The sequence below is a fragment of the Melopsittacus undulatus genome, chromosome 4 (genome assembly GCF_012275295.1).
Source record: "Melopsittacus undulatus isolate bMelUnd1 chromosome 4, bMelUnd1.mat.Z, whole genome shotgun sequence".
NCBI lineage: Eukaryota > Metazoa > Chordata > Aves > Psittaciformes > Psittaculidae > Melopsittacus > Melopsittacus undulatus.
In genome coordinates, this window is record NC_047530.1 from 30,787,267 (window position 1) to 30,931,445 (window position 144,179).

The 144,179-nt window shown below is 38.9% G+C and overlaps 2 protein-coding genes across 3 annotated transcripts; one reads left to right on the plus strand and one right to left on the minus strand.

Moving 5' to 3' along the window:
- Nucleotides 1-38,551: 38,551 nt before the first annotated feature.
- Nucleotides 38,552-44,613, minus strand: GPR65 (G protein-coupled receptor 65). The gene is made up of 3 exons (XM_005142277.3): nucleotides 44,555-44,613; nucleotides 42,574-42,669; nucleotides 38,552-39,714 (listed from the first exon to the last, which is right to left on the minus strand). Exon 3 carries the CDS (start codon nucleotides 39,587-39,589, stop codon nucleotides 38,552-38,554), a length of 1,038 nt encoding a protein of 345 aa, XP_005142334.1. The 5' UTR covers nucleotides 39,590-39,714; nucleotides 42,574-42,669; nucleotides 44,555-44,613.
- Nucleotides 44,614-48,006: 3,393 nt separating this feature from the next.
- Nucleotides 48,007-82,987, plus strand: GALC (galactosylceramidase). Of its 2 annotated transcripts, none has more exons than XM_005142278.3 (17): nucleotides 48,007-48,199; nucleotides 49,204-49,272; nucleotides 51,119-51,182; nucleotides 53,380-53,493; nucleotides 54,837-54,976; nucleotides 57,178-57,216; nucleotides 62,312-62,439; nucleotides 72,085-72,240; nucleotides 73,171-73,295; nucleotides 74,284-74,411; nucleotides 74,885-74,974; nucleotides 75,383-75,472; nucleotides 75,819-75,963; nucleotides 76,454-76,634; nucleotides 77,709-77,872; nucleotides 79,637-79,713; nucleotides 81,506-82,987. In XM_005142278.3, exons 1-17 carry the CDS (start codon nucleotides 48,029-48,031, stop codon nucleotides 81,647-81,649), a joined length of 2,025 nt encoding a protein of 674 aa, XP_005142335.2. In that variant the 5' UTR covers nucleotides 48,007-48,028; the 3' UTR covers nucleotides 81,650-82,987. The 2 variants fall into 2 exon arrangements, with proteins under 2 accessions (XP_005142335.2, XP_030898850.2); XM_031042990.2 differs by lacking the exon at nucleotides 62,312-62,439 and adding an exon at nucleotides 68,153-68,283.
- Nucleotides 82,988-144,179: the final 61,192 nt, after the last annotated feature.

Genomic DNA, 144,179 nt, shown 5'->3' on the forward strand with positions numbered 1-144,179 from the left:
AATTACAGCAGTACTCACCCATGATTTTAGAGAGTTTTTTGCATTTGTAGCAAGAAATATTGTTTAATTTTGGTTGTCTGTTGAGTACATGTAGTGTTCAAAGAAGGAAATCAACTATGTGCATGAAAGCCTTTCAACAGTACTTAAGAATCAGTACATTGCTGAGCAGAGGGTTTTTTGCATGCTTACATATTTTAAATGTACACATACATTCGTCATATTTTGCAGAATTAAATACTACAACTTATCTCAGCTATCCAGAATATAAAAATATGCTTACCTATATCATAAACTCCTCTGCCCTTACAGAATCTGACAGCAGCTCCTGTAGGTGTTGTGAAATATGTAAGGGTAAATGCTGACCTTCTACTGGAAAACGCTGCAAATGGAATAGTTATTTCCATGAAGTTACTCATCCATGTAAAAAAATTAATGAATGATCTTAGTTTCTCTGCTCATAATAGATGAATGGATTTCCTATAACACTGACTCCCATGGCCCCCTCCAATCCCTAATATTGTGTTCAAAGTCTCTCAGCAGAAACCATATAACAGGGCCGAGGCACTACAGACAGAACTTTAATAAATGTGTGTTTAAATTCATGATTTAAACATTATTTGATTGGTCAGGAGTTTATATTCTGAAGTCCCTCTTACTGCCATTTGATTGTGGTAGTGTGCCAGATAAACTAAAACAAACTAAAAGCCCCTAAGCTATCTCATTGTGGCAAATCATAATTCCCTCTGGAGCACATAAATGAGTTAATATACTACTATATGCCTCCAAATGTATTTATTATCAGTTTACTTTCAACATGTTTTTCAGTGAGCTGTTTCTTTTACTACCCAGCTGTTTAATTATACATTCATCTGTATGTTAGCATGACATCTTGTGTAACTTAAAATGTTAATGGGTGGCATAGGACTGATATATCTCTTTGAATTGGCATGAATGTAGGAAAAATCCCATACTGTGCTGGTAGGTTCCTTTATATGACTGATCCCACTTCAATGCAAACAGACTGTACAAATTGAAAAGATTTGCTATTATAACAGTCAATCTAGATGAATCATAAAATTGCAGCTTTGAAAACTGTAATGCCAAGGAAGAATGAAATTGATGTAGAATAAAAGTAACTTGGTTTGGGTACTCTGTGAATTCTAGAGGGTGTTGGAAGCTGTATCTACACTGACTTAGCAAACGCTGCCAGTATCTGCACTTGAGTTTGCAAGCCATGCACAAATGTTGTAACTGTCATTCATTCCACTGCTGCCTGTTCCATTCAACCTTGTGTTTCTGATTGTGTGCACTTTCTCGGACTTGGTCATGCCTCATTTGCCTGCTTCAAATGAAGCTGATTGCTGTCTGTCTCTCTCCAACAGACCTAATAGAGCAGGTTATCAACCATGTCTACTCTGAGGTCTGCAGAGTCAGTAAGAGGAGAAGGATATCTTTGTGGCTGTATACCTTCCTTACATTGCTGTCTGAGGAAAATGAAATAAGCAACAGAAGTCATGAATCTAAACTTATTGCATGACTGAAGCAGTTGGGTCATGACTAAAGCTGTTAATGAGACTCCGCATAGCAAACTGCCAACATTTAGCAGAAGGCTGAACTCTGTTCCTATCAAATAGTAAATGCACAAATATACAGTTGCCAAATATTTGTGGCTTGTGAAGTTCATTCTGTTTTATTCTAGCTGTTTTGTCCCCATCCTGCCCACTCACATTCCCTATCATTAGTAATCAGTCTGGTGTCTAGAATGATGACAATTCTGTATGACTTTTGAGATAATGAAATCTTGATTAATTGGAAGCAAGCTTATTGTGAGAATTTCTTTTACAGAAGACCAATATGAAAATAGCCTGTACATACCTGCTTCTGCTAGCTTGAAGGCAGTCATTTGAAAGCTCCTGGGTGCTGGGCAAATAGGGAACTGGAGAATCTATCCAAGGGAAACTGAAATTCTTTTTGATCTATTGAAAAAGCAGGCTTTTCCTTCCTCACTTTATCACACATGAGTTCTGGTTTCTGTAATTTTGTTTTTACCTCAACGAGAGATGATTCTGTGTTTTTCCATTTTTGTATACTACTTCTCAGATTCAGTGCTCTCCTGGTTTTCAGAGAGTGAACTATGGACAGAATGGTTGAAATGAACAGTTGTAATGGCATGATCTGTGATGCAGGGCTAAATTTTAAGATAATTAAAGGTCATTAAAGAAAAATAAGCATGCAGGAAATCCCTTTACTGGCTCCTACTGCACAACTAGATATAGACAGGATTCTGTGGAGGCCAAGACCAAAACCAAGACTCCAGTATCTTGAAGTCATGAGGAAGACTTGCCTGAAGTCAGGAGGCAGTGAACTGAAAGCTGTGTTTATTTTATGACAGAAATACAAGGTGATTTTCATGCAGCAAGCAGGATTTTCACCTTCAGTTCTAAATGGAAGTGTCACATAACATTTGTGTTTAGACAAGATGTACTGGATTCAGGTAATGAAAGACCCAGAAGAAAGTCCACGAGTGTGTTGACTTTGTGAATGAATTGTACAGTGTGTTTCAAAGGTACATTAAATGTATAGTCAAATGATCTGTGACAGGCACACTGAACTGTTCATGCATGTTCTCACCACAGAAAACAAAGCACATTCAGTTGTTAGGCTGATCCTGTAAAAGCTTTTATTTTGGTTATAGGCCTTTTTATTAAATCTCTTTTCTTGATGGAAGACGCTGGTAGAAAAAGAACTACTTTGGATAGTTTCTATTTACAAAGGCACTTACATCTTTTTTTTCCTGTGCTGCTTTTGCTGTTTTAGCTCTGCTCTGCTCTGCCCCTCCCACTGTCACCTCCAAACCATTTTTGCAGTCTTACAGCAAAAGCATTGATATTGAAGAAGCATTTGTCCTGCAGCCATTTGAAGACTGGCTTACAGAGGTACCTGATGAAGATGTACATGAGAAGAGCCTGTGTAAGAGGACCAGGAGTAAAGATAGCTACTGCTCCTTGCAAGCTGTGTGATGCAAAACACTCCTGTATGCAATGGAGGAAACAGGATTTTCAATTAATAATAATTTGAGGATTTCAATTTCTCCTGATTTGTTGACTAACAGATTGCAAAGTCTTGGATCTGTTAATTATTAGATTTGTGAGTTTTCTTACTGAATAATCTTTAGGCAGCAATTTATGTGTAATGCAATAAAAAAGCAGAGTGTGTGAGGTTACTTATGGGATTCATGTTCTGTCCTTATGTACATAAGGTGAGATTTATAGTGTAGCTTGTCACAGAATGCAAGCAAAAGCAGCAATATATGAAATATGTCCTTGGAGAACACTTGGGCTAATACTGATCTTTTCACACGTTACAAACACTACTAGAGGTCAAGACCACAGCCTGTCCAAAGCAGTGCTCACCACTAAAAGTTTTCTAGCTAATAGTAGGCATATACAAACCAGCAAAATAAAACAGAGATGGATTATTTAATGCAAACACTTAAATGTGATCTCTTTTTCTTCCTTTCTCTCATCCTAACTACAGTAAAGTGTGAAAATGTCCTGCCTCAGTGATCACAAGAATTTCATTGCAGTAAACACAGCTGCAGTTTGCATGAAATGTAAACAGAAATGTGAAGGATGGGGCCCAGAGCCTCCTATACTCTCAGTGTCAAAGACAACCAGGGCCTCCATTTCTTTTACATGGATGAATATTTTTTCTTGCCACCCTTGCTTTTGGAGTCTATGAAGGTCATGACAGAAGTCAAGGTGCATGGTTCTTCCATAGCTGTAATGGCAGAGGATGTGAAATGTGGTGTGTCAAAGCCCTGCAACTGAGTTTCAGGTTGGACCCATTTTTGTGGTTGTAGTTGGGATGAACACCCATGCAGCCCAACAAGAGCAGGCTGTGAGGAAAGAGACAACAGTTTGAGACTGCAAGGGGGAATCTGAGGAATAACATAGTCATTAGAGAGGGAGCATGCTCCAGGCTTTGAGCTTCTTATTCCTACTTATGCAGAGGATGGACATGTCTGTGGGTGTACCCATGTCTATATGAAAAATTGCAAGATTAAGCAAAACAATATTTGGTCCAAAACAAGGCTCTCATACCTCAAAACTGCCTTATACCTTGGGTACGGTGGGGCCCACCACCACTGGAGCTTCACAAACCTCCAGTTTGAAATTCTGAAATCTTGTTTCCTTCCTGTGCTCTGTGGTGATGCCACGCAGGCTAGTGCCTAACCGTATCACACCAAAGCACCAAGCACATGGTGCCCACACAGTACTCCAGTGGAGACCCTTACTGGGCAAAAGGCTTTAGAGTCACTGTTAGCAAGAAGTAACCTTCTGTTGAGCCAAACAGTGTATAACAGTTTACAGTACAGGCAGGTTATAACATCAGGCTGCAGTGGTTATAATAGATATATGATCCGGAATGATCTAGCTCAGCCTTTAACTGAATTTTTAATCCATCAGCCTTGCACCATACTAAGGCATTTGTTTTGTGTTGTTTTAGAGGGGAAGCTGCTGACATCTGACTCACCATTTCCTGCAGTGTGTAGGTGTTTCTTGGAGCTGGATCAAACAGTGACCCATCCCAATGCTGCTCACTACAGGAGCTGCCTCTGAATCACAGCCACAGCATCAGAACACTGCTTAAAGCTGGAGAATCAAGGATATTAATATAGAATAACTATCTACTAGCTAAATGCATCAATGGCATATCTCCTACTTTGTAATATTTCTGCTTTGGTTTTGCACATTGAAAACAAAGGATGGGTTTTAATTTCTGGTAGAACCAGGGTCATTGCAGTGAAGTTGGACTAAAATGAAAATGGCCACAAAGATTTGATTCGCTGGCTGAAAAACTGAATAGCAGAAGGATTAAGTAAATTGTAGAAGGCAAAGGAAGCTTTCCTTGCCCATCACTAAAAGTTAAAAGCATTACAAGTAACATGGTTGTCATGGTGACTGAGTGTTTGTTTATGGTAAAATCCATCAGGCCAAGCTGAAATGTTTTTAATTTAAAGCTCAGATGACAGGGAACTAAGTAATGTAAGCAAGAGCAGGAATATATTTTTGTAGATACATGCAAGTAATTATTTTTTTCTATGAAAATTACAATCACTCCTCAGTGTTTTTCCTGCTCCCTTCTTATCTTCATTCACATTCTGAATATGTTTGTCTTCTGCTGGCACAAGAAGTCAGCAAGACAGGTTTAAAGGAAGATAGAAATGGGTACTACTCATAGGCAGACTCCTGGTAATAAACAGACAACAGGCCCTCCTTTAGCAATGTTGTAAAGACAAGAATAATCCTTAAATCTGAATGCTGCACTATACATTCTGTGGTTCTGGATGAATAATCTGCCTCATAGCATTAGTTCATCAAGTTTTTGCTGCACAAATTGTCAGAAGACTCAATTGTCTGGGCTCCATAGACTAAAATTCAGTTTTCTTTGCCTAAAACCAGCAGTCATTAAAAAAAAAATAGGGAGTTAATGAAATTTTCATATTGCCTCTATTTAAATTGAGAGGAAAATGCTGTTAAGGGATGAAGTGTCTGGCAGACTTGAAGATAGAAGTTCGCTACACAATTACAAATGAGTTGCATGTAAATTGCTCTTGTTGAGCTGTAATAGACTCTACTTCTGCAAGGAGCTTTATGAAACCATTGGGGTGAAGCTGCCCACTTGAATTTAATAGCAAATTTCCCAACAACTTCAGTGCCTCCGGGCTTCGTTGAAGACCAATGGATAACAGCATCCTCATTTACAGCTGTGAAGTTCCAGACAGTATTTGACATCCATGGTAAAATATCCAATGGACTTTAATAGGAGATTCTCACGAGGTCTGGGACACAGTGTTGTAGCAGGGAATTTGCAGAAAGACTAAAGATCATCATAGGCATCACCTTGTCTCTCCTCTTTGTCTCTATTCAAGTGCAATGAATGTGATAAATGGAGATGAACATCTGAATGATTTGTGTGTAATGACTACTAGGTTACAGAGAGGCTTTTTGGCATTAACAGTAGTGAAATCAAGTTTATTTTGCATTTAATGGTAATTTTAGCAATATGCCACCTTATGATTTTAAAAAAGCTGGTAAAGAATTAGTTAATAATGATCAGACCTCATAGCAGCCTTCCAGTATCTGAAGGGGGCCTATAGGAACGTTGGGGAGGGACTATTCATTAGGTATTGTAGTGATAGGACAAGGGGTAATGGACAAGGGGTAAACTTAAACAGGGGAAGTTTAGACTGGATATAAGGAAGAAGTTCTTTACTGTAAGGGTGGTGAGGTACTGGAATGGGTTGCCCGGGAAGCTGTGAATGCTCCATCCCTGGTGGTGTTCAAGGCCAGGTTGGACAGATCCTTGGGTGATATGGTTTAGTGTGAGGTGTCCCTGCCCATGGCAGGGGGGTTGGAACTAGATGATCTTAAGGTCCTTTCCAGCCCTAACTATTCTATGATTCTATGATTCCAATAGATTAATAGTCAGAGGTATATCTCATTGAAATCAGTAGTAAGGCATGTATTAACTTTAACAGGCATGAGACCAAAACTTTAATGATACGTGACTTGAGCTAGGTACTTTTTTAAAGATGTCACTTCAGAATAAAAGAGGAAAAATTCTTAAAGTTCTCTTTCTGTAGGAAAGGAAAATATGTGGGTTTAGGTTAAAGTTGAAAAACCTGTCAAATGACTTGGGAAATCTGATTATCTGACATGAAACTGTTTAGCAGATTCCTATATAAAATACCAAACTAGTATCTGTTTTCATGGCATTATTAGTAATCACAGCTTTATTTTTTAGAAATTGCATAAGATGAGAATAAATATAAAGGATATATAAGTTACTTAATCCTTGGGCTATGAAGCAGTAAGAATGATCCTGTTAAAAATGCTTGAATGCAGAAGAGGGTTTTTTCCCCCTATTTTTAATCCACTATTTTTCTGGGTCCTGTTCGACACCTTTTTAGCAACGCACTGTTTTTCTGAAAGAAGAGCTGGGTGAAACAGTTACCATAAAAGCAGATTATGGATGAAATTTCCATCTCCCCACTTCATACTGTTTCTGCAATATAGTATCAATAACATCTTTATTGAGTTTTCAGGAAAACAGTCCTTAGGCATGGGTGAAACTGAGGAGTGAATTTTATTGTATTTTGCTGTTTGGCCAATCAAGTACTTTGCGATGTAGCTCAAATGATTTCAGTAGCTCTAGATTGCTTAGAACCCAAAGCCTGTGACTTTTAAAACATTTGAAATTTCCTCAAGGTCTCCATTTTGCACAAAGGGCAACATCTTTGAGGTGCAAACCTGAGAAGTGATATGCAATGGAATTAAGGCTAAAGTTCATACAAATAGGAATACTAAACTTGTGAATGTCTGGTTTCAGTGACAGCTGCAGTATTCAGCCCTTGGGAAGTGAGCAAGGAGACCTGTGTAAGCATTTATGTCTGTAAAACTTCTGAGATAGCTTTCTTGGGAGGTGACACAGAAGTCAACAGACCTGAGACCTAGTAGTAGTTCTACTACTAGCTATCTGTAGTACAAGCAGCACAGATACAGGTAAACATGGTAAACAGCACAAACATCACCTTTCTTCCACTTGCCTTACCCTTGAAGCAGAATACTTGCAGTAATGAAAAGCTCATTCTTTCATCTTGGACCTAACAGTTCTGAATGATGCCATGTGCTGTCATAAGCATGTTTGGTCTTCTTAAAGGTGGACTGAGATCCCCTCTCATAAACCTCTCTATTGCACTGGGTAGGACTTTCATGCTCATTTTTGGAGAACACAGTTCATTTTTTCCATCCTTTATAGGTTCCCCTCATGTTCATCACTGTAACATTTGAGCATATTATTCACCTCCCAGTTAGGTGCCAGTGGTAGCAAATAAATGGTCACATAAACATTATTTTCTTTGTGTTTTGCTGTATTTAAAGCTGCTATTGTGTTCTTAGTGTTTAATTTCATTATATAATTCAGATTTAAAGCACCAGCCTGTGACTTTCCACTGGAGTGTTTTAAGAGGGTATCTGATTTCCCATCTGTTTTAGAACTGTTCAAAAGAAACAGAAAATTTAGGATACAGATTTTCAACACAATGGCAGGAAAAATACTAAAACACTAAATGTGCTGAGGCTTCTCTGATAATGTGAAATCAGGCTTCTCTCTGCCTGTCAGCATGGGCTGGGACCTGGAGCAGCTGTGAGACCTGTGCAGCCTCCAGTTCTGCACACTTACTTACCCTGCACAGCCAGCACTATTGTGTTGTGATGGAAGGATCACAGGTGAAATAGGAGATCATTTTCTCCATAATTCAGGGTAAATTACCTTTCCAATAATATATGGGTGCATCCTTCAAAGCATCAGGGTTTAACCATGAAGGTCAGTTTATTCAGAATGCAGAAATTATAGAAGTGATAACACAAAATTCATTCAAAGAAGCACTTGTTTTCCAAGAAGGTTGAATGCTGAACCTCTGTTGGAGCCCAGCTGGAGTTCTGTACACTCATGAAAATCAGTCTTTTGATGCCTAGAGATCAATCACAAGCCAAACTCAGGCATATTAAGCACCAAGGTTGCTTTGCAGAGAAATGCAAAACATAGGCTGAAACGTCAACAACTCATGACTGAGAGTTTTCTTTTAATGGAATCCTGGTCTTCAGCAACTTTTATTGGTGGTTTTCTGCCTCCGACCCAAATTAAGGATGATTGTAGTTAAACTTGACTAGATGTCTTCTGGCTACTCTCTAGAAAGGCAGATAAGACCTGTGCACAAAACACAACTCTAAATACTAAAAAGGTTCCTACTAGCACCAGGTAGCCTTTGTTCAAACACTGTTTCTTTTTTCTTGATGGGTTTTTGCTGTGTTAAGAAATAATCCCTTGGCCATTTTATTCTGAAGAGTACTGGTCCAGAAAGGCATAATATTTTTCAGTAATTTCAGAATTTTTTAGCTCTTCAATATTTTTAATGTATTCTTTTGGCAGTAGTTCATGTGGCCGAAGGTGAGTCTCATTTTCTTATTTATTCCAGTATTATACATAATGCTTTCATAATAATAAAGGTTACAGCACAGGGAGTTTCATAATCTTGTGTGGTGTTTACCTGTACCTAGACAGCCCCAGACCATCTGCTAGGATTGTTTTTCCTTGATTATGGATCAGAACAGTTACAGTGACAATGAATAATTATTTTCCATGATAAACCGGGAGGTGGATGACTCAAAAGACTAGTAATGCCTAGAAAACAAACCTTTGGTTTCCAGTTTGCTGATTCAAATGCAACTTGAGCAATGATGGACCAGAAATCGGGCCCAGCTAATTCTATGGGTACGGTACAGGATAAGCTTGGTCATATTACTTTGGCTGTTGTGGCACTTTATGAGTAGATGTGGGAGAATGAGAAAAGAGTCAACAGAGTGACCCTCTGGACAGATTCAAAATCAAGCTGAGGTAGATAAAATTATTTGTGGAAGGATTATGTATACTAGCTCTGTCCATCATTTGCCCTCTCCCATTCTTTAACTGAATGTATTAACACACTGGGGCATGGGATGACACAAAACTCACCATTAGACAAATATATACCAATATCTCCCCCAGCCTGCAAATGGTGTTTTACTGAGTAAGAATAGATTTGGGCATTTACATCAGCTATCTTAGCAGAAAGGTTGTGAAAATAGTAAGACATGGAAAGTAGGCTCTCTGTTATAGGGAGCTAAAGCTCCCCTTAACCTGTACTTGTCCTGGGAGATGGGTAAACTATAATACAGTCCTAACATGAGTGCCAAAAAATGCCTTTACCCTGAGCTCTCCATGCTAATGAAAGCTGCAGAAAGAAAAAAGCTGTGAATATAGCTGGAGTTACAGCACTGCTGCAGGGGTAAGGCATCGGGCTGGGCCAATTCCTGCCTTGGTGGGAAGGGGTGCCTAATGTTGTACTTCAGGAATCAGATGTTGTGCATTGCTCTCTTTATCTATCTCCTTTATTATTTGCTTCAAGATAATATTGTTAAGATGGTTGATTGGCTTGCCTAAGAGAAAGTCAAGGCAGAAAATTGAGTTTAGTTTTCCCTGGGTTTCTGAGCAGATATTCCAGCTGGCATTTTGTTAGTGATCCCTTTAAATTTGAACCCAACCCCTGTTGCTGTCAGCCAGTGGCTGGCAGAAAGATTACAATAATAACATTAAACATCTACTTCCATGGCAGTAATATGACGCATCAAGAAACGGACAGCTCCTAGTGGCCATGGAAAAACATCCAGTATTTAAGTGTCTCTCCTGGCACACATGGGAACCAGGCAACCAGGCTGTGATTGCATCTGCTGAGGAATATTAGCAAAGCAGCTGAAATACAAGCGTAATTCAAGAGGCAGTAGGAAATCAGTCCTTGCAAATGGTTATTAAAATAATAACTATTTATACACTTAATGTATAAGCTTTCATCTGCATGTCTCAAATGGTTTTATAAATCCCAATGAATTAAGTTTCAATGCACCCCTGTGAGATATTTTACTCCCATTTTTCTCCCATAATTATTGTATAAATAAACACACAGGGAGCTGAAGTGATCTGGCAATAGAAGAGCTGCAGGTTTGTGTGATACAGTATAAAAATAAGGCCTAATGGTCTCAACTCTCTGTACCACAGCCATTAGATCCTTGTGCTTCCAAGGGCATCAACTAGTATACTCTGCTTGTCAGGTTCATTAGCTGCTCTTCTCATAAAGGCTGGAAAGAAACAATTGAAATTAAGTAAATTACTGTGAAACAATTACAGATTATTCCCATTGATCAACTGATGTCTAGCTAGGTGTGCTTGTTTTCCTGGTTACTTAAAGAGATGTTTCCCCATGCACAATGATCTCTCTCTCCTATTAAAAGATGCTAGCAGAGATACCTCTTTGAATTATTTTTAAAACTATTTAAAGGTTAGGGAGAATTATTATATATAATGATCAGCAATACCAACAGGGAGTATGGAAAGAAAAGGCTCAGACATTTATACTGAACTTCTTTCTTAAATTCTCACTGGGTTAAACAGATTTCAAGTTCTGATAGCTGCAGAAAAGATGTATTATAGGATTTTGACCTAGTAAATGGAACAAGTTCTTATTCTTTGAAAAACATAATTCTGAGCAAAACCAGTATCAGCTGTCTTCCTGTAATCAAACTCTCTTCCCTTTAATGATTGCTGTATGTGTAAGGAACTTGTTGTGTCTTCTGGATTCGATATTTAGTTCAAAGCTCTGGTCCACTTACAGGTGCTTTGCCCATTGTAGAATTATAGAATCATAGAATAGTTAGGGCTGGAAAGGACCTTAAGATCATCTAGTTCCAACCCCCCTGCCATGGGCAGGGACACCTCACACTAAACCATATCACCCAAGGCTTCATCCAACCTGCCCTTGAACACTGCCAGGGATGAAGCATTCACAACTTCCCTGGACCACCCATTCCAGTACCTCACCACCCTAACAGTAAAGAATTTCTTCCTTATATCCAATCTAAACTTCCCCTGTTTAAGTTTCAACCCGTTACCCCTTGGCCTGTCACTACAGTCCCTAATAAAGAGTCCCTCACCAGCATCCCTGTAAGCATCCTTCAGATTGTTTTGTAAAAGAGACTTTGTTTCCCTGATTTCGGGAGAGTATTCCTTATTTACACCAGTGGGAAAGGAGGAGTGTCTGGGAATGACAGGGTGGGGCGAGAGGTACAGCAGGCAGATCAGGAGCTCTTAACAGCTCTGCATCTTACTGTCAGTCTTAACTTTCTGTTTGGTTCTGTATTTCAGTCTCAATCACATAAAACCTACATTTAGTGTGTAGATAATTAACAGCAATAAGCACTGACATATATATGAGAGGGATGAAGCACAGCCTTCTGCACAAGTAACTTTGGTTACGTACATAGGGAGAGAGAGATTCCAACATGCACAGTTTGCACTGCATTGGCTTTTTCTCTTTTTCCTTCCAGAAAGGTGGGGATAATATTAATAATGATTTTTTTATTTTATTTTTCTTAAGTTTCAGTTCCAAAATATTAATTGCTCCTATACCCTTGCATATAGATGCACATAAATCTGCTTCCAGAAACATGAAATGTCTTTTGGGGGAGATTGTCAAAATCTTCCTCAGAACAAAGGATTAGGGAGCACAAGCAATTGAACTTTTAAATGTTTGCCTCCTGTTTTAAGCCTTTTTACATATTCATCTGAGGTTTTATACAAGACAGTATTTTTGTTTCAGTTTCTTCATACCTTGGTAGGCTGGCCACTGAGCTGTCAGTCAGCTCAGGTGATGGCATGTATGGCAGACTTGCTAAGATGTTTGAAACTGAGACCCACCCTAACTCTTTCATATATTAATCTTTTTCCACTCCTTTAGTCACTCATGCCACTGAGTACTTTATTTGACTCTCTTCCTCAGCTGTGAGAGCCACTGTACAAGGCTTAAAAAAGAAGCCCTTAGCTTGTTCTCTTAAGTGATGTGTTTGTAAGCAGGATTTACTTGAAAAGATATACTCTCATTACATGTTTAACTGGAGAGAAAGGTTGGATTGGCCTCATGTCATTCTTTGAATACCTGCAGTTCATATCTCTCAGCTACCATGGGCCTGTAATTCTACCTGCTTCTCTATGCTGAACTATTCTCCCACAGCCAGTTGTGTTATCTGGTAGAAACACTATCATTCAGGGAGAAACTGGGGGATGGACAGAGAAGGATTTCAACCATTCAAAGTCAGCTTACCTTCATGATTTCTGCAAAGTGAGCCAGTTCTGAATGAAAGCAGCCTTATGAATTGTTTGCATTGTAGGTAAGTAGCCCTGCAGCATTGCTTGAACATACTCCCTTAGTCAAGTAAATTAACCTAAATACAGAACACTTCCCGACATGGGTCACAGGTTTTCCTGTGCCAAGTGATGAAAGTTTATTCCAAGGGAAACTTCTATTTAACTGTGTATTAATAAAGCAGACTTTCAGCACTGACAGAGATAAATAATGCCCAGCACTTCCTGCAGGGTAATTAGACTTTATATGATACTGTGCATAAGCTGATGAAGTTTTCTAATTAGTACATTTCATACACACTATTAGAAATAGAAAGTGAACCTAGAAAATAAACTGATTGAAAAGTTTTTCTTGTGGCTGGAGCTTGGTGGGAAGTTTTCTCCAGCTAAGAGTGGCAGTAGCTAGCCAGCCTATGCTTCATATCTTCATGGTTTCCTCCGCAGCTGCTTAGTATGGGATCACAACCTTGGATCTCTTTTATCTTACAGTTTCCCTGCTAAGGAAAGGATGTGGAGCATGAACAATATCCTTCAGTTCACCTGCTTTCTCCATCTTCTTTTTCTTTTAGAGTTGTGCCTGTAGGTATTTTATAGAGGTTTAAGTTCTTTAGAGGGGCTTAGGGAGATGTTTTATGGTGTGTGAGAGTAAGACTGAATCTTTATGCACCTCCGACTGTGCAATCAAGCTTTTGGAGCTTGTATGTTCTCTTCTGGTCTTACATTCCTCTGTCCCAGTATCTTTGTAACTGACATGGAAAGACAGTCATGTATTTATGTGTCAAAGAAATCTGGTTTTAAAAGCAGAGTTTTTAAAGGGGTTTCAGGAGTCTAAAAGGAAGAAAACAAGTAGAAAATGAATATGAATAGTTAAATGAATAGCTAAGGCAATTTTAGACAGCAGGCACAAGCCTTTATGAGATGTCAAAATACAGGGGATGCTTGTATTAAAATAAAGTGCCTGGGGTACTAAAGAAATCATCAATTTCCCAATTAATTGTAGGAACTGGACTTTCAAGGAAGTGAAGTAATTGAAATCAGTCACTATTAGCCAGAAGGGAAGGCATAAATCACTAACTGGGAAAATGAGATGACAAATGGATGGAAGTGCTGGGTAGTAGGCACTAGTACAGCTAAAATGCCAACAATAACAGCAAAAGATAAAATCCATAGCTGTTCTACAGAACCAAGTTTTGTGGGTAGAGAGAAATAAGGTATCCCTATTTACTTATTTTTATTCATTTGGACTGCTGATTTCTTACTACACGCTTGTCACTTTCATTTTGCTAGTGGTTACTCATGACCATGGGCAGTGTGGAACGTATTTGGAAAGGTTCTTCTGAGAACAGTGTAGTTTCTTGGATTTCATAGGCAATGTGTATACCTACATAACCACTGGTATTTTATATACATGTAATGATTTAATTCTATAGAAGACACTGGCTATTTTGCAGCAGATTCAACTGATTTCTACTCCAGACTCACATCTGTACATCAAGCTGGGACTCTTTGTCAAGGAAACTGGGCTCCAGACTTTCTGGACTGCTTTTAATCTGAAATTATTTCAGTTTAGATTGCAAAATGCCTTTTATGATAAGGGAACATGAAGTAACAGAAGGTACACTTTTCCTCAAAGGCAATTCAAGGCTGCAGTATTCAAATATAAATCTGTACATCTCACATGCTAGTTTTTTCACCAAAAAAACTCAAATCCCCAAACCAACAACACAATTTAATGGAATTATTTAGATATAGAAAGCCTGATCTGACACAGCACAGCACTTTCCACTGAAAGTTTTATTCCTTGACATGTTTTAAACACAATGTCACATAAAATTAAATACTTAACCCTTTGTTTCATTTACAAAAGCCTCCATAAAGCATTTAGCGTGTGTTTCAAAATCTTTTACGGTGCAAATTCACCTAAATCTCAGGTGAATATCCCATTTAATTCATACCAGCAATCCTACTGGGGAAACAAGCTCACCTACGCTTTGAACCTCTGACTTCTGCTGTAACTATTCAATCTGTCTTTCTGTTTCTCTATGTGACATTTTCTGCCCTTTCATTCATTCCAAATAGGTTTTCTCTTTAACCTTGTGGTACCAAAACATTTCATTGTATCTGAAAGTAATGTCATTTGGTAATTGGCAATGCACCAAGTGGTAAAGGGCACCTCCAGTAATTTACTTGAATGCTGTCTGTATAAAAGCTGAAATGATTTGATTCTTCAGCAAAGGGGTATAAGCATACTAACAGCATCTTCCAAGCCATTAGTGTAAAGAGGCTGAAAGCAGGATGTCTTGTCTCTGTATTTTTCCTTTCACTGATTTAATTAAAATTAATAATCAACACCTATTGATAAGAAGGGTAAGTAGTAAAGCTTTAAAAGGGCAGTAACATTATTGTAACTCTACATTTCAATATTTAATTAAAAAGAGTCAGGAGCTTTTATGAATAATTTTCTGACTATTTGAAAATTCAAAATGTTTCACATGATGAATTTTTTGTTTTCTGGCCAATCCTAAGTTTTATCTGTATGCATGATGATGGAGAAACAAAGTGTGTATAAATATACATTTGTGTGTGGATATGAGTGGACACAAAAGGAAGACTGTACAAGCGTCATTGTGGACTAAAAGCCAATGTGAGCCACAGGGCTGGGGACAGGGCTGAGAGTACTTAAGAAGGATATGATGATTGAAAGAAAATTACTGAAACACATGACTGACCGTATGACTTTACATGAATTGTCTAGTATGGTTTAAGTTTCTTTTTCTTCAGAATGGATACAACTAATTAATTGTGTGGAGCATTTTGAGGTCACTAAATATTTGTTCCAGACAAGGAGGGACAGGCAGAACAGGGATTCTTACTAGCTGCTATTATTTTCTTCTGTTGATACAAAAATGCAAAGATTAATTTTGACCAAGTCTGTTATCTTTAAGTTAGTCTTGTTCATCTTTGTAGGCATTGTTATATAATTATTATAAAATCTTTGGCTAAATATACATATATTGTTCACCTACAGGTGAGAATAATTTGCCTAAACAGAAAAGGGAGAAATGCACAAGTGCATAAAGTGATTTGCAGAACCACATGGCTGAGAACCCCCGCCAGAAATAGAAGAGTTTTCTAGATATGTATTTTGATTTGTTATGCTTTTTTTTTTTTGTCTACTATTTCTCATTCAGGGCAATCCTTACTCATTTGCATGTCATTATACAATGCTGATGGGCTTCTTAGTAACAAGAATTGCATAAGTCTGCAGGTTCAGCAACAGTTCAGCTACATAGATAGATGTTCGTTCATTCTTAATGGCATTAGTTTGGGTGATGTTTGGCTTTCAGTGCACATGATTCATGCTCAATTATGGTGGAATAGATAAAGAATTGAAAGACACAGCCACATCTGTGTTCCTGAATGAAGAGTCACTGTGTCATGCTGATAAGAGACTGAAGTGTCATCCAAGTGAATTAATTATAACAATCTGTTTTCCCATTCAATCTGGCAATTATTCCCTTTTCAGAATCATCAGCTTTCATTTTGTTTACAGATTTTGTACAGATTCTGCAACAGACCCATAACCATGTCACCAAGTCACCACCTCTTTGGGAGTATAGGGAGACAGCTGTGCAGCTGCGGAGGTTACGGCAGCATCAAGCGTGGAGGGAGGGCTCTCCATTCTCTGCCATCACCTGAGAGCATCAGGGCAAGTCTATGTGAGTTATGGATCAAATTCCTGAATATGGATAATGAAGGAGTTACACCAAATTACTCTGGTTCTTGGCCTTTTCAGTTCTGAAATCTTAATTTGTCTCTCTGTTCATAGTGTATAAGATATACTTTGTGGAAGTGATAGTATAATTGTTTTTCATAAAGTATTTTGATCCATTTATATTGGAGTCTCTAGGACAAAAAAAGCTGAATGTGGCTCATGTCTGTCAGTGTGAAAATATGAAAAATATGTATGAAAATATTTCTTGTTAGAATGAAGTCCCTTTTTAAAATTGCTATAGTAACTTGCAATGTTTCTTCAAACTGCAGCTGAATTTCATATATTCTGCCAGGGTGCCTTTATCCTCAGCTCCCTTAGAATTACATACTTCTGTGCTAATATTTTTTTTGGCCTCTACAACTTTAAAATAACTCTGTCCCTTTGGACATTTTAAGGTTTATATAAAATATTATTTTTCCTTCTATAAACCTAAACACAGTAAAATATAACAATCATTAACATTCTTTCCCAATAGTGGAATATCTCCAAATTAATCCTTGAAATAACTGGCAGTAAACCTTGAAGTATTCAAGACAAATTCAGATCATGAATAAACAGTATCTGTATTTACATCTTATTACAGCGAGTCTGAAACTGTCTCTTACACTTCTTTAGTATCCAGGGCAGTTTAACTAATGGTCATCTGCAGTAAATGTTGGATGGATGTGTGTGTACAGGTATATGTGTATAAAACTGTGTTTTTTTCTGTCAAAAAAGATTTCATTGAATTTTTCAAGGTAAGTGAAGAACTCCAAGTTGAGGGGTATTTTTTTTTTTAATTGAAACGTGTTAAGCATCTCATGGTTGTTCAATTAATGAATCCATCATGATAGTGCTGTCTCCAGAGAAAATTTGAAAGCTATTACCTAGAAACTCAATGAAGATCAATTATCTCCTACCACCTCCATGTGTTTAAAAGATGGCAACTGCATGTAATGGAAATAATGGCAATGAAAGAGTATTTTTCTCCTTCAGTGTATCAGTCACAGTAATCAGCTGCTTCTTTCTGTGTCATAAAAGATAAATTATGAGGAGGAAGTGCTTTGAATACAAGGAGAGATGTTGTCTTGCCCTCACTATAGGGTGCTGAAGGAGCTAGCAGAGGAGCTTGCTAAGCCATTCTGCATCATCTACCAGCAGTCCTGGTCTAGTGGGCAGGTCACAGAGGATTGGAGGATGGCCAACATGACGCCTCTCTATAAAAAGGGCAGGAAATCCCCAGAAACCACAAGCCTGTCAGCCTGATCTCAGTGCTGGGGAAGGTCATGGAGCAGATGGTCCTAAGTGAGATCATAAAGCATGTGTGAGAAAATTGAGGGATTAGGCCCAGTCAGCATGGGTTATGAAGGGCAGGTCCTGGTTGACCAACCTGATCTCCTTCTATGATAAGGTGACTCACGTGGCTGATGAGGGAAAGGCCGTGGAAATTGCCCATCTGGGCTTCAGTAAAGCATTTGACACTGTCTCCAACAGCATTCTCCTGCAGAAATTCAGAAGCAGAAAGCTCATGGCCCGATAAGAGGGCTGGGTTGGAAACTGGCTGGATGGCTGAGCTCAAAGAGTGGTGGTAAATGGTACCACATCTAGTTGGCGACCAGTTGCTAGTGGTGTCCCTCAGGGCTCAGTGTTAGGGCCAATGCTGTTTAATATCTTCATTGATGATCTGGATCGAATGCACCCTCAGTAAATTTGCAGACACCAAGCTGGCTGGGAGGGTTGATGTGCTGGAGGATAGAAAGGCTCTGCAGAAGGATGTGGGCAGGCTGGATCGATGGGCTGGGGCCAGTGGTATGAGGTTCAACAAGGCAAAGTGCTGGCTTCTACATTTGGGCCACAACAACCCCATGCCATGCTCCAGGCTTGGGGAAGGGTGGCTGGAAAGCTGCTTGGTCAAAAAGGACCTGGGGATTCTGACTGATGGCAGGCTGGACATGAGCCGGTGTGTGCCCAGGCAGCCAAGGAGGACACTGGCATCCTGGCCCAAATCAGAACTAGTGTGGCCAGCAGGGACAAGGCAGTGATCATCCCCCTATATATGGCACTGGTGAGGCTGCAGTTCAAATCCTGTGTTCAGTTCTGGGCCCTTCACTACAGGAAAGACATGGAGGTGCTGGAGCAGGTCCAGAGAAGGGCAACAAAGCTGGTGAGGGGCCTGGAACACAAGTCCTGTGAGGAACAAAGGTGGGAACTGGGGTTGTTCAGCCTGGAGGAGAGAAGGCTCAGGGAGGACCTTATTGCTCTCTACAACTACGTGAAAGAAGGTTGTAGTGAGATGAGGGTGTTGGTCTCTCCTCCCAAGTAACAAGTGATAGGACACGAGGTAACAACCTCAAGCTGTGCCAGGGCAGGTTTAGACTGGATATTAGGAAAAAAAATCTTCATAGAGAAGGTGGTCAGGCATTGGAACAGGCTGCCCAGGGAAATGGCAGAATCATCATCCCTGGAAGTGTTCAAAACCCGAGTAGATGAGTCTCTCAGTGATTGAGTTTAGTGGTGATCTTAAGCAGTCCTGGGGTAATGGCTGATGATCTTAAAGATCTTTTCCAACCTAGTCAATACTATGATTCCATGATTGTCTGTGCCAGTGTGCCACCTAAAGCAATCTCAAAAACAAGGAGGCCCCTTACTAGCTAGGTTTCTGCAACAGAGCAGACTTGCTCTGATAGATCAGCTGAAGGCTGTACCTTGGGTTTGCTTTATCAGCAAGCACTGCTAATTACCAGTAATGGCAAAGCACAGGGAGATTCAGTCAGAGCCCTCCCTGCAGCACTATAGGAGAAGGAAAGATTTTTACAGGTGAAGGAACAGCATGAACTGATTCCTTTAATGATTCATGGATCTAATTATTATTGTTATTAATGATGATACCATGCTTAGAGCCATTAGTACAAATTTTAAATGCAGGGCAAGCACTTTTCTAATAGCCTGGAATGACACAATGTAAGGAATATTCATACTGGAAAGCTGCATTATAAAAATATGCATTATGATATCAGTTAGTTCTGCTAAATCTGTCTCATTTATGGATTTGCTTACAAATCTTTATTAGCCACTGTGGAATTGAAAGCAAATAAGAGATTACAGAAAACAAAATAAAACTTTTAGATAAAATCTGTTAAATTATGAGAATGAATTATCTCTCTTACCAAGAATAATAAATTAGCTGGCTTTAGGTTGTACCACAGCCATAGTACAAAAGCACATTTTAGTCCTGGTTTTCAATATTCAAAGCAAGCTGGCCTTTATTTTCATGGAAGCAAGGACCTATGATTGTAGATTCTTATGGAGGTGCCATTAATATATATAAGACAAGGAAGCTGTGGGTTTGGCAATGTCCTACATCCTCTGAAGTTAATGGGCAAGTATCTTCAAAAACAATTTGCTTATGTAAAACACAGACTAGCTTTGCCACTCTCAGCACTAAAGTGTTATATACACCACCAAGTAAATTAAATATACAGTAACTGGATCCTTTGAAAATTTTGGGGTGTTGATGAGAAAAATACCATCACCAACAGAGATCAGCAAAGTAACTGAAGAAATGTTCATCCTCAACAGAACTAGAAACCAATTTCTATGTTCAGGGCATCTCTCTGGATACCAGCACACACTCCACTTCTCAGATCCAGTGGAAACAACTAGGCTAAGAGAAAACCTGATAGCCAAAGGGGAACCAGCCGCTGCCAGTACTGTGGGACAACTGGAAACTCAGAGAATAAGTAAGAGGCCTGGAGGTGCCCTGTGCTCTTTGATTCTGATTACTGAATTTCAGCAGTAGTGGCTGTAGATGCGATACTGAGGGAGCAGCAGGAATGAAACTTCTCCAAGGCACAGCCTGTTCTCCCCTTTATGTTGCAAAGAGCTGATAAAACACACTCCCATAGTAGCTGTGCAGCTTTATCTCCTACAGCCACCCTAGGAAATCTCTGCTTTCATTCAGGATAAGTGGTGAGGATTCATCGACTCAAGGGCCAGCACAGCCTATCCTGCTTATCTAGTTTGGAGCCTTGTACACAGAATATCATTAGACAAAGTGGTTTATAGATTTTCTTTTTTTAAACCATTTTGCATCAAGAGGAGTGTGACCAGCAGGTCAAAGGAGGTGATCCTGCCCCTCTACTCTGCTCTTGTGAGACCTCACTTGGAGTATTGTGTGCAGTTCTGGTGTCCTCGACATAAAAAGGACATGGAACTGTTGGAACAAGTCCAGAGGAGGGCCACGAGGATGATCAGGGGACTGGAGCACCTCCCATATGAAGACAGGCTGAGAAAGTTGGGGCTGTTCAGCCTGGAGAAGGCTGCATGGATACCTCATAGCAGCCTTCCAGTATCTGAAGGGGGCCTACAGGGATGCTGGTGAGGAACTATTCATTAGGGACAGGACAACAGGTAATGGGTTAAAACTTCAACAGGGGAAGTTTAGATTGGATATAAGGAGGAAGTTCTTTACTGTAAAGGTGGTGAGGTACTGGAATGGGTTGCCCAGGGAAGCTGTGAATGCTCCATCTCTGGTGGTGTTCAAGGCCAGGTTGGACAGACATTGGGTGACATAGTTTATTGTGAGGTGTCCCTGCACATGGCAGGGGGGTAGGAACTAGATGATCTTGAGATCCTTTCCAACCCTAACTATTCTATGATTCTATGATTTTAGAGACTCAAAGTGACGCTGCTACTGCCTAGGGAAATTACCAATGTTTAAAACCTCTGTTACAAGGAACCTTGGCCTGTTTAACTGTTAAACTGCACCTTCTGAGCCACTTGGTCTTGTGGTGCCTCTCTGGCTAGCCAGGCAGAGGAGCTGCCTCCTGTCACACACACGTTTTCAGTGTCTAAAAGCATAAGGAAGTGATCAAATGACTTCTCAGCTTTCTTTTTGTGTAGTCAAATATATTGAATCCTTGTGACATGCAATATGGTTTTCTAGCTCCTGGATTTTTTTTTGGTGAAATTTAGACTGTGCAGCAGAAAGCAATTCACATCTTTTAAAACTTGACAAGCAGTTCAGATTTTATCACACAAAACAAGTAGCAAAGAGATGCTTCTTTCTTATTGTGGGCTCATCTATGCTTAGCTACTAATAAATCAAAATCTCCTCTGTTCACTGGTGTATTGCCAAAATGTCATAACTGTTGAATATCTCATTTCTTTAGCTTTAGTGTTCATAAGACTTGCTCTCTCTAGGAATTGCTCTGCCATAGTTAGCTGTACTAAGAAAAATATGGACTATACCTCATGTGTGGATTTCCGGTCAAACCAAGAGGAAATGCATTATTTCACAGGTATGCCTTCACTTATGTTACTAATGCAGTCTTAGACTTTAGCCTTTTTTACCTGAAAGGTCAGTAATTTAGTAATGTCAGCTAGTTGGCTCTTTTCTTATAAATTCATTAATATAACAAAGGGCAGCTATAATCAGAATGGTGATTATGTTATGCCCATCTGTTACAGTAGGATAAGGAGAGCCTAGTGAGGATGATTCATAATTCTGAGGCAATGTCCTATGGATAACATACAGCATGATGGCAAATGGAAAAAGATAGATCTGAGCAGATGGATCTGGGTGTGGTTCATGTAATACATAGTGGTTTAGACTGGGGCAGAGCACTGGGCTCATTTCCCACCAGCAGGAACAGCCTGCAGCGTGGCACTCAGAGTGATACCAGTGATTGCCACATTAATTCAGCTGAGAAGTCAGATATGCTCACAGGGCTGCATGTCCTGGTCCAAGCACTGGCAGGGAGCTGCACTGGTAGAGCCAAGGGCAGTATTTTACTTCCACAAATAGTATGCCAGAGTGACGAACTACATAATGTGTTCAGGTATGAGTGCTGATGGTGTCTAGTTTTGTTCTGGATTGAGTGATAGGGCTCTTCAGACACCCACAGTTACTAGTTAAAAAAAGTAACTCTGTAGTGACAGTGAGTTGACAAGCACACTGATGGCAGAAGTACTGTATCATCTACTGAAATTGTGATTAGTACAGGAATGCCAGAATTGCATGAAGAAAGCAACTTTTGTTAACACTCAAGATTAAGGTTAGACTTGCAATACAGTGTTTTCAAAACAATGTAGTAATACATGAGATGATACTCAAAAAAGTAGCCTAATCAAATGAAACCATCAGAGATGACACTGGCCTGGAAAAGTGAATCACACTGATTAAATACTATTTTCTGTTTAAAATTTGAACTTGTTACTAATATCACAAGTGCTACTCATACTATGAAATAGGATATGAACCAGGTCTCACCAAAGTCACTAAGAATCTCTCATCAGAGAATTATTAGGGTTAAAAGGGGCCTCTGGAGATCATCTAGTCCAACCCCCCCTTGCCAAGGCAGGGCCACCTAGAGCAGGTCATACAGGCACTTGTCTAGGTGAGGTCTGAATGTTCCAGAGGGTGAGACCCCACAACCTCCCTGAGCAGCCTGTACCAGGTGCTCTGTACCCTCGACATAAAAAAGTTCTTCCCCATGTTGAGGTTAAACTTCATGTGTTTTATTTATGGCCATTGCTCCTTATCCTGCAACTGGGCACCACTGGAAAGAGTCTGGCACCATCCTTGTGGCACCTGCCTTTGAGATATTTGTATGTATTAATGAGATCCCCTCTCAGTCTTTTCTAGACTAGGCCCAGCTCCCACAGTCTCTCCCCATAAGAGAGATGCTTTAGGGCCCCTAATCTCTGTGGTTCTAATGGTCTGATAGGAGCTAGCTTATGTCTTTTTTACACTGAAATTGGTTTTGTAAAGGAAGTTGCTAATGAAAAAAAAGATTATAATCTGAGATAAGATGATAAGAGAGAGAAATGAGTAATACACCTTAATACAGTTATCATTAATCACTTCTCTAACCTCATTTCTGTTCAACTCATAAGCTGTATAAAGTCTGGACTTGAGGAGGAAATATTCCTTATGTACCCTCTGCAGGGGGTTTCAGACACAAAACAGTTCTGGGTAATGGCATAAGTTTCCAGTAAGCCCACTTAATTGAATCTTTCTACTTAGAACTACATTCTCTTGCTTTCCTTTGATCTTCAGGTAGGAACTGTCAGAATTCATCGAGTATATTTTATTTAATAGTGGGGTTTGGAAGTACAAATAGGTGAACGGTCATTTCAACAGCCTTCTGGAGCCCTGTGAGGTTATTTCTTCACCACCATACCTACTTGCAAAGAGAGAGCTTGAGGGAAGAGAAAAATATATTTGAAATACACCAGAAAGATACCTGCCCCCAAAGGATGTCTGCAGAAGCCTGTGCTGGGGCTCAAGGGTACACTGTGATTTAGGAGACATAACTTTGCAAGGGCCTTCTGCATGTTTGACAGCTCTCTCCTTAACATGCACAAGAAGAGCTCACGTGTTTTTTCTCAGTGCAGGTAAGCAAGAGCCAGCTCCTGTGAGGTCTCAAACGACTGCTGGATGTTCAGCAGCCTTTGCTCCTGTTAGCACCAGGGTGTCTTGGATCCTGCTCTTTGAAGCTTCTGGATAAGCTATAATTAACGACATAACAGGATTTCGAGGACCTCTCAGGATCTTGGTAAATGGACTTCTGCTGGAGTCTCAGATGCTCAGAACCACTCAGCATTGGCTTATAATGAAAAAAAAAAACAGCACTGTAAAATACACTCTATTTAATAACTTTGCACAACTGCTAACAGTAGTATAAGGTTCAGGAGAAGCTCTGAAAGCAGGAGGCAGATGCATGTTGGTTGTATAGTCACATTTGGTACCTTGCTCCCTCTCCCTTCCCTTTAAGAGGATTTTTATCCATTCTGTACCTTCTTCCTTTATGCCTGTATTGTAACTCTCATTGCCCTGAGCTGAAGGCATCAGCTGTCTAGCAGCCCTGTTTATTTTAGGATATCTAATGATTTACCTATAAACAGAAAGGCAGATGTCTGCAACGTTCATCATAGTAAGCCTTGTGCTTCTAATACAATATTGATTTTCTCTCATCCAATAATTTATGTCTTCAATTGGCTTGATCAGGCACCCGGCTATTTTTTTCACAAGACACAGCAATCAGCAAGGGGGTTAAGGTCTTTTTAGAATAAAAACGTGCAGTTGCTTTATTTAAAAAAGACAGTATATTCATATGCAGCTTTGGACAGGGTGTTACCGCAGACAAATGAATCCCTGCAAGGCAAGCACCGTTGCCATATCCAAGGGAAACATGATTTTAGTTTTACACTTCGCTGAATTAATTTATCGAAGTGGTACACGTTTAGAGTAAAAGGTCACTATATACACATAATTTCTAATGGCTGCAACTTTTTATGTGAATTCTCAAGTGCCATAGATAGAAAAATGAAAGCCAGGTTGAAGACAACAGGGTTCTCCTATTCTGTGCTTCTGAGATGAAGACTTTATAAGAATCTTCATGGTTTAGCACCTCAAACTCAACCTGATACATTTCAAACACAAATGGCTGACAGCAAGGAAGGAATACAATGATCTCAGGACAAAGAGGTTATTTTCAGAGCTTTATGTTGTCTGTTTGGCACCAGTTTTCTATAATGATTTATATCTTTGCTTTAGGTTTATGTGTGGTGACTGATCAGCACAGCCACAGGCTTTTTTAACCTTCTGATGCAGTCACTGGTAATGCAAATGCTACTGGCAACGGCAGCTTGCTAATAATAAATGTAAAAGAAAAAATGGTTATTCTGGAGAGAGTGCCCATTAAAATCTATGGTTTTATATTCATGCGAAAATACAGACTGTGCTGGTGACCTGTGTTTAAGATGATGTAATACTGGCTAGGTAGGAGTGGCAATGTGATACAGAATGGTTGTCTTGTCATGGCTTCCCATAATTCAGGAAAGGGAATTTTCTTGGTTACATTGGTTCTCTGCAAAGCCATATTACAGCAGTCGCAGGGGTCTGTGACTGTGCATGTACACCTGCGAGCATGCTGCTCCCCTGCTAACATGTGCAGTGCATCCTCAAGGAGAAGTAATGCCTGACACAAGAAAACAGCAAAGCAACATCCCAGAATAACAGTATGATAGGAGAGGGTAGTGTGGGAATAGTGACTCTGGCCCAGCAGATAAGCTTCTACCTCAATCAAAAGCCTTGTATGTGGCTTAGTATGAATGGCAAGTACAGCTATTACTAATTACATAAACAGACAGCTCTGCACAGGATCAGGCCTGCATGCTCCTTCAGTATCTGTTTCATTTGATCATGTTCCCAGAAGGCCAGAAATTTTAGGTATCATCCTTACTGACAAAACTTTCTGGCATGTATTTTCTCATTTTGTCTTGAATGGCACAGAGCAAAAATGGGGAGTCCCAACTCCCCCATGGCAGAGGGGGGGGGACTCAATGATCTTTAGGTCCTTTCCAGCCCTTAACTATTCTGTGATTCTATGATGACTCTATGATATTCTTTTATGAATTACACAACTACTTGCTCTTGAAAAAAGATTGTGCTAGTAGGAAATAATAATAATGATGGTAGTAGTAGTAGTTATTATGATTATTATTTTTATTATCATTATTATGTTAGAGGGAGCTATAGAGAAAATGATAAAAATATATTCTGAGATTAAAAACTGAACTTGGTTCCAACACTTCAAAGACTTGCAGTTACAGAGTCTGAAGCTGAAATTGTGATTTCTTGCCAAGAATTTATATTCCCAGAAGCTAAATGTACCACTGGTCCTCCTGGCTCATTATTGATTAGGTCTATTTTTGTTGCTGTAAGTGTTGTTAGCTTTGTTTATAACTACAGACCATGATAGAGTCAATACTAATTGAGATAAGAGCATGTATCCTCCCTGTGTTCAGCTCTGGCACAAAATACTATTCCTAGATTGCTAAAGGGAAGAATGAAGGACATTTTTCAAGGTTCTTGGCAGAGGAGTATAAATAGAAGAACTGAAAGAGCCTCAATTTCCTTGTTTTAATTCTTGATTTCCTTACTTTGTCTGATAATGTGAAAATATATTTACTCTGTGAGTAGGAATACAAAACAATAGAACAAAATTGCGTATGCATTTTTAAAGCAATAATATGCTTTACGGAAAACACAAATACGCACAAGGAGCAGGTGCATTGAAGCAATCTGAGGGCACACAAACATGTGGGGTACTGAACTAGGTGCTATTAGCAATAGGTGGGAAGCTATTGCTTCCTCTTTCTCTTGTGTATTGCATTGGCTAGGGGAAATACAGAGTTTCAAGCTTTTCATTCTCAGAGACTCTGGCTACTTTAATTAAAGCATTAGATAACAATGGTAACAGGCTATAGGCACACAAACCAACTCTGGAAATTCTTGTGTGTTTCTGGTGGTGCTCTGAGACCTTCTGACAAAGACTGTAAGCCAAGTATTTAATACTAACAATGTGATAAAGAGCTACAGCCAGTGTGTCTTTTATCTTTGCTACCTGCATACTCTCCTGTCATCAAAGGACAAATTCTGTCATGCCTCAGACAAGTGCTGTCACAACTCAATATTTGAAACCACAGCATGGAAGCAGAAGAGGTCAGGGGCAGATGTCACTGATGTGTCAGCAGATGAATCATAGAATCATAGAATAGTTAGGACTGGAAAGGACCTCAAGATCATCTAGTTCCAACCCCCCTGCCATGGGCAGGGACACCTCACACTAAGCACCCTCAGAAATGGCAATTATTAGGCATTCCCAAAGCTTCCTGTGAGTGCCTTCACTACTCACCCTAGGAAGCTTTTCTGCTGTGTGTGCAGTGCTGTTCACGTGCCCATCCCACAACAGCTGGACTGTCCTTTTAACTGCTTCCTTGGCAAGCTGTATTTAGAGGATATGCAAGCAACAGCGTGCTGACTCCTGGGGAACTGGAAAAGCTTTCTGTTGATCTTGAGTCAAGCTCCAGGGTCAACAGCTCAGAGAGCTTTTAATTAGGTGTAGCTCATCTAATCCTTTGAGCACCCCATTGCAATGCCTGCATATCTATGAAAGCATTTCAAAGCAAATAAATACATTTAATACTTTCCTCATTGCTACTCATATCTCAGAATATGAAGAGATTTTTTCAACAATGAAAGCTGATTAGCTGACAATGATAGAAATTTCTTCACTTCTGAAATTAGACTAATGAAAGGACATTTCCATAGGAGGAAGGGGATGATGGAGTCATGACAATATTAATTACTGCTGCTGTAATTCAAGTTCTGAAATGTGGATATTAATTTTATTTTTAAGAGTCTCGATGTTAGATTTCATACTTACATATTAGAAAACCATTACTGACTCCTTAATTAGGCTTTCAAAGGATTAACAGGAGTTTTGCTAGTGAATTTAGCTCATGAATAATTAATTTATTCTGGTGTCCCCACAGCCTGATTCATGGCTGAATTTCTAAGACACAGCTTCATTTGGTACCCCAGCTTTTAATAAATGTTTTTTAACCTTAACTAACACTGCATTGATGGATTTCCTAAAAATAGCTTGTGAACTATGTATCAGTATCTGCTGAGTGAACAAGGCTGGTGGGAGACTCTCAGCCCAGGAAAACTGCACTCAGTAGATGGTGCAGGACAAAGACGATATTCTTTTTGAATTTCACTAACACAAACCCAACTCATTTTCTGGATTTTTTTTTTCTGCCTTTCATTGCACAGAGGAAAAAGCATCCTGGTTTAAACAGGTAGCTTCTATTCCTGCCCAACATAGCACCCTGCAGTTATTCTAACTGTGTTTATTCCCATATAATTATTAATACGATGTAAGGGCTCAGCAAGATTCTTCTCATTATCCTTCCCATATGAGAGCAAAATGAACTAGCAGTGAGCTATCAAGAGCTAAAGCAGTGTGTGGGAGATCAGTATGGTGCTAAAAGGTTAAGGATCTGTCCTGATGGCCCTCTGAGGATGCATATGGCAATTTTCCAGTGAGTGTGCACCCAGCAGAGTGCTGAAGGACACCCAGCATTTACAGGTTGGAAGCTTTCCTGAAATAAAAGCCTGACATGATCTGATGGAAAGAACCAGAGCTCCACATGGCAGAAACAGGAAACTTTACTATCCAAAGGCTAACTTTGTAATAGATGTAAAGCTTCCTTGCTCCACTGAAAGTATCTTCTCATTATGCCCAAGAGTCTTCATTTTCATTTAGATATGAAAACAGATTGAGAGCTTGTAGCTGTTGTTACAGTAAATGCACCCTTTCTGACCCAGCCAAAATACTGATACTAGTGACATGTTTGCCAACAACATGACACTTCCCTGTACTCTGCAGTGGATCAAGGTTTCATACATTTAGTAATAAGGATGTAAGGATGTGAGCAGAGATTATGGTACAAATATTCTTCTGGACATATAAGACAGCAAGGTCAGCAATACAGAAGAATGAAATTAGGGAAAAAGACAAAAGAAAAAATAGAATGGATGTCAAGGACTAGTGAAATGGAGGCACAAGTAAAAAGAAGAGCAACCAATGCTTCACATTGGATAGACTTGCACAATATAATATTTATATATTTCTTTGTTAAATTTAATATTTAAACACATATGATCGAGCTAGCAAAATGAGAGTTGATGGTGTACTACAAGTCATTATTTATATTTTACTGTACAGGTATGTCCTGATGGTAAAAATAAAGAAGTACCTATAGTTCAGCACAGGGTTTAATTCCTTATTAGCTTTAACTCCTTGTTCTAGTTACAGACATTTGGAATTGTGTTTGAGAATCACATTATTGAAATGTCTTTTTTTTTTCATAAGAATAATATAGCTTAGAATAAAAACTGACCACACAGGAGCAATGTTAATAAATGCTAAGAACTGAATTAATTCCATACTGTTTCCTGAAACACATAAATCACTTTGAAATGAAAATGAAAACTGTTTAGAAATCTAGTTAATGGATAGTTTGAGTTCTAGGTTTGAGAAGATTCATAGATGTCACTGAAGTAATGAAAGAAGCTTGTGCAGTTGTTCTTTCTGGTCTTAATACACAGAGAGAAGAAAACCATTAATATAGCAAAGGATGAAGGAATACTAATTGCAGTTACAGGGAAGAAAAGAAAGCAGTGGTATCAGCTAAAACTGTAACTGGACAGGTGTTCTGGTTTTGGCTAGGATAGAGTTAATTTTCTTCTTAGAAGCTTGTATCGGTTGTGTTTTGGCTTTGTGCTGAAACAGTGATGACAACACAGGGATGTAACTGCTGAGTAGGGCTTACAGAGTCAAGGCCTTTTCTGCCTCTCAAACCACCCCACCAGCAAGCAGGCTGAGGATGAACAAGGAGTTAGGAGTGGACACAGCCAGGACAGCCAACCCCAGCTGACCCAGGGGATATCCCAAGCTCTGTGATATCATACACAGCAATAAAAGCTGAGGGAAGAAGGCAGGGGTAATGTTGAGAGTGCTCAGGTCATGAAGTTGGATATTGCAGAGTTTAAGAAGTGATGTGGAGGAACATGACTCTAATGAGGAGCTGAAAGGCCTGATCATTGAGAAAGCATGAAGATGAAAAAGTTTTATTGTACTTCTGGGAAAGGAATGTCTGCAAAGAAATAAAAAGGTAAAGCATGAACACCTTTGCAGGGTGTGGTGGCAGCAGCAGTCTTATTTAGCAGTATAAAGTATATTCTGATGTATTTGGCGGCTGACAATAAGAGAGCTGTAGCCTTGGGAACTCATCTGCTATAAATGCCCAAAGAGAGGAGCTGACCGATCGCAGGATGAGTTTGAACTGCTGGTGAAATGTGTCATACATGTGCTGGTGTGACATATCAAATAGGGTGTTTTAGCAGACACAGGGAAGCTTTATAGCAGCTCTGAGTGAGCATTGGTGGTATGCTGGAACTGGTGCCAGTCCCAAGAACAGAGCTTGGCTAGGACACTAGAATAAAAGGCTAGTGGATGAGTTTGGGACTCGGGGGCTTATCAGGCTAGAGGCTGGAAAAGCCTGCTTTGTTTAGCAGTGTAGATGGCTGTTGCTTGTGAATGTATGTACATATTTATACTGGAATAAATACTGGGAAGAAAGGAGACACAATTGAGCAAAAAAGTTATTACAAAGAAAAGCAAGAACAAATCAACTGCTAAGAAACCCAAGCTGAAAAAAAACATACAGGTATCGGTGTTAGGCTTTTTGCTTCAAGTTCCTGGGTTTGATGATTCACAGCCTGACAGTTTGCAGAGGCTGAAAGGATCACGACAGCCCACCTTCATGGAAACTCGGGGTGCAGTGGCCAGCTCTGTTCCCAGACTCGCTTTTCTTCTGTATAAGAAATGCATCTCTAAACTAGGCTTTTGTTTTTCTGCTCGTCTATAAAGCTTGTTTGGACAGACCAAAATCGCCACCTAGCGAAGACAATCTCTCAGCTCATTTCACACAAGTCTGCTGTAAAAACAATTGAGACAATTGTCTCTATGCAGTATTTTGCTTCATCTCTTTGAGTGAAAATGGTACATAATACTTTGCAAGAGGAAATAATGCATTGAAGGTAAAAATAATTTGCTGAGGTGACAGGAAAACAGGCATTTTCCAGAATATAATTTGTATCCAAGCACAGAGATTCCTACCACTTCTCACTGTAATCATTATGGTGCTTATTTTAATGTCTTTGGACTGTATTTACAGGGGTCTTGAGTAAAGAGCCAGATTTAAAGTCTGTACTGAGTGTCTTATGCCTCCTCCATAAGTAGTGCTTCAAAAGGTTTCAGACTTCTTGGTCCTGGTTTCTCTGAATGGTCAATAGTAAGTAGATTATATAGTTGGCTAAAAGCCACAGAAGTGGTTTCATTTGTACTAGGTCTTTATGGAATTAAAATTAATGCAAAACAAATAAAAGATAAACCTACCTGTACCAAGTTTGCAATTTTTGTGAGGGCTTCTAGCTAAATAAGTTTGCAGGTTCCTTTGGCTTGACCTGACTGATTGAACAGGCATCTGCAGTCTGTAAAACTTTTCATACCTACCAAAATATTCTTGTACTTTACATTTTCTCAATGTTTCTACCCTGGCACCCTTTGTGGGTTGCTTCCTGTTACAGTTAACTGAACATTAAGCTTTAAAAAAACATATACCGAATGACTGTGAAGATTTTATTAACAAAACAATGACATTTAAAACATGCTAGATTTTGGATCCTTTTTTTTCCCCCTCTCCTGCATTTAGGCACTTAAAATTCATGTTGTCAAGACTCTTCTGTGCAGTGCTAAACATAAAACACAAGAAAAGATAACGAAAATATGTAAGAACCTCTGGGCTCAAAAGTTGTGATTTTCAAATAGCCACATGAAAAAAATCTGTAGGAATCATGAGTATAGAAGTGTTAAGGGAAGAACAGGGGTTTTATTTTGCTTTGAATATTTTTTCCTTCAAATAAAGTTATTTCCCTTGACTTCTCTTGGTAGAGGTGGAGTTGCGGTGTTCAATGATGATAAATATCTCTAGATCTTTTTGAAACTGCATTTGCCAGGCTTATCTAAAGTGATGTAACAGGGATCTAAAACCACTTTGTGACTGAATTTTTTCCTTTCCAAATGGAGTTAATTTTAAACTGCTAAATGCTACTGCCTAGTTTTATTTCCTGCTTTCTATAAAGACAAATTATCCTCAAAGTGCGAACACTAGACTTAGTGATGAAATATGCTACTCAAACAGAACTGGGGAGTTACAACCGGCTTGAAATTTCAATGTGAGGTTAAATGTTGAGTCACTGGCAATGCCTTCAGAATACTCTGTAGTATCTTACTACTTCTGCTATATTATGAGATTCCATAGTGATATGTGGGCTGGCTTCAGACACTGTACTGTGCAGCAATAGCCATATGGTTGGGGAGACAAGACTGGCACTGGTCATGTCAAAACAAGTGTCCAAAAAATTAGACCCTATATTTCACACATTTCTGTCGCTAACTGTAACAAATGCAAATGCAATATTGTTTTCCTGTACAACATCTCAGTTCACATGCGCTAACTAAGCTGCCAGTGACACAGCTCGTTCTCTGCATGCCAAGGAGAGCTCACTTCTGCTTGCATGGGGTTACCATGAATGTATCAGCAGTCACTGATAGTTTGACTTTTTTTGTTTTGTTGTTTTGGGGTTTATTTTTTTGCTGCACTGTATTGTCGGAAGCAGCAGAAAACTTTGCTGAAGGTTATTCATTGTGTTGCAGTCCACGAGGATAAGCAAAGATGATGGGTGAAGCCATGTGCTCCTCATTCTGAGAATCTCAGGAATTGCTTCATTGATATTTGGAATAGAGTTCCTCTTGCCCTCTAAAAGTCACAGCTTCTTACCTTTTTTCTTATTCAGGAGCCCCTGGGTCTCCTAATGTGAAAAGATACCTCAGAAGGTGAGTTGCCATAAGTCAGCCCACTTTGTGAGACCCTATAGATGTCGAGCTTGAGATCTGGTGGCTCAAAACAAAGCTTCAGCTGGGATGGAATACAGCACAGATTTGGGGATATTAGGATCAGTTCTTGGGAAAAGCTTGTGAAAGTTATCATCTATGGTATATTAACTCCAGTATCTCATCTGAAAAGCAATGTGCCACATAGTCACAAAAAGAGTCAAAGTTAATTTTAGAAATGGAGCAAAAAAAGGAATTGACCTATTTTTCCACTTTTTTTTTCCACAGGTGTTTCACACCTCCACTGTTTTAGCATACTGTCCTGGATTCAGCAGTAGCAGTCATGTTTTCTCTTTCTTGGTAGCTGGTGCAGTGCTGTGTTTTGACTTTCGGCCTGGGAATGGTGCTGATAGCACCTATGTTTTAGTTACTGCTCAAATATTTGGTTTGTCCAAGGACTTTCTGAGCCTCGTGCTCTGCCAGGGAGGAGGAGAGGCTGGGAGAAAGGAGAGACAGGACACCTGACCCAGGCTAGCTAAAGAGGTATTCCATACCACAGCACGTCATGCCCAGGATGTAACCAAGAGTTATGCAGAAGGGCTGGTGCTCGGGGGGGTTGGTAGAGGTATCGGTCGGTGCTCGGTTGGGCAGGGTGGGGTGAGTTATTGGTCGACAGGTGGTGAGGTGTTGCATTCTCTTCACTTGTTATTTCCTTTATCATTATTATTGTTCTTATTGGTAGTAACAGTAGCAATTTGTGTTATACCTTAGTTATTAAACTGTTCTCATCCTGTGGAAGCTACATTCTTTGGATTCTCCTCCCCAGCTGTTGTGTTTTAAACCACGCTGAACCCAGGACACCAGCTCTCCGGGAGTTGGGGGAGAAAGGGGGGGAGTGAGTGAACGAGCTGTGCGGCTTGGTTTAAACCACAACACATTCCCATTCCCCATATACATGTCCACTCTGATGTTCAGTGAGAGATGCTATGGGACATGCATTCTTGCTCTGCTGTACATGGGTTTGATAGAAACTGTAGATGATATACCTTGCTGTCAGTTCCTTTGTGTTGGCACAGAAGAGGATCTCATGGTGTCTTAGCCAGTGTCTTTGAAATTCACCTGGATCAGGCTTTACATTTCATTTCATACACCCTTTACTGTTTTCTGTTTGGGTTTGTTGTTGTTGTTGTTGTTAGTTTGTTTCCCACGGCCCTAGTCCAGAACAGACTTTATTGCTTTCTAGGATATTACAATATTTAGGTGAAATAGCTTGGTTACTTTGAATTCATCGCTGAGCAGCCAAAATGTCCCTGTGCCAGCTTAGGCTTTGCAGTTTATCTGCAACAAGACCATTGTGGTGCAGCAGTAAAAAAAAAACCTTTATGTGATGCACAAGGTGTTTCATTCTCTTTCCCCTTATAAGCACCAGAGCATCACTTCTCAGATGCTGCCTTGGATCAGTGCTGCTGGTGACCCTGCAGGTGCAGTGGAACAGACAGCTTTAGGCAGGAGCAAGCTGCAATCTTGCAGGGCTCTGGGACCATGAGGAGCTGCTCTCATGCCCTGGCAACTGGCAGCACTGGCCTGTAGGTGCAGCAGCTGGCCCTAGCTCCTGCTGAGCTTGGTCTGTGCAAGCAGATCTTCTGCAATTGTGATCATGCTGGTCCCAAGTGCCCCAACCTAGACATGTTCTCACTCTGTGCTGTGTGGAGGCATGGGAAAAATGAACAGTTTATTCCTTTACCACCTTAGAATAGAGATCTAGACTGATGATGACACTGATGAAACTCTTCAGTAATACAAAAGTGTCTAAAATATGCCCTTATGCTCCCTTCTTTACTGGTATTAAATGATGAGTGACAGCACTGAAGATTGTTGCTAGACTTACCAGATTTTAGTAGCGTCATTCTCTGTGAATGGAAACAGGAAGTGGAATATATTTATCTTATAACTCAAATTCACACTTCCCTTCATCTTAGGGGCTCTGAAGTTAGAAGTGTTGGAGACTCAAAAAAAGAGGAAAAGGTTAGACAAGAGTCTCTGTCAGCCTACAACCATGTGAATCATGACCCCACTGACATTAAAAAAGCAAAGCTGATATGTAGCTACATCAGAAGAGAATAATGATATGCATCATGATGGCACTGATGCAGGTTGTGGCTAAGATTCTGGGAAAAACATATTAAATGAAGTCTGAAATTCCACCTGATAGATCATCACTGTTCACTGAAAAACTCCCAACTTAAAAGCTAAGCTATATCTCTGCTGCATTTTTGGCAGATGGATTCTGCTTTAAGGGAATTATTGACATATAAATTCAGCTCTCCTTTATTATGCTCACAAGAATACCATTTGGCACTGACATTTCATATGCTGTGGATATTAACTAAATCACCAACACAGCCCTTTTAATTATCCATATTCTTATTGTATAGATCAGGAACTGAGACAGGAAATACAGTGACTCACCGAGGGCATACATACATTAATGCTTTTAGGCATTGTCTGTGAGAAAAGTGGAATTTAAATGCATGCATTTCTTCTTGCCAGTAAACAAATATTTGGATTTTATAAACTTGTTCCTGTAAGTAATGTCCTTGCTTTGGGAAGTGCTCCTGTGGATTTGCACCTGTTTTTTCCCTGCAGAGCCATCAGGAATTCTAAGTGGAATATTCAAAAACAATAATACACATTGTGGACTGAAGCCTGGCTGAAGCCATTTCTGCATAGTGAAAAGTGCCTGTCTGGTAACCTGAAAAGCTAAAAAGAATGCAGATGTTCTTTTTAACATGGCAGAATGTTTTGGTCCAGCTGGAACAAACACATTTGGAGAGGGACTGAAAGAAGAAAATGTGTACATTATTAGGTATGTAAGAATAACAAAGTAAACACAAATGATTGAAGTATAGGACATTGTAGTTTCTACATCTTTGTTTCCTCTTTTTTCCAGAGGACTATGATTTGAACACTTCAGAACATCACAGAACAATCTAAGCGATTAGGTACCTATATTTTATTATCATAAAGTGATAGGACCCTGAACTTACCTGAGCTTTTTCAGGAAGCCCATCCTGTAGGCCTTCATTGTCATCCTCTTCCTTTATCTTAATGTGAATTTTCAGCAATGCAGGGAGGTACTAAACGAAATGATGCTATGAAAAATATCCACACAGACCGAAGTAAGCTGGTCCCAGCTACGGCTTTCACAAGCATTCGTGGAATATTAAAAAGTATAAATTTTGTGGAAATTAATTAGCTTTCCAACCTTTCTGTCTTCTGGAAGGTCTAGAAATGAACCACTGAGTTATTTTTTCCATGAAGTTACAGTGAAACTTGGTTCTGCCTTTTTTTTTCCAGTGCTGCAGTAAAATTTCACACTCTGTTGCAAAATACATAGATAATACATAAGCACAGGAAATCTGTGGTGAAGTAACTTGCACTGCTGCTTGCATACTTTTTCCTTCATAACATATAAGAAAGTATTACAGAAAACAAACCACCACCACATCAAAACAAAATCCAGCAAATGGAAACAAAGAAAAGAAGGGAATGCAGTTTTTTTAGAGAGGCAGCAACAGCCAGAATACTGACATACACAGTTCATAGGATCAGATGACAATTCAGGTTGGAAGGCACTTCAGGAAGTCTCTAGTCCAACCTTGTGCTCAAAGGTCAGCTATGAGGCCAGACCATGTTGCTCAGGGCTTTGTTCAGTTCAGTCTAGAAAACCTGTCAGGATGGAGCATGTAGAACATCTTGGTGCAACCTCCTCCACTGCTTGTCAGTCATAGTAGTTCAAAAGTTTTTCCTTTCATCAAATCTGACCCTTCTTGCCTCAAGTTACACACACGATTTATTGTCCTCCTGCTATGCACTCTTCTCAAAAGACTGGTTCCATCTTCTCAATACCCTTCCTGCAGGTATTGCAAGGCTGCCACTAGGTCCTTCACAAAGTCTTCTCTTCCCCGGGCTGAACAAGGCCAGCCTCCTCAGCCTCTCAAAGTCCCTTTGCAGAATGTGAATTTAATCAAAAGTATAAATAGACACAAACATGAACTCATGAAAACAATAAAAGTGTCTCTTTGTAATAGAGAAATTTATGATTTACAGGCAGAGGGATCTTCTCGTAAGAATTTCCATATTGCTTGTGACCACTGTATGCTTATCCTCCAAGTAGAATGCCAGACCTAGAAGTGTACTGAAAGAGTGCTTGTCAAAATCCTCATACTCTTTCTGCTACACAAACTTGCTACAGAAGGACTTTTTAATTTTAAGAAAAAAAAAATTCCCTATGAAATTGGGCAATCACCATAGCCAAACATTTCTCCTGGCAGCTGAACAAAAGTGAAAAGGCTGTGAGAAGAGAGAAAGCAGACTTTCTATGGTATTTTAACTCTTTTCAGAGGGTTCAGTGCCTGCTGCTACCAGGGAACCCCACAGCAGTTGCAGGGGCCTGAGCAACTAACAGGCCCCTGAATTGACAGCTGCACTTTTATTTGTGCCAACTTCAAACTTTTAAAAATGTGGGTACTGTAGCCGTCATTCTTAATGTTTGTTGGTATGTTCATGTCCTTTGCTGGTTTGTCAGTATTGTTTGTTGGTTTGTGTTTGATTTTTCAGAACTGGCAGACTGAAAGTCCAGGAACATCCAGCAGAGGCTTCCATGTAGAGTTATGCAAATAGGTATAAACCTTCTTGCTCTACTGACTCTGCAAACATAACTACATTCCAGATTTCAGTCGTAATAAGCAAAGTCAAAGGCTGATCCTTTATATTGTGGAGATGTGAAACCTCACCTTTCAACCTTTGTCTTTTCTTCCTGAATATATCAGCAAAAAAAAAACCATCTGAGTTAAAACACTGGTGTCTAAAATTTCGTTCTATATAGGAACTTGAAGTAATGAATACTCAACTGTTTGAAACTTGGCATTGATATTGTAATGGAACTACACGACATATGGTTATTCATTAGAACATATATATTCCAAAGAAAACAGAAGCTGAAAAGCTAAAGAGCAGGTAACTACCTGTCCATGTGAGGTAAACAATTTTAAGAAATGGCTAATCTCAGGGGTATGCTGAAGGAGAACTCAGGTCATTACTGAAACACAGGAACCACCATAGCAGCGTAAATCACAGCATAACATTAGAGAGAACATTTACCATCCTACCTCTGTATGCTCCTTTATCTATCATTTGAATGATTTTCACATGTGTGTGCTTTATTCACTACTATCACAGTACTGATTAAAAAAAAGTAAATAAATAAAATCCTTTTTGGGGCTCCTTCCCAGCTAAGCTTAGATTTCAACTAAAACTTGAAAACAAATTACTAGGTTAAGACGACTTCAGCTTCCTCCAGCTCAGTATGTGTATGCCCAGCATGTGAGCTAGCTAGCAAGCTGTGACAGGAAGTATTTTTGTGAGAGATCCTCAGTAATTCTATCAGTGTGTCACGGTCATCTTGACTGTGCATTGATTTGTCAACATGGATTTGTGTACCATGTCTGATTTAAAGATACGTGTTGATGCTGCATTTATTTCATTGCCTTTATAACAAGTTCTTATCAGCTCCAGCTATTGGTTTCACTTAGATTAGTATCAGTAATTTTTGGAATATTTCCTAGGTACAAACTGGGGAAGAATTTTTCTTTCTTTGCTATTTACATTATGCAAATTTTCTTGTTCAGGAATTTTTGACAGACTCCATTTCACAGAAAGTTCTGGAGATGATCAGTTCACTGCTCTTTATAGCAGAACTGCACAGGGCATGGTCTTTCACTTGGTCTCCCTCACGCTTTTGTATGCACAAGCAACACCTGAGCAAATTCAGTATGTCTGCTCGTGCAGTTTCACTCACAAAGCAGTAAAGAATGGGATCAGCAATACAATTCAAACTTGTTAAGGCCTGTGTGACTCTGTAAACCTTATACATCAACTGCAAAAGCTGTGGGTCACTGGTGTAAGGTTCTTTGATGCTGCGAATAAATAGCATAACATGGTAAGGAGTGAAGCAAACAACAAAAGTAACTGTGATATTCAGAATAAGTTTCCTTACTTTTTTCTTTTCTTCATCTATCGTAGCTTGATTACACCTTACTACTTGGTAGATTTTATGGTAGCAAAACACAATGATTACCAAAGGGAGCAGGTACCCTGAGCATATCCGGAATAAATTTATCTGTGCCTGCCACCATTCCAGGGGATATTTGTCATAGCATAATGTATGATTAGTGAAATTACAAGGATCATGAAACACTTCTTTGTATACCAATATGACTGAATTGAAGGTGCTTTCCAGAAGCCAAACAATTATGCTGACAATCAATGAAAATCTTCTTGTGCGCAAGTGCTGGAGCTTCAGCGGGTGAACTAATGCCAGATACCTGTCAACAGAGATGCAAGCAAGGAACGCAGTACCAGTGTAGAAATTCATATACATAAGGAAGGCAGAAATCTGACAAAGCAAGGCAGAGAGTCTCCAGTTATCTCCATTCCAGGCATAATCAATCCACATAGGTAGAATTAGAGAGTACAAAAGGTCAGCCAGGGATAGGCTGAAGATGTAGACTGCTAACTCATTCTTCTTCCTCACCTGAATGCAAGATGCATAGAGGCTTATGCAGTTGATAGGAATACTGATGATCATCACAACGCTGTACACAAGTGGAAATAAATACTTATCCAGGGTGTGATCATCATGGCACTCAGCAGTGTTGTTCATTGTCCACTCTGAGTAGTATCTTTGGGCTAATTCCAGCCTGGATGCAATAAAAACCCCTCCGTATTCTGATGGGTGGTCATCTGTTTGTTAGTTCTTCAGGACCTGGTTGGTAAGATTCCAGCCTTCTGTTACCAAAAAGGAAAAATATCAGCTATAGCAACTTTTTCTTTTTCTTTTTTTTTTTATGGGCTTCTTGGGGATGTCTTTTTTAGAGGAAAGAAACTGTTGTTTGTATGAGGTTTTTGAACACTTCTAGGGTTAGGAGTAAATAGTAAGGGGAACCCAAATATCTAAAGTGATCAAGGTAAGTTAGATTCAAGCTTCTATAGCAGAAGTAGAATGAGTAAAGACACTTCTAGAGGGGTAGGGTCCTGCAATTCCAGGTCTCTTGTGTGTGAGAGTTGAAGGAGATCAGAAAGTGCACCACAAATAAAATACTATTCTGATGAACAGAACAGGGGTTTGGCCATACAAATATGGCAGATTTCTTATCCCAACTAACATCTTCCCCTGTAAGTCAATGCAGACACAAGGATAGAATGACACAGATTCAGGTACCACTAGATGATGGGATCTGCTCAGAAGAAACCGTGTGGCTTGTATACAAATCCTTCTCCTGTCTTGTTTCATTGTCATGCTTCCCTGCTCCTCTCTCCTCCTTTGTATGTGATCCCCCAAGAACTTGCCATCAACTGGGCTATTCTAGCAAAGCTTACTCCAAGTTCCAGAAACCCTGAAGTGAAACCTGTCAGGCTACTGGGTTCCTGCATGCACAGGAGAATTTGTTGGTGTGTCACTCAGGCTCATATGAGGTGGAGACTTTCTGAGTGCAATTTTTCATTTACGCTTCTTTCCTGTAAAAACTGCAGTTGCCACATATGAGTTTATCAAACCATCAGCAATCAAGGTTATCTCAGGCACTGCCAGGGCTGTGGTGTTGAGAGTTTCAACATGAAAATATCAGTCAAATGGCAGCCCTGACTAAAGCAGTGGAGCTGGAGGAATTGTGTGCATTAGCCTTGGAAGCAGTCAACAAAGCTGGCCTTTAAAAAAGAAAGGGTGTACAACCATAACTATGAGACAGCTGGTACCCACTGATTGTATCACAGCTCTGATGCTCAGTAATTCTGTTCTCCAAAGATCTAACTGTTAAGGGGATTCGAGAATGGGGAACATTTGTTGTAGTTCAGTTCTACTGAAAAAAATACTGCTTTGGAGACTGCCTGTGATAACTTACCTGTGGTTTGAACCTAGACTGTCAGCAAAGTAGGTGAACAGGTGGCAGAATAAGTAGGTTGCAAGACAGCACTACCTACAAGTGTACCCACACAGGAAAAAGGAGAGACTGAAGACAACTTGGGTGCAGGGATCTTCTCATGTAGCAGGCAAATTCATTCTGCCTATTATTGGTTTGATGCATGTGTGTATGTGTGTGTGTAGGTCTGTGTGTATATCAGAGAAACCCAAGTAGGTTTATTGCCTCTGTTGAGAGGTTATTATATGGATCCCTTTTCCAGAAAAAAAAAAACTTCAAAAGTGCATTCAGAAAAAAAGGAGCAATGACAGAACTAATCAGAAAGCACATATTTAACGTTACCAGCCACTGCTTTATTTGATCAAGTTGGCTAACTTTTCACAGTTACAGCTAAATACATTCACATGCTTGAAAGACAAGGAAAATTCTTGAGAAGGACTTGCCAATCTGGTCCACTGAGCAGCTTTACTTACATGATAACTAATTAAAACTGCAGATGTCTGCTTTTCAGTGTGGTTTCCACACAGTAAATAGGGCATTGTAGGCTTACTAGTATAGATAAGTATCATGAATCAAAAATCTAGCTCTACAAATGGGATCCCAGGGTTTTGCTGACCCACTTCTCACCAAAAGCAACGTGAACATATGCAGACTGACCAGATGAGTAAAAGATAGAATACCTACCTCTTCTAATCACACGTTAGCATCTCCTTTCCTATGATAGGTCTCTTCGTGTCTAACAGGGAAACATGCCCTTTCAAAAGCATGTGTGTAACGCAGAAAATGTATGAGGCAGTGTCTACTAGTCGTGTGACTGAGAAACTGGAATTCCTTCTCCCTCCTCCACAACCTCTTTCTCCATTGTTAGTCGAGTTGTTACATTAGACTCATCATCCTTACAAGATCTCAACTTGTCTCCATGTTACTCACAATAGCTTCTCTCAAAGTTACCTTTATCAGCTCTTTCATACGTACTCACAGACCAGCATGACAATTTCTGGATACCACCTACTTTTTTTCCTTCAGCTTTCTCTTTTTACCTCATTGTTTCTAGAAGTTGTGTCTGTTGATCTTACTGATTGTAAGATGAAACACTTGTCCTCATATTGCACTTTTCTGAATAAATTCCCTTTTTTTTGGCGGGGGAGGGGGGGAGGGAGGACAAGACTTTGCTTTGGTCTCTTGCCATCTGCATTAAGGAACCAGTATCTTAACATATAATTGGCTAATGGCTGGCCAGAATGCTGAAGATGGGATTCAGAGTTGAGACCACGTGAAATTTGCCACCTCCGTAATGTTTTCCTGTCCATTTTTCACAGGTCACTGTAGCCAGTGGCTTTAATTTTATCTTTAACCAGTATCATCAATAGTGTTTAGGAATGAAGCCCTGGAGGCTGTCTGAAATACCCCAGGTAATGTCCTAGCTTTGATGACACATGGATGCTACTTATATGATGACATGCTTTCAGTGATAATAGTAACAAGAAGTGTGTCATACTGGCATGTATCAGTGACCTATACTGAAGTGTGTTAAAGAACCAGCAAATGAATTATACCACAGAGCATGCAGCAGTTTCTTGCACAGAAATATAAAAGCAGAAAGCACCCTTTTGCCCCAATTATGACACATTTCATTACAGTTACTAGGGGAAAGTGGTCTGTATCATACCTCTTTGCTTAGGTTTTCTCTGATAATTATGACTTCATAATGCAAAATGATTTGTCTTACCTGAATGCAACATCTGAAGCATTACTAGGTTCTCTCTTAGCTGCTGAGTGTACCTGCTGGTTTTGCCCAGGAGAATGTTGTTGGCTTGCAGCTTTCCTAAAACACAATGTTTGATAATTTTTCCCACTGATTTTTAAATGGATTTATTTTTTATTATTTTTAATGGATTTTTTTCTAAAAAACTATCAAGGAATTTCCGTGTATTGATATGTAATTTAATGGCTTGACTTTCATGTACCAACAAGCCTGTAAAGGAACCTTGGGAAAGTTTTTGGAGGCAAGGACTCATTACATACTGTATTTGTGTTGATGCATTCTACAGTATCTTTCTTAGATTCAAAGAGAGCTTCATGTGGTCTTCCCATTTATGACATTTTGAAAGTAACAATGTAAGTATAAAGCTGTACTTTCATAAACACAAAATTATATTCCATATTCTTATCTCTAAACAATTTTCTGAGGGAAGAATGGAAGAGTCTTTTTTTATTTTTGAGATAATTCTGAATATAGAATTCTACTATAGCTTGGGGAATTGGGATGGACAGAAGACTGTAAGGATTTTGTGTTATTAACAGAAAAGATTAGTCACTAAAAAAGAATAAATAAAAATCTTTCCTGAGCTAATAAACACCAGTTTAATTTCAGAAACATCTGCAACATTTTACCCTTTATTTCAAATTCAAGTTCATCAAAGGACAAATTGCTGTAAGCAGTACTCACTATAATGTGCTAAGTTTTTGCAGCTACTTTGCTTTTTAAGTAAGCTTCAGGGGAAGAAAGCAATGCTGTGTGAACTAGTGCAGTAGCTGCTGTACTGGTGCTACTGTATATCAGCCATGAGATGGAAGGATATATGGTTTTCTTATTTTTTTTTTCTCTCAAAGCAATCTCAACAAAGTGCTCTCAAAAAAGTTAGTGCCAAGCTGATTTCCCCAAGCACAAGGACCTTCCACAGCTTGATCTTTTTTCTTCATGAGCAGATCTCAAAACTCAGTTCTGAAAAGCTTCACAGTTTGGGAGATCTGAAACATGCCTTTCTGTAACATGGATGATTTGCTTAAAATGCAGCACTAAATGTGTTTGCTTTCTTGTGTAACACTAAATTTCACTCACATGCCTCCATATAAGATTCTGTAGAGACTTCAAGAGGTCTAAAAGAGCTCTCAGTCTTTTTAGCTTTGAGATAGACTTTATGGACCCCATGGCAGGGGGTTGGAACTAGATGATCTTAAGGTCCTTTCCAGCCCTAACTATTCTGTGATTCTATGGTTCTATGACTGTTTCTTACAGCATAAAAATTCTGTTAAAATGAGCAAATAGAAAAATAAAAGCTATGTTTTTTTTAGGATGTAGGTCATGTAGGCAAGTAGTATTTTGCTATATCCTTATGTGCATCATGTTTTCATATCTGCATACAGAAAGATGCTGTACAAAATATTTTCATGACATGGTATTGGTCACGGTATTCTAAGAAGCTACTTTTTCAGTATAGCTTTATTTCTGCTAAGTTTTAAGCATTGTGTATAATCATATAAAGAGTGCTGAGTATCTTATTAGTGCCATAAAATATGAAAGAATAGTAACAGAAGGGCTAGTGGAACCACCTGTGGGGCTTGAGGCATTTTTTTGCAGTGAAGACAGGACAATTCAGAATCCTGAAAACTCACCCCCAAATACTATCTTTCTCCATCCTTTCCCCTCTCATACGAAAGAAGTATTCTGATCATGGCAATACCATTACAACAATAAATCAAGCTGGCATGTATTTCCTAATTCAGTCGTTTGATGTCATTTGCCGTTTGTCTCATGTTTCGCTTGTGCTGGGAGTGAAATACTCCTTCTCCCAAAGCAATCTGTTCAGTCCCTTTTGTGTCCCTTCTTTTTGTTGCAGGATGTCAACATCACACTAACAGGGAGCCAGGCAAAGAGCTGTACCAGGAAATAACATCTGTATCTGACTTCTTGGATTCTGAAGACTTACCTAGGCAGACGTTTCACCCACGGAGCAGAATCACTGTGATGCTATCGGTAGTGTAACCCATGTCTGCTTCTGAAAAGAGAACTGCTTCATCAGATAAAGCAACAGGAAGCTGTTCTTGAATACACCAATGAGGCAACAGCTCACATGTCTCCTAATTATTTTTTTCCTCTTTTTTTTTTTTAATTTTTAAATATCTTGTTAATCTTCACTTATCCATGGGGAAAAAAAAAGCAACATAGTTTTGTAGAAGTATGTACAAAGGATGTAGCAACCTTGGTAAATCTAGAAATACTTTCAGTAAGTTGATCAAAGTTTTCTTGAAAATATCACCTAATTATGTAAGTGGAGTACATTACAAACCTCATATCAATGTTCAAAACACAGGGTCTCTTTTTTTTGACTGAAGGGCTTGTCACTTGCCTTTCCCAATAAATTTATTACAGAAATGTCTAAGAATCCACCAAAAGCCCACAAAAATACATCACAGTGACTTAAGGAGGTTGTGCAAAAAGAACTAATTATTTTCAGAATTTGTATTATTTTTTTTGTTTGCCTGCTGAGGGGAGGAAGCTTGTGAACAGTTCTATTTAACAAAGATAACAGAATTTATACACTGCAGTAAGTTGTATATATATTTTTATATAAACTGAATCTGAGTTTGGATGTGGCTTGCATAGGAGTGATTCTTTTGACAGATAATTCAATTCAGTTAAATAGCTGGAAAGCTTTTACATAAGCACACTTTCTCTTTTAACTATGTGATAGTAATTTATTGTATGCTCTGATTATTTTTTTTGTTATTCTGTTTGGAACAATTCAATTAAAAATGGGTACAATTTCACTTTAAAAAGTGAAATTACATCGAGGGGTTAAAACAAAAACTGGCCTGTTTGATGATCAAGATGCAGAGGAGAAATGAAACAGATGAGGAAATTTAAAAGCTCTAAAATAGGACATCCTGACATTCTTGAAAACAATACCAGGCAGCACTATAATACTTACCACTGGATGCACAGATTTGGTTCCTGTTTTCTAACCAGAGCATGACTTTCTCATCCAGTTTCTCTACTAATTTGCTTTAATATGAAGCCTGAATTATCAAAACATTCTATATTTGTAGTCACTCCTGAACTGATATCATAGCCCTCTCCAGTTTGGTAAGAGGGAGACTTCCCAACCACTTGGTTAGATCAATCTCTAAATTAAATTTTTGTCAAACTTCTATTTTCACTGAGAGAAAGGTCATTATACAAAGTCCTGATTTATCACTTTTCACCAGCCTTTTTGTAACATGGCACCTACTAAGAACAGTGTCAGGTTGAGCTGGTTCTGCTGTTCAGTTGTGGCTTCCAATCCTTCACTGAAGAAAAGGCATTTAATTTCTGATGCAGGCAGAACAGTTTTCCAAGGTTTTTTTTTTTTTTTTTTTGTTTTTTTTTTTTTTTTTGAGATCCGGACATCCACAGTATCTCAAATCAGTCTTCTTGAAACAAAAGGTGTTCTTCAGGTTGGCTGAGATTAACACACTACCAAGAAAGAACAACTGAAACAGAAAAATATTAACAGTGCAAAATTATCTTATTTACAAAAGAAGCAATGTGTAAGTCGTAGTAATTTTATTGGCTATACTGGGGCTTACATAGGATCCAGATCATACTATTTTTAGCTCATAGACAAAGGTAAAACAGGTAAAAAACAGGGTAAAAGTAAGGTCAGGATTCTTCATGCAGAATAAAAGCCCTCAAGAGTCCCACTGAAATATTCTCTTCTTTCCACCAAAACAGATGCTAAGAATGTTTTTCTACACCTTTTCTTTCTGAAAAGGGGAGGTACTCAGCACATCATAGGATGCAAATATGAGTTTTGAAAGCTGACACCTATGAGTGAATAAAGACTGAATTCCACAGCTGAAGCCTTCTACCTGGAATAAATTGATGAATTAAATTAAGATATTATCAAAATTAACCCATCATTCCTGATGATTTTGCAAACCTTCCAGGTGTGCAAAGCTGTACGGTGTGCTGGAATGAATGTGAATTAGGACCATGAACATAATTCTACCTCTGTCACTGACTCACTGTAGCCTTGAGGAAGTCACTCTGTCCTTCTTGCATGCAATAATGACATCGTATAGCTCATTTGGGTGTGAGCAGATTCATTAGTTTGCTATTGATATGTCTGTAAAGTGTAAAATGTTTTGTGAGTGTTTAGTATTGTTATTAAAAATGAAACAAACAGGAAACGTCAGTCAGGTAATGTCATCACTGAGACATTAGATCCCTCAATGACATGGACAAGAGTGGCAGTGGCTCGAATGGCACTTGATGGACAGAAATGTGCAAAACCTGGGCTTTTCCATGGCTCTGACACACTGCACACAGGATGTCAGCTGTGTCATCTCCTCACTCAAGCACACAGAACAGCACCTCTGTAGAACACTTATGTCAGCAGACACTTCCCCTTTAAAGGGTATTTTTATAGGGTTATCAAGCGTATCACCAATCTCATTTGTACTCTTCTCTGAGTCAAATGCTTTCATGAGCTGGAGTCTGAGCGAACACCATGGTTATTCTCACGGAAGCTTTTAGCATGTGGCACTGCCCTATCTCAGCTGGTCGCACTTCCATGTGGCTGCCCGGCCGTGTGCCTTGTGAAGGCTGCAAAACCCAAACCCACCCCCAGGATCCCTCTCTGAGGACACAGCTGTGGATCCAACGGGGTCTCCCCGAGAGGCTCACACACAGGCTGCCAGCACTCCTCTTCCGGGCTCGCCCTCTCCGCGCCTCGCCCTGTGCCCCGGGGCCACTTCCTGCTTGTTCCCGTGCAAGATGTCAAACAGCCTCCTCACAACGCGCTGCAGTGTACTCCTCCAAAGTGACCAGTTTTGCCTACTTTACAAGGGATTTAGTGGCAGACTGAGGGTGCGGCAAAACCAGTTAACTAGGTGCTGGCGAGGGCTTGGAAATGAGGTTCACTGGGAATCACCGTTCCTCTCCCTGGAAAACTGACATGCCTTACGAAAGCCCCCCCCCAAGGTCACTCTGGTGTTACCCTAACATCGCTGCTCAAGCTCCACTAAACCCAACTTCGCTGTGTGCCTGCAGAGAAACCCTGCCTAGCCATGACACCCACCACCCTCCCCACCCCCAGCCAGCTTTCCCACACCCAAGATGGCTCCACAATAGCTTCACTCGCCATTCAGTGCCCAGTTCCAGCATGGCGGTAAGCTTCCCACCAGCCCGGATTTGCCTTGCCCTTTTTCAAAATGGCAGCCGCTAGCTTCAACCCTGGCGTTCGTGTGTGCCGTAACAGCGGACAGCCTTCCCCTCCCTGAGCCTTTCCCTTTACCAAAATGGCGGGGAAGAGCTCTCACGCCCCGCCCCTCAGGTGATTGCCAGGTTGTGCTGTCACGTGACACGCAGAGTTGGGCAGTGGTGAGCCGTTGCAGGGGAGCGGCCGTGCGCAGTGGGTGTGATGGAGCAGTGTGCTGTTTTGCTGTGGGGCTGGCTCCTGCTTGGCTGCAGCTGGGGCCCGGGCCCCCCTGGGGTCGGTGCTGCTGCACTCTCGACGGCCACCTACAAGCTGGACGATGCCTACGGGCTGGGGAGGCAGTTCGACGGGATCGGCGCTGTCAGCGGCGGCGGGGTGAGCGGCAGCAACGGGCTGGGCGCGGGGGTCCTGCTGAGCTGCGGCTTGCGGTGCTGCTGTGCTGCGCCTCCTCCAGGCGGCGGTTTTCACGGTTCCTTAGGCGGGGAATTCCGTCAGTGCGAATGTTCGGTGGCTTCGGTGCAGCCCCTTGTGATGTGTCTGTGAGGGAGCCGTGCTGGCTGGTGGGGGGCTCTCAGGGAGCCGTGAGGAAGCTGTGAGGAAGTGGGGATGTGTGAAGGGGAAGGTGGTGGAGATGGGAGGACGTGAGTGGAGCTCTAAAGAGGAGCTCTGCCGTGAAAGTCCCGATGGGAGCCGTGCGGGCAGTGCTAGTGGCTGCGGGGAGCCGGGCCCTGCTTTGTGCCTGTCCTGCTGTCAGATGTACAGTGGCTGTTTCTGACCAGGCTGCTTGGGTAGCCGGGGGCAAGCCACTTCTCAGTGCTGTTGGAGGAGAGCTAACGGGGGCGGGATTTGTTTTCTGTGGAGGGTCTTCCTCACTACTTGTCTGTGTGAGCTTTAAGGTATTGGATGAAGCGATAGCCAGTCGTATGCTTTCCTGTGGTCCAGCAAACAGAGCCGGGAACTCTTGCAAGTTCTCACCTGCTCTTGGACAAGCTGAATTGCTTTCCTTCACCTCCTGCCTGTGTGCCCAGTGAACTCCCGTTGCCTTTGGTGTAAAGTGCACCAAAGCAGGGAGATACGAGTAGAAGAGGATAAAAGGTGCTGGGAAGGGACTGCATTTTGATGTGCTAATTCTGCTCTCTGCATTCTCTTTGCATTAAATTGCAGGTAGCTGAAGTACAAAGCAGTTGTAATCTATGAAACCAGAAGTGCACTATCGAAGGGTTAGAAAAGACTTCTTGTAGGGGCTTAGCTGAGTTCCTGGTGCTAGAATTACTTTTGTTGTTTTGTTAGCTATGTGAAAGTCCTCAACTGACAGACTGGGATGTACTATATATGTTTGGAAGTTAAGTTTTCGTATTTTTGTTTTGTTTCCATTTTAGGCCACATCTAGACTCCTGGTGAACTACCAGGAACCTTATCGCTCCCAGATTTTGGATTATCTGTTCAAGGTAAAGTTAGTTTTACTGATACAGTAATGTCTAATTTCATCCAGAATTTCTTATCACATAATGTTAGACTCCTATAGCATATTCAGTACTACTTGAAATTGGACAAAGTTCCATCTCCTTTAATATTAGCTTTTGTTTTTGACAACCAGCATATGGTTCAGGAGCCTGTTCTGATTATTATGAAAATTCCTTTTATGTTTTCACAATCTGTTTTAGAAAACATTGATCAAAATATGTTGAAAACTTAATTTGAGCTTAACGATGATGAAAGAATTTTTGTGGCTAAAATGAAGGGTTTAGCTGTTTGTAGCAATTGCAGGGTGTGTAATCATTGAGACAGTTTTGTTTATTTTTTTGGATTACAGATTCACATAATGTGACAACAGCTGTACAGCCTGCGACATTTCAGTACCATGTCTATTCCAAACTAATTTCCAGTATAAGTGCAGTTAGTTACTCTAGAAGGTGTGTGAATGTTACCGGTTTGTAAGAGCCTTAAGTAACCTCAAAGAGCTTTGTAACCTTGGAGTTACCCAACTTACTATATGGTAAAATTATTGCACTAGACAGTAATAACTTGTTTTGCTTTTGGCACTGTAAATTACTCTGCTGGAAGAGGATGCCATGTCACTTTCAAGTAGTGTAATTCAGATGGCTGGAGGGGAATAGTTTACTGTGTAGTTTAAAGAATTGGTTTTAAAGGGTAAGGTTAGGCATAATGTGTGACTGGGGGATCAAACCTATGTGTTACAAATATGGGTTTACTGAAGGAATCAATATACATGTGGTAAAATAAAAATCTACCTGAGATCATGATTTTCAAAGACTTTTTGACATGTTCTTTCACCAAAACCCCTAAAGCTGTCATGAGATACCTGGGAGGAGTATACCTTGCTTCATTCTCCCTTGTCTTTTAATGTCAGTCAACTTTTGTGATGGGGATAGGAGACCAAATATGTTAGAAGTTTAAAATCAGAAATGTCAGGAAAAAAAATGGTAAATTGGGAGTATTTGCTTCTTATTTACAAACAAATAAATCCAAAACTTGTAAACCAAGCAAAATATTGTCTATGCAGCATATTTCTTTAATCAAACTGCATTCTGACCTCTTAAAACTTTTTTTAGTTGTCAGAATTATAATTGGGCAATTCCATTGAGGAGACCAGCCCATTAGTGGTTATTAAAATAATGATTAACTGCAGTTCTGGCTTGAGCAGCTCTTAAGCCACTAATGGCTGGAGGAAGACACTAGGAGTAGGATCACCTGCATGAACTTGAATTTTGTGTAGTGCTCCACTACTCAGATGCCAGGGAAGGAGAACAGTGGACTAGGTAGCCATTTGTAGCCATTTGTTTCCCAGTGTGGTGGGTTTTTCTCTCTTGCCTTTCTGCCTGTAGCTAGTAGATATTTTTGACCCATATGTATGCTGTTTCACATAAGCTGTGCAACCCTTTTCATCAGAGAATTACAGAAATATTAACTTCAATTATTTATTTCTTCTTTTTTTGAGAAAACAAAAATACTGTTGTGTTCCTCATATAGCCTGTGTTCTGTTTAAAGAGTGCTTCTGTATTTTTCTTGAGCATAATGAATTTAAAATCTGCAGAGTTGTGGAGAAGCGTCATTAATGATGCATGAGTCAGTGAAACTGACTAAAGATAAGTGTACTATTTATCTTGCTCATTCCTTATGAAGCAGAATTTTGTATTATCTCTCATTACATTTATAATGGGTGGGGTTTTTAATAATAAAAAAATTGACTTTTTAGCATCCTCAGCATACTGTTATTTATTGCATTTTTTCTTATTAACAGCAGGATTCTGTTTGCTTTTCTGTCTTTTTTAGCCAAATTTTGGTGCTTCTTTACATATCCTCAAAGTAGAGATTGGAGGTGATGGACAATCAACAGGTACGGATTTAGCATGATCAGGGTTTAATTTTTGGTTGCAGTGATGCTGTAAGTGACGTGTCCTGCATGTGTCACTGCAGCTGAAGCAAGGGGGTGCATTCTGTAGCGGTAGTGAAGTTGCAGAAAAACTGAACCAATGTTTTCTAACTTGTAGAAGGGAAATGTACACTAGCGTTCTGGAGACAGTTCTCTCTATCCCATGATTTCAAGGTTGCATTCTAGAGCAAGCAAGTTCTTTTTTTGCCTCCCGTAGATTAAGGAAGCTCTAGTAATTTTATGAATTGCAGGGCATTTCTCAAACACCAGTTCTGCAATACAAATTGTAACACTTGTGTAGGACTAGGTGGTTTATGTATTAAAAGCATGAAAATGCAAAGGCAGCTTGTCAGAAGCAATTATTTTTCTTTCACAGAATCACAGAATCCCAAGGGTTGGAAGGGACCTTGAAAGATCATCTAGTCCAACCCCCCTGCAAGAGTAGGGTAGCCTAGAGTACATCACACAGGAACTTGTCCAGGCAGGCCTTGAATATCAAAACTGCCGTTTATATTTGAAAAAGGATACAAAACATGTGGCAAAATAAGCCACTAACACTTGAACATAAAATGTATCCTTATACTTGGACAGGACTTTCCCCAAGGCCTTCGAATCATCCATATCTCTAGGAAAATCTTTCATTTAATGAGCTGCTACATTTCACTGGAGTTGCATTTTCTGACAGCAAAACCACTATTGTCTGGTTGGGTTTTTTTTGCCTGGCCACAATTGCAGATGAAAATGTCTTGGTGTGATTTGCCTAGCCCACTACGTTTACATATAAGAGAAACTGATTAGTAACTGCTAATATGTTTGGATGCAGTAACTAGACTACAGTTCATTTTTCTTCTCTCCTTCTCCCCTGCCCACCCAAATTAAATCTAGATTTAAAGCAGACTCAGTTAATAAATAGAAGGTGTAGCGTCTGTCTTTGTAGTATTTTATTTTTATTTTTTTAATGCTTGTGTCATTAGATATTCTTTTTCATTCTTTGGTTTACTTTCCTTAAGAAAAATTAACATGGAGAAAAGTATTATATTTGGTTTAAGCTCTCTGTATTTGGACAATAAATTGCTGGTTTGAGAGGAATAGAGTTGTCTTTCTGCACGCGCAGACCTTCTGTTCAAATACTTTTGCTCTTGGCTAAGGAGAATGTAACATACTTCTGTGATGACTTTCTAGATTTTAGGAGATCAGTAAGAATCGTATGTATTAACACACTAGTCTGCAGCGCTTATTCTGACCTCAGAGGTGTGATCAGGGGTTTAAATTTGGAATCTGACTGCTGTTCTGTGACTCTGACAAATAGAACTTCCAAATAGTCAAGTGTTGGGTTAAAAAAAGTCAATCCTTTTCTGTAATGAAATGTACTGTTCTAGGGGGAGGGGGAGGAAGTATTATTGGAAGAAATGTGTAACAATTAGGCATATTGTGCATGGAATTGCAACTGTAACTTATCTAAACAAGTTATTCACTTCTTTGTGTGATGACTGCCCACGCAACACTGATTTTTTTTTTTTTTTGCAGCTTTCTAGTTTGCTTCCAAACCCTTTGCCTGAGGGAATTCAGTGCATTCTGGAAGCTTTTCCTGTAGTCAAAGAACACCATTGATATTATAAACTAGATCTTTGCTATAAATACAGAAAAAATCTCTTTCTCGTTACTGAAAAAACTTCATGACAGTTCTTTTGTCTCCTTGGTCTTGCCTTGCACAGAAGCAGCAGGTTGCAACCTTATTTTGTTTGCCTTTTAGTTTAGATATAACCTGCTTCTATATCTGTTTGTTATTTTCATTCCTGATCTCAGTGCTGTAACTTTCCTAGTGGTTGTTGGAACTAAGATAATCATGAATGATTTAGTATTATCATAGCTAGGGATAGGAGATGCCCAATAGTTAATCACATTCTGATGTTGAAAGCAGTCCCTTAGGAATAAAAACCCTTAAATTTTTGCTAATTTAATATGCTAAGAAGGGTGGCAAGTCTTTTGTGTTCCCTCCCACTATTCCTTTTGCTTTGAAATACATACCAAAGAATACGTGAACCATGTTGGAGATATGTGCTTGCATGCCATGGCAGTGAGCAATACAGAAAGCTTTATAATGTGTAACAGCTTATGACACAGAAGATAATTGTGAGCTACCTGTCTCTTTCCTTCCTAGATGGTACTGAACCCTCCCATATGCACTATGAAAATGATGAGAACTACTTCCGGGGCTATGAGTGGTGGCTAATGAAAGAAGCTAAAAAGAGGAACCCCAAAATTAAACTTATTGGTAAATTGCTTCATGTTTCAGGATATTATTGCCTTTTTCCTGCAAAATAAATTACATATCAGACACTTTATTAGGATATTTATTTTAATGGACAGATGTTTTGATGTTGTAGTAGATAAAGTAGAATCTCTGGTATTTGATAAGCTTGCCTTGATGCTTCACTTAAACTTACTGTGTTTTACTTTGTTAGAGAAGCACAGTGTTCTTATGCTGTGCTACTGTAACAAGTAGCATAGGATAAGAAATGACTTATTTGCTTGTATCAAGTAACGTTAATGCTTAGACTATTATGGGAATGAACATAAGTGATTTATCATGAGAGCTGAATTTGTGAATAATAGAGTAAAAAAAAAAAGGAGGGATAAAATAAACTTACAGGAAGTATAAAACTGTAATTCCTATACACACTAAATTACATGTTTTCAAAACAAACCCATTGCCCCATCCCCACTACAGTGGTTCTTCTGATTTGTCTTATATACATAGTTGAGTTGTAACAGGACTTCCCTGTCTCCCTGTTTTGATCATGGGTCGTGTATGTGCTGTGATGGTACAAATGTGGAACCCTAGATTTTAACTGAAATGCTTTACAAAATGTATTTCACATGAAACAAAGTAAGAAATCGATCAATTAAAAAGTATGTAATCCCCTCTGTTTCAGGGATCCAGGATGTGTGAAGTCCTGCATGACTTGGTGTAGGATTTGCTAATCAGGTTTTGTTAGACAAGCACTGTGCCAAGCAGTAAGCTTACCATCTAGGACTAATCGCTATTATTAAACTCTTTCTTCCCTCATATCAAGCTCTCATAAAAGAAAGAGAGTTTGCCTTTCAATTAGCCTATGGTGTCTTATATGAAGGCAGCTGAAAATTTAGGAGGATTTGCTTAGCTTAATTTGATGTTCCTATTTACTACAAGATCCAGTAACAGCTGACACTTGACAGTGCTTTTTCATGATCCTAATTTTTTTTCCTCTATCATGATCAGATCATCACTTTTTCTGAAATTCAGATTAACAATTTTTGGTGTTCAGTATTGATCCCTTTGCCTATAACTTTGTAAATTTTTATCCTGAAGTTGGACTTTTAAGTGCTGTGTCCTCTAGTAATAAAGGTTTTCTAGCTAAAAAAAAAAAAAGGAAAAAAGGCAGCTATAAATGTTTGATCACAGTTTATATTAGCGCATACTCTCAAGTTATGTTTCAGTGTCTTCACTGGAGCTATGTGAATTTGAAGTGCATATCTGCTCCTTCCTTTTAGGTAGAGCAAATTACAGCTTGCTATTGAAGCTTAATGAGTAATGTAGACCAATGACTTATTAATTTGTTTTTCTTCTCTTTCCAGGATTACCTTGGACATTTCCAGCATGGATAGGGAAGGGTGAAAACTGGCCCTATGACTATCCAGATGTCACTGCTTACTATATTGTTTCTTGGATATTAGGAGCTAAACACTATCACGATTTGGATATTGATTATGTTGGGGTTAGTAAAGCAAAATCTCCTGTATATATATTCATTCCTAAGATCTTGGTCTTGTCTCTGTTGATTACTGGAGGAGGCAGATGGGGAGAGAAATTGTTTTGTAATTGCAGTTTTGGCTTTTTCTGGTGCAGGGTGAAAGGCAGAATTTATGTCAGTTTACAGTCTTTCTGCAGTAACAGCCATTAAAGCAGAACCAGTGTAGCATGGCTAGTCACCTGCCTTTCCAATTCTAGAACAGTTAGAGAACTTGAGAATTCTGAAATCTCTTTGAGTCTTGGGCTTATATTTTTCTGCCTTGTTTGTTCTGCTTGGGTTTCGGTGGTTACTAGCTAACAAAAATGTTCAGTCAGATTGTGAAAGTCAGCTAACATTGTTTCTTGGCATAAAGTATGGTTGCTGTTTTTCCACAGGGCAATCCTTTACAACTTCTTCCATTTTTACCTGCATTATGTATAGCAGACAAAGGTGCATATGTTACAGTACTTTAACTACTGTACTGTGTTATAGTGCAGTATATGAAAGCAGTGAATAAATGTCTGAGAAAAATCTCATAATTTGGAGATAAGACAGAACCAGACAATGGAAAAACACTTTTGAAGGTCATTATTTGACTGAGATTCAACTTTTTATTTTTTCTTCTGATTAAGAAAATATGTGGCTAGGATTCTTCTAAAATCAGTCCTATACTTACTGAAACACTATTTTAGACTTCAAAGTGTTTTTAATATGAGGCAGTGGTTTAAGTGCAGAAAAGCTGAAAACCATTTCAACAGCAAAGCTTCTGAAACTGTGATTCTTATCACTCAAAGGAAGCCTGACCTTTCTGCTGTAATGTGGGAAGGTATATCTGATGTGTATCTCCTCTGGAATGCATCTCCCTTGGTGTTGATGATTCATTTCAGCTGAGTCAGTCTTGCACTTTGGCTAACACAGTGGCACTGCAGCAATGCAGCTTGAGGGGGGACAGGGAGAGCAACTGCTGTTGTTTGTTCTCCTTACTGTGCTCTTAGAGTAGACGGGAAGTTCTGGACTTTGCATATTTCAGTAATGTCTGGTTTCTGTGTTGTTACTTCATGGTGATTGCCCTTCTGAATTCTGTACTTCTAAGAAAAGGGAATTTCTGCTACAGGCAATGTGGTGACGTTGCGTATTGTCTGATTTCTTTGTGGGTATAATCTGAAATACGGGAAAGCAGTGAGGCCTATGGAAGCTTGGAAACTGTCAAAAACAATTTAATGCTGTTCTGGTTCTACATTGTTAGTCTTTACTGCTCTTTTTCTTTATAGTATATGTTATATCATTATTTGCTATATGATGAAATAAGTCAGTAAGTAACTTTATGATTGGCACATTTCTGAGTCATGTGTTAGTGCTCATGCATTGAAAGATCTAGAAATATCAAAATCAAATGGACATATGCCATCTGTAAGGAACTGCTTGTACATGATTGGATAAGCTACACCTATGGGGGGATACTTTCACCTTTACAGGTGAATGTGAGTTACAGTGTTTATGTTGTGGTTAGAAAAAAGAAAGGTTTCTGACTATGCATTTTATTGCTCAGGGTATTTGGTAGAAAGGAAGACCATTGTTTCTCCTTTTGAATTTTGAGCTGTGTTTAGCTTAAACACTCTTTCTATAAAAGATGGAAAATCCAGAGCAACAGAAATTAGATCATTTTGTCTGTTTACTTAAACTATGCTGCATCTGTCTTGTGTTCAAGTATGGGTATAGTCCTGTGTAAGTTAGAAAGAGCTCTGCCATTGAATAACCCACTGAGGCTGTAGGCAGTTGCTCACTATGTAACTTATTCTAGCTCTGTCAGTGTATGGCAGCAAGGCCCATTCGTAGGACCACACCTTGAAGCCACAATGTGTTTTTCAAAGACTTATAAAACTGTAGACACATTGGTAAGAAATGTAACTGCTGACACTGTTTAGCTCAAGTAGGTCTGAAGTTCTTTTCAGCAAGAAGGCAATCAGTAGACCTCAGAGACAGATAAATAAGCAGCCATTCTGAGCTTTCATACAAAATTTTCCCCTGAAGAGCTGATAATAAAACCAACCAGAGTGCTTTCCTCTAGCAAATGGAAACCACAGAGTTCATGAACAGATTGTGTAATCTTGTGTGTACATAAATCTTTCATTAATCATGACATATCCTGATTTTTTTCTAAATGGCTTTTTACTTTTCCATTTCAGATATGGAATGAAAGGGCGTTTAATAGCAAATATATTAAGGTATGTATTTTTTCTTATTTCTCTAAAGTGAAATGTTTGTTATCGTATGTAAACAAATAGTTTTTCCTTCCTTTTCCCTTTTAGTTAGAAAATGGACCTTAATGCTACAACTACTTCATTTACTGTTTCTTGTAGTTGCAGTTATGGAATGCTAACAGGATCAGATCTCTAGATTTTATTTTTCTGTGTGCATGTGTGTGTGTGTCTGAAACTGTTATTTGGAACTTGAAGTGTGTTAATGTACGCTAAATGTTTAGGACCTCTACATTTTGACAAAAGCTGCAGTTGATGCTACTGAAGTCATACAAATTCATCATCTTTATACTGGCTTGGATATAGTTATAAGTCCAAGATCTCGAATTATTCAAAATTCTGTAGCAAAGTACCAGTCAATATAATGCCCTTCAATTATTGCTATAGAACCCCAGATTCTTATTTTATGGAAAACATAATAAAGGCTCTGTGTTTTTAGCTGTGCAAAATTAAGTACGTCCTGTTCTCAAAGCGTTGGAAGAACATGGTATTTCATGTAAACAACCTTGACATATCACTTAATGCTGCTGCCTGCTGCCTCCTTGCACTTCTTAAAAAACTCATTACTGTTTGTTGTATTATGCTACATTATGTTGAAGTGGAATCTTAAGTACAAGCTTCTGCTTTTTTCATTTCCTTGTTGCTGCTTTGAGGCTAAGAAGCAATAGCTTTACTTCTTAAAATCGAATAAGAGTTAAATTGAATGTGCAGAAAAACTGTTGATTTTCTTTTTTTCCAGAATTTGGCAGGGATTGAATCCGATCTACTTAAAATTAGTCAATTAGTGGCTTTTAGAAACGTATCAGTTCTTATGGTTTGTGTACACTGGATGAGGTTAGTCACATCATTTGTCCTGGCAACTTCTGTAGTTATTTTGTTTAAAGATTAGTTTTAGGAGAATGATAGGGAAAATGGTGTGCAACTGTTAAATTTGACATTGCAATAAGAGCAAAAAAAGTAAGTATCTTTTCATGAGGCTGGCATGTATAAAATTCCACCTACTCTTGAAAACTGAGAATGATCTCCTATAAAATTTTTATTTTTAAAATTATATTTCATAGAATGCAGAATTAGATGATTACTCTTACAGCTGTTTCCTATTATTTGTGCAGTGCTTTAATTGAAGGAGGGCAGGAAGCAGAAAGCTCTGTGCTGGTTGTATACCTTGTGCAAAGAAAGAGGAATACCTTATATCTAGCTTTATGGGTTTTTTGTTAACAAATATATTAATCAACGTGTTCTTAAAACTGGTTTTCTGCATCCACTGCCACTACAGTAACTTAGTTTCTAAGTCTTACCACCTTTTAGATCCCCTCTACTCTGCTCTCCTGAGACCTCACTTGGAGTGTTGTTTACAGTTCTGGTGTCCTCAACACAAAAAGGACATGGAACTGTTGGAGCAAGTCCAAAGGAGGGCCACGAGGATGATCAGGGGACTGGAGCACCTCCCATAGGAAGACAGGCTGAGAAAGTTGGGGCTGTTCAGCCTGGAGAAGAGAAGGCTGCATGGAGACCTCATAGCAGCCTTCCAGTATTTGAAGGGGGCCTGTAAGGATGGTCGGGATGGACTCTTCATTAGGGACTGTAGTGATAGGGCAAGGGGTACGGGTTGAAACTTCAACAGGGGAAGTTTAGATTGGATATAAGGAGGAAGTTCTTTACTGTAAAGGTGGTGAGGTACTGGAATGGGTTGCCCAGGGAGGTTATGAATGCTCCATCCCTGGCAGTGCTCAAGGCCAGATTGGACAGAGCCTTGGGTGATATGGTTTAGTGTGAGGTGTCCCTGCCCATGGCAGGGGGGTTGGAACTAGATGATCTTAAGGTCCTTTCCAGCCCTAACTAGTCTATGAAATCCTGTTACATATACTTCACCACTGATTTCATTAAAGGTATATTCTAGGTTCTCACTTTTGTAGGCTTAGGCCATTAGTTTCTTTTGGATAGAAAGGTTTGGCACTAGAGTTTTCTAGAGACTAACAAATTCTGTTCCAGAGATAAGACCAATACACCGAAGTGTGATGCAGCAGGATATCTTGGCCTCTATATCAATTTGTCTTGTATCTTTGGGCATGTCAAGTAGCAAAACTCTGATGGTTGTGTCGATACTTCAGATTTTGCCGGTGAAGCTACCTAAATCCCTGTCTAAACTTGTTCAGTGGGTGTGCTTAGAATCCTCCTAAAATATCCAATCCCAGTGTGTTTTCAGCACAAACCATAGCCTACCTTTTTTTAAAGCTAGGAAATGAGTTCATAGGGTACTGACTTTATGACAGAAGTCCCTCAGGAAATATAAGGTTTTTGTTTGTTTTTTTTTTTTTTTGTAATATATAGTCTCAGAAAACATGAATTCCAGGCTTTTCTTTTTCAAAAAGAAAAATGTTTGACTAATTAGGTATAGGCTAGTGGAGGAATCGCTAAGAATACCTGTAATCTCCTAAAGGATAATCCTAACCATAGGTAAGTTATGCTAGTAGGGAAGAAGGTGGAAATAGTGTGTGTGTGTACTTCAAGTAGAAATCTTTACCTTTTCAGTATGTATGTTACAGAAGAAAACAGAACAGAAATGAAAATACTTATTTGCAGGCTGGAAGAAAACAGTGCAAGCAAGAGGGAACATAGTGACTTTTTTTTTTCACTGACAAGATGTTATATTGCTTGAAATTCCTATGGGATTGAACCCTTTGTAAAAGGAATCATCAGAGGGAGAAGGCAGATCGTATAATTAAAATACTCATTCCACTATATCACTGATTTGCTCTTTTTAAAAGACTGTTTTTCTGACCTCCTGTATTTCTTGTAGGAAGTAGCAGAGTTCTGTTTTACTTAGCCTTGTGTCATCTGAAGGCTTTCACATCTGTTTGTCTTGGCTTCCTAATGTGGGGAGCATGAATGTGGAGAACAAACTTTCCAGTGTAGGTGTGGCTTTCTACGTGTTAACTTTTTAAATGCTGTTGAATTGGGACTAGGCCTTCAGCTTCTACACCTAGATATGAAGTTTAAAATTTGATCTTAAAATCACCCAAATATTTGCTGAAAAATGGTAGCCTTCCCTCCACTGTATGTTGAGTGATACAAGGCTTTTTAAGCAGCATCTGTTTTACCATTCATTCTCTTACAGTCTGCGGTGTTGCATGCCATCTTTTCTCTAATCAGCACAATAGTTCTGTTTGCAGTCTGCCATTTTGAAAAAGGTCTGTTTATTGTAATGTACTGTTACACACCAGGCAGTTTCTGACAAATACATGATGTAGATAAGCACTTAGTTATCCTACTGAACTTGTAAGAAGTTATTTTAGTTACTTCATCCATTGAGACACCAATTGTTTTTCTTATTAAGTAGATATTGCTTATAAAATCTTATTCAAGAAGATCCCAGTCTTTCAATTGTATTTTTAAATACTGTTATCTTTAACCTTAAAATTTAAGGAGTATCTGTGTATGAATACTGGGTGTGGGAGAGCCATCTGCAAATGTTGCTAAGGGGTGCATTTTGAGTGCTTACAGTTCTGTGTCCTTGGTACTTGGCTTTCAACATGGAAGTTCTGCAGCCTTTCTAGTTGATTTGTTCTTCTGAACTGTCTCTATGTTTTAGCAGTTTTTCTGAATGTCTAGCTAGCTAGAAAGCTTAAAGTTTCAAGAACCATACTATAAATATTTCTACCAGTATGAATTTTTCTTCTGGTAAACTTTATACTTAAAAGGCTTCAAGGAGCTGAACAAAACTTCATTGTTACTTTTATTCTTCTTAATAAGTTTATGTTCTTTAGATCTCGGCTTTCATTGTCACCAGTACTTGGACTTTGATTTGTATTCTTATTTGATTACATGTCAAAACAGATATGCTCCCTATTCTCTTTCACATTGCTGGAAGGCTCTTACAGGGAATTATTTAAGGTTTCATGCCTACTGATGTTGAAATGGTTGGAAAAAGCTTTCTTATAGGTACGTACAGCATGTAGGACACCATTCCTTTATATCCAAGATTGAAAAAAGGGCTTTAGACTGAGGACTAATGCCCTTTCTTGGGTGCAGCTGTATGTGAAAGCTGCTGAACATACTTTTTTAAACTTTATTTTTCATGGAGTGTTCAGATAAAATGTGCTTGTATAATACCACCCCTCTGTAAGCCTGGTTTGTTCTTAACTGTTAGAGATGGGTGTATTTTGTCTATGAAGTTCCATAGTCGGATGTGAGAGGTTTATCATCTTTGACAGTAAAATAGTAAGGAGAATCTAGGAATACAGAATAGGAATTCTCTTCTGTTGGCATCTTTGAATTCATAGTTGATTGCCTTCAGTTTTGTTGTCAATATGCAATTCCAGTTTTATGTATTACATTGCTGAAAATTATTGAGACATGTGAGAGTCAAATAGTGGCTAAAATTAAATGCCCAACACTTGCGACTTCAAGGATTGTTTTTTGTTGTTGTTCAGTAAAAGAGCCTTTGGAAAAAATGTTAAGGTGCTCTTCACTTGAAAAGGACGGATGTTTGGCAAAGGTTTCTGTTGTAGGTAGCAGCATAGTTACAAGGTCTTTTCTGTTTGAAAATATGAGTCCATGTTTTCTCAATATATTACTTTTGGAATTGGGTTAACTTTCACTTCTGATTGTTGTGGAGTTATGTCCATTTCCACATTTCCAGCCAGTCATCATTTTTGGATGAACTTAAGGTGACTGACTTTATAATAAATGCATTATTCATATGTCATGAATTACATGCAAGCTATGGCCAGAATCAGTATGCTGAGATTGTCCAAGTGTAGTACACATACATATGCATGCTGGGTGTCAAAAGTAATTGAAGTGATAAGCTCGTTTTTGGTTAACAGCTATCTGAATGTCATAGATTACCCCTCAGTGTTAAAAATACTTATCGTTAACTTTGTCTTAGTTGTCATTAGGGTTCCCCTTTGAGGAGTGAGAACTATTCTTACCCATCTTAGTCTGGAGACAAATGCTTCTATCAACTCCTCCTAGAGTTCTTAAACTGTTTTCAGTCTTAAATTTTCATGTTGCCTGCTTGATGAAGGCTGTACTTTACGTGGTGTTGTCTGTTACTAAGGTACTTCGACAATCTTTGGACAGACTGGGTCTAAGGAACATTGGCATCATCGCTGCGGATGGAGACTGGAACGTTTCAAAGGAGATGATAGTTGATCCCTATCTTAATGATGCTGTTGAGGTAGTCGGGTAAGTGTGGGAAAAGGGAGGAATTTTAAACATTGCTTATTACTTCAGTAAGTTTTCATCTGCCTTTTGAGAAGTCATATATTCTTATTTCATACTTCCCAGCCATTCACTGTTTGTCACCATCATGTACAGTGGTGACGGATTGCTCTTTCTTGTCCTTATGTCTTCTTTCAGTTTGATACCTATGTAGGGTAATTTACCACACTTCCATCATTTCTTTCAAGTGTTCAGTTAGGAGCTGTGTCTTAGTCTTCTTATCTTAGCATTAGCAAATAACAGGAAAATTTCTAGCTCTTCTGTATGTGCATCTTCAAAATCCGAAAAATCTTAGGACTGAACTCTTGGTCTGCCATGAGTTTTAATTTCAGGTGGACTTGAACTTTCACACTGGAACTTGTCACCCTGGGATTTGATGCTTGCACCGTTTCCTGTCACCTCCTAAAGCTAGGAGTTTGTTGCTTATTAAATAACAGATGGCGTTAAAAGCAAACACACAGACAGTGAAGTAGAAGTAAAAAAAAAACATCCAAAGTTTGTCTTTAAACTAATATAGCCTATCAATTTTAGCAGCCAGGAATGCCCACTATTGCTGTTTTAGCAAATGACAGCTTGATTGTTTGCCAGCACTCTGGCTCCATAATACACTTTTTCACTATGTTGCTTTTATCAGTTGGCTTGATGCTTATTTTGCTGCTCTTGCTTTTTTCGTAAACTCTGATTTCTCAAAACTATAAGAAGGCTTTAAAAAATGGTAGCATGTTCACAGTGGAAATTACCTATACGTGTATAAATTATTCACTTGTGTTACATTAGTTAACTTGCTTCCCTTTGTTAACCTTACTGTGATAAGGACATGTGTGTGGTTACTAGTCTACCATTTATCCTCATCTGTATGTAAAGGTGTGTTATATGCTCATAATTGATTAAACTAATGCATGGTTCAAAGGTTATAGCAAGTCAGTTAAGCAGGGATTTTATAACGAAACTGGTTTCATATGTGTTGAGCTTGTAAACACTGATCATCTGGAAGTGGCTGCCTGAGAAATACCAATTATAGTGCCAGCATTGAGTAACTCAATTGATTTTAAAACTTATAACTTTCTTAGCTTAGGCAGGACTTGCATCTCACCAAGTTATAGGGCATTAAGAAATGTTTTAGTTAAGTTTTTCATGGCAATGACACTTGCAAAATAAATGCACTGAGTGTGTATGGTTCTTAATTCTTCAGTTATTAAAAATCAAGTTTAGGAGTGCCTGGTTTTGTTTGTAGCCTTTAGGGCAGTGCGCATGTTTTAGTTGTTCTTTAAGATGAAAGATCTTTTTGTCACAGGTTTTTCTTGAATGTCATTTGGATTTTTCCCCAGCTGCCCCTACCCTGCTGATAACAAAAAAATGAAGAGTGAGGAGAATATTTACTGTGCAATAGTGTTGTTGTCTGTCAAGAAATGATGGTTGGTTGCAAAATGAGAGCATAGTGTTTCTCAGCCAGTGCTGACTTTTAAGGGCCCAGCTACCAAACAGACTTCTTGCTGACCTAGAAAAAGATAATAGTATTTAGCTATCTGTCCTTCAAATGCTTGGGTTCAGAAAGTTGCTTAAAGTATGCAGTATCTGTGTGTCTTAGATAACTGTGTAGTTGTTTGCAAAACCTGCTAGTCTGTTTTCCTAAAGAGTCTTAAATTCTTTTCTCAGAAATCCTGTCCCGTACATTATTCTGTAATCTCTTTTCACGTATAACCCTCTCTGTGACTTTTTCTTGTTTTTTTTCCATTTTGGAATGAAAACCTGGGTTTAAATTTGTATTGTTTTGTTTAGAAATTATCAAGGCAATTGAAGGGATTGATTTGGCATCCATCTACAAAAAGTAACTGACATTTCCCTTTTTTCTTGTTTTTCTTTTTCTCTTTTCATTCTTTTCCACATCAGATAATTTTTACCTTGATACCATTGTTCCTAATGGAGCTCTATCCCTGCCTAAAATACCATTTGCAAACTGAAGCATATCTAAGGTAGATTTAAAGTTTCTGTGTCTGTTTTTTCACCTCCATATTTGCTGTCTGCTGGCTTGTGATTTCAAAGATACAGGTCTTCATGTTTTCTCATTAGAACAAAGGCTACCAAGCTGTTATTCAGTGTGTTTCAACTTCATTGGCTGAAGTAGTAATCTTCCTGAATATATGGTTTGCCATCATTTCATACCAATGACTTGCAGCAATTGCCATTAGAAATGGGAGTTGTGTTAGAAGAAAAAAGCCTTTATCTGCTACTACATCAAATTATTTACCCAATATTCACAATGTGCTTGAAAGTGGAAAAAACCACATTGTAATATAGCTAGCTCAGTTCTTAAACTGTGTTATGTTATGCTTCTGTATTTTGTTTGCAAGACCATCTTCACTACTGTCTTCCTATGCTATTTTGATGGATGCTATTTCTGTGTTTGCATGGTATTGACATACTATTTATTATTTTTCTCCCAGAGTGTATTATGGCTCCCTACTACATCATCTGTGTTAGACATGGTTTTTTCTTTGCTGTGTTTAACAAAGTCTTTAGAGCCCATAACTCTATTTGGCAGGTCCTTTCTTAAAGACCTATGTCATTCCACAGTTAGCCTTGAAGATAGTTTAAGTTATCTTTGACTTTTAAGTCATTATTAGTGGACAGTCATTTTATGTTGGTTGGTGGAAAAAAAAAATCTGCCTTCATCAGGTTATTTACCAAACAGAACAAATCTTTTATTTTTAGTTGGTGTCGCATGGTCCTTTCTTATACAACCTCCAAATAGCAGAAACAATTACTGCTGTTTCAATTTGTATTTTTTTTTCCTGTCTCCTAGTGGCATTAAAAAGAACCCAAACCAAAACAAAACCAGCAAAACCTAAAAGATGTGATAAATCTTAATTCATGTATTTAAAAGCTCTTTGTCAATGACTGCAGCTTTTACGTAAAGGATTCTTGTACTGTTGATTTTCATAATTAAATACAGTTTCAACTTTAGAGGAATCATTAGTCTTATGATCCAGGAATGTTTTCTCAGTTCAGTAGGAAGAGCAGTCTCGGTTCATTGTTGTTTGTTCTTTCTGGGGTAAAAAATATTTGCTCTAATAAAGTGAGATGAATTGACTTGTCTAGAGTTATACTAAGCTGGTAGACTGATTATAGAAAATATTGGCTTCTGGATTTATTTTATGATTTTGGACCACGCTGCTTTTGCCATAATTTTAAAGGGGATTTTTGTATTACGTAGTTCAAATCACAAGCTAGAAATTTAATTCTGGATTTCTGTAACTGATCTCAAGACAGTATGTTGGTCTCAATTTAAAACAATAGATTTTACTGGTAGAACAGCCTTGTTTGGGTTGGTTGGGGAATTTTTTTAGGCCTTATTTCAGGGGATGTTGCCTGTAATTAGGTAGAATTACTGACTAAGTTGGTTTACACAGGACCTCTGGAGGTCATCTGATTGAACACGTCTTCATCAGGCAGGTACAATTAGATCATATTGCTGGGTCTTGTTCAACTTCAGTATTGTCGCGACCCCTTTAGGCAACTTATTACAAGTGTTTAGCCATACTCATGCTCTTTTTTTTTTTTTCCTCTAAGTTTTTACACCTGTCGGAATTTTTCGTCAGTCCACAGCCTGTACTGTTGCAAAAGATTAGTCTGTCTCAGGTGTAGGACTTTGTGTTTGCATCTGTTGATCTTGATAAGGTTCCTGTCAGCTTGTTTTTTCCAATCTGTTCATTTCCTCTAGATATCAGCCCTCCTTTTCAACATATAAGCATTGTTGTGAGTTAACCCTGGTAGGCAGCTTAGCCCCACATAGTCATTTGCTCACTCCTCCCCAGTGGGATGGGGGAACAGAATCAGAAGGGTGGAAGTGAAGAAACTGGTGGTTTGAGATAGACACCTTACTAGGGAAAACAAAAGCTGTGTGTACAAGCAAAGCAAAATGTGAACTTCCTGAATTTTATTAAAGACATCAAACAGCACTGGCCTATGTAACATCACTATGTAGCCTATGGTAACATCACTAGCCATCTGCACCCTGGCTGCACTTTTCTATCAACCGTCGTGGGAGACCTTGCTAAAGTCAAGGTCTAGGACATCCACTGATTTTACATTGCCCTCACAGGTAGTCATCTTGTAGAAAGCAGTTCTGTTTGTCAGGCATAATTTTCCCTGGGTAAATTCATGTTGACATTCCCAGTCATCCTTCTGTCATTTTTGTGCTTGGAAGTGGCTTCCAAGAAGACTTTCTCCATAACCTTCCTGCAGAATGAGGATAGATTGATGTGCCTGTAGTTTCTCAGATTCTGTTTTTGGAAGGAAGACATTAAAACTCTTTTTCTCTAATCATCAGGAACCTCTCCTAATCACAGAATAATTTAGCCTTTGTATGTTGTTAAGTCTGCAAATCAAATACTGCGTTATTCTAATGCAAGATGGAACAGTGTCCTGGGTTCAGCAGTAGCAGTCATTTTTCTCCCTCTTAGTAGCTGGTGCAGTGCTGTGGTTTTGACTTTCAGCCTGGGTACAGTGCTGATAACACCGATGTTTTTAGTTGCTGCTTAGTAATGTTTGCTCTGACCAAGGACTTTGTGAGTCTCATGTTCTGCCAGGGAGGAGGGGAAACTGGGAGGAAGCAGAGACAGGACACCTGAACCAAACTAACCTACAAACTACGTATTTTCTATGTAATAAATACAATGCAGTGTTCAGCCAAAGTTAATGCTTTGGGGCAGGAAATCTTGCTGTTTCAGGCTACTGTCGAACTGCGTGTAAACTAGTTCAGATTCTGATCTGTGGGAAAAAAAAATGTGCAGTACTGTTTCCTGCAGGTAGTGTTCCCTGTTAGAGAACATTATATATGGTAGAAATCTACTAAATGAGTTGGAAGTAGTTTGATGTTATCTGAGTGTACAAGTACAGCAAGCGCTGTTTAGGGGACCTCTCCACTTTAAGAAACTACATCCTTAGGCTCAGTCTTACATGATGTTTCAGATTTGTTTCATTAATTTTCAATGCCTTAAAATGTCTCTGGGGAAGTGCACAGTGCTTGCAATTTGAAAACTGGAAATAAAACGCAATTGAGTAGGAAGGTTTGTATGTGTCTGGGTTTTTTTCTCATTGGTTGTGTTTAAGAAGAGCTGCTCTTGTTTGTGTTGCTTTACTGATAAACTGAAATAGTTGATTAGCAGGGAGAATATGGGGAATCAAATCCTTATCTTAATTAAATGTTTACTGTGCTTTCACAAGGTTTATAACTTATAATTCAGATGTCCTGTATAATATAGGACCCTGTATTGTAGTCCTTGTAGCCTAATCCTCAGCATTGTAAGATTGAAGTGGTTGATCCGCAAATAGTGTTTTGCATGAAATGTGATATGTTTTGTCTAACTTCGTCTGCAGTTTTTGTGTATCAGAAAATGAGTCAAGTGTTTTTAATTTTTCTGTTCATCATGTGCTTTGGGGTTTGGCATAATAGAGGAAGATGTCCTTTGAAAGTACTTTATGCTTGACAATCTATTACATTTTGTTTGATGTAGCAGTTGTTGTGTAAGTTGTAAAAACAAGAATTAAAACATGTTCAAGTGGTGCTGAAGAAAATGCTGGCTTTTCCAACAGAAATTTTTTATGAGATGAAAAATATTTATTTGTCTCTTCTCTCTATTCTTTGCTCTCTTTTTTTCTTTTTCTTTTCCCCAAGCTCTTGAGATACACATTGGATAAGCATGATCTGCAGCAGGTGAGGATCATAGCCAGCGATAGACTGTGGGAGCCCATTTCCTTTGTCTTGCTGCTTGACTCTGAGCTCCATGGAGTGGTCGATGCAATTGGGTAGGGGGTTCACTCTTTTTTTTCTTGGTAGCTTGTTCATAGTTTGTCTTCATCGTGCTTATTTATAACTAGCGCAGCCAAAAATTCACCTCTCTATACTCACCTGCAATGAAAGGATTGATACTATAATCTTTCTTACTAACTCACATCAAATCACATGGAACGTTGTCCTGGTAACAGCCTTAACTCTTTTTAATTGCATCATTCGTCTTCTCTTGTGTGGAAGATTCCTATTGTCTGTGTCACATGTTTGATAACTTGAAGTTTTCTTGGACAGCCCTGTTTATTCTGAGGGTTGTTTTGGTTCCTTTATTTGGTAAGCAAAATGTTCTTCAGCTGTATGGCTTTTTACACAGCTTTGTATTACTGTCTTCCTGGTCTGTCACAGAAATGGATGTGAGCCAGAAGGGAACTTCTGAATGATTTTTCAGTTACGATAATGTCTTGATTTTTAATTCCCATTTTGCTTGATGGGAAGGTTGTGTTTGGAAAGCATGTAGCCAGCTGACTTGTTTTGATAGTTCTGGTTTTCACTGTATGATGCTAAAATTTTGTGAAAGTAGTAGACTAAATCTGAGATTGATACTGACTTGTCGGCTGAATGTGTGTAAGGCTTGCTTCTTAACTTTTCTTTTTATACTAGCTCTGAATTTTAATTATATTCCATAAACTTGCCTGACCCAATCACATACATCAAATGTGTCTTTTCCTTGCTTCATCTTGAGTCTTTTTCATTCATCTTTATATACCTGACCCATAGGAGTTATAGATATGAAGGCTTTAACTCCAAATACAGATAGGCAGTTACTGCCCCCTGAAATTAATCCCCACCCCCACTTTTGAACAACAAAAAGTATCCCGGCAGTATTTTGCCAATGGAGTCTTGGATCATGTGTGGATCAACGAGTAAAAGGAATTGTGAACTCCCTTTAACTGGATGCAAATCTGCTGTAATTAGTGTGGTCCCAGTGTAGTAGGTATGCTTCCTTTCCGGTTTTTGGCAGCTACAAGTATGCACCCAGAGGCAGTTCCTGAAGCTCAACTATTTTTAATCTGTCTCAGTAAACTGTAGTTCCTTAACTCTTTGGAAGTGGTTTGCGTCCCTACTTTGATTCAGTCGTAGTAGGGAAATTAAATACACTCTTGTGTAGTAGATAATCAGTTGACTGCTGGACATTTAGTGGTGCATATCATGGTATCTTAAAAAAGAAAAAAACAGACCCAAAACAAAAAAATCCCAAACAACAAAACAGCCAAACCCAAAAAAACTAGAAAAAAAACTGGTGATTGGCTTTCTTTTTTTACTGGAAACTATAAAAGAAAAGTATATCAGATAACCAGGATTTTAAATGAATGTACATAAAATCAGTTTTGGACTAGCAATGTGATTTGTGATCTGTGAGGTGTCTCAGACAATCTGGATGGGAGTTTAATTGTAATTCTCTTCCAGCTATTATTTTCATTGCCTTTTCTCCACCAAGATCCAGTCTGTTTCCCTTTTTCATGATATACATAATTTTTTTTCTCTTTCTTTTCATGTTTTTCTCTTATAAAGTGTCTTGAATCTCTGCTCTTTTGAGCAGAAAGTCTAAAATCCTGCTGCTTCTAATGAAGCATCACATCTTTAAGAATTATGCATAAAGCCCCATCTTTTCAGACATTAAGAAGGGTAGGTGTTTAGGAGTCTGTGGTTTTTCTGAAACATTAATGAGGATACTCATGTCTCCAAATGGTAGATATCCTTGAGTGGACCAGTTGCTGCCTGAGAGTAATTGGAATATAGTTGCTGTTTTGTAAGAGCTTTCATTTCCGGTGAAGTAAAAAGATTACTTTCACTACTGAAGGAACAGAGCATGCTGTTCTGGAAACAGCTACTCTGTTCACCTTGTTTTAGTTGTTGAGGCTATAGAGTGGCACAAAATGTCTAAAAGAGGGCTGTAGCATGATCTAGTGTTTTCTTTAAAAATAAATCACAAAGTTCAACATATCCAATCTGATTGCAAGTGTTCATTTTGTGCATTTGAGTGGGTCTTTTTAAAGGATACGCTTCCAGTGCTGTTAAAAGTTAAAAATAATAAATTGGTGCACTTATTAAAAGAAAAAATAAAATATTAGTTTTTATATGGTGTAAGTTACACACTCCTTGGTCTTGTCCTGTACTTTTTAAGGACTAGTTTAGATATTAATGATAGAAAAAAAAAATACCTTTTGGGTTAGCAGCAGTGTAAGTGAAAAGCAGTACAGTATAAATTTCATTCATTAACAGTAATTGAAGTTGCATCTAAGAGCAGAGAAAAATTACTCATTTCTTAACTGGTGTTGGAAATGTCTTACCTGATTGTGTATCAATGGTACAAAATAAGAATGTTGTAAGTGTGTGGGTTTTAAGTGGAGCAAAGCTGCCAATAAAGATACACTGAAGGAGTCTGTCTCTAGAACCTCTTTATTCTCCCTGTAGCTTTGACATTCTTATCAGTTTATTTCCATGGCTTTAGTGTCTTTACATTGATTTATTTTTCTTCTCTCTTGTCTTAGTGTTCCTGTGTGATCTTATTTATGTAAAGCTCTCTGTACCCTGCTTTTGTTTTCGTTTTGTAAAGTACGGCTTGTATTCACAGAAATGTTGACTCTTCATATCTAAGAAATAGCTCTTTAAGATATGGAGTGTAGAAAGACAAATTATTCTTTCTTTGTCTTGTCTTTGCAAGCTACATACTTACACCATTACAAAGAACTTTGCTTGGTATTTAAGTAATACTTGTGTTTCCAAGCCAAAGAGGAAATACAATAATCTGTACAACAGAGGAGAATGTAGATAAAATCTCTACTATCTGTTGCATTATTGTCAGTGAAGCTGTGTATGAAGGACAGTAGGTGAAAATAATGGAAAAAAAAAAAAAAACAATGGTCAGTTTAGAAAAAATGGTGTTTTTCATGAGATGTATCAATATGCCAAGTTTCAGGCTAATAGTAAAGGATATATTTATCCCTTCCTTCTCAGTGCTGATAGTTTCATTTCAGTGTATGTATGTAATGTGTTCAATGGGTGTGTTAAGTGAGGGGGAAATAAGAATCCTGTTTTCTGACAGTGATTTTAAAGATTTTATTTCAGTCAAACTAATCTGTCACACTGGATCAGTGTTGTGATTGAGTTTAACCAGATTAACCAGTAGTCTTCATTTGGGAGGAAGCATCTCTCCTCATACTAAGAAGTATTTTGGAAACAGCATTAGCTTTCACTATATGCTTCAACTGTTTTCAGTTTTATACCTCTGTAACTTTTATAGTCTAATGAGCACCACTTTTTATGCCTGAGTTTATTAAAAAGGTGTGTAGAACTAGCCAGGTTCATGTTTAGGTCCCTAAACATTCATGCACTTAAGTTCTTAATACTGTATCTTACTGTTGATAATTATTTGTGGTTTTGTGTAAGGTAGTACAAAGTAGCGTGTATTTTGTCTATTTAGCACAGAACAGTTGTGGAAATCTTCAAGCTTCATTTCAGGATAAAGCTTTGCTTTAGCAAGATGCAGAAATTGCATGATGGATTTAAAACAAAGTTTACTTACATGCTGATGTATGTCAGAAGAGATAATCATCTACTGATGTAAATACAATAAGCTACCAAATATTACAGTTCTCTCTCAGTCCATTTCCTTTTATTCCATTTATATTATTCCAAAGAGAATTTGTTCTTTTGTTTCACTTTGGAGTAGGTGTATCATTGCTGCTGAGCAAACTTCCAGACTTTCATTTTCTGTTTTTTGCTAAGTGCTTTTTTATTCTTAAAATATTGTGTAGAGCTCACTATCCTGGAACAAAAACAGTGCCAAATGCCTTGTTAACTAAGAAGAAACTGTGGTCTTCTGAAGATTACAGTACTTTCAATGATGAAGTTGGTGCAGGCTGCTGGGCTCGGATCCTGAACCAAAACTATGTGAATGGAAACATGACCTCGTAAGTGTTGTGCATTGTTGCTTGCTTTCTCAACTTCATATGTAAGGATTGTTTAAAGTACTATATAACACATGTGTCTGCTATGGTAAGATAGCAGTTAAACTGAAACTCTCCACTCTCAGTCTGAATTCTAATATAGTAAGATATGAAGTCTGCAGTCCTTACCTCTTTCTGCAGTAGAAGTCACACAAGTTTTAATGTATTCTTGAGTTACTGTTCCACAGTATCCAATAGCATATGCAGGTGAGTTCAGATGCTTTTGAGATTGATAATACTTGTTTAAAACGAGAATGTTCTTAAGAAGAACCAACAACTTAAAAAACTTCGGAAGAAAATAACGCTGAAGCTAATTTATCTGTATTTTTCTTAAGGTCTTTATCAGGTTGTTTGTCTGCAGTTAAAAATAGTAGGTACAGATATAATTGTCTAGTTTTTCCATGCAACTTCTTTCTCAGAATTCATTCTAAACCTGTAGCCTTATAAACCAGGCTGTAGTCTTTTGTTATGTTTGCAATTTCCCAGATGTTTTCTTTCCAAACTGAAATCTAGAAGAAAGCTGTTCTATTCAGTAGGAAAATGCATAACTTGAAGTTGCAGAAAACATACTTTGTTTCCCGTGCAACAACTACTAATCTGGGAAAAAAAAAAGCCAAAAGAAAATGTAAGCATCAAGATCAAAGCAAAATTATTCAAAGCTTTTATTTGTTTGTGTAACTTTGTTTTGGAGCAATGAAGAGAAGTCTTTCTGTCTGAAATGCTTGAAATAGAGCACAGCACAAAGCACTAAGGTTGGAAAGGTTGTTTTTTTTTTTTCCCCTCAAGCTTCTTTTCATTGTATGCTGGAGGAAAAAATAAAATATTATATTCTTGTATTAAATTCATCCAATATTATCCCTATGAATGGAGAAAAAAAACCTGTGTTTCTTCTAGAACCATTGCATGGAACTTGGTGGCTAGCTATTACGAAGAGTTGCCCTTTGGTCGATGTGGATTAATGACAGCGCAAGAGCCATGGAGTGGCCACTACAAAGTAGAAGCTCCTATCTGGATTACAGGTAAAAGTTTGCAGTCCAAAGTTTGCTGTTCTAACACAGGGCATAATGGTATTTTCCAAGGCCTTTATTTAGTGGGTTTAATTTGGTACAAAAAATTTTTCTCATAAAAGTAGATTTGTGGAAAGCATTGTGAATACTTCAAAAAAGAAGAAGAGAAATTCTCCTTTTAATAGAAAGCAGAAAGATCTAATAGCAAGGGAAATCTTAATATGTGACCACTAGGTACATCAGAAATTAATATACTTCTGCCTTTTATAGCCGTTAAAATATTTTGATCTAAAGTGCCCATAAAGGTAGTGTGTTTTCCTAGTTCCTTTCCTCCTTTTTGTAATCCTTAAGTAAACATTTGATGCCTATTAATTTAGGAAAACAAAAAGAATTTCTGTATTCTTGTCCTGCTGGAGATTCTTGGCTTGTGTAAATCAGCATTTCCTTGTGTTTGGGGAAAGGGAAGTATGTCTATGGACACATGGATTCGCTATCTACTTTGTAGTCCTTCTGTAATATCTTATGGTCTTTGCCGCAGTTCAATAGAGCAAGTAGCATGTGCAATGCCACAAAGGAGAAACAAGACAAAAGCCTTCATTTTTAGTCTTCAGCTAGTTAGCTGCATATATAAAAGCATTTTAAAATATGAGAGAGATTTGGGAAAATCTATAAATTTTGATAAATGTTCATATTGCATGTACATAATTGACTTACAAAGTGGTGTAGTGTTTTCTTTCTGTCTGAATTAATTGGTATAATTTTTACTGTTTTGTCTGCCACAGAGCTGACTTTGTTTCTAATTGTGCTTGAGTGTATATTCATTAATCATTGTTCTTCTATAGGTAAAAGTTGTTTTGCAACTTCCATTACTTTCTTCCCAAAATCAAGTTTTTTGTTCTGTAAGCAAATATGAGAGAAATTTTAATTCAGATCACAAATGGTATTATTTTTTATTAAGATTTGATTATCTTCTTCTGATTTTTGTTCTGATTTGTCTCAGCACACACAACACAGTTTACTCAGCCTGGCTGGTCATACTTGCAAGTGGACGGACACCTAGAAGGAGGTGGCAGTTTTGTAGCCCTGACAGACGGTCTAGGAAACCTTACCATCATAATTGAAACTATGGTATGTGTATCAGCAATTCTGATGAACTAGAAAAGACAAAGGAAATGTCTTGCTATTAAGAGCCTGTCCTGATTTATGTAGTTCATTATCTGTGAAATATCTTCTCTAGTGCTTGTAGCTTTGTCAGTGAGAACACTAAAGGTCCTTTTTTCTATCTAAACTTAGATATAAGCTAGAAAAGCTAGTTGAATCTTCCTGGAGACTGATGTATAAGTCATCTTTTTAATGCACATTAGCTTTAGTTTGATGACACACCCTGGGAGGAAATTAAATCATACTTTTTTTTTAAGCAGTACTCAAAATTATTACACTGGTATAGTTGTAGTTATGAAGATAACAATGAAATAAATGGCTGCAAATTGGTCCTATGTTGCTGTTTTAATTTCAGTATGTGCTGTATGTTTTTCATGAACGTTGCCAGGTGATGCATTCCACTAATGTATGTTACTTTGTTGCATTATTTTTTTGTTCAGACTTACAATCACTCACAATGTATCAGGCCTCCACTGCCTCATTTCACTGTGAAGCCTCAGAGAGCAACTTTCTACCTCAAAGGGTCATTTGTAAGTAGATCTTGAATACATTTGATCAGTCTCGTAGAATGAATTGCTATCCATAATCAAATAAATGCAAAACAATATTTTAGGTTAGCAGGAAGCTGGAGTTCTTTACCTCCAGTACCAGAGGCTGTTACACACCTGGAAAAGTGTTAAGTATTCTGGTTCTGCTTTTTACTATGAGATGTAACATCATAACTGAATTTGTAGAATTACTGCCTCCTTGCCTAATCATCTGTGTATTGAAGAAGAAATTCCCAGAACAGAAATGCAATTGGATTTTTCTTTAGGATCTGTTCCAAGGGTGGGTGCTCTGTTGTGCTGATTTGCTTGTTGGGGTTTTTTATTTGTTTGTTGGGGGTTTTTTCTTTGTTTGTTTATTTTATATTTTTTTAATATTGTGTTTCATTATAGTACACGGTAAAAACCCTTCAAGTGTGGCATTCTAGACTTGATTTTGAATCCGGAAGATCTAGTCTTTTCCAGCAACTCCATCCTGTAAAGGTAAGTCTGTATGTTTTAATTACAGTCTCTCTGCAATTTCAGGTGTTTCTTCCCCCTTTGCTGGAACTCCTTGACTTTCAAGCCTAAACTGCATAATTAGGGTGTGTTTTATTAGTTCTTTTGATGACAATTTTACTAGCTATATGTAAGCTTACCTGGAGTTAGTAAAGAATTTGTGGGAAAAGGGAATTTCAAAATAGCTCAGAGATATTAAATGCTAAGGCAAGAATACAGGATTTTTTGCCTTAAATCAGGGCTTTAAAAGTTCTCCTTTAATTCAGGAACTTGGGTATTTTGTTATTTAGTTGTTTGATTTTTTTGCAGCTTGAGCTTTCTTTAATTCCAGGTGTGGAAGGGAAGTTTTTCTATAGATTTAAATGTGGATGAAGTTTATACATTAACCACGCTCAAAACTGGGCAGAAATGTGGTCACCCAGAGCCTCCACCACCTCAGCCATTCCCTTCAAATTACAAAGATGATTTCAATATTCGTAAGTCAGAATTCTCGTATCCAAAAGCTCAATTCACAGACAGATATGTCTTAATGTAGAAAGGCAATAATAATTATGGTGAGTCCCCTAATGAAATAGTCTGTGTGTTTTGTTTTTTGTTTGTTTAGACCTGCTTCTCTAACAAGCTTACACCTGTATTCTTCACTTGAAATGAGGTGTATTTGATTCTGTATCTTAACTGGGAGGTCACTAATAGTTTTAAAATTCTTGATGCAAATCATACAGCTCATCACAATAGTGAACTAGTTTTTGGCAGGAAGATAGGGAACATGATAATTTACTTTGTTCCTGTATTTGAAAAACTGTGGTCTGCTTTAAAACAAAACCAAAACTAAAATCCCTTCAAACTCCCAAAACTTTAGCTTTGGAGTAAAGTCAGTCAGAATTCTGGAGAATATTTTCTGAAAACAAGAGTACAGAGAAGAAAAATATTGTTTTAGTGTTAATGTGTGTTTTATTTTCTGAATAGGTAATCCACCTTTCAGTGAAGCCCCAAATTTTGCAGATCAGACAGGTGTATTTGAATACTTCATAAATGCTTCTGACCCAGGAGATCATGTGTTCACACTCCGCCAAGTGGTGGTTCAGCGACCCATCACTTGGGCTTCTGATGCAGATCAGACCATCAGCCTCATAGGAAATTTTAAGTGGTACGTAAATAATATGTTCTTGTGACATCTGGGGAAATGTCTTTCTTACCAATGTGAATTATGATCAGTTAATGTGTCCAAAGCCTCATTTCTCTTGGATGGCAGGCTTTTGCTTTTAGGCTGTCTGTAGACATGTAGAAATGATGACTTAAAGGGACTTTAAAAAGTCATTGAGCCCTGATCACAGCTATTGCCAACTCTGAGAGATCAACTGAGTCTTTGTCTAGATGATTCTTAAAAACACCCAAAGATGGAGAGTCCACCTTACCTCTTGGTAGCTTGGCCCACTGTTGTACTGTCTTGGAATTTTTTTTTAACTAATATTCTGTTGGGCCTATTTCTTCAAGATGATTTTTCAGAATAATGGGACTAGGTCAGCATTCTAGAAAGACCAAATCAAAATCCTGATTTAAAGTGTGCACTGAGTTTCAATATGTTTTTAAACGGACAAAAATTTGATTCAGTTTAAATTAGTTAATTTTGAGTTTTCTTCCTGATTGTTCATGATTTGATCAATCTCGTATCAATGAAATCGCTTTGTTCATTTGGTTACTTGTTGCAGGCTGCCATCTTCTGAGCAGTTCCTAGAATTGCGTGGTTTTGATTCAACTGCTGCTTTAAAGAGTAGTTATGGGTAAACATGACTGAGATATACTGGTTTGATCAGAGTATGGTTATGATTGATGTAATCAAGCAGCATCATAGTTTAGAATAATGTTTATTTAAAATTAAAAAGCCTTTGGGAAAGAGTCTGTTAGCTAATTGATTTAGTAATAATAAACAATAATAAACCTTATGCTTAAGACTTTTTCTTCTATTTGGAATTCTTTTCATATGTTTCTTTAAAAGGCCATTCTGTCTGGGTTTTTTTATTTCCTTTGGTTCAGTCATTGATCCCTCAAATGTCTGAAGTGTCACCTCAGAAAACCAAATAATCTCAACATATTTGAATATTCTGTTTAAAAAGGTTTGTCACAATTAGGATATGACAATGTAGGGAATGCTCTTCTACTTACTGCCTATTTAAAAAAAAATCAATTTATTGCTTCTTAAAACACTAAACTTCTCTTCCAGGGTAAACATGACAGTCACTTGTGACATCTACATAGAAAAACAACGTGATGGGGGCGTGTTTGTTGCAGGAAGAGTTGATAATGGTGGGATATATGTTCGACGTACCAAAGGAGTTTTCTTCTGGGTTTTTGCAGATGGCACCTACAGAGTCACTGGTGACCTAGGTAAGCAGCTCTTTGCTAAGGTGGATGCTTATGTATAGACATGTCATTTTGATAGCCTTGATAAAAATTACTATCATTCAGATTCCATAATTCACTTGTCATCACTTATGAATTTAACCTATTGTTCTCTAATAATGGCCGCAATTTGTATGTGTAGAGAGCATCTACTGCCTGGTTCACATCTCAACCTCAGCTTTCTGGGTTTTTTAATTTTTTTTTTCTGCTAACAAAGCCTATTTTACACTAGCAATTGTAATTTTTTTTGCTTATAATAAATAATTTTATGATAAAATTATAAATACATATAAAATACAGATATATACTGATAAAATATTAAATACAGGAAGGTTTGATCTGTATTCTTACACTACACCTAAAAAGAAAATCCTGCTTGAAATGCCTGTTGTGTAGAGCAGTGCAAGACAATATGCATACATCTGGCTTAGGTGACAGTGAGTGCCCTACTGCTTCCACAAATTATACATTTTACTGTTATTCTAGCTGAGTGGAGTGAGGGCGTATCCTACCTGTGTTCATCTGTAGAGCATTTGATGGGCATATGAAAGAGTGTATGTCGTAATACTTCATCAGTAACCAAAAGGTCTTTTTAATTTGCTTTGAAATAGTGGCAGCCTTTGCTGTTTAAATGCATTTCCCATCACTTCATGAGTGTAAATTAAAATTTTCAATAATTCCTCAGAAGTCAATGGGAACTTCTAGATCTACAGTTTATCTGATACAAAGACAGCTTATAATGACACGTTACTTAAAAATAGTCTCATCTTCTATTTGGTAGCTGTAGTTTCTCATTTCTCCCCATTTTATTTTTTGGAGTTTTTTAATGTTTTTTGGGTTTTTTTGTTGTTGGTGGTGGTGGGTGGGTGGGTTTTTTTTTGTTCTCTTTTTTGCCGTGGTTGGGTAACGTAAAGAAGGCTTTACATCAGCTTCTTTTAATATAGCAGTGCTCCTAGGAAACCTGCAGTGTCTAACTCCATAACAACTTAAGCTTTGGCTGTATATGAAAAGCTATGCATGTTTAATATCAACTCTAGGATTTATTTTTAATAAGACATAACATTACCCAATTAGGTTCTCTGGCTGTCAAAAATAATTTTTCGTAGATAAAACGAGAGGAATTTGATTAACCATCTTGTTATTTCAAACGGAGACACTTGTTACACGATGTGGTAATTTTTACCTGTATGGCTATTTTCAGTGATCTTTATATATTTCGAGAAGGGAACCTGGATGTTAAATTGCAGCTGAAACTGTCCAATGAATAATTGCGGTTTCTACTTGTAGCACTTAATTTTTTTCAGGCCTTCCTTCAAGGTGTCAATCACACCTAATGTTTGTTTAGCTTTAAATTTTACTAGAACTAAGTAACATCATGTGGCAGCAGACCCTCCAAGTTAAAAAAGTTCCAATACATAAAAAAGGAGATGTATAGAACAAGCAAAGCAATAGCTGCTGTCACATTTCATGAACCCATACCCTCAGCAGAGGGAATCCTTATCTCAGGCTGAATTCCCAAGAACATTGTAGATTTCAGAGGAAAAAAAGATCCTGTCAAAACAGGAGAATGCACTGATAATGCAGTGTCCACATTTGCATGTAAAACCTTCCATGCTGCACCTGAAATTGGTAAGATGTCAGCTTTGAACGCTTCTGAAAAATAGGTGTTTTGCTTTTGCTTGCTTGTTTTTTGTCAATCTCGGGAAAGGGGTGAAATATCACTTTGCTGACCTTAAGTGTGTTTTGCAGCTGGAGAAGAAATATTAATGAAAGGACTTTCTGGTGTCCGGAATAATGCGTGGCACACACTTACTCTCAACATTCAGGTAAGGACAAAGGCAAAAAGCTAGAAAACCAGTTGTGAAACTTGCAGTCCTAAATGGTTTAGACATAACTGTGCTATACTATTGACTGGGTACTAGATGGCCTTTGAAGTTCCCTTCCAACCCAAATTCTGTGAATCTATGATTAGTTTGTCATATCTAAAACACAGTATCTCTGTTATTTTAAGCCAATCAAATTCTGTTGCTAGTATTTTTGGAGATATTGAGAAAATGGAGAGGGTATAGAAAATAACTGTAAAGATGAGTTCAGAGCTGGAGATAGGAGGGCTAGAGAGACCAATCTCTTGTTTGATGAAAAGATCATGACCTGGCTTTGGTCTGAAGACTCATCATTAAACTACTAAACTAGCCAGTTTTACAAACCTAGTTCCCACCGAATCCCTTTGCATGAATTTGAAAACAAAATGATAAGGCCTTGATTGTGGAGCTAGTTAACCACTGGCAAACTCAGTTGAGCTGCCATCATTCTTTCCTCTACTGAAAAAGCATGGGCTGTAAAAATGGGCCACCATTAATGAGAAGCCTGTCCACAGTTTTTCCTTTCCCCTCACTCAACCCCTTTTGGCCATAGTCACTTGGTGAGGAAAGTAGTCCCAAGCTCTCCTTTACATATACCTGTGTGCTTAGCTGGGTGTGACATTGGTGCAAGAATATAAAAGGCTTTAAGGTCCTCTGCTGAATGTCTCATCCATTTGCCCAATGTAACCTTTGCACCTGCAGCGTGGCCTGAAACGTGGGGAATCTTAAATCTTAGGTGGGGAGATTGTCTACTGAAGCAAACTTGCTTTTAAAATATGCATTGAGTCTTCCCCTCATCCTAAAATGGCAGTAAGCACTAGAAGCTGTTTTTCGTCTTTTATGCTTTCACATTGGGAGACAGAAATACGGTTGTACCTGAGGCATTTACTGGAATGGATCTAGTTTAGTTTGGGGTTTTGTACACCCACACTTATGGCAGCGATTGCCATTTGTAAAATGGGATATTTGCTAACCTGAATGGGGGACTGAAGATGAACATAAATCATTTAAAACACAAAACAGTGATGGTAATTTTAAAATGATGCTGCTGCAAATTTTTATCTGTGTATTTTTTACCAAGTAAATCTTTCATGTAATGACAGAAGTGGGGAATCCACTTTAAAGAATTGTTATGCTGACTCCTTGAAATGCTTCTTTGCTTTTACCTGTGTCTGTAATTGTCTTTTAGGTTAAGACATTCAAGTAAACTGAAGTATTTTTTCCCCTAAATACTGTTTAGTGAAACCCTGGCAAGATAAATTGTACCTTTTCCTGAAACTGTTTTCAATTTTAATGGCCCCAAACGGCTTGAATAATACTTGAAAGTTCTATTGTCTCTCTTCTTCTCAGCTTAATGACTAAAGTACATCTCTCTGTCCTTTTGACTTGTGTAATTCTGCAGAATTGGTGCCAGGTGTATCATATCTGCTTAAGGCAGTTGGGCTGTCTGGGGGAGACGGACAAATATGGAAGTGGAAAACCAGTTTACTTTTCAGATTTCACAGCGAGTTTACAAAGCTGAGAGCTAGGGGAAGATGAGCCTTTTATATGTTCATTCTAAAGACATTAGATCTGTTTCACAGAGCTGATAGGCACTGGAGGATTCCATGCGAGAGTCAGAAACAACTCTGCATGCAGAATGTGTGAAATGTTGAAAGTTGACATCTTTCTGCCTTGTCTCTTCTCCCATGTGAGTAGGCTTAGTGTCAACACAATCATTGGATTTTACAAAGCTCACTTTTTCTTTTTTTGACAGGGCACTTCTGCCTCAGGACTGCTAAATGGTTATCCACTTTGGGAGAATGTCACCATTTCTCAACCAAGTAATGGCTGGGCTGCTATTGGAACTCGCTCCTTTGAGTTTGCACAGTTTGACAACTTTCATGTTGAAGCTAGCTGAGGTGGCTTTTGCGTTTAGGGAACCCAGTTCTTGTATTGCTTTGGATAAGAGCCAGTTCAAACTTTGAGGACAACTTAATGCTATGCTGAGATTGAACTGTTGGCAAGGAATCTGAATTCTGTCATTATTTGCTAAAGGTTTACTTGAGTAGATATCAATATGACTGTAACTTTATCCCCTGATTCCTGTGGGGGTTTTGCCCTTTGATTTTTGGGGGTAAATTTTAGTTCATGGTAATGATAAAAACAAAATGATAGATTTAAATCTTTCTCAGTAACCACATCGTAACTTCCTAGCTCACTTTTAAGATAACTTTAGAAGTTAATAGAAGAGGCGTTCAAGCTACATTTTTAACTTATATGATTGTGTCCATTCCTTTCACTCTGAAAGAAATAGTTAAATGCCAGTAAACCTTACGAGCCAGTCACCCTATACTTTTGTAGGTCTGTCATTCTCAAATTCTCAAAATTCTCTCAAATTCTCAAAAAACAGAAAGATGTTTTGCCTGTTTTTCTGCTGCTGTCTGAGGGTAGACAGTACAATACTTCAAGTGCATTTGCTTAGGTTTTCCTGATTACTTCTTCTAACTTTCATTGCCAGCAATAAAATACATCATTTTTAGTGGAATGGAAATGTGCCGTATGGCTGATCAGGCAGTGCAGGATGTGCCTTACTTCTAAACTACCTCTTTCCAGTGAAATGGTTGAAATAGATGATAAGAAACCATAACGTGCAGTTTGCTAATGATAGCTTTGCAGGGTGATCTTTTGCACCATGCAAAAAACAAGTTTGCGTCATGGATGCTGGCCAGCAGAGTGCTTACTTTCATGTTAGATCGTGTGTGGAAAAAATGGCCTTTTTTTCCTAGTAACTTGAGCAACCATCTCACACTTTTGATGGATCTGAAGGTTAGAGCAGAAAAATAAAGGCATAATAATTTTATTTAGCTTAAGATAAATTAGTACAGCACAGAGAAGATATGGATACGGTCATGTCCTGGTATAAAAGAAAACTAAAACCCCAGGCTTTGCCTATAAAAGCTTCCAATTTATTAATAAGGTAAGTGACAGCAGGTGGATGTAGACAGAATTGTTTAGTGTGGCAGGCAGTCAGATCAACACAATAGTGTCTGGTTTTAAACTTCTCCTGGGCATCATGAAGTTCAGAGAGAATTTCAGATCCTTGGGAAATAAGGGATTCTGTTTAGCTGTTGCTTCATCATTTGTGGGTCTGGGTTTGGGTTTTGGTTTTGGGTGATTTGTTTTTTGGTTTGTGGGTTGTTGGTTTTTTTTTTTTGTTTGGTGGGGTTTTTTTTTGTTTCAGTGGTTGTTGTTTTGTTATTCGGGTTTTTGGTGGTTTTTGGTTTTGGTTGATTTTTTTTTTTTATTTTCCCCCAAGTTTCTGTGCTACAACAGAATGAAAAAACAAAAAAGGATTGAGACAATTGAGAATATAGTGAGGTACTGAATGAGATTTTCATCACACACACTTGAAATTCAGTTGGCTTCTGATTTTTTTCTGTTTGCTATTGGTCAGTTTGTTTGAAGATGATGTTGGTTGCCATAATAAAACATGTCACCTGTGTCCCTCTACTTTTCACATTCACATCCTATATAATCAACAAGCAAATAGTTCCCCATGCTTGATAGGACGTTAATAGCTGTATGAGGCTGTCTGTAGCAGGCAATATCTTGATAAACAGATTTGCAGTATACTTTGATTTATATAGATTAATATTCTGATCCACTTTATTTTGAAGGCTGATTCCAGTAAGTGTTAACTTTAGTCTTCAAAGTTATCATCTAATGCAGAATTAATCATAATATCAATCATAATCAAAATAGAAATCATTACTGAAAAACTTTTATAGAAGTTATTTTCTAAATAAGCCTTTGGAGAAGAGTTCTTAAAATTCCATCTCTAATAAGTACAAATTTTTTAGCTGTTACCCTTCTATTGACTGGTTATGAATCATTCATACGTGCAACTTTCATACATGCTGGTAAACTTGAAAAATGGTTCAAACCACTAAAACTCTGTAGGTGGCTTCCAACCCTTAACTAACTTAACTGGGTGAAAAATGAAAGCCATTTTTCCACATCAGTTTCATTTGATGGTTGAAGTCTGGATGCAAATCTGTTCATTACTTGCTTGATTTCAGAAAGGATGTCACTGGTAACTCCAGATGTGAAGGAATCTAATTTTATGTCCTCATATTCAAGTAATATGAGTAGAGGAGAAGAAGTTCTTGATAAACTTTTTATCTATGATGGATTTTCATAGTGGGAAACTTCTTGGAGACTGGTAGCTTGTGTGGCTGCAAGCAGTGTTTGTGTAGGAGAGAGATCAGCAATGATGCAGTTATTCCAAAGCAGCTGTCCTGGTTTTTTACCTTTTAATGCACTAGTGTAATAAACTGTACTGTTACATTGTGTACTAAACAGAATGTATTTTATCACTGGAAGTGTTGATTTTCTTTTTTTCCTAATCTTAATTTATACTGTTTGATGATTAAACTGTTATGAACAGAGTAAGTGATTTAATAGTGATATAATGTTATTCATATTTTTATGTCTGTAATTCTTCACCCTTCAGCAGGCTGTAATATGTTTGGTAATAACAAGCTGTCGGGTCTTTCACTGAGGGATAGATTTATGTTGTTGGTTATAAATACTAATCATTCCAGATGGACAAATAAAACACTTAAAATGCCTTTATTTGTGCAGAATGCTTCTGTAAATGGGTTTTGGTTTTCCCCACTATGGAAGCTGACAGTTTTTCCATTGTGATTCTTGATAAAGATGCTTGGCATTAACTTAATTGGTTTGGAAGAGTTTTTCTGACACTGACTAGCCAGACAGTGCTCATTAACAAATATCTCAAAATCCATGTTCATTAAGACTTGTGCTGTTGATAAAATGATTATTTTTTAGCGTTCAATATGCATTTTACTTCTTTATATTTTTTAATTTAGTTGAGGGAATGATATTGTATTTGAGGGCCAGCCACACAAAACTGCAGAATACTATGGTCTTGTGAAATTTAGCTGAAAGTCTATTTTTATGTATGGGAACAAACAGTGCTGTACAGATGTACTTTTAAAGTTTAAATGAGGCTTCTTTGAGTATCTTTTTGGATCTATCTTCAAATGTGGGGTTTGTGTGGGTTCTTTTTTTTTGTTTTATTTATTACCCTAAACTTAAGGTTTACCTTTAAAAGAGGAGGAAGAAATTCTATAGGGCTAGACATCTTTTTGAGGCTCTCATGCCAGTAGATTTTAATTACCCTGGAAATACTGTCTTCCAGTAGGTGGGTATGTGCTATCACCTACACAAACATGAAAACCAATTCTGTCCCTTCTCTGCCACTCTGCCTTTGAGGTTGGACATGATGAGCAGTTCTTGGGAATTTCAAATTCCTGCAAAACACCAGGAGTCCTTTGCTTTAAAACTATGGGAGACTCTTACTTTAGGCTGCTGCTGATGGTTCCTTTTGCAGCTGCTTCCTGATTTCACTGTATCAGATTTCTAGTTCAGTGTTTGATTAGGTGTGGTATTGGTTTGCTCTTTCCATATTGAATCAGTTTTATTGTGTAGTACCAGCAGGTTGGTTGTTTTCACTCATGTTTTTTTTTTTTCATTGGTTTAGCTAAAGTTCCTATCCAGAATCAATTTTTCTTTGTGTATATTATGAAAATAGCACCATAATTATTGCTGGTTTTGACTATTTCAGCAGCATGGCAAGAGGGAGCAGTGCTCAGAGACCTTACTATCCTCACTTTGAGGTTCTGAGTTTAGTGGGTTTGTTGGATTTTTAAACCACTTTGTAAGTACATACAGGTCTGGCACATGCTGGGAGTAGGGGGGAGGTTATCAAAAAAACCAAACCCTAACTTTTAAAGATTTGCTGGGCTTGTAGCAGAATCATCAGGAAGCCTGGAGCGTATCGTACTTTGCTCCTTGATGAGAAGAAATATCATGTGCCGGTTAATGTCAGGGCTCGCTGAAACAGAGAAATAAAATGCAAATAATTATCCATTTTCTTAACAAAGATATCTTGGGTAAAGGTTAAATGCTTTTTGAGTGTGGCTGGAACCTTAGCAATCATCCTGCCCATATTAGTACTGCATAAAAATTTAGTGTAAGTTCCTTGCCCCTAGATACGCTCCTTCTATTTATGCTCGTGTCACTGAAACAATAGAGGTGTTGTTTTTACAACTTGTGCTTTAAAAAAAACCCAATTACCTACTAGCAACTGAGCAGAGGAAAACGTGTGTTGCATCTGTGTTGCCAAGCTTTCACTATGTGCCAAGATACTTCTGTGTAGTTTTCACAGTGATTTAGACAATTGTGAAACAGTATTTTTTCCATCAAGGAATTATATTTTGATAAGGTTATAAACAGACACAGAACCCAAACATCAGTTTTGCCAGGGGGCTTCAAGTAGCTTTGCAACTTGTGTGTTAATCCTGTCCTTTACTTTGGTACACCCTAGGCAAGGCTGGATGTATCTCTGGGAAGTGAAGACAAAATGCAGAGCTGTAGTAGATGATGGCTCAGTGTGGTACTAACTCGAGTGTTTGCAAAAGAAAATGGAACCTAGTGCACTAGGCTACTCTGTGCAGTTATGGTCCGAGAACCCTTGATGGTCTAAGACAGAGAAGGTAACACCAAGATTATTCTTAAAAAAAAGAAGGCCAAAACACAAAAATAACAAAACTCCCCAAACAAGCTCTGTGAACATGTACCCAAAAATATGGAGAAAGTCAAAGAGCAGTCCAGGTTTAACTTGACCCTTTATTCAGTTTCTGCTGGGAAATGCAGTTGTCTTCCATGATGTTTTCCATGAACAATAACTTAAGTGCATATAGAGAATACAAGACTTTATTGTTGCTAAAAAGCAAATGTTGTTCAGCTAATTATACACACTGTCATTTTCCAATGACATTAGGATTAGAAAAGGTTAGAAAACAGGTTATGTGGCTGACAGGCATGCCTGTGATGTGGGAATTAGCCTTGTTCCTGATTGCAGAGGTTTCTTCTCTAATAGCTTAACAGTGGAGCTGTAAGAAAAGGGAAGATGTTTCTCTGTTACTGCCACACTCCTTTCAAGATTTTGGGAAGTTTCACTTACATCAGCCAATGTGAGATTTCACAGGAGCAGCTCTGTAACCTCTTAGCTTGATTATAGAGAGTTAACCGAGTTATTTGAAAGAGCATGTGGCATTGATGAACAGCAAATCCTATTAAGGATGTCTGTATTCCCTTCTGATGTGGTTGCTCTTATAGTGAGAGCAATAAATGGTAGTGTTCACTGGCAAGAGATCAGACAGGTTTTGTGCTGAGCTGAGGTGCATGCAAGTGTCTCGGTGCAGAGATCTATAAAGCTGAATTGGGATGCTCTGGCATAAGCTGCCTATTTCCTTTCAGTCTTTGATTGCTGTTTAATGGTTCGACTTCCTTCTTATTTTTTTCCCCCCTCACTGCTCATCTGATACTTTATCCTAAAAAAAAAAAAAAAAAAATTCCAGCATTATAGGAAACGTGCTCAACACAGCAGGGCAATTCTGTCCCAGAAGGAGGAGGGTGGGAATACCCTGTTGATCATTCAGGCCCTCTCTTTGCCAAAACAGTTTTTTACATGTTGCATATTTTTGGGGGCCTGCCTTGCTTGAGTGCTGAGGCAAAAGGGTGGAAGAGCTTCCGCTGCTCTTTTGTAGATGGCTATTCTGCTATTGATTTAAAAACCCCAGTATCATTACTTTCATTTATGATTTGTGTAAGGGGTAGAGGGAGATGGTTCAGCTTTTCTTCCCAGTTCATAATAAAAGCAAGGTTGATACTGCAGAATGTGTAATTCTTATTTAAATTCAGCTTATTTATTGAGCTCTACTATTTAGTCATAGGGTGGCTTGAGTTCTTCATTAAACACTGTGGTTCTACCTTGAGGCACAAAAGCTTGGATTAGATGAATGCTTTCACATAGATACATCGACTATGAATACCCACTTCCTAAGCCAATAGGAGTTTCTGTTACAGTGTTACTGAATCAATGTGGGAGACTCCTTTCAAATGCCATAATTTGAAAGATGTAAATATTTTTTCTTAATGATAGTTCTAGTAGATCTCTGCAACAAAAACCTTACTTTCCCCAAATGTAAATATATTGTTTACATCCCTTGATTTCATTCTCCTTCCCCGTTTTCACTTTTAAAATGGTAAATACTCATAGATACCTATTGCTCTTCCCACTCAAATAGTTACCCAGGTGAAAATGCAGTAATCCTCATCCTTTGTGCCATTCAAACTTTTTAGCTCTGCATTACAGATAATTAACATTTTTCTTGCACTGAATCTCAATATTGTCCCTTACCTGGATTTTGCCACATTGTCTGTAGTTAATGAAATTAAATACATTTCACTGGAACCTGATTTTTGTGTAATAGATAGAATTCATTTGAACCAGGGTCTGCAAGGAGGCATCAGCAGGACTCTGTAGACTACTGAACTTTCTTCTGGCGTCTTAGCTGCCAAACCACTGGTCATCTCACCTGTATTTTTTCTTCCCTACCTTTATTGCCCCACACACTCCTCAGTGCCACCCATATAGGATAGCTACCAGGGTAACATCCTCAGTGATAGTAATAAGGATAGAAGGTGAGTGTTTTACTTGTGTTACAATGGTGAATTAGGAATGATCTGCTAATTGGGTAAATGCCAGTCTTCTGCACCTTCTTTGTAGAAGTCAATGTCCTAGAAGTCAGGTAGAGTTTTGATCACTTTTCTTGTACACTCAAGCATTGAAGTGTCAGAAGTCCATTTATTATTCCTCCTTTTACCACCAAAATGTTCACATTTGACACTTCCTTTTAATTTTTTCCCTCAGAAGCCTGACGTAGAAGGGATGCTGGCTTGCTTTTGTTAACATCAAAACCTGATTACAGTAACTGTGTTTCACAACCTCCCTGTGAGTATATACTGCATCCTCAGATGCCTTTGAAGACTTCTGCTGGAGGTAGTTATCCATATCAGGTCATTTCAGAATGCAGTTTCTCTGAAAAAGTTGCTAACTTCCACTAGAGTAATGTGATGTGAGGTTTTAGCTGTACATTGTCTAACTGAAATGTAGTTAGCTGAACTGAAATGTAGTTTCTGACAGTGCTTGCTTGTTTCAAAAGACTGTGGACCCCATCCCACATCTTTAATCCTGCAAGGAGCTCAGTACCAATTAAATATTACCTGTGCCATCTACTCCAGATAAAAAAGAACATATTGCATGCTCTATGTTTCTCATGATCTCAAGATTCTCTAGTTTATTTCTCTTGCAGACAGCGCTCTGAAAGCAGAATATAATGACGTTACCTGTGAAGTTGTATTGACTTTTCAAAATGTACTGTTTTGTTTTTAGGTGATGATGGAGCACTGTGTGCAGTCCTGGATTTTTTAATAACATTAAAATTCACTACACTTACCAGAGCTTTGAGTGGTGGGTGAACATTTGGTGCGAACCAAAGGGGAGAAAACTGCAACTGTTGTTCAAAGTGCCTATGCAACCCAGAATGAATACAATCAGTTTAAAGATTCAAACAAGTCTTGGATGTCATAGTATGGTATTTATTCCTAACATGGCATCCTGGTTTCACTCCATGCCTCAGTTTCCTCATTAGGAAGTGGATGCAACACAGGGATATAGTGGCACTGAGCACTCTTGCTTAATAGACCTGAAATGGAGCTGCTGCTTTAACTTATCATAGAATCATAGAATAGTTAGGATTGGAAAGGACCTCAAGATCATCTAGTTCCTACCCCCCTGCCATGTGCAGGGACACCTCACACTAAACCATATCACCCAAGGCTTCATCCAACCTGGTCTTGAACACTGCCAGGGATGGAGCATTCACTACCTCCCTGGGCAACCCATTCCAGTACCTCACCACCCTAACAGGAAAGAATTTCTTCCTTACATCCAGTCTAAACCTCTGCTGTTTAAGTTTCAACCCGTTACCCCTTGTCCTGTCACTACAGTCCCTAATGAATAGTCCCTCCCCAGCATCCCTGTAGGCCCCCTTCAGATACTGGAAGGCTGCTACGAGGTCTCCACGCAGCCTTCTCTTCTCCAGGCTGAACAGCCCCAACTTTCTCAGCCTGTCTTCATATGGGAGGTGCTCCAGTCCCCTGATCATCCTCATGGCCCTCCTCTGGACTTGTTCCAACAGTACCATGTACTTTTTATGTTGAGGACACCAGAACTGCACACAATACTCCAAGTGAGGTTTCACGAGAGCAGAGTAGAGGGGCAGGATCACCTCCTTTGACCTGCTGGTTACGCTCCTTTTGATGCAGCCCAGGATACGGTTGGCTTTCTGGGCTGTGAGTGCACATTGCTGGCTCATGTTCATTTTCTCATTGACTAACACCCCCAAGTCCTTCTCTGCAGGACTACCATGAATTTCCTTTTTGCCCAACCTGTAGCTGTGCCTGGGATTGCTCCAACCCAGGTGTAGGACCTTGCACTTGTCACGGTTAAACTTCATGAGGTTGGCATCAGTCCACCTCACAAGTGTGTCAGGGTCCCTTTGAATGGCATTCCTTCCCTCCAGCGTATCAACAGAACCACACAGCTTGGTGTCACCGGCAAACTTGGTGAGGGCACACTCAATTCCATTGTCCATGTCAGCGACAAAGATATTAAACAAAACCAGTCCCAACACCGATCCCTGAGGGACACCACTTGTCTGGCTCAAATGAAGTCAGCTCAGTGGCTGGAGCGGTTAGAATATTACTACATTGCTCAGAGTATTTATTATAGTATATATTATATAGGGATGGAATGATGCTCCCTCCCCCAACACAACTATTTTAAAGCATCCTTGACAAGTCTGGCAAGCCTCCCAGCAAAGCCACTCTTCCCTTTCTTTATCAGAGTAGCTCCACCATCCCCCAGTAGGCCTGGCCTACAAATGTGGGCCCCATGTCCAAGACACCCAAACCCTTGACTATGACACCACCCTTTTAACCATTTATTAACCTGTCCAATCCTCCTTGACTTTGGAAGGTCCTCCCCTGTGTCTTGGAGAATTGTCGAAAAGACTATCTGAGCTCCAGAACCCCTGACCACCTCTCCCAGAGCTCTGTAGTCCTTCTTTATACTCCTCAGGCTACTACTATCTATATCCCTAGCACCCACATGTATCACTAGAAGCGGGTAATAGTCCGTGGGACTTACTACAGCAGGCAGGCAGCCTCTCTACAACATCCCTGATCCGTGCCCCTGGTAGGCAACACACCTCCCTTGCGACCGGGTCAGGCTGACAGATGAGCGCTTCTGTCCCTTTCAAGGCAGAGTCCCCCACTACTACAACCCGCCGCTCTTTCCTGGCGGCACCAGTAGAGATCTTCTGTACCAGTGCACCAGCCAGCTGTTTCTGGTGCAAGTGCATTTCCTCATCAGCCCCCTGCAGGACAGCAAAGCGGTTCTGGGTGGGTATAGGAGATTTAGGAGGAAGCCCCTTGCTTTTAATTGCTCTCTTCCTCCTTTGGTTGGTTTTTTTTTTTTTTTTTTTTTTTGTTACTAATTCCCAGCTTCCCTGATTAACAGCCTCCTTCTTTCTTCCGTGAGTTAGAGGGGAAGCTTGAGGCCCCTGTGCTGTTTGGTCCTGGAGCAAGCAGTCCTGCTTCCTCTCAGCTTCCCTGACATCTTGCAGCTTACTGACAGCATCCCATAGCTCAGCCACCTGCTGGAGGAGGATCTCCATCAGGGAGCAGAGAGCGCAGCCCTGCCCATTCTGCACCTTTCCCTCACCAGACCAGTGCAGGCACTCTCTACACTCCGAGCTCTGCACCGCAGCCTCCCCTCTTACTGGCTCTGTCTGGGTGCCTACGCTGGCCACCGCCTGGGCAGCCAGGGCAGAGCTCCCAGACCAGACCCTGGTCATACAGTGAGGGCTCACCATCTCGCTTGCCTGCCCGCGTGAACTGCCTCAACCCACTCTGTTTGCCCGCTCTGTTCACCGCGCTCCCTGGGCAGGTTTTTAACCACTCACAGTTGGTGCCACTCCTCCTGTCTCCGCCCCCGGTGAGTCACCTCCTCACGTGAGCTGAGCTCTTGGGCAAGTCCTGTCGAGGACTTGAGGCTCCCTCCTCAGTGGCTCTTGTCTTCCTGTGGTGAGGCTCCTGGACGCTGATCTCCCCCGGCTCCGCTCTGGTGTTACAGGCATCCGCTCTCAAGCTACTCCCCTCAGCAAGTGACTAACAATGGCCGCTGATGGCCGGTTTGAATCTTCCACCGAGCCTCCTGTCTCTGCCCCTGGTTAGTCACCTCCTTGCAGTAGCGGAGCTCTTGGGCAAGTCCTGTCTTCTTTCCTACAAAGCTGAAAGTGTTAGCAGGAAAAAGCACTGATTAAAAGCTTGGTGTAGACTGCTATCAAATGTGTAAGTGGGAAAATGACAGTGCTCTAAGAGGAGGCCACTGCAGGTGTCTCTGCTCAGCAGTTATCAGCTCTGCATTAGTGACGGCGGGGATTGGGAGTGGTGACTATTTCCTTTTGAATCTGCTACTGAACATGCTGCTTTTTCTATTCTTCACGTCAGCTGAAGTGCATAGGGCGGTGATGATGCTCTGCCTCTAATGATAGTCACACTATGGGTGTGGGTCTTTTCACAGAGCTTTGGAAGGGACTCACTGGATTCCAGTATGCTGATATCCTGTGGTTTCTCTGTCCAACAGCCTCACATCAGGGAAAAAATAGTGGAGTTAGTGAGCTGAAACAGGCACATCACCAACAGCTGCCTCTGCTTGCAAGGTAATCTGGAGAAGGTGAGGCAATGTGCTGTGTGACATGGAGCTACCTTTCTAGTGGAACCGGTAGAATGAAGACAATTAGGATGAGTTGGAAATTACCTTGTTTGGTGAGAAACACATAGGGGAGTGATGTAAAGGTTGCATAGTGTGTCCCTGGAGTTGTACCAGTCCCTGTGTGCTTATGACTTAACAAGATACGAGGAATTGTGTTAATACATCTATAAGAAGTCTGACTCCATAATATACCCCCAGAAATGCTCATCTCCAGCTACTCTTCCTTCATTTTTATTGAAAAAAAGGACATAAGTTGTAGCTAGAAAAAGAGCAGAATGGTATGAGAGGAAAACAAGGCCAAGTCCAGTTGTTACATCTGCAGTCACTTTTTCTCAGTGTTGTATTCCTGAAGCTAATGAACGCTGCTCATGTTATTGCTTAACTATAGCTTCTTCTTTTCCTCCGGACACCTAATTCCCTGTGAAAAGTCTCTCAGTCCTAATCAAAATCAGATAAACGGCAATGCTGTTGCAGTTCACTGAGTGTGACTGACACGGTATTTGAAACTGCCACTCAGCCCAGGCAGTCACGGAGGGTAGCTTGTACTTTAGGCTGCAAAAAAACCCATCTCATTACAGCAAGTCTGAACTCTACTCAGGAAAAAAAAAAATTTGTAGTGGTATCACAAAGATTGGTTCCCCAGTGAAAAACTGAGGTTTGACATGAACCTCAGCACTTTTAATCTTTTATGGCAAGTTCACACAGAAAGAGAACCTTGCAGTCTGTGCTGGAGGCACTAGATGGCAGTGGAAGTATGACTAAAAAAACCAGCCATCTTAAGGGGTTTGGGGCAAGTCTCTGAGCTACAACAAGGAGTGAAGGCAGCTTTACTTGAGAAAAAGGTAAGGTTGAGACTACGGATGGCCTTCTGTGCACAAACCCCAGTGTTTCACTTACTAAGAATACTAATTTATCTCTAAGTAATTTTGCATCCGCTTTAAGCGGATTAACCTATAAAAACCACCCTCAGAAACAAAAACAAAAAACCCAAACAACAGATGCTTTGTGAAGCATCTATTACCTCCAGTGGTTTGCCTGGATCAAAGTCATTAAAAGAAGAAAAAGCCCCAAATGTGCAACTGCTGCCAGTGGCATAGTTTTTTTTGGTTTTTTTTTTTGTTGGTTTTTTTTTTGTGAGCCTCAGTAATCTTTAAGTTGTGTGTTCAAGCTATGAAAGGATCTGCAATGATGATTTCTAGTGAACAGTGAGTTTGGTCTTCACTGATAATTATGCTGCAACAACCCACGTCCCAGATGTCTCTTATATGTGACAACCCTAATATTGGAAGGTCTCCTTGCAAGCATGTGCATGTGTATTGCTTAATATGCTGCTATATGTGCTCTGCTGAGACTGTACAGGAGAGCTGCATACATACGTGCACAGACATGATCCTGGGGTGAAGCCCCAGACTAGATGTATGTTGTGGTTTAAGCCCAGCCGTAACTCAGAACCATGCAGTCTCTCTCTCACTACCCCCCTTCTTCTTCCCTCTCCCGGAGAGATGGTGAAGAGAATCAAAAGAATGTAACTCCCACGGACTGAGATAAGAACAGTCCAGTAACTAAGGTATAACACAAATCACTAATGATACCACCAAAAATAATAATGATAAGGGAAATGACAAGGGAAGAGAATATAACTGCTCACCACCTGCTGACCAATACCCAGCCTGACCTGAGCAGTGACCTAACCCTTCTGGGTAACTGCCCTCAGTTTATACAGTGGGCATGATGTGCTGTGGTATGGAATACCTCTTTGGTTAGTTTGGGTCAGGTGTCTTGTCTCTGCTTCATCCTGGTTTCCCCTCCTCCCTGGCAGAGCATGAGACTTAGAAAGTCCTTGGTCAGAGTAAACATTACTGAGCAGTAACTAAAAACATCTGTGGTATCAGTGCTGTTCCCAGGCCAAAAAATCAAAAACACAGCACTGCATCAGCTACTAAGAAAGAGAGAAGTGATTGCTACTGCTGAACCCAGGACAATGTGGCAGCAAACGAGAAAGTCATAAAGGAACTTTTTAAAGTGTACAGCGGCAAGATTGTTGCTTCTCATCACTTTGAGGGTTTATGAGATGGTGGGCTTATATGTTCTGCTTTAATTTTAAGATATCAAATTGTAAGCTTGGGCAACTGCAAGGGAAACTTTGTGAGAAAGAAGACTATGTGTCACTGGTAGAGGAATTGTCATCCAGCTCACCCTTGAACAAGGCAGCTCTTTGCTCAGAGAGGTCTGGAGACAAAGAAAGGCAGTAGCCTTCTAAACACATGTGAAGGGAGGACAGAAAGAGTACATCAGAAACTGGACCTGGATGACTTTGGGGTGATTAAGAAACTTATAAAAACAAAGGGTCAACAGTGTAAAAGCAGAAAGGGAGGATGGTTTTGGCCATTATCAAGTGTCTCAGAACAGCATAATCAGAAATATTGGAGAAGTAAATGAGCAGTGATTACTGGGAAAGCAATTCACTCCCTCATGCCAGGTTTTCAAAAGCTTTATGTGCCATAGGTTAATAGCCAGCTATTTGCTTTTATTGTGGATTAAGTCCCATATTTCCTGAGGTGATGTCCTTCCCTGTCCCTCACAGGCCACCCATGTCAGGCTGCTCAACACTGGGCATAAGCATGGTCTCTCTCAGTGCAGCCCCTTTGCTAACACCTTTTTTAAGGAAATCCTTACCTATGGAATCACTAAGTTAGTTTTTGTGGGGTTTTTTGTTTTTTTTTTTTAAATTTTTTTTTCTGTGTCCTTTGTACTGACACAGAAAGGGGCTACCCAGATGTGTGTAGGGACTGGGAGACAGAAGGGCTTTGTGGAATTTAAAAGAAAGATACAAGATTCTGGCATGGATCCAAGGCATTACTGTGCCTTGCATCCTGGAAAGTAATGTGAGAAATGTTTCTGATTTTGATGGAGATTGTGGCAGTACCCAGAGGTGTGTGAAACTGAAGTGGGAACTGTGCTTTCATCCTTCTTTAATGTAAGGCATCCATGAGGTTTGTTTCTCTAAAGGGTGGGTGCATCATTTGTGTGGTGGGTAAAAGGCACAAGACAGGGAACTTGGTGCTTATTTGTCTGAAGTGGTTCTTGCAGCCAGCATCTCATATGAGTTTCTGTGGAGGAGGAAGATAATGTTTTCTGTAGGAGTGTCATTCCCTTCTGTCTATAAGAAGGAAAGTATTTTTTTGAAGACATTTTGCTTATTGGTTTATAACCTTAATACTGTCTGTGTATTTTATTTTTTTTAATCCCTTTTCTTGATGAAATTCCTCTGAGTGCTGTTTGTTATCTTTACAGGTCCTTAGATGCTCTGTGCTGTCTGGGTCATGGCTCTTTTTCTTGAAGTTTGCTCTGACAGAACATGATCTTCAGGAACATTGCAGGTTTTCATTTTGCCTTTCCTTGCACCTTTCCATGAAGTGCTATTGGACTGAAATACAATAATTAAACCTTGATAGTTTTTCCCTTTCACCTGCAGGACTTTGAAAGGAAATTGGTTACTAGAAATGTGCTTGGATAAATGAAGGGTATACAGAAGGAAGAGAGATCCCAAGATATCGTATGGCCTGTAGAGGACAGTGGCTATTTGCAGGTGTCTTTGGAGCAGGTGAGATATGGCCCTGTCTCAGCCAGCAGGATAACACTGGGAAGATAACACCAGGAGGACTGTGTTTTGTGTAGTCAGTGCAGGCATGCAGCGTGGCAGCGTGTTAGCAAGGTTTTGAGTCATTTTGAAAAGTTCCTTCTGGATTATTTAGTGAGTGAATTTACTGAAGACAGAGCCTTCAGCTCCTGGGAGAAAAGGAAGAGCCCAGACAAGTCATTGCTGTAAATCTGTGCTTGCCAGTCACTGGCAAGAGCTCCTGTTTCTGGCTTCCCTGCCCATAATGACAAACCACCTGTTTAGCCCCAGTGCTGCAGTGTTGGTGGGGGCTAGGGCTGCTTTGTGCTGTAATCCATAACGCAAAGCAGTAAAGTTAATAAGAAGGAGTTGTAATAGCAGCACTGAGCTATAAGCTGATGCCTCAGAGAGCCATATATAACACTCAGCAGAGCACAGTCTTCTGAGAGCCTTAATGTGGAAAATGCCACATCAAACAAAAGGCTCACGCCAGGCTCTAGACCAGCGGAGTAAGGTAGGGTATTTGGGTAGAGCTGTCTGAGGAGCAACCTTCTGATAGTTATAAGATGTTTTAAGTGAAGGAATGGACCTAACTCCCAGAGAAAGTGAAGATTGTTCAGATGGAGCTGTGGGTAGTTAGCCCTTTGGCAGATCAGATACATCATGTTTTTCGATTAGGCTTCATTCATTCAGTCTGTCCTTAAAACTCATTGGGTGAAATGACAGGAAAGCTACTCAGATAGTTAAGGAAGTTTAGGAGGTAGGGTTTCGCCTTCAGACCCCATGGAAAGAATGGCATCAATCTTAATCTACTGGTTTTTAGTACCGCTGATACTCCTGTAGGCTGATAGGCCAAGTGTTGACAGCCCATTGGTAGAGTTTTAGGACTGGATAAATGAAACCCTTCTGTACCTGAAATTGGGGTGTTTGTGAATTACTGAAAAAGTACGTAGTCTTGACATGGGTTCTGGAATCAAGATTTTGTAGTTTTTTGCTAGTGATGTGAGTTTCTTATATCTGAGATTCCCTGTCTGTAAAATGGTACGCCAGTGAGATTATTCCATTCTTCTACCATTGAAACTTATTCATAAAAATGATATCACAAATCCAAAAAGTATAACTCAGACAATAAATACAAGAATTAAATCTTTTGCCTTTTAAAATTTCTTTTCTCGCCCTCTGGAAATAATAGCTTCCATTGCAGGAAGTCAGCATCATTTAATGGAATTTACCCTGGAGAATTGAAATACTAAAACTTGGACTGTAGTTACGTGATGGCAACACAACAACTGAGAAATGAAAGATGAGTTGCTACACACACAAAAATGGTTTAAGCTGGGACACTGGGACTTGCTTCAGGCAGGGAATTGTGGCCAAGACCTAAGAGGCATTCGTCTGTTGTGTAAAGTATGCCTAAATATTTAACTTCATTTGGATGAATGCATTGATAAGGCTTTCTTTCCATATTTTATTTATTCATCTTTTTATAACTGTTATGGAAAAATGGAATTTCCATCCTGTGGCAAAAGATGTCTTTGGTATAGGGAAAAAAATAATCTGGGAAAATTCCACTAGGAGAGAACAATGACAATTGTTCAGATTTCTTCCTAGATTCTATCAGGGAAGCCAGATCTCTGGGAAAATGAGGATGCTGAGGAAACCACAGTCAGCTTCTCATAAATAAATAATGGTGTTGAACTAGCGCTTTTGAGATAGCAAAAGAGATGGCAATGTGTTCCTTGTGGTGTTTTCAAAATTACTTCTGCAAGAATAGAGAAAGTCCCACCAATGGAGAACTTTCAAAGCCATCTCTTTGTCTTATGCTCAGTGCATGAGACAGGGTATCTGTCACCTGTGCCTGTGATTGCAAGGGGAGGAGAAAAAATGTCAAGACAGTGATGCTTGTAATTACGGTTATAAGGAAAAGAAATGTATCAATTGTTGCTTGAATGACCTCTTTCTCTGAGAATCCATTGATTACATACAGATCAGGATTTTAACTCTAGGGGAATTAAGACAGAAGCCACACTAGACCCACTGTTCACAAAAAATATGCAAAAGGGGGATAAGAGGTCTAATAACTTTCCTGGAAAAAGAAGAGTCTTTTTCAGTTGTTTCTTTCTTGAATCCACTTGGTGCATCTGGCATGTCTCCTTGTCTTTGATTCAACCAAAAGCATCAAAACAAGTGATTTCAAGCTTGACTTCAGTGCTTCCTGTGCATACATAATGGCTTACAGTAGATATGGGCAGCCCTTCCTAATGCTGATCTTAAAAGGATATATTACCACCCCAGAGCAAATCAGCATTTTTCAGATAGAGGAAAGAAGAGTTCATACTTCAGAGCAACACACAGTCTGGCAGCCACATTGGTGTGTCTGAATCTGGAATAAAAAGGTTCAGACCTTTTTTCTCTCTGATTTAATCCTGAAAATTAAACTGTCATTCTGTTTTTCCCTAATGTGAAGGTTGTTTGCTATTTTGGGGTGGAGGCATACATGAGGGTTCACTCTGGACTCAGCCTCATCTTACAGTGTTTTACAGTTGCTGTCAGATGAGTTATGGTATTTGAGGTAAACTGTTGTAAAAACAGATGTATGTTCTTAGCTTGCAACAAATTTCAGTAATTTAATGATGCTTAAGACAGCTCCGGCATAGAGAAGACACCCTATTAAAAACAGTAAATCAAGCTCTGCACACATGATAGCTGAATTGGAGTTTGAGATATTCCATTGTCTTTACATTCTGCTGCTTTCCTGATATGTACACACACAGGCATATAAAATATTTGCATTTATAGTTTTACAATTCAGTGTGTTGCTTAGAGCCACATGTCATGGGTTCAGCAATAACAGTAATTTTTTCTCCTTCTTGGTAGCTGGTGCAGTGCTGTGTTTTGACTTTCGGGCTGAGAACGGTTGCTGATAGCAAGTATGTTTTGAGTTACTGCTCAAATGTTTGGTTTGTTAAAGGCCTTTTCTGAGCTCATGCTCTGCCAGGGAGGAGGGGAGGCCAGGAGGAATCAGAGACAGGACACCTGACCCAGGCTAGCCAAAGAGGTATTCCATACCATAGCACATGATACCCAGGAGGTAACCAGGAGAGAACCCGGAAGGGCTGGAGCTCTGGGGGGATGGAGGAGGTATTGGTCAGTGCTTGGTTGGGCAGGGTGGGGTGGGTTATGGGTCAGTGGCTGGTGAGGTGTTGTGTTCTCTTCACTTGTTATTTGCTTTATCATTATTAATTGTAGTAATAGCAGCAGTAGTGATTTATGTTATACCTTAGCTATTAAACTGTGCTTATCTCAACCCGTGGGGGCTACATTCTTTGGATTCTCCTTCCTAACTCTCTGAGAGTTGGGGAAGCGAGGGGGGAGGAGTGAATGAACGAGCTGTGTGGACTTGGTTTTAAACCACAACACGACAATACATTTTTAAGAAAACAGTACAGATTTTGAAATCTTCACAACACTGTGCTAGCCATCACCAATAACGTTAGTTTTGCTTCATCAAATCTTCTTCAAAACATTCCTTCTTGTCCAAACTGATTATCTTCATAAACCACATCTTGAAGCATCTTGTAAAAAGACTAAATACCTGAATAATGGCAAAATTTGTTTCCCATTCACCACTGTGTGAGAGCAGAGGGGTGGAGTAATGTTGTGGGGGAGCTCTTTTTCCTGGTTCTTTGAATGCTTCTAGCAGTATCCATATCCCAGCAGAGTGGACCAGGGAGAAATCTCAGGAAAGGCACTGTGACATAAGAAGGCATTTTGAACTGTGCTCAACCTTCAACTCTAGTTTCTTTTATGGAATACGAATGTTAAACACCAATCCCAGTTCACTCTGACAGGTAAGGTTTAACTGATGGGCTCTCTGGATAGGAAATTGGTACCCATATTATCTTTGGCGTCAGAGCAGGGTCAGCTACTTCCTTTTCTCCCACCTTCAGCTTTTTGTATTATCTTTGTATCTTAGACTATGGGTACTCAAAGTCCTTCCATCTTTTACCTTTCAACCACACAAGGCAATATTGCTTAAAATTCCTCTCTTTCATATTCCATGAGCCTCTGGGAAGTCAATAAATGTCAAAGAAATGCTGGATTATATATGTATTTATTAGGTCTATGCTACATTTCTGAGAAGACCTTGTGGCATTTAGTCATCACATCCCTAGAAGACATAACACAGGGTGACACATTGTAAACATATCAGAAGAATTTTGACATTTCCTACAGTACAATAAATCTGCATCATTCTTGAGACATTATTGTGTTGATGAAGAAGAAAGTGTTTTTTCATTTCCTTTGCCAAATGACTTGCTCAGTGCTCTTTTTCTTTGTGTGTTTTTTTTGTTTTTCTGTTTTTTTTTTTTTTTAAGAATCCATAAGCAAATATTTAGTGCAAAAGGAACCAGGCTGGCCTTAGAATTGGCATGTTTTATGCAATAATTTTTCTCTGAATCAGTTCCAAGTTGTGAGTGCTCTCTCATAACATATGCAAAGACAAGAAGCTCATCAGGATGATGCTTAAAACTTTCTGTAGGATTCAGGTATAGATTTAGAACTGTAGCATTGATGATAGTCTCTTTCTAGCTGCACAGTTGGTATTCTGTAATGAACTGCACTTCCTGCTGATACTGTTTGACCAGGAACACTATCACTAAGCTTTGGCTAGTTATGGGTAGGGTCAGCATCATCTACCCCATTGTGCTTGAATCATCTGGTGCAGACAGCAGTTTTCTCTTAACTCTGGGTGTCCCACCCATCGATGTGATGAGCTGTCTATTGTCATGCCCAGCGGTGATCTTTCTGGAAGTCACACAGCTTCGGCAACATTTGAAATAGAAATTAATTGCAGAGACTAGAAAACCCAGCCCTCACATCAGGCAGTCCTAGGGGTTCCCCTCTCCCATTCCCACTCCTCCCTCCCCGCAATTTCTGTGTGCCCCTTGTTTTGACCATGGGCTGTATTTTAGAGTTCAGATGAATTTGCTTATGGGTTGTTTTTCAATTCACAAGGGAAAGACAAGCTGACACTTTGTTAGTGGTGTTTAGTTATTGTCTAGTCTGGTAAATGAAAGGTGAAAGGCAGGACCTGTAACTTTCATGGTTCAGCACTAAGATTTCAGATCAGCATGAAAAGACAAGGGATTGCACAGAAACAGAAATATGTGGTAAGCATAAAACAAAAAGTCACCATCCACAGCTTTGCAACAAACAGAAAGGTGAGTCATGCGTAGCATGCAGGGTTTGAGAAGATTGACCAAGAACACTGTTGACAAATTCTTTTCCTTTAGTGAAAAGCTAATATGTGATTGTTATTACCCTGTCAGGGAAGACTGCTTTCTAAATCTTATCTGTGGTCAGTAAACATCCTGATATGTGGCCTATCATCCATAAAGGGACAAAAGGTTGTGTGGATGCCTGGATTCAAATCAGTAGTTCATGGGCATACAAATATTTCAAACACACTGTGCTCAGATTACTGAGGCATATCTTCTGAAATCCAGCATCTGCTGTGTGTGATAGTTAAAGCTGGTAAACTGGTAATACTCATTTAATAAATTCTAATCACTTCTTCATATGCCTAATCTGTCAATAGTCCCTGTTTTCTCTATGCATTTGTCCATTGATCTGTTTACGTGAACAGCTTTCACTCTTTTATTTACAAATCATTCTCTGCTGTGTTGTTCTCCTTTTGGAAAGTGCTCACAGCTGAGTAGACAAGATGATGTTTTTGATCTGATAATCGATGACCAGGTAATTTATGCCTAACAAGAAATAAATCAAAGGCCTCTTCAAACGGTCCTACGGACATTACTGGCCATTGGCATTGTGGTGGCATATATATTTTCTGCAATCACTTGCGTGCACAAATACATTACTCATGGCTACTCGTTAAAGTAATAGGAAAAGCCGACATCATGCTAGAGATGAACAAATATCCACTAATGCTTTATTGTTGTTCTGTACTATTTTTAAGGTTTCTGGATGAGTGTTGGTTGCTTTGCAGGCCAGACAGGCACATAAGAACAGATTGCTCAGATGATTTTGCAATGAGGCATAGTGTAAGTAACATCTGGGGCAGCAACAAAGAGAACTGTCAAGGGGAATGAAGGTTACCTCTAAGAAATTGTTCAGGTAGGTCCAGAGCTTGATGGCTTACTACTTGGAAGCAAATGCATTCACCTCAGTGTGCATAAAGTCTTATTACTTTATGTGTCAATTTAAGAGTAAGCCCAAGATTTCTAAGGTCAATTATTTGTATTTTTCATTACTCTAGGAAATAAATAAAATGGCTGTCAATGTCATTGGGGCACCATTTTATTGACTATAAAGGTGGAGTGCTATAGGATCTGCAAGTGGGTGATAATTTTTGGCAACATGGGCCTGCAGTCACTTGGGAAAGGAGTTTATTACTGACAGAATTTTTATTATGCTGGCTGTAAGTTTATTAAGCACTATACTGAGTAATTTCTGTCAGCATATTGCATCATTTTCTGAGCCATATAATAATATTGCTTTGAACTTCTACAGTGCCTTCCATTTCTGTAGCTTCCTAAAAAGTTATACCATTGTTAACTGCCATGGCACCTCAGAGAGAAAAAGAAATGTTCTCCTCCTGGGATAATCAGTATTACTTTTAGCACTGAAAGTGAAGGGAAATGAAAGGCTCAAAATCAGTCTGAAAGTTAGGCAGGGCTGGGCTTACAAAGGAGGAATGTTGTGTTTTAGCTGTTAGACTGAGGTCTCAAAGCAGTTGGTCTTGGCCAAGCTTCCTGCATGAGAGTTAGTAACCCCCTTTTCCCTCAGTTCTGCAGATGTGGCTGTATTTTCAGCACCTAGTCTTCATCCTTGCTTTCCTGGGAACTAGTTCTTGGGGGAAGTATGCTTCCTGGAGTGCACTGTGCTCAGTGCAGGTGGTTGGGTTCTTTGGGCCACTATGTTAATCACAGAGAAAACCAAACCCTCCCAAAATGACAATGTGTGTTTAAGAGAGTGTCATTTTCCCCTAGATGGCAATAATGCAACTTTCCCTGCATAGTACTGCACAAACATAGTTCCTCCTGCAACAGCTTATGGACACAGCTGAGGGTGAAGCCGAGTGTCTTTGATTATCTCAGAGTATGCCCTGAGCCCCAGCACCCAGAGACCCTGAGCTCATCAGTCTTCATAAGCAAGCCAGAACTTGGACAGGAAACCTCTGACAGAAACCCAGGGTGCTGCAGGCCACTGAGGTGATTTTTCTCACTGGTCCATGCATCAGTCAAAGGTACACAGTGATGTTAAGATGCATGGTACTTCCTCAATAACTGCTTTTAGACGTGGTTTGAGGTAAGGCCTGATTATTCGTAGTACTTAATTAGGCATTGTCAGGCTTTGCAACACTAAGGCAGTCAGCCTTATACCCTGTAATAATGTGCACTGTGCTCTGCCTACATTTACTGGTTTCTGATTACTGATACATGGTCGTTTTCTCCATTGCTGTTCCCCTGTAGTGTGACTGTTTCAGCAGTGGGTGTAGTGAGCAGGAACTATTTCATACGGAGTACTTGGGTTACAGGTGTGATATGCAGTAACTGCTTTGTGATGCTTTGTTCCAAACTACAGATACAACTCACTCATTTCAGGATGAAACAATCTCACTTGCTCTCTTCATGCAGAGCAGGTGATGGAGCACAGAGGAAAACCAGTGTCCACTTCTGCATCCTTATCCTGTTGCCATAGGAGCTGGAGGCAAGGTTTCTGCAGAAGAGAACTAGGTCTGTCCAGCCTGGAGCAGCAGATCTGTTAGTTGCTGCCTTGAGTCTCCTGTGTGAATGTCCTGGCTCCCTGCCTGGGATGCACAGATACAGCCAACAGCTCTCAGCTTCATTGCCTGACTTTCCCATGTAAGCAGTTCTGCTGCCAGCAGAGTCTTCTACTCCTGCTACAGAGACAAGTAAAAGAGGATTAGAGTTTGACTTCTGTTTACCACAGGAGTCTTTAAACCACTGCCCCTCTGTAGACACGAATCCAAGAAAATGTGTTCCTTTCTTCCTTCATCTAAGCCCCTTCAGCCTTTGTAATGGACTTAGAGCTGTAAACACCCCAGTGAGACCAGTTCTGTACTGGCACAACTTGCCCTAAGCAGGTCAGCAGAAAGCCATCTTTATAAAAGGGGTACTGACACCCTTGTGCCTGCTATTTTGTCAGCCCTGTAAAGGTGACCTGCAGAATCAGATTTCTCCTCTTTTCCCTATGTTTATTTAATGGCAGAAAAAACTCAGAAGGCTTTTATTAAGAAAAAAAAAAATTCCCCCGCGTTTCTTTTCCACCTCTGTCAATGTTGGGAATGTCAAAATTAGGTTTTCTGGTTTGACTGGAGATTCCCATGGAGGGTAAGGAAGGAAGGAGTGGGGTTCAAACAATCCTAAGAACAGGTAGAACTGAGGTGGTAAGGTATGGTTCTCTAATGAAGAGTTCCTCATTTTCAGGATTTTGACTTCCAGAACACTTTCTCAAGAGTGCTGTTGAAGACCCTTTTACATGAATAGAGCAGCCAGCAGCTTCTGTTCTGCCCTGTGATATCAGTGATAGGGAAATCTTGAGTACTTGGGGAACTTAGGTCAGCTTTGATTAATGAGCTATTTGTAGAATTAATCAAAAAGATAGGTCGAGCATCCACAACTCAAGCAGACTTGAGGAAGAGTTTTGAGATGAGCAGCACTTCAGAATTAAGTCATATCAAGCTGTAGTAACTACATTGCATCAGGCTGACTCCCTGCTGTTCTGGCATCTTCTTTAACCTGCCTATACTATCTTTTTATCTATTTTATTCTAAAGAGGATTACTGCAAAATTTGCATGAAAATATTTTTTAAACTTTTGTTAGATCTTGTAAAAGAAGTGCATGCGTTTAACATCGCCACAGAAGAGAGGAAAAAGGCAGTGGGACCTGGTGTTTACCCATCAAAACAAAGAACAGAAGCAAATTCCAGAGAGAGCTGTTCCAATTAATAGTCCTGCTTTTTACAGAAGGCAGAATTCATCAGCCTAGCAAAGGGGGGAATACTCTTGGTAGATCACTGGTGAAGGAGATTGAACTGAGCCTTGAGGATGAAACACCTACATTGATGAGAAATAGGTTAAGTAATGCTCTGCTTTTCAATTATGTTAGAGCTGTAGGTGCTAAAGCCTGCTCATTAGCTGAGGCTATAAAATGCCACATTTATTGTACCATTATTCTTTCAAATATTTGCCTGGTGGTCTTGTAAGACATTCAGCTCTTGATGCTTTAAATTCCCAGTGGTTCTAGCAAAGAAAGCTTTCTGTCTGGCTCTATACTAAGAAATGTCAAACCACCAACTGTTACCTCTCCCTCTGTTAAAGCAGTGCGTAGTACTAACCTTTTGTTGCCTAGTTCTTATGAAGACAAACCCCATGTCCTGCTCATCCTCCTGTTGACCACCAAATCTGAGCTGACCCTGAGGGATCTTTTCTAGATAGCCCTCCAGGTTAGTCCATCCTGGAGTCTTACTACGCACTGAAATCTCCAGCCACCTGAGGCTATTACCCGAGTAAGTTTTTCTCCACAAAATGAGCGTGTGACAGCTTGGCTTTATTGCAGGGCCTGAGCTATTACTTTATTAATCAAACAGTAACTCTGCCTATTTTTAGCACTTGTCTAAGTCAACCTCCCTTACTCTTCCAGTACTTTTCTTACCCGAAACCATCCTTGAACTATCACATTTTGCATTGCTAGTCACAGGGATTTAGTATTTTGTTGTTGTTGCTTGTGCTTGAAATCACTTTTAGTGCTCTTTGCAGAATGTGCTTTGCAGCAATGCAAGGTAATTTCTGAGTTCATTTTGGAAGTTTGATTTTTGTCTTCCCCTTCTGTTCTGGCATCAGTCAGTCTCATGTAGGGGCAGCATAAAGGAGTTGGGAGAGTTGGGAAGAAGTGTGTCAGTAGATGATTTGTAACTTAATACGAATCAAGAATATAGTTCAATTTATAGTATAAACAAAAAATGAATTTCTCTGCAGGGATTAACATGCAGAGTTTTTCTAACCTGTGTGCTTGTACATACTCACAGTGAATTACTATTATTATTATTATATATAGGAGGGAGGGAAACACAGCATTTCCCTTTCTCCTCTGGGTCTCTGCAAATACAAACAATCTAGTAGGACAGAGAGCACATGCCATGAGAGGTGCCTAGAGATATCTGTTTTGATAGTTACAGTTCTTGCAGTGTTTTGTCTCAGAAGCAGTGTTAGTATGCAAGGCAAACCATATAGCTGGTTTCACTCATCTTGCCTCTGAGCCAGTCAGTGCCTTCTGTGGAAATGTTTTGAATAGAGGATGTGGTAACTGCCTTATGAATTGAAGACAGAATTTAAATGTATCTTCAGGGACATCTGTATGCCAGGCTTGTACCACTTTGGATTCAGACAATGGGCTCCTTTATTTCCAGAGCAGTGAGGCCACCCAGCCCAGTGGCTGTACAGACATCCTGTTTTAGGGGGTCATTTCTTTTTGCAGACAGACCTTGTATCATCTATCTAACCTATGGGTACCATTGGTCCTGTAATTTAGGTGGTCGATGTCCCAAGCCTGTCAGTGTGTAAGAGGTATTTTGACAGTGTCCTTAATAATTTGCTTTAACTTTTGGTCAGCCTGACGTGGGCAGACTGTTGGACTCAATGATTGTTGTATGTCCCTTTCAACTGAAATATTCTGTTCTAATTTGGCTTTGAGTTATAATTCAGATTTTTCCTTCTTTTCAGGGTTCTCATGTCTCTCTGCTTCAGGTAAATCATTTTATAGTATGGCTCTAGAAAAAAGGTTTGTTACATATTATTATACTTATTGACAGTAGAAGCAATTCTCTCCCTTAAAAGTTGAAGTCTAAGTTACAAATTCAGTCTGTTTTGAGAGCTGCTCTTTCTTCATTTTGGAGGTTCAGTCATGCCATATACTGACTATTATTAGTGTAAGTTGTATGTTTGCAAAGAAATATGTAGATGTAATTGAAGAGAAGAGCAATGGGAATAATCAACAGCCTAGAGAAACATGGGTTGTGAGGAAAAAAAATGAATGTGTGCCTGTTTGATCTTTTAATATACATAAAAGACTTCTGCAAAGAGGAAAGCATAATTCATTTTCCATGCCCAGGGCACAAGTAGTTATGGTTTTAAGCTTCAGTTCTGAGTCTCTCTGAGCATTCTCCATTGCCTTGTATTTCTTTCAAGTGACTGATTAGTCACCTATTTGCTATTCTCATAAAATGTGTTCTAGTCATAGCTATGCAGTGTGATTTGTATATGTGAACACTGTGACTCTCCAGACAGTGCTGCTGTGGGGCAGCTCTCTGCTTTAAATGAAAGTGGGGCAAAAATCTGGTGTAGGTTCAGCATGGAGCTGGGCAACAGAGCCTGGGAAGAACCTTAGATCTGGAAATCAGGAAGATACTGATACAGAAGAGGGGCAGATATGAGCCTGCAAATGAAATCACTATTCAGGAGTCTCTTACCTCTGAGAGCCTGACTTCAGCATCTTCCTCTTTCCTTCTTCATGACCTCACTGATAACCATCATGTGGCCAAGCTTGCATGACCAAAATCATGACGTGAGTACTCCTGTTACATAGTCTGTAGCGGGTCACAAAACAGTTGGGCTATCTGCTCTGATAATAACACAAATGTTATCTGTGACTGAGGGAAACTTTATACTGTTTTTCAATCTGCTGGACATCCTGCTTGGAAGGAGGAGTAATTTTTCAACTGCAGGAAAACCACAAAAAGGAAATCTTTTGTTGCTGTTTGGCTGATTTTTCACACTGACTAATGGAAACGATCAATGGAAGTTACCAGGCCAGTAAAGTCTATCTTCACTTTTTCCCACGTGAAAAATTCCCCAGCCTAGAATAAGATCAGTTCTATTGTGAAGCTGAATTAGAATTTAGATATTAGCATTAAAAAGGTGGTCTTTCCTCTCAGACCTCACCACATTTACAGTGTGCCATGAATGCAGAAGCTGAGTGTTGCTGTCACTAAGGCAGATCTACTTCATACAGATTCCAAGACTTGAAATCAGAACTGTCTGGATAATGCTGATACCACTTTAAGTCCCTGAGAAACTACTTGGTGTGACAGACTACAGGTTGATTCATGTAGTCATATCTGTCACACCTGCAGTCCTGATTTTGAATCTTTTGGTTTTTTTTTTTCTCCATTTAAAAAGGTGGCATTAATGTTGGGTGTATGTTTAATGGTCCTACTTGGGCTTCACATTCATCCGGTAACACATGGCAAAACCCAAAATGTATAAAGGAAAGGGAGCTAAAGATCTATGATTACTTCTCTTATAAATGTCATCCCCAAAAACACAGGATCTTCCATAAAAATAATTCCATCTGTTGTAGTATGGAAAATACTCTCTTAGGCTGCATTTCATAATAATCATAATAATGATGCAGGTAGTGTTTCCTTGGCTGAGGCTTCAGCTCCTGCTTCATTTCCTCTCCATCCCAGTTCCTGGATCTATCCCCACGTGGCTCACAATCCTGCATGTCTGGCACTGGTGTGCATCTGCTGCTCTCTCCTTTCTCAGCCAAAGGGTTGGGGGAAGGGAGGTGTCTGTTCTAAATTATCATTTCTTTTGCTTTATCCTTGTTCTAAAAAGGAGGATGCATTTGGAGGATGCATTTGGAGGATGCCAATGGGAACTGAAGACTCTTCCAGATAGGAAGGAATACCTAAGCAGATTTTATAGCATAAAGAACTAGGCCGGGAGTTTTAGCTCCTTTGTCACACAGTGGGTACTTGGATTTTTTAATTAACTGTTAGCAATCAGTAACTTCGTTTGATCTTGTTATAGTGTTATGCAGATGATGCATTTCACCAAATTGTGATCCTTGCTGTTTTTATGCCAGAATTAACTGAAAGCTTGTTGCAGTCTGATAGCCTATTGACCTTTAGGTCAACACTTTGTTGCATAATTATAGTTGAGGTAGAAGAGAGTGTAGGTGAAGGGGCCTGAAAACCAGGCCAGAGGAACCATAGGGCAGTGTTGACTGCAGGCCTGTGCTGTGCAGCTCATGATTCAACTGGAGCCTCAGTTGAGCCCTGAGAGATCAGGCTCCAGTCTCTGTTGAAATAGATCCAAGTTCTGTATACAGAGCTAGAGAAAGAAAATACACCATCATATCCATATAATCTTAAACTCCCAAATTTCCAGGTTTTGCACATGGTTGATGGGGGATTGGAAGCTTAACCCCGAAGAATACTGGGGAAAAAAAACACCTTATTTATACATAATACCTTTGCAATCCTATCGCTATAGTCATGTCTGCCTTCCTGCTCTATTCTGCCTCTTTGTTTTTAGAGAGAAATGGTTCATTTTCTAGTTCAGTAGTAAACAGAGCTGATGACTGAAGCAGGAATGGTTTTAGCCAGAATAAGTACCCTGTAAAAAGAATGATCCACAAGAATAATTTTGGTTACTGTTGTTCAGATTCCTGCAGCACATAAAGTAGTTTGGAACTTTGCAAACAGACAGACCTGCCACAAATATAATCCAGAATCTGTGCTGGGTCTGATAACTTATTTCAAGATATGCAATAGTTTGGTTATCTTTTTCTGTTTCATCTTTTCCTGTTTTGTATTGGCACTTAGTCCGTGCTGGTGTGGAAAGCACTGATATTTTCATTGCAAGCAGGGGCAGTGAAAGGGAGGTCTCATCCAAGTCCTCTTTCCTGGAGATCCAGAAACTGGCTTTAAGCCCAGAGGTGAACATGAGTACCCATGTATACTCATACGAGGCACCAATCTGACACAAAAGCCCTGCAAAGAATTGCTGTGCTACTTTTGCTACAGTAAGGAAGGACCAAAGAAGTTTTCATCAGAGGCTAAGTGGTGCTCTTTAGGCACAACTCTAGGCATTGAAGAAATGTGTGTGTCTACTTGGAGAGTTTTAGGAGGTTTTGTGCTTGAGAAGCCACGGGAAATAGCAGCATGACTCTATACTGCTATTCACTCTCTGCATGTTCCACTTAAATGGGAAAGCAACTGACAATCAAATCTGGTCTTACAAAATATTAACGGTCCCCACATAGGTACTCAAAGAAAGAGAACCTCTGGCTAAAGTAGCCTTAGATGATCACTGTCCATTTTAGTATTTGGTTTACTCCTTTTCTATCAGCAGAATAGTCTTTGACAATTTTCTCTTTGGGTACACTGAGTCCAGAAAATGTACTCTTCACAATACAGATAAGTAATTACATTAACATACATTTATCTTAAACCAACTTCAATGAAATAAATTTACAAACCAACCATTCTGACATGGGCATGAGCAAAAAATATGTTTGTTATCAAAGATCACCTACACACAGAAAGGTGTCATTCCTTTATACTTACTGAGAGCCACGCATGCTGTACCATAATCATGTAAAATTTCTGGAGGGTTGAAGTATCCTGTTGAGCATCACCTTTACTCTGTCTAATTTCCCTGGTCTTCTACAGCCTGTATTATTTTCCTAAGTAAAAGGAAACAATCTGCTTGCTAATAATACACTGGTTTAAATAGACCTTCAGGTATAGATTTTCTGTAAACCAAGAAACCAGCCCAGCTTATCTGTTGGCTTTTAATTCTGAAATTTATTAGCTCTCCACATCCATTGCATATACAAGCACAGTCTTAATTGCTCCATTTTTATTCTCACAGAAAATGTAGTAAATCTTAATGATTGTGCTTCAAACATTAAGAGACAATGTAGTAGCTGTAAGAGAAAATTATTCAAAAGACATTAAATTAGTAAGTGCTTAATAAAGTTTTCAAGATGCTCATCAGAATCTATTTTGAGTTTGAAAGAGTAAATGTCCCAAGAATTCTTAAAGGAGAAATCTAATAGGAACATTTTTTTTCCCCAAAATCCTTGAGCTTTCTGTAAGACATTTTCCCCATTCCTCCTCCCCTTCTGAGATTTTCAGAACTGCAAAACTAATATTTTTTTACTTTAATTATAATGCTAGTTGAGAATGTGTTCTGTTATTTTAACTGCATTACCAGCTCACACACTGTTTATAGCTCTCTGAAACACCATTTTAATAAGGTCAGATTTGCAATTTAAATTAACTTTAATATTTCTTGCAAACTCCAGCTCTGGTTGTTTATGCAAAGGGTAAACATAGTGGAAATTTATTGTTTTAAGAGTACATTCCTTTGTTTTGTTTTCAAATTGGTACATGTCAGGTAATAAACAGTCTTGTCATATATTTTCTTGTGCAAAAAAGAAGAAAGTTTTTTTCTTCTTTGCAGGGGGAGAAGAAAAGAACATGGGAGAGTGGGAAAGAATGAAATCAGTTATTCAAATTGGAAATTTCATATGGAGAAACAATTCACAATGAACAATTTATTTTACAAATTAAGACCCTTTTCCTGTTGCATATATATATATATATATATATATATATATATTTATAGGGGACTGCTGCTTTAAATGGATTGGACTATTAGGATTTCTTAAATCTTTTGTAGAAACAAATAGCTACCCATAAATAGCTGGGAATTTTTACTCCTAGGCTGGAGCTGAATCTTAAAATCCAAATTGGCTAGCAGATCATCAACACTATGATATAATCAGATATGATTTCTTTTTTTTTTAATTAGATGACCTGAACTTTTTCTTCTATCAGAAAAAAATATTTCATCCCTTTCTATATCATCTGTAGATATTTTCAAAATGTGGCATTTTAATAGCTAATGCTACACTCTTCACAGAAGACACTACTAGGAAGCTTGAACATGAAACAAATCCAGTTTTGCAATCAAATAAATTTTGAAGTTCAGATTTCTTTTTTTTTAGTCTCTCCAGACATTCATGAATATCCTCCACTTGTACACCCTATTGTGGCAGACTGCCAAGAGGAATGTAAACATCACCAGAAGAATTTCTGATGAAAAGTTCCTGAAACAGTGTGAAATAGCTGTTTTCATTTTTCACTATGTTGAGCAGTTAATATTTAATATTGCCTGGTTTCTATAAAACTTGCATAACTGTCTTGCTGTAGATCATAGGGACGGCTCAATTTCTAATACTTTGAGCTAGTGGAGTGACTGCATCATCTCACTGCAAGTTACTTTATTTTCTCAGTGCTAGCAAAAGACATGAAAGACATTTTTGGCTGGATGTGTAGTTTGCATGCTCAGAAACCTAGATCTCCACTTGCAGTATTTTGATGCCCCTCACCTGATTTCCACCCACCCATGAAGGCTGTCTCTAAAGCCAAAAGCCACTGTTGCTAAAGAACATTGTTTACAGATATGAAATTGTGGGCAGATTTGAAGTGACAGGGTCTTACTACCTGGATATTGTCAGGCAGGCAGGTAGGTGTGACAAAGGCACCCACGCGGAGTGGACTCCTGTCATTCCTGCATTCTGTTGGATTCAGGGTAACCCTGTATCTTTTCCAGCTCTTTCCTTCCTTGCACTGGTAGATAAGGACCTCTCTCCTTTTCTACTTTGTGCCTACTGGCCCTCCTGGAAGAGGTGGCAGTCGAGTCTGCTGGGCTCAGGCACATCCTGATCTTCTGAGACTGCCAGTGGTGGGGCCATGCAGTGTGTGCAGCTTTTGTGCTTGTGGACATTTGTTTGCTGAGCTTATCCTACACCCTTCACATAAGGAGGATATTGCTAGTGAAGCTAGCTATGAAAGGACCTGTGTTGTGCCTGGGTATTTCAGGAATGCTGGCTTTATGGTTGTGAGGTTTTTTGGTTTTTGTTTGTTGGTTTTTTTTCGTGCCTGCCTGCTTGCCATTTTTAAAACAGATAAACAGACCACCTCCTGTGAGGTTGTCAGTAAGGGTGTGAAAAGTGCAGCACCTTTTCTAGGCAGGAGGAGGGAAGAGAGGACAAAGCTTGAGAAGCTCAAAATAAAATAGGATGCTAACAGCAGTGACACAGATGATATATTCTGGATTTATTTATCTCAAAGGTTATTCTGTTGTTTTTAAGAAGGGAATTTCAATTTGCTTTAAAGAAACACAGCTCTTGAAATATGTTTCTCTCTAGCAGCAGCAGAAAGAAAAGCAGGCAGGCATGGAGCAGGATTTTGAAGGCTGTGATAGCCTTTGCCCTGTTTTGTCCTAACTTGTCTGGAAATGGCAGAGACATGGATACTAGTGAGGGCAGAGATTATTCTTGTGGCTATTATAAACAAAGATATTTTCAGCTTATGAGAAGACCTGAGCAGGACATTTTCAGCAAAATATCTTTTGTTAGAGAAGTTCTTAATACAAATACATGAGCTTTTACTAAATTGTTTTCTCAAGAAAATTTTCAATGTGGAATTTGAGTCAGACCACAGTAGAAGAGTGAACTATCAACCCTTGTCATAGTATCATGGACTCATAGAATGGCTAGGGTTGGAAAGGACCTTAAGATCATCTAGTTCCAACCCCCCCCGACATCAGCAGGACACCACACACTAGATCATGTCATCTAAAGCTCTGTCCAGCCTGGCCTTGAACACTGCCAGGGATGGAACATTTACCACTTCTTTGGGCAACCCATTCCAGTGCCTCACTACCCTCACGGTAAATAACTTCCTCCTTATATCCAATCTAAACTTCCCCAGTTTAAGTGAGTTTAAATTAATTGCCCCTTGTTCTATTGCTACAGTCCCTGACAAAGAGTTCCTTCCCGGCATCCTTGTTCACATCCCCTTCAGATACTGGAAGTCTGCTATGAGGTCTCCATGCAGCCTTCTCTTCTCCAGGCTGAACAGCCCCAACTTTCTCAGCCTGTCTTCATATGGGAGGTGCTCCAGTCCTCCTCCTCCAGATGATCAGTCATCCTTGTGGCCCTCCTCTGGACTTGTTCCAACAGTACCATGTCCTTTTTATATTGAGGACACCAGAACTGCACACAATACTCCAAGTGAAGTCTCAAAAGAGCAGAGTAGAGGGGCAGGATCACCTCCTTTGACCTGCTGGTCATGCTTCTTTTGATGCAGTCCAGGATACAGTTGGCTTTCTGAGCTGCAAGTGCACACTGAAGCTGGCTCATGTTCATTATCTCATTGACCAGCACCCCCAAGTCCTTCTCTGCAGGGCTGCACTGAATTTCCTTTTTGCCCAACCTGTAGCTGTGCCTGGGGTTGCTCCGACCCAGGTGCAGGACCTTGCACTTGTCATGGTTAAACTTCATGAGGTTGGCATCAGCTCACCTCACAAGCATGTCAAGGTCCCTCTGGATGGCATTCCTTCCCTCCAGCGTAACAACCAAACCACACAGCTTGGTGTCATCGGCAAATTTGCTGAGGGCACGCTCAATCCCCCTGTCCATGTCTCCAATAAAGATGTCAAACAGGGTCAGTCATAACACCAACTCCTGAGGGACATCGCTTGTTACCTCTCCATTTGGACTCTGAGCCATTAACTGTAACTCTGCATGCAGCCATCCAACCAATTCTTTGTGTCACTGTCAGCGTGACCATTATCTTGTCGCTTAGGACATAAGCCTAAGTTTGGAAGTTCTCACAAATCCATGCAGCTGAGCTATTCTATAAATACCTGGAATTTTTGAGTAGTACACTGTTTTACATCAAAAAACCAGCAACAAGATAATGTAAAACATAACTTTCATCCATCTAAAATAATTAAATATACACAGCTTCTCTCAATGTGCAATGAAAACCCTTTTTGAAACCTTGACTGTTTGGCAGAGAAATAGTATCGTTTTCTTACCAATCTTAAATACAAGCTGCCTCCACAGAGTTTCCTTTTGCTGTCACTAGAGAGAAAAATTAGATGAGTAGGAAAGATAAATTTCCTAGTGGACTGTCGGGGAGTTTAACACAAGCTTATGGGAGAAGATGATTTCTTTCCTGGGGCTTCAGCTCTTGGAGAAATACCACTTTCCTGGTTTTCCCATGCTACACCTGGTGCATCAGAGATTGCTGCCATGTGCCTTTGTATCTTCTTAATGGAGCATGGCAATTGTGTTCCTGGCTGAGTCTATTAATATATTTTATAATTATCCCTGCCATTTTTCTTCTCTGCTCCATCTAGCTGTGCATTGCTTAAGGCTACGGCACTGAAGTTTTCACCTGGTGGATTCTAACTGTTTGTTGTCAGTATAATTGTAGAATATATCTAATAATTTGTTCAGACTTTGGAGGTTGAAGAGAGAGGTTAATCCCATTTAAAATGTAACATCTGTCAAAGCATTTAAAATCCAATTTAACAGCTCCATGAGCTGACTCCTTCTGTGTACATAAATAGGAAAAAATAGTTACATTACACAAGATGTCTTGATGAAACATTACCCATACTTCCCTCCACCCTTAATAACTCAGTGGGAAGTGATAGGTTTGGCCCTGGGATGCTGTTACAGTGCAAACATCATTAAGGGGATAAAACTCTTTCAAAACTTGTTACTGAAACTTTTCGCAACGTGGAGAAAAACAAAATGATTGAAATTACTCCTTGGTCAGGTTAGAAATCAAAATAAACTATGGCACAAAGTTTCAATCCATGTCCAAATTCTTGAAAAACCTTAGGATAAATACATCCGGTTGGATCAGCCTGTTTCTGGGAATGAGATAACCTTTAGAAAAGAATTCCCACATTCTGGTACATTTTTTTAATAAAAATATTTATTTTTTTTCCTGGCTTCCATTCCCCACACCCTGACTGAAAATCTCTCATCTGGGCCACAAGAGGTAAAACTGAAGCTGACTGGAAAAATTTTCTTTCAGAGGATCCTCCTAGAAGACTTACACTGTGCCTATATGGAGACAATAGGTAAAATTCTTCCTTCAGGATTACTGGCTTAGGACCAGCTCCTCCAGTGCTTGTTTTCTCTGCATTTGCTTTCTTTAGATTTTGATGCTTTTTTTTTTTTGCATCAAAGGCTCCTGTTTACATTAACTTCTGAGCCTGCTGATGACTTTAAAGTGTCAATCTTGATCAACCAGTAAAGCCATTCACCTGGATAAATGTTGTATTTTAATGAAGATAGTAACACATCTGTTCAGTTATCCATTATTGCTTGTTTTTACATCTCGCTTCTCACAAAGTGTTGGATGTAAGCTTTTTAATCTGTTTGCTTCCTGTTCTCTCTTCCCACTGGAGATCACTAGTACCAATTCTTCTTTTTTCTTCCATGATTCAATGAGAAAATGAACATGAGCCAGCAGTGTGCACTCACAGCCCAGAAAGCCAACCGTATCCTGGGCTGCATCAAAAGGAGCATGACCAGCAGGTTGAAGGAGGTGATCATGCCCCTCTACTCTGCTCTCGTGAGACCTCACTTGGAGTATTGTGTGCAGTTCTGGTGTCCTCAACATAAAAAGTACATGGTACTGTTGGAACAAGTCCAGAGGAGGGCCATGAGGATGATCAGGGGACTGGAGCACCTCCCATATGAAGACAGGCTGAGAAAGATGGGGCTGTTCAGCCTGGAGAAGAGAAGGCTGCATGGAGACCTCATAGCAGCCTTCCAGTATCTGAAGGGGCCCTACAGGGATGCTGGAGAGGGACTCTTCATTAGGGACTGTAGTGATAGGACAAGGGGTAATGGGTTGAAACTTAAACAGCAGAGGTTTAGACTGGATGTAAGGAAGAAATTCTTTCCTGTTAGGGTGGTGAGGTACTGGAATGGGTTGCCCAGGGAGGTAGTGAATGCTCCATCCCTGGCAGTGTTCAAGACCAGGTTGGATGAAGCCTTGGGTGATATGGTTTAGTGTGTGGTGTCCTGCTGATGTCGGGGGGAGGGGTTGGAACTAGATGATCTTGAGGTCCTTTCCAATCCTAACTATTCTATGATTCTATGATTCTGCCTCACCAGACATGAATGCTGAGGGAGATTGATTTTCTGTATAACAGTAAAGTTGTGCTCAAGAACTTGCAGAAATCTTATCTTTGTTTTTTGACTGTGCAATGTTCCTTCAGTGGAAAAAGCCATGAGCTTTCTCCCTTTTGAAGTGCATAGTACAACCATACTTAATAATCCCTAAGAAGATAACTATCAAGCTGAAAAATGAAATGAGAGGAAAGAAGTGGTCATGACCTCTGCATTGGCTATGGAGCAGGAGAAAGGATTGATATGAACCAACTCTTGCACTTGAATGCATGTTCCAAGCTGCTCTAAACCATGCTTGTGAGCAGAAGCTATGGGAGGTCTTATTTCCTAGTAGGCTGGAGCCTTCGTAGTGTTTTAGGCCAAGAACACTTGGTGTAGAATGAGGACCCTGGCATTAGCCTTTGACTTGCTGCATTACCATACTTAAGTTACTTAATCTCTGTATTTTAAATTGGTTACAAAATCAACATAATTTTCCCACTTTATATGGATGTTGAGGTTTATGTCTTTATTGTGAGTGACAGTATTGTGTGATCTGTAACAACCAGGTTGCTTGTCCTTATGCTCTTGGCCTATATTTCATGAGTCTTCAGTGAGAAGCACTATTGTAATTAGTCTTAAACTGGGTATATCTTGGCCTTCCTCTCCCAGAGACACTTCTTCATTCACTATTCATCCCCTTGTCATAGCACTACAGCAGTACACAATGATCAATCATTGGAATGTAATATTGCCAGCTCCAAAAGATGTTGAGCCAACAGCACTCAGAATAAGTGGCTTTCTTAACATAACACACTGTTGATAAAAAGAGAAAGATAAATGAAGCCCATAATTCCTTCACTTTCTGGTAGTGAGTCATATCAAGTTGCTGAGTAGGATTTTGAATGAAACCCCCTTACTATTTGTCATTAAAAAAAACCCAAACAAAACAACAGTTATATAAAATAAAGTGAAAACGATCTTTAAAAATGAAGTGTAACCAAGCACTACAGTTAAATTAAAAAATTCTCTAGTGCATCAGAAAATATAAATGTCAATGATGTTAATGCTCTTTCATTACACAGTGGCTATCACCATGGCTGTCACTGAGTTGTTAGTTGAATTGCTAAAAAGCTGATTAGGTGAAGCATTGTTTCCAGAAGGACTATGCACACATTAATGGATTTTTTGTCCATTCTGCGGTCAACCAATTTAAAATTCAGTTAAGTACTGTGGGTTTGAAAGTCTGACAGAACCTCAGAATTTATTGGTTTCCTGTTTTGACCTAGGTCAGCTATCATGAGAAAGAGCAGAGGGAAAAGCTGAGGGGAAAGCCGAGTTACAGATGGCATGGAAAACTGATGACAGGGTGGGAAGTGCACAAAAATTGAGTATGACTGTGGATAGAGAAAGATGGGTGGGAAAAAGGGCAAAATGCTAAGAGATATTTCCACTGTCCTGTACAAAATGATTGTTCCTGCAATTTCTTTGGCCTTATTATTCTGCTGTGACATGGAATGCAGCCCTTGTGTTAGTTTAAGAAATATGCCTTTGTTTAACTTCACAGATAAGAGATTTTGGGAACCTTGTATCGTTTAGCAAATCCACAGACAATCTGAGAGATTTGCTTGGCTTCAGAGTCAAGGAAGTGCCCTTTCTCTGCTTATGATATTGACAAGTAGTAGGAAATAATGTACACTGCCAAGTAAACTGGAAAACTCTGGTAGGAACTGTAGTCTGGGAAATTTCACATAGCAGCTTATTTTTTCTTCTATGCTTTCATGCATATAGTTGCAATATTACGAGTATTGATTTATGAGTATTGGGGCTTAAGTTGGGAGATAAAGTTTTTATACGGTGAATACAATTTAAAAACAAAGGGTGTTTCTAGGCCTGTCCACAGACGTATTAACCTCTTCAGAAACTACTCTGTAAGATCTTGTTGAAATATTTTACACAACAGATCCCGATAACTCATCTAAAAGCAGCAGCATAAAAGGGACAAGACAGAGTTTGATTTAAATTAATTTTTATTAAAAATTAATAGATTTTTAAGGCCAGAAGGGATCGTTATGATAATCTAATCTGACCTGTAGGAGGCCTTGAAATTTTAGCTAGTAATTTCTATCTTAATACTGATACCTTCACTTAAACTACAGTGTGCTTTTTCTTTCCCCTTCCTAGAGGCAATCTTGATTTAAATCAACAAAGTAGTGAAGATGTTGATGCATTCTTTGCTAACCTATTTCAGCATCATAGCTGAAGAAGCTCTGTTAACAACAGCATGATTTAATGGGGTCATGACTGACATAGCTAGTGGCACAAGGCTTCTTGGGTTAGCAGTGGTTATACTCGTTGATGTGTGTAATACATTTATATGTGTGTGTGGACTTGCTTTGACCACACATTGCTTCCAAGCAAGCCTAGCCTCCTTTTTCGGGATTCCCAGAACTAAAAGTGACACAAACACTTGCAGAGCTTATGCATGTGCATACACAAACGCACCAAGCATGGTGGGTCAAAAAATGCTGAAAATCTTACTAAAAGGTAAACCTTCTTTCTAGAAGGTTTCTAGTTTCTATCAGCAAATCAGTGAATTTAGTACGAATTAGATGCTGAAGTCTGTCTGTAACATTTCTTTTAGGAGTTAATGTTTGTGTCTCTCTGTGGGAATAGTAGTTCTGGTAGGAGAGTTGACCTTCTATTGATCCAGTTCTGAAGGTGTTTGTGTTATACCATCATGTTATCCGATTCCAATTTAGGTGGTTATTATCAGATTGCTTTGAGAAGAGGGGTATAAATTGATACAAATTTGTTTTTTTTTTTTTTTAATTAATACAAAGCCTTACTGGGAAAAGGCAGTTCAAGCTATGATTTTTGTACTCATTTTTGATGACTGACTGCTAGCTTCTGACATTTAAGATCTTCACATGCCAGCCTCTTCAGTCCTGATCTGCAGCAGTTCCTCATCTCAGTGATTGAGCTTCACTCTATTGAACACAGCTGCACATACAGAGCTGCATCAAAACACTCTGTTATATGTGTCAAGCTGGGAAAGAGAAGGAAATATTTCCCCCTGCTTTTTACTTCTGGACTATGATGCACGAATAACTCTCCTACTAATTGCTTCACTTATTTTTTCTTTATTTCTTGACAGGATAAACCTGGGCTTCAAGGACCAGGCTGACAGGTGTAGCAACAAGGAAGCCACCAAGGAAGTTCAGTGTTATCTTTATGGGACAGTGAGGATGCTTTGAAGCTCCTGGTGATACTTGGAGTAGAAGTCTCACATTTCAGTCGCAAAAATGCAACAGGTTGCTCAATATAAAAGATATTGCCCACTAGGTATTCAGAGACTTAAATTAGAACTTACATTTTTTCCCCCTATTTAGTATGGGAAGCATCTGTGCATGTGTTCAAATGCCAGGTATAGAGCTGATGGCGGCATTATGCGTATAAGGCCCTGCCATCCCTCCTGCTGCTTTTTCCCCCCGTAGATCCAACTTGTATGGTCATGACAATATGGGTTATAATTCTAAAATGTTTATTTGTTGTTTCCTCCTATTTGGATATTCCTACACAGCCAGTATATGTAGGAATGCAGATTTAGGACTTGCAGATTTATGACCTAATTCTCCAATCAATTGTAAGCCTCAGGGACTGTGTATTTTACATGCATGAAGGTGAGAAGTAGAAGTAGTCAGAAATGTTTTATCTTCAGACACTGATGTGGACACTTTCAGTGAGTGAAACACAAGGAACTAGGTTATTGTAACCTTGTTGTGCAAAGAATCTGTGAGGAAATCTGTGCCTTTCATCATAAAATGACCTACAACACAATAACATGGTAATTTAATTTCCTATTTGGAAAGTACAGTCATCTTACTGTCTCCCACTTATTTGCATTTACATAGTTGTAGGAATTGGATTGTGGAAAGGAAAATGTGCTTTTGTATCACTTCAGTTCCTGAAAAAATTATCTCCCTTTGGAGACAAATTTTTCATGTTCTCTGTAGAGGACATGGACTATACAATGCAAGTGAAAGTATAAAGCCAGAAGATGTCTTCTCAGGGTTATATTAGAGCTCACGCTGCTAATAAATGGTGCTAATAAATTCAGTGGTATCCTATCTAGCCACAGGTTCCCCACTTTACAGACTTTCCAAGCAAGGTATGTCTCCATGGATAACTATGGTGATGAAATGACTGGGGGAGAGAAGAATTTTCTCTTTCTTTCTACCCATCTCTCATAGATGAGGTAAGTTGCTCTATTACATTACTGAATTAGAAGATAACTGTTCTTGAGAGTTACGTCAAATAATGTCAGAGCAGTTCCACTAATGACAATGGCTATCTGAGGGAATATTGTAGCCAGGGCATCATTTCAGTAATGAACTAGTTTGGAGTACATTTAAATGATGTTTCTGATGACTCTATTTGAAAATCGATGTCATATAATAGAGCTGTAAGTTGTATTTTTAAGGTTCTTGTCAACACTGTATTTTGTGGCAGTGAGCAGAAAGCTCATCCTGAAGGGTGCTGTACTAAATGGATTTATGATATGTTGCTGTCTCACTGGGTCCATCTTCTGACTAATACATACTGATCTGATTAGTGCAGTTTTTCAATTGTTTTTAAATTACAGAGCAATGATGGGTTTGTGGAATGAGAATTGGGTGACTTGTGCAAGAACCTCAGCAAAGGAGCACTACAATTTTAATCATCTCTATCTTGGTAGATCTCATTGGCAGGAAATTTTCTTCAACTTTTGCTCAGTTTCTGATTATTACCCTGCTTTCAGGGCTGGTGTTCTGGTGCAAAGGTCCTTATTGATGACAATGGGTTAAGTCTCAGATATGATATATGGACTATCATTACAAGGCTGATTTGCTTGTGAAGCTGTGAACTTTTCCTTAGGCTCATCATCTTCACAGAGTTCAAGTCCTGCTCTGTTTTGCAATTCCATGCATGACGTTTTTCTTTCCTCTGTTTAAACTCTTAATATATTTAGAAGCAGTTCTCTTTTGCTTTTTAGCAATCTATAGAGTGTTGCCGTATACAAGTACTGATTTAAATTATGAAGTCAGAAACAGGGCACTCCAGATGTCACATTTGTGTGTATGAGCAGTACAATATGTTTTTGACTGTATGGAAGTGTATCTTTTTTCCTGTGGGAACTCTGCCTCATTCAGTCCATGGAGTGATGCTGGGTAAGGTAAAAGGGAACAGTATTTTATTTTCAGGATTTTACTTTCTTGTTTGTCGTGTAGCATTATGTGTCATTTTCTTCATAATCCTGAAACTCATTTAAATTCTACTCTAGTAATGCAAAATCTCATTTTTCATGTTTTTTAAAGGCAGTTCATCTTTACATTGACCACACTTTTCATATATAATCATTAATCTGTTTCTAAGCAATTCTCTAATGTGAAGGTTTATTGTTATCCCCTTTTCACAGATGGAGTGGTTTATAGCAAAGGAGAGGTACAATGAGATTATAATCAAAGTATCTGTGAATATGTGCAGGGGATATGAGAAAATCAAGGCCTGTTTTTTTCAGGGACAGGAGGTGAGACTACTGTGAATCACCAGCTGCTGACCAGTGCACCCCATTCCCTCTCATAGAGTGGGGTGGGAAATCTGTGGCATGACAGAGAAGGACTCTGATGAACCAGGCTGGATTTCAACAGCTCTTAGGAAGGACAGCACATAACATCTCTTTCAGCATTCCCTGCCTGACAACACTTTCAGCTTCTGGCACAAGTTTGACAGTAGCTCTTCCACCCCACACTGCACAGAGATCTTATTCACACCTAGAATTTATTTTTTGAGAAATGAATGACATAAATACAGTCTAGTAAAAAGAACCCAACAAACTAAAACCAAACCAAACAAGCAAACAAAAAACCCACAAAAAAGTAAAGAAAAAAAGAAAACAAACCCCCAAAAATAACCCAGACCAAAACCACTGCATGAAAGGCAACAGAAATGTTGAATTCATAAGGTAAAAATTCATAAGGTAAAATTCAAAAGGTAAAAAAAGCCATATGTTTGGCATAGGTGTAGAAGGTGGAGAGCAATGAGTGTACCACAACACTGCAACCAAGCCTTTCTCAACCTTTCTACTGCTGCATTTTGGGAAAATGTAGATTCAGCAGCATTTCCAATTGAGTGGAGTGGCTTTGAGTAACTTTTTCTTTCATGTTAATTCTGTTTCTTGTGGTGGTTGGGTTAGTTGCTATGTTTAGCCTAGGCTGGGTGAAACAGTGCATGTGGTCACTACGTCTTGTGACACTGGGGATGCAAGAGAGAGTGTATGGTACCCTGTGTGTGTAGGGGCAGTGTTGAGGGGTAGCTGCACTGCCAGCTGATCACTTCAGTAAACCTGACTTCAATGAAACTATGATTGCATTGCTAATGCCGTACACTTCCTAAAACTAGAACCTGTGTGACTGGCTGCTTGGAAATGCAGGGCAACCCTATATTAAGGGGTGGACGCTTTTAATGCTGAAGGAGCTGTTTTGACCTATAGTTCTACCAGGTAGCTCCAGCTATGTTTTTGTTCCCTTTTACCTTCCTCAGACTGTGTCAAGAGAATATTCTGGTGTCATAGCCTTCGAAAATACCTTCAAGGACACCATCAGTTAAGTTTCTATATTTTACCAAAAACAGATGAATGAAAGTCTGAAAATCACATAATTCTTTAATCCTTCAGAAACAAAACTGCCTTTCTTTTTTTTTTCTTTTTTTAAAAATAATTTATTTAAAACCTGCTTGTGAATTAAGTACAACAGCCCGGGAAAAGAAAAGAGAAGCAGTTCAAACTTCCTTGACATAGTGTTTTGTCCCTGAGCTTGACAGGACCTCCTTTAGGACTGAAACTTTGTGGATGAAATTACTGCTGTAACACACAGAAAAAGTGACTTGAATACATCCTGTGCTTATGCAACATAAATAAAATACCTCCCTGCTATGAAAATCTCAGTCTAGATAGGGAGAGAGAAATAAATAGGATGATCTCTTCTGGTTATCTGCTGTGCACAAAATAACATGCCACTCTTGTGGGGCTTGGCTGCCTTTGTATACAGGCTCATGTCTGCCTGTCTCCATGCACATAGACTGAGGCTCCTTGGGCACTGTTAAACCAGTGGAAATGAAGGATTTGATTACAAAAGGGCACGGATGTCCTGGAGGTTGACTGTAATTCTCTTTCTTGCTGTGACTTTTGGTACCGTCAGAGGGGAGTCAACAGAAGCGAGGCTGCAGTGAAGAGTTTTGCTTGGGTTATCCTTGACCTTGTTTCACCCTCTGAAGCACATAAAACAGGACAAGTTCTTACAGGGTCCTGGAGCGTGAGACGCTCTACATATCATAATATGTTTTTAGACTCCAGTCAGACATACAAAGCAATAATTTATGCCTGCAGAAAAAAGAAACTGCAGGATTTGGTTTAATCATAAAACAGGTAAAAAAAAATTAACTAATGAATGTTGTTTTGTTTCACAACGGATACCTAAGGAAGACGAAACCATATGTTGATTTAAAGCTGTATGACCATGCTTGCATAGTACACAGTTTGAGCTATCACACCTTGGACATTAAGGCTTAGTGGCACAGTATTGCCACTATTTAGATATAATCAAATAGACTGAAGTCCTATTGCAGATTCCTTTCATTCATCCCCAGAGCATCTGTTAAAAAGTGCAGAAGTCTCACCTTAATGAATGTTTTACCTGGAGCTGCATGTTCAGAGAATGCAGCAGAGTCCCACAGAAATACAATCTGCATGTCTGTTGGTCCTTGGTTTTGTGTGTTTGCCTCCTTGCCATCTTCTATCATAAGGCATCACACAGTGATGCCTGGAGTTAGGATGCAGATATATATTTCTGGAGAGACATATCTCATGAGTTACCCTAGTCCTTGGAGCATGTTGAGTGCTGGGCACTCATTCCATTTCCCAGCAAAAATTTTCAATTTTGCAGAAACACTGCTTTTTATTGAAAAATCATTTTGACAGCAGTGTCCCAAAGACCCTCACCAGTCAGCTTTATGTGAAGGAAAATTAAGTTAATAACAGGGCAAAGTTCAGCTAGCAAACAGGAGAAAGCAATGTAAGCAGTGTGGCTCAGGACAGACTGCTAAGTAGTGATGGTTTGGGATAAGAAACAAATAGTAATAATCTGTTAGCCCCAAGTGGAATAGATAGAATGCTCTGTTTCTGTAAGTATGTCTCCTGGAGCTGAGACATAAAGCAGAGAAACCTTACAAGTGTCTGTCAAACCAGCTCAACAGAAATAAGATGTATCTCCTGATAGCAGCAGCAGACTGTCAGCTCTGTGACAGGCTCTGAATAAATTCCTATTTTCCAAAGATTTCTTCAAGAACAGAAACATAAAATTGAAAGGGAATACAAACAAAAATCCCTACACAGTCTCCTTATCACCTGTGCCTGACTTTTAAGCAAGAAAGTCTACTTCTATATAGATATACTTCTTTGTCTGATGTCTCTTAGAATCTCTGAATTTGTCACCAGTGTCTTTGCAAAATGATCAAGCCCAACAGCAAAAGCTAGACACTGTTCTCCACTCTTGGATAGGTGTAATTTCTTCTGAATCATCCATAGCATGGAGGAAAAAATAAACTGGTAACAGCCTATGCTGTGGAAGGAGGGCAAATCTGACCTCATTTATGCAGTTTCTTTTTCACTAGACCTCCAAGAGGGTTAAAAGGATGCATAAATTACAAAGCTGCTGGCTCTCACAAGAAGAAAAACAGGAAGAACAACAAAGTGTGTGATCATAATTCACATTCTCCCTGCTCTGTTCCTATATCCAGGCTCCTGTTTAGCTGTCTCTCCTCTGGACTGCTGTTGCACCCTTGCCAATGATGTTTCTCAGTCACGGGCTTCAAACTCCTTGTGCAGTTTCATCCCTTTCCAGCAGTCAGGTCTCAAGTGAGGCCAATGAATGTCTGAAATACAGGTCAAATCTCTATTTTGTTCTTTGTGCCAACACTCACACTGATCTCACCCAATCTTTTGCAAACTCTTCTCCTCCATGCACTTTCCAGTCCCAGTTTCCTTGTCCTCTACTTACTGCTTTCGGTACTGGGTGCTGAATAATAACACACACGTATGAGCTTGTAACACTGGTCATAGAGAAGCATTTCTGGTGCTGCTGTCACATGGGCTGCAAGCTGTAAGTGCTGGGTATGCTGACTGCAAGTTTTCGTATGGCCACGTTAATCTTTCTTCTGAATTAGCATAGATTGCAGGCTAAAAGACAGTAATATGTCAATAATAATCTCAAGTTTGTTAGGTTCCCTGCATCACAGGATTTTTGGATCAGAAGCCATCTATGAATCCAGTTGAATGACAAAAAAAGGAAAAAAAAAAGAGGAAACAGCAAATAAAACTGCAGAAATTCCTAAAAATATTTATGTGACATCCTCTTAATCATTTATGTGCTACCAAGTGATGGCCTGCATATATTTTTCAAAAGTTTTCAAAAGTTTTAAGCTTAATTATAATAGTGAGAGTTATTTTATTTTTCCTTTGTGACTGTGGAATCACAGAATTGTGTTTGACTTTTGGTGCATGTGTGCTGAAAACAAACAAAAACAGTTTGCAAAGACAAAACCCCATCAGTTACTAATGTATTACTGTATTAACTAAGAGTGTATTAGGGTTAAGGGTATCTGATGAACTGTGGAATAAGTCTTTTCACTCTGATTTGTGTTAGGATTTTTATTATCCATCCTCAGCTTCTAAAATGAAATGGTTTCACAACTAGTGTATTTCCCAAGGTTCTGTCTAATTTTGGTTTTCGATGTTTTTTTGGCACTGCTGCTTTATTGTCCGTTTTATTAGGGAAATAATGACAGGCTGGCCTAAACAATGATCAGTGGCAAGACTCCTAGTGATTTCAAGTTGCAACAGAATTTAGCTTAATGAATTCAATAACTTTTAGCATGTCTCAGATGTCAACTATTGCTATTATTAATCAGTCTGCTGCCAGCTGCTTGGACAATAGTTCCTTGTTCTTCACAGCCTGTTGCTTAATCAAGAAAGTATTGTTGCCCGAGAACTTGGCAAGGACTTTAAGCCAGATTCAGATTTCATTTTTTTCTGTGTGGACTTTGAGGAATGGTGTGGACATTAGTGGTGTTATTCTGGGTTTGCCTTTGTATAAATGTGATCAGTATATTGCTCTTTAGTTTTTAAATTTGTCTCAAGAGATTTGTCACTTTCACAGGAAGCTTTTACAGCAAGCTCTTTAGCAGTGAAAAAATTCTTTGCTGTGGGTGCATGAATGTGTGTGGATGTGCATGTGTTTATGCATGTTGCACAGAGCATTAAATCTTACCCTTTTCATTTGCCTGGTCCCTGCAGGCCAGCACAATGCTAATTACCTTGGAGAATGATGGATGTTTGTGTTAAAGCCAATATGCAGGTGGAATGTGTGTTATAATTTTCCATTCTTTAATTTATCTCCTGTTAACAGCTGATAGCTGCCTTGCACAGGGGACTGTGAAAAGCTTTACCAAAGGAACTATTTGGATACATACAAATTTAAATCACAATTGCATGATGGAAAGGTCTTTTCTTTTGTTCAGTTTTTTTTTTTTTGGTGTTTTATTTTTCCCCCATATGATTTAATTGCATTCATGTTGGCAATCTGAGAGGTACCTTTCACAGAGCTGACAAGTGGATGGGAAAGGACTATGAAAGTGCAATCAAGTGAAGAGGTAAATTAAGCCTGATCAAACATTTAAACAGACTGTGGTGAAAAAAATAACTTTCCGTTTAATCCTTCATGCTAGTGAGCAGACATCGTAGGTCAAATAATATTAAAACCCAAAGTTCATTATACTTACAGGAATATATTATTTCTATCTCTATAACTCTCTGCAAAGTTTTGATTATAAAGCTGGGATTTTGGAAGTGGACAATGTCATGACCTTTGTCTGTTCCTAATAGGAAGAAGAAGAAAGATGTTAATAGGGCTGTATTTCCTTGGACTTCCAAGCTTTGCACAGTCCCCTTGCTTCCTAAGCCCACCAGTTATCCGTTTCTTGACTTGTCTAAACATTCTGTTAAGTGTACTTCCGGAGCCTGTAACTTCTCACAATATGATCATATTATCACACAGAAACCAAGAGAAAGTGTGTAGAAGAATCAGAAACTTTACTTATCAGAAAACTTGGATGCATTCAAATTCACGCCTCTGGGCCTGTCAGAAGATCCTTAACTACTCAGACCGTATCTAGCAATAGGATTTAGCTCTAGTTTTACTAAGTAAGAGCGTAGTCAGGCCTGGGTGATAACACAGTATCTTTCTACTGAAGTAGAGGCTTGAAGCTATTTTGGCCTCTATGCAAAAAGAGATCTGTATCTTTCTGTCAGGTTATCAGTTATGTGTTTTTTTCTGATTGAAGGCTCAGAATACAAGGGGAGACAGCTAACATTTTGCTTTTAGTGGTTTGCTGTGTTCCAAAGTACCAAGAGAACAATATGTTCCAATGAACAACATGGAACCTCTTTTGTCATTCCTTCCCCCAAAACAATTAGTCTAAAATTATATAAGTTCATAGAAAAGAAGAATTAGAGATTACAAGAAGTATGAATGATGCTGATCCAGTGGCAAAAATTCCAGCATAAGGCTGGAATTATCCGAAGTTCACTCAACTGTAAGTGGACCATTCAGGCAGAGGAATCAGATGTGCATAAAATCCTAGATGCACCCCATCAACTCCAGTAGCTGATGTGGATAGCCACACCTGCCCACTGGGCTAGCTATAGTTGAACACACTTTGGATAAGGTAAGTAAGTAATCATTTCCACATCAAATGCACCAATAATTACTTTATAGTGCAATAACATTAGAGAACAAATTTAGTATTATTACCAACAGTAGTACTTGCTACACTTTAGTCATTGGACTGAATCCTGTAAACGTTCCATATGAGAAAATCACATCAAAATTAATGGCAGTCTTTTTAGTAGAAGTATATTTACTACTCTCTTGTGGTTGACATTTTTTAAAGCATTTGCCTAGGTTTTCCCATTCTTAGTTCAGTAGTAAGGATCTTTTTCCAAAACTCTGCATGAAGATGTGGGAGTTACACGAATGTTTGAATAAATAAGTTTTATACAGCAACAGAATAGTATAGAAATAGGGTGCTCTGTGAGTTTAACAGCTAACCTAATTCATGTGCTTGTTCACCAAGCTGGCTTTCACTATTCCAGTCTTTTGCCTTATTTTCAGTTGTCATACTTAAGGTGCTTTGTTTGCCTATAGTACCTTTGTATGGTTCTTTTGGGGTGCCTGGCAGAGTTTCAGGGTTGCTTTTATGATTTTTATATGTCTGGGATATGGCTAACTGAGAATAATTTTTATTTTTTGAAAATGTCAATTAGTTTTACTTAAGCTGCTTTTTAAGAAATTACATTTTCATGAATTAACTGTTCTTGCCAGAAAAACACAGCTCTGAAATAGCCCCAGCCTGTATGTTCCTGTTTTTGTAAACGAAGATGTTCAATGCTTTTGGTCAAAAGAGCACTTTGAAATTTTAAGTTAATGTAAAAAGTAGTAAATCTTAAAAATTCCAGACTGAGCAAAACCTTTAAAATTATTCTTTTTTAAAAAATTAAGTTGATGCAATTTAAGTTTTACCACATCACCTGATTGCAAAATTTGTGTGGTGTTTCCAATTTTAGAATAATTAAATAGAAGGTATTTTTATTATTATGCATTTTAGAAATATTAAGAACTAAATTCTGCCTAATTACTCACAAGACTATTACTCTCTGACTGCACAGAAATTATAAGATGGTTTCTCATTGTTTCAGTCTTTAAACTATTTTTGTCTTAGGAATGACACAAGTCACAACTACTTTTCTTGCTTTCTTAGATGCATAATGTTGTACTTCTTCCTACCTGGGTAATTAATAGCCAGTGTACTCCAGTGAATTTGATTACTGGCAATGACTTTGAGGTGAGAGAGTTCATATCTCCTGCAGAACAGATGTTCTCATATCTGAAAACCAAGTGACTTCAAGTGGGTGGGAAACATATTTTCCAATAGATACAAACTCAAATATTCAAGTGGAATATGTACAGGGTCTCCTGAGAGATGCCTATATTATAGCTGTAGGAGGAAAAACAATAAAGGGAGCACTTTAGCAGTGTTGAAACAATCTGTCACAGAACAGATATGAGGATGTTGACATAGCTGCAGATAATCTGGTTCCTGCATCCACTCATAGAATTCCTAGGATCCTCATCCTCTATGTTATTGATTTCTGTGCTATTTCTTTGATAAATATATGCATCTCATGTTACTCTACCATCGCATGTTTATAACCTTGCCATTTCAGCATGGCAGAGAGCTATATTAATGATGAAGGTGAAGGGAAAGGTGAATACTTAATTGTATTGAATACAATCCATATCATGTTTGATAAAATGATGTTTCCTTGGTCCATGCCATTTAATCATAGTAGAGAGATATTTACTAACTTTAACAGGCATCAGTTGAATTTCTTCAATGTGTTCTTCCACACAGTAGAAAACTGTGGGTTTTAGTCACTGGGTGAGTATCAGCATATAATTTAACAATACTGTGCTTATCTCAACTAGCTATTTACCTCTTAATCATTCACATCTATGTTTTTCAGCAGCTCATTAGACTAGAAGCAAGAGTGTAAAGCAGTTGTGATAACTTGCATTCCTGTTTTGTTAGGATAAAACGTGCAATAGCTTTTTTTTTACTTTCACAAGACTATGATTATAAATACGAAAGACTTTTTCAGTCTCTGCTCTGCCAACAGTAGCTGGAGAGAAAGTGGGTAAAGATCTACCCCTGTAGAGATTGTGCACTGCTCAGCTTCTGCAGAGTTGATCGTAAGTATGGGATTTTTCTGGGAGATGACAGGGTTGAAAACACATTCCTTTACAGACATCACAGAGAATTTAAAACCTCCTATATGCTGCCAAAAGTGGTTTGTTTGTTTTCCAGATATCTGATTGTAAATGTAAAAGCATTTGCTACTTTTCTCAAGCTCATATGGTATTTTGGTTTTACTGATAAAGAAAATCAAAGCAAATCAGATCCAAAAAGGCATAAACATCACTATACATGGGATAAGTACTCAACTTCAACAAGAACAATCCAGGTTAGCCATTAGAAAAAACACCAAACAACAAACCCACCACCAAACCCATCTAAACAAAAAAGTAAAGGTAGTGAAGCACTAGAATGGACTGCCTAAAGATAGTGGTCTCACATCCCTGGAGGCCTTCATTAGGCAAACAACAGTAATAGTGCAAGCATACATGGCATGATCTGTGGCAAATATTGCTATTACTAACTCTTAGGCACTTCAGAATGCAAACTGCAAAACTCAGTGTGGTGGACACAAAGTAATCTAAACTAGTTGAGAGAGTTCTGTCTTTTAAAGTCGAGGTCTAGGTATCTAATGTAGTTACTGAATGCAATTTAGGTCTGTAAGATAAAATTATGTATTTAAAATCTCTGCGTCAGCTGGAGCCTACCTTTAGAGTATCTAACCAAAGTTTATGATATTAACAGTGTCTGTAGCATGTCAGCTTTGACAGCTACGCCTGCTCAGATGCTTTTCTGTGTTGAAGTGTGGCAGGATGGTGTCAGCCTGCCCTCAGCACCTGCTGGTGCTCCCTCTTGTCATGTATGAGTGGTACTCTCATGCTGTGTTTACCAGCCCAGGCTCTGAGCAAGGTATGGTGTTACACACTGCTTTTATACAAAGCCTAGCCAGGGACAAAGGTATGTTGTTGCTCTGTTGAGAAACAAAATATTTACAGCTCTGAATAGCGCAGCAAAGACTGAAGGTAAAGCATGAGAGGGTCAGTGCTCTAGATATTCTTGGAAGGATGATGTGTTTGTATATCAGATTGATATTGAAGATATGTGACTTACTGTTTCTAAAAACTAATGCCACTTTGTCTGGGCAGCAGTCTGAAAGATCTGGCTGTACTTGACACTCTTGATGAGAGGTTCTGAGCAAAGTAGTGGCAAGTGCCAGAGAAGTTGGTGGGAGAGGGCTGATTGCTTGAAGGGAGGAGAGCATGTTATGCACAGCAGGCATGGGGCAGCACAAAAGATTGTCAGGACTGGGGAGACAGAAGCGTAGTCAGGGAGACTGCCGAGACGGGGATGTAATAAGAGAGGGAGAAGCTGCCATCCCCTGCAACTTTTTCTACTTCAGCCTTTGACATGGGATGTTCCTCTCATAGCTCCCTATATTAACAGAGTGAAAGCACAGAAAATTTTATTTTTTCTTTTCCCAACATGAAGTTCTTCACAGAAATAATGAAATTTGTGTGCTTCCTAAAAGAACAGAGGGACCTCCTCCGAACAGGACAGGTGCCCAATAACACTGGTACAGTACAGCTGCAGTGATTAATTTTCAGCTAACTAGCTTCAGTACTAAGAGCTGTGACAGCCTGGATCTTACCTGGAAAACATCCCTGCAGGGCAAATGTCTGGGCTGTATGCTAGCGCTGAGCTCCACACTGTTGCTGGTAAACTGCTGCCAGCTCCTGAGCTAATTTATGGGAAGCTTGGATACTGCTGCACTATGGTCATAGTGCAGTGACTAACATAAAGAAATATACTGCAGGTTATGTTCTCTCACCAAATGAGAACAGGATCAGTTGACCGCCAGGTGGAAAATATCAACAACACTTTCATTAAATACTTGTATGCCTCTCTAAACATTCAAATTGCAGTTATTAAATTTATTGCAATTAGTAGAGCAAGTTCTGTGTACTTGGACAAGAGAAATAAATAATGTAAAATTTCCCACTCTGTTGAGAAAATCAAGTAATAATTTGAACTTTTCAGCTTCTTATGCTTCAAATCTCCTTGACTTGGCAGGAGCTGGGGCAATGATAGATATCAGAAGCTTTATTTTGGGAAAACTGCTTTTAGCTCCTTCCCTGTCCTGCAAAAATGCACTGTTAGCTCCTAATAACACCAAGCGCCATTATTCATTTCTTAGTCATATTAGGTTATGCAGTCCATAATATACTTAAGAGACCTTATTTTATCTGTCAGATAGTAAATTTAATTTCAAAATTAACATAATTAATTAGCATAAAACTTGACCTTCTATTTCAAACTGTATGATGTCAGAAATATGATTGCACTGATATCTTTTAAGAACATTGTCTACTTAAACACCTTTATTACATTGTCTGCGCATACTTCAAACTAATGTATTAACACATTACTCATTTTATTGTTTTATTATCTCATTAATAAAACTATAAACTCTCTTATGTTAAAGTCTTATATTTAATTCTCTTGTATAAACCCACAAAACTCTTGACAAGATAGGCCTTTCAGGAACTAATTGGTCTTTTATTTACAGTGATAAGATTGGGATTCATATGGCCAAGATTCATAGCTGGGATTCATCTCTTGTTTTAGACATTTTATGCTGCATATGCAATCAGGTGCCCATCAGTTATTTGGCATTTCTATAACATATTTTTTTATTCTGTATCCATCAGGATTTCAAAGGTCCCTAAAATTAATGGCCTCCTTTCATACAGCTGAATTTTTCACACACATCATGCTCACACCTGCATGTCTAAGTATAACCCCTGCCCAGGCCTCACTTCAAGATGACTCTTATGCCAAATTTTTGGCCTTGTCGTATACCAAGCTCTTATGTTCAGCTCCGTCTGGACCATGACAATCTCACACTAGCATAGGCTTCAGCCTTGATAGCAAAGCACCAGTCTCAGATGCACAGTTGTCCCTCTGGACTCTAGCCATCAGTATGAGTTATGAGAAATAGATGATGACTTCACTGAGCTTTTACATTACTAGTCATCTCCCTCAAGGCAATGAAATAAGGATCTTGTTCACTTGCTGCTGCCAGAACTTGCCTACTGACTAGTCTCAATGAGTCAGTGCCCTCCTGGAATCTCTGTGTTACTTGATGCTTAGAGGATGCTGAGCTCTGGGGATACCTTATTGCAGCCTTTCAATACATTAAGGGGCTGACAAGAAATTTGCAGAGGGACTTCTTAAAAGGACATGTAGGGAAAGGACAAGGTGGAATTGCATCAAGGTAAAAGAGGGTAGATTTGGATTAGGTATTAAGGAAAAAGTCTTCACTGTGAGGGTGGTGAGGCACTGGCACAGGTTGCTCAGAGAAGCTGTGGCTGCCCCATTGCTGGAAGTGTTCAAAGTCAGGTTGGGTGGGCCTTTGAGCAACCTGATCTAGTAGAGGGTGTCCCTGTCCGTGGCAAGGAGGATTGGAACTAGGTGACCTTCAAGGTCCCTTCCAAGCCAAACCATTCTATGATTCTATGATGAACTTTACCATGGATATCAGAACGTGAATCCAGACCACTGAATGCCTGCTATTGTTCAGCTGGTAATCTCAGGTTCAGATTTTCCACAGCAAAGTCAATATCAATCAGTGGGCTGGTGTTGCAAATATGCATCATACATGTCTCTCAGGCTGCTCTTGATTACTCTTTTGACACTGGGATCAGAATATAAGTTGTCCTGTCTTTTTTTTTTTTGTTTGTTTTTTGGGTTTTTTTTTTTTAAACTGAAAATTAGGGCTACTCTCTCAGCCCGTGATTATTTCTGTGTCCTCTACAGCCTTAGGGCCTAAAGAGACATCTCTGGAGAGCAACATGTTTCACCTGCCTTAGGTAAAAACATAACCTGTAGTCACCTTGGGCTCATAGAACATGCTGTTCAGAGACACCAAACATATCTCTCCTGTGTCGATCTGCCTGCAGTACAGGCTGCCTTCTGAAAAGTAAACATGTCCAATTGGAAAACAGTAACCTAAAAGTTTTCCACCATATATCTGAAAGCTCTATTTTGGTACTTGAGGATATCTGTAGGAACAACAGCTTTGATCATGTATCTCTGTTCTAAACACAGATACAGGCCTTACACAGGAATTTGCATAAAAGAATAGAATTATCTCCTAACAAACTGATGCTGAAACAAGGCAGCCCAGGCAAATGGGGAATATTTCAAAATTATAAGCAGTCATATTAAAACAATAATATATGTTAAAATGTTTCTATCTTGTTTATTAAATATTATGCTTTGTGTATGCCAAGAATAACAAGTTATCTTGTGTTCAAAATAAATAAAATAATCCTTTTTAAAGCAGCAACCAAAAAACGTAGGGGATTCACTTTTTTGACCTGACTCTGTGGAGCTTTTCTGTAGAATTATAGCAGGGATTGGATTATTTATTTGATTAATAGCTGTGTATAAAGTGATTTTGTAAACCCATTCCTTCATCTTTTGAATAATTACTATGTTTCTAAATAAGTAGTAAGATTAATAAAATATAAATGGAAGAGAAAACCAAGATATATCACAAAGATAAAAAAACAAAAAACATTTCCAGTCCCTTTTATGGGGGATTTTCTGCCTAAAGATTTAATCCTTAATTAAATGTATGTATTTTATTTATAGTTCCTTTTATTATTTTTTCCAGAACATGCTGACACTGCAGTGGTTTTGCCAACAGAATCTGTGGTATTGCTATAATAAATATTATGGCAAAAAACCCCTCTGGACTATTTCCCTAAGTGTTAGCATTTTGAGAGTGCATTTGGGTTTGGCCACCATGAATTCATGCATTGTATATTGATTGTAAAATCATCGTTGTTAAAATGATGTTATATGACCTTAATTGGTCTTAAACTGGCACAGAAAAAAAAAAGGCAGAACTAACAAACAAGGAGAGAAATATGTGTATTTTGGCATAGAGGAGAGCTACAGGCATCAGCTCACCAAAGTTGCATTGTCCAGTGACTGAAATGATGTTTCTTAGGGTTTTGGGTTTGGTTTGGTGTGTTCTGTTTTTGGGATTTGTTTTGGGGATGTAGGGGGAAGGTTGGTTTGCTTGCTTTATGTCTTTTTGTAATTAACTCCCTTGTTTGCTCGCTAGCGCTGTCTCACATTTGTCTCTGGTAAGTCTGCCGTTAGCTTTTTTCCACCATCAGCTACGGAGGTAGTTCAGTGAAGCAAGGTCTGGGGCTGAGGTAGATACAGGAAAAGGGCATGTTAGCAAAAAACCCAATAAAAGTTAACTGAAAAGCCAAGCACTGAGGAAGGAATGCTTCCTTGATGACAGACAGGAGACTAGGATTCATAAGCAACTTTATATGCTGTGACTACCTCATTTAATAAATGTACATAAACAGATAAACTAAGTAGCAGTTTCAGACTCTGTAGCTATTATCTTCTCCACTGGGGAGCTTCACTGTATGTCCCAGACAACTACTGTTACTGGGTTTAAGGCTGATGAGGATGCTAGAATGTGATACATTGGTAGGAGTAAGGGCAGATTGATCTTGAGTAAAGGTGGGATCCATCCCTCCTTACAGAGTAAACATTTCTAACAAATAAAAGAGATCAAGACTAACTCTAATGATTGAGAACAAAAAACCCTAATGTTTTGCAGAGTGATGCTGAGAACAGAAGGGAATTCTGATGAAGATGCAGATTGCTTCATTTTGGATTTTTATCACAGATGAACAGAGGTAAGTGGCAGTAAGCAGAGTGGTAATTTCTCAGAAATGGAGCACATTACTAAACTTCCCCTCTTTCTTTCCACAACAGTTCCATTACAAAAGTACAGTTTTGGAATAGAACCCAAAATTAATTGGGAAACAGTACAATTGTATAGGGCTACATGTAAATCTTTTGTACAGAAAGAAAGATGAGAGTCTCATTCTGTCTTGACAGAATGAATAAACATTGATCAAATGCTGATAAAGGTTGTGAGATCAAGAGATTTTAAGAGTAGGTTTTGCATATGGTCAAAATACTGACATACTTCTCAGACAGCATAGCTTAAATTCAGGCTTCTCTCTTCTAAGTTATAGCAAGAAGGAGAATTGCTTTTCATAAGCAAAAGTTTTCAGCCAAGCAGGATGTTTTCCAAAGCATTAACTTTCTTTTGTCTTCAAGAAAGCAGTTTCGTAACTGGCAATTCAGCTCTGCTAACCCAGTCATCTAGGGTGTCATGGAAAAATACCTTAATTTACCACAGCTGATTACGAGTACCTGATATCATATCCCTGCACTTAGGGCAAACAGTTGTGAATTTACTCTAACAGCAACAAATGAGAAAGTGGGCTAGGGGTGGAGGAAGAAACCCAGAAAATGAACTGGCACTTTTGTATCAATGTGTGTTTCAGGTGACATGAAATCAGTACAACTGGAATGTAAGGAAGTCAAATAAAAGGTGATGGATGGTTTAGATATAGTTGATACTGATGTAAGAAGGGAAGCAAGCTCTGAAGGAGTGTTCTCTGCTTGCTTTGGGGTACCAGAGAAATCAGTGAAGAAGAATTCTAAGGAAAACATTGCTTTGAGAAAAAGAGAGATGGCATATAAAATTTCTGCCATGAGAATATGGAGCTATTAGCAGCCTTTACCTTGCCTTGATTCATTATAACCTTCCATGTGTTATGGTCAAAGTTCATGGAAATTGATATATTTCTGGAATTTTTTGATGGTCTGACATTTTTTGATGGGAAAAAAACAATTATTTTTTTCCAGAATGTGCCATCAACTCTTGTGGGATTTTTTTTTTTTCTGCATGATGAGGATTTAATGGTGTGTTTTATTGCCATTTATTAAAAATAGCAAAACTTTAACAGTTTTCAGTTGAGAGTTCTGGCCTCCCACACTTTCTTTTCAAATCCAAGCTACCATAGACATTTTCTGAAACATGGTGTTTGCTCTTTTTTGCCTTTTCTAGGTTTAAGAAGCACTTGTCAAGCAGGCAGCTCAACTCTACCTCTTGCTGATGGCAAGTACTGTCTGCAGGCTTTGCTTTCCTGCTACCACAGTGATAGTAACTGAGCCTTCACCACAATAGTAACTTGACTGACAGCAGTGGAGAAAAAGATCTATACAACTAAATAAAGCGTTTGAAAAGAAATGCATCCAAGTCTGGATGCTTGGGAAGGGGAAGAAATAGCAAAACATTCTAGATTTATGAGGGGCCATGAGGGGTATTGTGCAGGTTTGCGTGAGCAGTTATATAATTTAGTGACTCTCGTGTGATATTCTGCATTATATTTACAATAGAGTGAACTGCACCCAACTGTATTAAATAAAACTAATTTTTTACTAAGAGTTGCTGGTGACAATATTTCTCCAACAGCTTGTTCGTGTCATCAGAGCCCAGAGATAAAAAATGTAGGACTCTGGGTATATTTTATTATTTTACAATGACTGGATAGCATGACACATAATGAAAATTTACATTAAGCAGATACCTAGTGTAAATTTCACACTTTTTCAGTCTTATAGCCTCTATTGGCTGGCTCAGTATACCTGTTCTGATGTTGTGGAAGAAATAATTGTTGATGATTTCTTATGAAATTAAAATATCTTGGGAGTTCACATTTTTTTTTCAACAGGAAAATAATTTATAACCCTAGTGAGAGCGAGCTGTTTGCTTTAAAGTCAGCATGAGTTTGTTATCATTAACAGATCTGGAGCAATGTTTCAGAGAAATGGTAAAAAATGATTTTTTGGACTCTGAATCTAGCAAACAGGGATGTACTTGCTTAAATCTTTACAAGCAACTAGTCTTACTAGAAAACCTCCTAAACCTGAGAACACATATAAGCATCTGCAGAGAAAGCCCTCAGTCTGGTTACATCTGGCTCATCTGAAATCAATAAAAATACGTTCTTGAACTTTTTCTGAAATTTAAAAGTCCCTGTGAGTTTTGAATGAAATTTAAGTTCAGTTCTCACTTTGGCTGAAAATTACTTGGCTTTCCTTAATGAGACTAGTATTTTGTTTTCAAAAGAATAACTTTAATGAAGAGTGTTTGAGAGTTTTAAATGGATGTGCTTTCCAATAAACAGCAGTAACACTTTGTGATTTTATAGTGCCTTTCATTGTAGGTTCTGAAAGTGCCTCATGAATGTTATAGTCTCACATCACCCTAAGTAGAACAGTATTGTTGTGCTTGTTTTGCAGGCAGGATTCTAAAACAGAGAGACTATTTGAGCTATGAAAAGAAAATATTGAACTCTGCAAATGGCTGTTCACAGACTTATTCCCACACATAAATCTCTCCTCCCATACTTACTAGCCATGTTACTTTGGATATATTTTTAAGATTGACAGCTAATACCTACGATGAAGATAACTACATCTTTGATTTGGCAAACTATTTCCAGTTAGAAAATGCTAGAAGATGTTAAAACATTATAATTGTTTTAAACAGGATTTAGTATATATGCTCAAAGCCAGCCCTATGCTGATGTGTTTTCTGATTCAGTCTCTATTTGAGTACTGCAGATAAAATCTAGTAGACAAAAGGATAGGTTTTGTTTTCTGATTGGAGACCAGCAAAACCCATATTTGCCTGGGCACTGACATTTGCCAGACAGATTAATGCAAATGTATGCAAAATTATCAAAGCATCTGTTTTCTTTAACACACTAATAAAAACAGAATTCATATGTCCTGTGTTTGTCTGTTTATAGAAAAGCCATTACTATTGTCTTAAATTGATGTGGTTTACACCAAAATGTTGATAAATTCTGTATCTGAACAATTTTTTGTGCCTTTTTCCAAACTCTGAAACTGTTAAAAGCCAAAGGCTGAATTGAGAGTTCTGAACAGTGCATAGAATTTTATGCTTCACACAAATGTTTCACTATAGTATAAAAGAATTTGTAAAGAAACTTATCTATTTGTATACAAATTTCATTTTCATTTATAATAGACATTGTAAGAGACATCAGTTACTTCACAGCATTCCTATTCCAATCTTACACAGTTAAGCTGATGAAAAAAAAAATCAAATAATTTGGAAATAATTGTATTCATAAGGTGAGTTTTGTCTCCAGTGAAGACTTCAATTAAACCAGCACTTACAGTAATTGTCAGTATGCTTCACCAGCTGTTAAAATTAACAAATAGTTATTGTGCCAAAAAAGAGCATTTCAAGCAAATAATTCCACTTTAAATATTAAAAAGCACATTTTTCAGTTTATACTGTTGGAGGCTATGGTGGCATATTTGATTAATGGGCTGTTTTATTGGTGATGCAAATAATATGTAATGTCATGTGACCCACATGTTGTAGATTAGAGAGGTATTAAACTTACCTTGGCACAAAGTGAAAAATCTGAAATATCCCTCTGGTAAAATACATCATTCTAGAGGAGAAAGACATGCTGGCATTGCTTGTATTTATGTTTCTGATAAATTACATTTCATGTTTACTTAGTTTTAGTATCCAATCAAATTCTATTCTTTTTTATACTTTTGCTTCTCTTTATTTGTCAAGTTCCTCCTGCAAGTTGTGTCTACAATGGTCAGCAACTACATGTGAAACCCAACTTTACATACCTGCCAGTTATAAACAAAGACTTGGAGGAAGATAAAAGTTTCTAGTTTTTCATAAAATAACCTCATAATTTATTGCCATTTGTCTAGAATGGTGCAAGCAGCAACAGAATAAGGAAGGCATGTGCTTGCAGTAAGCACTGTCAGAAGAATTCTCAGCAAAGCCCCAAGCCATCAAACAAAAATTCACCTGGTTACATATTGTGTGGGAAACCTGAACCACAGTCTATTCAAAGTTTCACTGAGATTCTAGGTCTTTTGGGTAAAGTTTATTTAGGAAATGATGACCTGACATGTGAATCTGGCTTGAAACTCTATAGAAAAATCCCAACTAAACCCAGAAATGGATGAAATGCATTGGTTTAGTTTGGATTTTACTTTGAAGTTTTAAATTCTGTTGACACTGAATGGTAGACTGGGAATCAGAAAGCGTACCAGAGCTTTGCATGTACTGCAACTCAATGAAACTGTTTTCACCTTATTCTCTCCTGAGCTGGGGCAAAATTGTCTCTCTGAAATCTTTGTATGTTCTAGGACCAAAAATGGTTACTTCTTCTGGTGATAAAATTCCAAATGAGAAGTAGCCCTCAGAAGAACACTATCTCCTCTTCAGATTGCATGTTTTCCTGCCAGTAAAGTAAGTCTGATTCCTTCTCCTTTTTTTTTTTTTTCTCTGATTTTGTTTTTTTTTCTCGGTTTTGGTAACCTGGGAAATACTTCCTTGTTGATCATGACCACCTCAGACAGGATGTCTTCTGCCAGTGCACTGGGACTGTAAACTACACAGGTAAAATACACCAGCACTTGTGATTATGCAGCCTATTTCTAGAATTTTTGATCAGACACATGTGGAAACAGCCAACCACATCTTGTGGTTTAGAGCAAAATGTAAACATGTGATTTTCTACAGAAAATGTCACTTCTGAAGGAAGAGGAAATAGACTTCAAATCTTTAATGTACATGTAATTATTTTTATATATCTGTTACTCTCAAGTACTATGAGATCATGAAAAAAGAGCACTTACAAAAACTGTTTTGATCCAATAACTGCAGTGGTCTTTCTTTGAGGGCAAGTACACTGAAACAAGATTTAGCCCATGGATTCAACTAAAAATAAGCCCTTTGATAAAGAAATAAATTATGTCCACTTTGCCATCTTGGAACATGGTGAGGCGTTGGAACAGGTTGCCCAAAGAAGTGGTAAATGCTCCATCCCTGCCTGTGCTCAAGGCCAGGCTGGACAGAGCCTTGGGTGACATGGTTTAGTGGGAGGTGTCCCTGCTCATGGCAGGGGGGTTGGAACTAGATGATCTTTAAGGTCATTCCAACCCTAACCATTCTATGGTTCTGTGTGAGACCACTGCTCTTGTTTCTCTCAGGTTCCTTCTGAGGCTGTGTAGCATTATCTTCTCCTGAGGTATGCCGGGAAAATTGTGCTGTGCAGTAGGTCAGGCAAAAAAATTGTTGGGTGATATAACCTTGGGCTAAATTTAGTTCCTTGAAATTTTCTTCTTCAGTTCTGGTTCTACCACTCTCTTTATAGCACATACTCATCTGGAAACAATCATTTGGGCTCCAGTCTTGCAAACACTTATGCATGTGCTGCACTGTTCTTCAAGGAAATCAATGGTTGTGTTTGAAAGATGAAGAATATACATAAGTGTTGACAAGATTTGGACGCTAATCATGACAAAAGGATGTTAAAATACCAAGGTGGTGGGTGGGAAAAAATGCAGAGACGAAGGGCTTCCTTAGCCAGAGATCCTATTTTCATGCAAATGTGTTTAAAAAATAAAATTAGAAAAAGAAAAGAAATATACTGAAAATGTATTTTATGGTAAGTAGGCCTTTCTCCCTAGGATGCATCTCATAATTTTCCAGAACGATCCAGCTATACATTAATCACAGGATTAGTTTTCTTATCTTGGTAGCATTGTGACACTTTAAAAAAACCTCTCATAACTAATGTAGCCTCCACACATTACAGAATGATCCTGTCCAAAGAATAGACATTGACAGATTTGAAATAATTATGTAAATTTACCTAGAGTCCTATTTAAATGCACATTTTTCAGACTTAAAAGAAAGAAAACACCTTCAGCCAACCCCTGGTGATTGCTGAGGAAGCTATACATGCCTATATTAAACCTAGCACAATATGCTATAAAAAACTCATTACACATCCAAGCTGTCTTTGTGTCAGCATTAAATGCACTTCTATATGCATTCTGTAAATTACACACTTGTAAATTACTCATTTATAATAGCTGCAGGCTGACGGCTACAGTGAAACTTTTACTTTGTTTTAACTTTTTTTTTTTTTTTTTAAATGTGGTTTTTGCTTGTCTGAGCACCTGGTAATCCTCAACTCGCTGTTAACAGACAGCAAAAACCAAAAAAGATATAAAGAAATACTCCTGATACACCCTTTTTTGCTTGTTAACTTTACAATAATACAACTGGAAACTGGTGCTGGCAGACGTGGTCATATCTCTCTCCTGGAGTTAGTGTTGAATAGTTATTGATAAGTCAATAATGTTAACACTCAAAAACCTGTTACAATAGCTCAAAAGGGCAAAAGATACTGTATTGCTTGCTTTTTCTTCATGAGGAATCATAACATGCACTTAGCTCTTTGGAACTGCTACAGTCAGAGTTCCCTGATAATAAACTGGGTAAGTTAACAGGCATATTAATCTTCTCCTTATCTACAAGATACCTTCCTGTATGCTTCAGCATCCTTCAGTCAGATCCTGTGGTCTACCTGTAAAAGAATCCAGCCTTCAAAATGACCCATCTTTTAGGTTTTCTTTGTCACAGCAGAACACTGTTCACTCATATTGAGCTTTTTGTCCACTAGGATGGCCAGATCTCTTCCTACAGAGCTGGTCCCCAGCCAGATAAGTCCCAGCCTGTGCTGCACTCTTGGGTTATGTTTTCCCAGGTACAAGACCTTACACTTGTCCTTGACGAACTCCCTAAGGTTCTTGTTAGCCCACTCTTCCATATTTGAACCTTTTGACTTGGAAATTAACTTTAAAAGTAGTATGCATTCACTAAAAAAACAGAATGTACAGTGTGACTTATGTCTCTCATCAGAAGTCTTGTGCTGCCATTTCAATAGTAAATACTTATGAAAAGTGTGCAAAGAGCAAAAAATACACCAAACAAACAAAAGCTCCAAATTAGTAAGGTTGCTTCAAACAGATCAAAATGTAACCTGTAGTTAAAGGTAGAAATAGCTGGAAATAGCAGGTTTTATGTTTGACCCTAGTGTCCACTGGTAATGAACTGCAAGTTTTGGAAACATGCCCCTGTACTTATGGGGCTATTTGTATAAAACCTAAGATGATTTATCTAGGGCTATATTTAACAGTGTTATTCCCCATTTCTGATCATGTATCTTTAAGTAATGTTTTCTGGACTTTATAATTATCTTATAGGCAGAAGGTTCTTGAAAAAGCAGGCCGATCAGATCCAAGACTGCCCCAGTCAGACCTTTACGGTTTGATGTTTGCACTGTAAAATCCAGACGCTTTGCTTTTATTATACAATTTATATTGGACATTTGCTGCAGTGGACTTTTACACCCTCCACTCCCACTTTTATGTTCAGATTGAGAATGGCTCTATTTTTGCTTTAAATATGTTCAGCTACACAGCCTCTAGTTATTCTCTCAGTTCTCTCTTTATTGCTGCACTCAATCATTCTTTCTCACATTCTCTCTTTTGCAATCTAACTTTGAAATACATCTCTTCCCCAGTTGTTGGCACTCATTTTCTAGCACAATATAGTTGATTCTT

Bases quoted from the DNA above. Each gene is read 5' to 3' on its own strand.
- GPR65 (XM_005142277.3), bottom strand. From the start codon at position 39,589: ATGAACAACACTGCTGAGTGCCATGATGATCACACCCTGGATAAGTAT.
- GALC (XM_031042990.2), top strand. From the start codon at position 48,029: ATGGAGCAGTGTGCTGTTTTGCTGTGGGGCTGGCTCCTGCTTGGCTGC. The intron at 74,975-75,382 runs GTAAGTAGATCT...GTTTCATTATAG, and splicing joins TCTACCTCAAAGGGTCATTT to TACACGGTAAAAACCCTTCA. The intron at 76,635-77,708 runs GTACGTAAATAA...CTTCTCTTCCAG, and splicing joins CTCATAGGAAATTTTAAGTG to GGTAAACATGACAGTCACTT.